A 121,896-nucleotide genomic window follows, 5' to 3' on the forward strand; every position below is an offset into this window, starting at 1 on the left:
GTAGTGATGGAAGTGAACCTAGGACCGAAGCAGGCAAAAGTATGTACAGAAACTCTTTTAATGATCTCTGTGGTTGTAGGATTTTTCCACGTTCTTATGAAAACTCCAAGAGAAAGACCAATGAGATAGTGGACTGAGCACATACTTTGCATGCAGAAGACCTTGGTTTAATCCCTGGTACTAAATGGTCTTCCAAGCACTGCTGGAATAATCCCTGAGCAAAAAGCTGGGAATAGCCTTTCAGGAAAGTCAGGAAAGGGAAGTCTAAGAAAAATCAGCTATAATATTCTGCATAGGCAATACTGTCCCTGAGGAAATTTAAAGTATACATAGTTTGTTTTGTTTTGTTTTGTAAGAGCTGCAAAATTGAGTTCCCTTTTCAAATACTTTTTCCCTTTTTTCCAACACTTCCAAAGAAGATTCTAGCTGATTCTAGCTGATTATTTATTCCTTCTTCCCTGTTTTTGATATGGTCTTGTTTGGGCAGACCACATTTTTTTTCAATCTCTCTAGCCCTATTTAAAACTTTTTAAATAATTTCTTTATTTAAGCACCATGGTTACAAACATGTTCATAATTGAGTTTCAGCCATAAAATGCTCATTCCCTTTCACCAGTGCAACTTTCCTGCTACCAATGTACCCAATTTTCATCCTCCTCCATCCCTTGCCTGTCTTTGAGACAGGCATTATATTTCTCTCTATAATATTGTCATGGTAGTTATTAGTGTAGTTATATCTCTAACTGAGGGGTCTCAAACTTGCAGCCCGCGGGCCTTTTGCGGCCCTCTGTACAACCATTTTGTGGACTGCGGCCGCCTTCATATTATCACAGTATTCGCGATTATTTGCTTACTGAAATAATCGCAATAAAAATCACATTAGTAAGAAAAAATTCGCATTAAACATTCGCATACCCCGAGCAGTTCCGTTCGGGGTATGCAATGTTTAATGCGATTTTTTTTTCTTACTAATGCGATTTTTTTATTGCGAATATTCTGTAAGTGAAACCCCTTATGCGGCCCTGCCTCACCCCGACTTTGCCTCCTGTGGGCCCCCAGGTAAATTGAGTTTGAGACCCCTGCTATAACTGCACTTACCACTCTTTGGTTAACTCATGGGTTTAGTACTTCTGGCCCCTCTTCTCTTATCGTCTCTGAGTATTATTACCTATACTGTCTTTTGCTTATTTTTTTTAATCCTTCATATGAGTGAGACTATTCTGTATTTATCTCTCTCTGACTTATTTTCATAACATAATTGTCTTCTTATCCCATCCATGTAAAGGCAAATTTCATTAATTCATTTTTTCCAATAGCTGCATAGTATTCCAATTATATAGATATAACAGTTTCTTTTGCCATTCATTTGTTGTTAAGGCATCTGGGTTGTTTCCAAATTTTTGCTACTATAAAATAGCACTGATATGAATATAGGTGTGTTAGAGGGCATTATTGGATAAAGTATATAGAGAAAAATGTAGGCAAAACACTCATACCATTGAGACTAAGGCATCTCTAAGGAGGAAAGCCACTGTCCAAACAAGTGGAAGCAGAAATAAATAAATGGGGTTACATCAAACTAAAAAGCTTCTGCATTTCAAAGGAAACCAGCAGGGTTAAAAGGTCACCCTAGGAATGGGAGAAGAATACTACTCATCCAGTACCCATTGGTAAGGGCTAATATCTTAGATATACAAGCTACTAACAGAACTTAACAAGAAAAAAAAATCCAACCACATCCAAAATGGAAGAGAAGAAATAGAGATTTCCTTAAAGAAGAAATACAGATGGCTAAAAGTCACATGAAAAAAATGTTCATGACACTAATCATCAGGAAGATGCATTCAAAACAACAATGATAATGTCATCTTACACCACAGAGACTGGCCCAACATACAAAAACAAACAATGAATGAAATGACCTGCCTGGGACCTGGACTTAAAAAAACAAAACAAACAAAAAACAAGAATAACCACTGCTGGAATGGATGTTTGCCTTAGGCCCACCAAAATATGAGGGACATAGAAAGGAAAAGCCTTGGCCTAAATTCAGGGGACCACTACCCCTGAAGTTTCCTGACATAAGACCAATTCTAGGCTCCAGGGCAAACTAGTTTGTCCAATCCAGGTCATTGTCTGTAGTGCCAATACAGTTTTATTTTTTCACCACAGTCTCTGTTGTTGGTATCATGTTTCCTGTACTCGATGTGTGATTATTTTAATTAGAGATTCCTAGTTTTTCTCCAAGCACTATGTTTGGGAATTATCTCTAGAAATGTTTGGAGAATCATGTGGTACAGGAGATCGAAATTGGGGCTCAGCCCTCAATGACAGACTATTCCACTAAAGTTATTCTCTAAAAAGGGTTTATATATGTATAATATACTTATATTAGATATATATAATAATTTGCTTTATTTTTAAATCACTGATTGCTGAACAATATTAAATAATAATATTATTTAACTCAACTTTGGGCTACTACTTTAGTAGAGCTTACATATAATAGAATTTAAAAGACTGCTTCTTTAAACATACTTTAATTGAAAATATATCTTAGAAACGTAATTTATGACTAATTGATTGAAAAAGGTAAGGAGGCATAATATGACACAACCCTGCCAGTGACCCTCAAGTGGAGCACAGGGTAAAATTTCTGTTTTCCAGGAGAATGATGGATTTTGTACCTTTTGGAAGTTTTTTTCTTGTAGCTGAGATTTGAAATTAGCTTTGGCTCACAGAGAGTTGTCAAGCTTTAGCAAAAACTTGGAGTGGGGATATTCTGTATAGCTAATTAAAACCAGATCCAAGTACTTTGGCATCATAAGAACTGAGGGTTAAATAAGAATATTTACTGAAACTAAGGGTTTTGGTTCAGGACAGTTGTCTGAACCATGGGCAGAACCAAGGGGCACTTCCCAAAATGATTCTGGGGGTACTCTATTCTATGAATGAGTAATCAAGACCCCATAACTTGGAAGATCTGTATTATTTTAGATTTAGAGAAAGAATGTAGGGGGCATACTCTGCTATGCTAGGGAGTCTCCAGAGTCACTGTGGCTCCTAAGGCCTGTGAAGTGCTGGGATTAAACTTCTGGAACCCCAGGCATGCTAGACATAACTCTATCACTGAAATGACCTGCTGGGGGACCCTGGACATTAAAAAAACAAACAAACAAACAAACAAAAACAACTAGCATTAATTTCCCCACCAAAGATGTAAAAAAAAAGGAAAATCAAATTTCCTGAGAACTTCTGATTTTAAGTAGAGTAATTTTCTGTTTTGTATTTTAATATAAATTATTTGAAAATTGTACCTCCTAAGGTAAACCACTTTAATTGATGATTTAATTTATTACTTGTATGAGTTCTTTCGATTGGAAGTGGTAGATTCAAGTGACCCTTTATAAAAGAATTGTTTTATCTCTCACATAACAAAGTCACAGTGGAGGAGTATGAAAGTCTAGTTAGTAACTAAAAGTTAGTGCTGAATTCAAAGTTTCAGCATTTGGAGTTGGGGCTTATGCCCAATGAGGGCTTTATACTCAGGGGCTTGACTTGCTTATAACTGAAATGAGCTCAGTCCCAAGCACCACACTTGGTCCTTCAAGCACTGCTGGAGGTAAACCCAAAGCATATCTAGGTATGCCCCCAAATTAAAACACACCACACACACACACACACACACACACACACACAACAATTAAAATAAAGTCCTTAGATAATAGATGAGTTTTTGCCATAGAAAAACAAGTGTTACATTCTAAAGAATAGTCTTCCTAGGAAAGGAGTAGGGTGGGGAAAGAAGGAGGAGGTAATGCAATCTCAGGAACTATGTGCAGAGACCCAGGGCAGTTGAAGACAGGAATTTGGGAGGCCTCTATTCTGAGTGGCGGACAGCAGAACACATATAACAGAGAGGACTGAAATAGGATGCGGTGGTATTTGCATGGATCTTAGCCTTTCTAGAAAACTATGAAAGTTTCTGAGCATGGACTATGTGATAAAATTTTCACTTGATGAGGATTAATATGTTCTTGATGTTTCATGACTCTGCTCCTTAAGCTTTTTGGGGAAGTGATATGAGGGTGAGGATGAGGCTTCAAAGAGGATGAGGCCAGCAAAATAGCCCAGCCCTATCTCTGTAACATGCAGATGAAGATGAATCTTCAGGCAGTAAGGATTGACGAGATCTTATGAAGCAATCCAGACCTTGCCTACTTGTCTGCTACCTTGCATAGAGGGAAGGCTGGAGAGACTAGAAAAATCCTGAAAAAGGACTTTAGTACTGGGAGACACTGAAGACAGATCTGTGGGGTTTCTAATAGGAAAAGGAAAGGTGGGAGCATTCTTTGTGGGATGTTTGGTTCAAGGTTATTCTTGGAGGTGAAAAGTTGCTACCACTGAGTGGACTTAGAGAATTGTATTTGGAAAAAAAAATCTGAGTCCTAGACACAGAGTGACAAACTGACAACCTCAGAAAGGAATTACCTACCCCTCTAGGAGCCCAACCAAGTGTCCTTCAGAGGTCTTGATGATTTTTCAGCTGTCACTCAGAAAGCAACAAAAGTACCTCCCCCTGCTGTTGTGCCACGGGAAATTCTGGTGTAAGAATAAAGTGGATGCGATACAGAGCAGTAGGGCATTTGCCTTGAAAGCAGCCAATCCTGGACTGACCTGGGTTATCACTCATGGGCATCCACATATGGTCCCTCGAGCCTGTCAGGAGCAATTTCCTGAGCTCAGAGTCAGGAGTAACCCCTGAGTGCTGCCACCAGGTGTGGCCCAAAAACAAAACAAAAGAATAAAGAGGCTATGGGACTGGAAAAATAGTAGAGGGTAGGGTCCTTGCCTTGCATATGGACAATGCTGGTTTTAATCCCCTAGCATCTCATACACTTTCTAGAACCTTTCAGGACTGTGATCTCTTAGTACAAACCCAGGAGTAAGCCTCTGAGCACTTGACCAGGTAGTGAATCAAATCAAAAACAAAAAGAGGGTCCAGAGAGAGCTAGTTCAATGAATAGAACATTTGTCTTGCCTTGTAGCCATTCCTGGTTTGATCTTCTAAACTACATAAGGTCCCCTTTATGTACAGCACAGACAGATGTGGTTCTGGAAACAAACCCAAAAAAAAATAATCAGGAAGCTACAGTCCATCAAAAATCTTGGGATTTTTTTTTTTTACCCTGCTCTGGGTTGCACAAAATACACTGTGTGCTCCTGCTAGTCCTAGCAGAAGTGACTGCAGATGGAGACATAAAGAGGAAGTGAGAGTATTCCTACTGCAAGGGCACATCCTTCTATATCCTTCCTTTCCCCTGGACATGGGGTATGTGACTTCCGGCCTCTCCCAGACCTTCTTTCCTGCATTCTCTGAAAAGACTGTGACCATTTCTCCCACTACCCCCTATACTTCCAGGAGAAACTGTAATGGCCTCTTCTAAGGGCACCAACAGAATGGTGACAAGCTTTCCCTGATGTGGCATAAAGGAACCAGCTGCACAGTTGTTTGGCCATTCTTGATTAGACCAGGGGTGCCATAAGTTCCGGTCATGCAAGTCTTGTATCTGCAATATTTTGGAGGGAGACTGCACCCTCCAGTTTGGCTTTCTTCCTAGTTCGTGCTCAGGTATTACTCCTGGTGGACAAAGCACAAATGTCTTCTCTTTTCTCCTTCTCCTTCTCCTTCTCCCCTTCTCCTTCTCCCTTCTCCTTCTCCTTCTCCTTCTCCTCCTTCCTCCTTCTCCTCCTCTCTCTTCTTCTCCTTCTTCTCCTCCTCTCCTCTCTCCTCCTCCTCCTCCTCCTCCTCCTATCCTCCTCCCTCCTCCTCACTCCTCCTCCTCCTCCTTCTTCTTCCTTTTCTCTTATTTTCCTTCATCTTCTTCTTCTTCTTCCTCCTCCTCCTTCTTCCTCCTCCACCTCCTTCTTCTTCTCTCCTTGTTTTGGTTTTTGGTCCATACCCTGGTGATGCTCAGGGTTACTCCTGGCTATGCACCTCAGAAATCACTCCTGGCTTAGGGGACGGGGGACTTGAACCGAGATCCGTCCTAGGTTAGCTTGTGCAAGGCAAACACCCTACCACTGCACCACCGCTCTGGCCCCAAGTGTTTCTATTTTAAATATTTCTTTCTCTAAATTCTGTGCGTGAATATTTTGAAGGCTGTTAGATTCCTAGGTTTTCCTTTGGAGAGGGTGGATAAGATAAGGAGAGAAGAGATGGTTCTGTGATGAAGTGCCTGTCTTGCATAGATCTCCTGGTCTTGGTTTTCTTATGCCTCTTGTGTGCTGAGTGCCATCCTGACAGTTTTGCTGTTCTGCTATCTCTCAAAGTAACAATTTTCTGTCACACTGCCGGCTGAATGTGTGCAAGCACCAATGAGCACACGCGTGAGTTCACAAATAAAGTGTTCAATCCTCAGTGAGTGATATAGCATTTACAAGTACCAGGAATAAGCAAATATGTGAGCAACAGGTCATTCCCTGCAAGCAGCAGGAGGAAAGAAAGGTGGTAGAAGCTACTGAGGAAGTTTCCTGTATTGTATCAGAAGCATTTCTCTGAGGCGCACTGGTCTGGAGCAAGGTAGATGGATTCAAAGAGAGTTATACAATACCTGTCTTCTTAGCCTAAACATTGTTGATAAATGCTCAGATTGATGGAGCCAGAGCGGTGGTTGCAGCAGCAGGGTGTTTGCCTTGGGTGGACTGTGGTTTGATCCTCAGCATTTCATATGGTTCCTTAAGCCAGGAGCGATTTATGAGCACATAGCCAAGAGTAACCCCTGAGCATCTCTGGGTGTATTCCCCCCAAAAAAATGTTCTGACAAGATTCCAGGTGCTTAGATTTAAAACATTTTCTTTTTTCTAGGTGTTTAGATTCTTTTAGACCTACTTTCTCAAACAGAAACAATAAAAGAGCTTGATAGAATTTTTTTCCATAAAACAAATTCTTTCTCTACATAGACTGATTAATTCAATTCAATTCAATTCACCTTCATGTATTATGAAAAATCAGTAGTAGACTATTTGCCTCACATGTGTGAGGCCCTGGGTTTAATCATGGCCCTATAAAATATTGTTTTAATAAAAATAGATAAAAGGAAACAGTGGGGCCATAGAGGACTGCTCAAAGAACTTGTGAATATATAAGGGGGTCCTGGGGTGTGATCTTTGCTATGAGCACTGCAGGAGAAAACACAACTTCTGCTCCACTCCCCTAAATTTTCTAATCCCCCCACCCCCACCAGCACAGAGGTGAGGGAGTAGCCTCCTGCACCATCTCTGGGTATGGCCAAGAAAGCTAAGGCAAAAACAAAAGAATTATACAAAATAAAAATGAATTGTAATATTGAGAACCAAAGGAAGTTTTAAAATACTCCAGATTAGGGGCAGAGAAATAGTATAGTGAGTGAATCAGGTATTTTTGCTTTGCTGGCTGTGCATGGAGTCCTTAAGCTGTCTATAACGTCTTGAGCAATGTCTGGATGTGGCCCATAACACACAAGCAATACTCTTAGACTATTTTCAACAATAATAACAAGCACTATCATTTTACTGTTTGATTTGAGGTCCTATTTCAAAGTATCACATATTCTTAAGGATAAGGAACCAGAGATTGATGGCTCATGAAGCTTGTCAGCATTTTAGCTTCAAGGCCTATCTGGATTTGATTTTCAAGATTGGTCTCTATCAGTAGTGTGTTAGTCAAAGTTCAACAACCAGCTTTCTGGAAGGGGAAGAGAGCCTGTTTTATAGTGTCTTCAGGTTCCCTGCAGCATAATGATTCCTACCATAACAGATCTCAAACTACCAACCCTGACCTGGCTGAATAGAGCCAGGGAAAAATGAACCAAATAGATTTGCTGGTATTAACCTAACATACCCATAGCATACCATATGTTTTATTGTTATCAACTTTATTTAGAAGCTTGAGAACAATTTGTGTCACTACCTTGTACCATTTAGTGTCTGCATCTGTCTCTGTAGTCTTCCTCTTCCTACATCTGATTTCATATAGAATGCTTTCCTGGAAACCCCTACTGAATATTTCACCTGGCCAGTCATTCTCCCTGCTGACTTTCCCTATTTGGAAGAAAACTGCTTTTGTTGTCCAAGAAATTGCTCTTGTATGGACACAGTGGGAAACAACTATTTGGTGTAGACACACATCTTGTAAGCAAATGAGGTGTGGCTAGACTCCAGTTAAACTCAGGCCCTGTTGTTGATGAACTCTTTAGGGGAAGTGAAAAAATTTATAAGGCCCTGGGAAGAAGTAGTGATAGTTAAATAAGTTTTATCTAGTAATGCAAAAAAAAAAAAATGTAGCAGTTGCCACATGCCTGGGGTGATAACAAACATCAGAATGAGAAGAAATGATTAGCTCTGTTTTGAATTTTTCAGTCTGGATAATTCGGAAAAAAGCAATTTGGCACAGTAAAAAGAATGTGGAAGAATTAGAGTCTGGTTGCACCCACCCCTTAACAATGGATCTCTAAATGATTCCCTATTGTGACTCCTGGGCATTCCTAGCTTTGTCACTCATCTATAAACTCTGAATGGTATTTTATTATTCAAGTGTACATATTAACTTTTGAACAGACACATTTTTTGTTTTCATTTTTTGGGGACACACCCTGGCAGCGTCTCAGGGGTTACTTCTGGCTCTACGCTCAGAAATCGCTCCTAGCAGGCTCAGGGGACCATGTAGATGCTGGGATTCGAACCACCGACCTTCTGCATGCAAGGCAAAAGCCTTACCTCCATGCTATCTCTCCGGCCCTCAAACAGACACATTTTAATAAAGGGAACTACCTCTTTGGTCACAACTTTCTTTTTAACATTTTCAGGGGAAATGTGAAAAGGTAAGAAGTAGCTCAAATATTGTACAATTTAGGAATTAATTAAAATGATAATTAAGATCTTTTTAAAAATATTTCAGAATAAGCTTATTTTTTGTGCAAACTAGAAAGTTTTTTTTGTTGCTGCTATTGTTTTTGTTTTGGGACCACACCCAGTATTTTTCAACAACTACTTTCTGGCTCTGATTTAAGGGGTGGCTCCCTAATGGTGCTCAGGTTGTGGTGTCAGGGATCAAACCACAGCAAAGGATGTGCTCAATCTACTGAACTCTTTTTTCATCAAAATATTCTGTTTCTTACATTTTGTTCTGCTTTTACTGATTTTCAACTTTAGGCTAGAAACATACCATGGGGATCCAGATTGACTAAACTGTTGTATTAATTCTTTTTTAGATCTTTCACTCCTAAATCACTCTTCATGAAAATGATTAGGTGTATCTAAACACAGGCTTATAAATGCCTATTATTATTTTCATCATCAATACATGCAAATCACAAGCATTATTAATACTTAATTAATTGAACCAGAGCAATAGCTCACCAGGCTTCCATCTCTGTTTTGCCTGCTGGAGGCTTGGATTTGATTCCTGGCACCAAATAGTCCTATGAGCACAATCAGGAGCAATTCCTGAACAGAGCTCGAAGAGGCCCCCCTGAGCACCACCAGTTGCTCAAACAACCCTCCCTCTAGTAAACAACAGCCCCCAGAAAAAAGACTTATTGAATTAGGAATCCAATCCTCTGCATAAAAATTCAACCCCTCTACATTCTCTTTTGATCAGAAAGAATGTTGAGAAAGAAAAGTAAGGCTGTTTCCCTCAGGGATGAATGTGATAAGACAGAGACTTGCAAAAGAGCTTAAGCAGTGCAACTTGTGTAAGAATTCTTTGGGTTGCAGTTAGGATAAACACAAGGGTCCTTGGCATAAACAGAGAACTAAGCAGCTGCAAACGATTTGCTTAGAAAACCGAAAGATTACATACTGGGGTGGGGAGAGAGGAAATACCCCACTAAGGTCTCCAAGAGTTATTTCTTTCCCACTTGTGCAAAGCCTTCTAGGATTAAATAAAAGCTTGTTTATGGCTAAAACGACCAAAAGAATCCACTACTTAAGAATTACCATGTATTAGTATTGCCCTTTACCCAAATTTAGTCAAGCAAGGGGGGAAATCTAAGGTTAAAGTCACAAGAAATAAATCTTTTACATTCCTTGCCAGCATTTCCTATTCTCCTATGACAATGTTCTCCAATTTTTTGTACCTTCTGTTCAGCACCAGTTTGTGGACTGGTAGTGAAGAGTGCTGCTATATGACATCAATGCAGGAATACTGATGTCTCATTTAAGCCCCCATGAGAAATTAAAAGTTGGTAGGAGTACTGAATTTCTTTTAAATGATAAAATTCCAGACCTTGGTTTATCATAGAGAAATTTTGTTAGTCTTTATCCTTCCTTGTGCTAAAGCAGTTATCCATATATCAATTTCTCTTTCTTCTTTCTTTCTTCTTCTTTCCTTTCTGTTCTTTCTTTCTTTCTTTCTTTCTTTCTTTCTTTCTTTCTTTCTTTCCTTTCTTTCTTCTTTCTTTCCTTCCTACCTTCCTTCCTTCCTTCCTTACTTCCTTATCCTTCCTTCTCCTTCCTTCCCTTCTTCCTTCCTCTCCTTCCTACCTTCCTTCCTACCTTCCTTCCTTCCTTCCTTCCTTTCTCTCTCTCCTCTCTCTCTCTCTCTTTCTATCTTCTTTCTTTCTTTCTTTCTTTCTTTCTTTCTTTCTTTCTTTCTTTCTTTCTTTCTTTCTTTCTTTCTTTCTTTTCTTTCTTTCTTTCTTTCTTTCTTTCTTTCTTTCCTTTCTTTCTTTCTTTCTTCCTTCCTTCACTTCCTTCCTCTCCTTCCTTCCTTCTTTCTTTTTTTCTTTCTTTCTTTCTTCTTTCTTTCTTTTTTTGGTTTTTGGGCCACACCCAGCAGTGCTCTGGGGTTACTCCTGGCTGTCTGCTCAGAGTAGCTCCTGGCAGGCACGGGGGACCATATGGGACACCGGGATTCGAACCAACCACCTTAGGTCCTGGATCTGCTGCTTGCAAGGCAAACATTCACTGTGCTATCTCTCCAGGCCCTGTATCAACTTTCTTAAGAGAGAAATGTGAATAAACTAGACCTCTCTTGCTTTGTATTTCTATTTAATCCAACATATTCATATTCTATTTAAAATAATTCTTATTGCTGCAACATAATTCAGTTTAAAGCTGGGGACATGTGTAATGTTTAACTTCATCAAGAAAAGTTGACACAAAATTTACATTCAATTTTCATTAAAAATTGACTTAAAGTTTAAAATTTACTAGTATACATTAGAGATACAACTGCTATTACTCGGTTAAAACATAGCAGAAAAGTTCACGATTTGCATACAGATCTGGATTCCATCCCTCACACTGAAACAACAGAAGAAAATTGCTAGTGATGTATGATCTCAACAAGTGGAGCACATACTTTTTATGTCCTTTTATGTGAGAACCTCAAATTCATTTTCAGCATCTTCTAGTGCCCTAAATACCCACATACTGAGCTGGGACTAGTCCCTAAATACCACTGGGTGAGGCCCGAAATGTAAAACAGATGAAAAAATGGTGTTAATTGTTTAAGGGTTTAGATGTGTGGCTCAGTGGTATCTGTACTATCCTTGTTATATATGAAGGTCCTGGGTTTGATCTCTGGTCTTGAATAAAGAGAATGCACAAGAAAAAAAAAAAGAAGAAAAAAAAAAAGCTATATATGATGTTTTGACTTAAAAAGTAGAAATTTCAATTTTATTAAAAAAACAATGACAATTGAATGCCAGAAAATTAAATAACATTATCTGGGAGATTACTCAATATTATTGTGAAATGATAAAGTTTTCAAATTGTATGTACTAGTTATGACAAATAGTTTATAGTTATACTACCAAGTGCATAAGGAAGATATAGAGTAAAATACACTATACTAATAACGGAAACTATAACTTAAGAGTAAAATTATTTAAAAAATTTGTATCCAACATGGCAAATATTTAAAACAGTTTAATTTTTATAATAAACATGTATTATATTTGAAAGAAGATAAATATTAATATTTAGATAGAAGTCAAATATAGGAAATATTAACATTATTAGTAGAGAGGTACAAATTAAATTTTCTACTAGCTACTGTTACACACCTATATATAAAAGCTAAGGTTACAACAAGTAACAAGTAGTTACAATATTTATGTTGAAGAGGATGTAGAAAAATTAAATCTTTTAGATCAGTCTTCCCCCCAAATAGCATTGTGGCCCACTGGACACTATACAACCTTGTGTGAAATTGGGGGCACCTTTAGCTTTGAGAACAATAGGAGACACTTTCTCTTTGTTTACTTAAAGGTCAATTTCCAGAGGAGTGCTGAGTAAAGTTTTTTCTGAGAATGGAAGAAGCCCAGATAAGTATGGGAACCTCTGATCTAGTCTTTGTTGGTGGGAATGTAAATGGTTCGATAATACTGAGAAAAAGGTAATAGGTTTTTACAAAATTAAACACATGCTGATCATATGGAACCCAGCAATGCCAGACCTATCACAAGAGGGGACAAAAACTGATTTTACAGTTTTTACCTGATTATGAATATTTTTTTTTTTTTGTTTTTGTTTTTGGGCCACACCCGGTGACGCTCAGGGGTTACTCCTGGCTATGTGCTCAGAAGTTGCTCCTGGCGTGGGGGACCATATGGGACGCCGGGGGATCGAACCGCGGTCCGTCCTAGGCTAGCGCAGGTAAGGCAGGCACCTTACCTTTAGCGCCACCGCCCGGCCCCCTGATTATGAATATTTTCTAGCTGTTTTATTGATTTATCAACCTCTGGAGCCAACTCAATTTTCCTTAGCTACTGAATGAATAAACAAGCAGTGCTACACCCAAAGAAAAGATTCATTACCAAAGTAAAGTGAAGTAATGAATGCATGCAATAACAAAAATGGATTTAGAGATTCTGCTGATAAAAAAATTTCAACTCAAACAGGTATATGCTTGCACTGATGTGATATTCCAAGAATCATAAATGTAGGTAGGGTTGAAGGAGAAATTAAAGGTTGAAGGTGATATCCAGGAATTAAGGGTGGAATAAAGGAATAAACTACAAAATATCTTAGGATGATTAAACTGTTCTGAATTTTAATATAGTGGTCATTATCAATTTTATTTATTTATATATTTATCAAAATATATAGAACTATGTATTAAAGAACATGAGTTTAATATCTTAGGATGATTAAACTGTTCTGAATTTTAATATAGTGGTCATTATCAATTTTATTTATTTATATATTTATCAAAATATATAGAACTATGTATTAAAGAACATGAGTTTCACTGTAGGTGATATTTTTTACACTTTAAAGGATGTGTTTTATTGCTGTAAATTAGGTCTCTATAAAACTGCCCTAAAGAGTTAATGCTTTTGTCTTTGGTGTTCTATTTTATTTTTTAATAAATAAATTCTTTAACTGAATCACCGTGAGATATAGTTACAAAATTGTTCATGATTGAGTTTCAGTCATACACTGTACAACATCCTTCACCAGTGCAAATTTCCTGCCATCAAAGTCCCCAGTTTCCCTCCTACTCTACTCTCCCCACTACCTTCTACCCTGGTGGTCTTTGTGCAGACATTCTCTCTTTTCTCTCTCTCTCTCTCTCTCTCTCTCTCTCTCTCTCTCTCTTTGTCTCTCTCTGTGTCTCTCTCTCTGTCTCTCTCTGTCTCTCTCTCTCCCTTTCTCTCTCCCTCTCCCTCTATCACTCTTGCCCTCTCAAACACATGCATATCATTTTATCATTTTAACTCCTTTCAGTATCCAGTTTTTGTCCAGAATGATCATGTCCAACTATCACTGCCATAATAGTCCCTTCTCTGACCTAACTGCATTCCCCCATTTTTGTGGCAAGCCTCCTACCATGAACTGGTTCTCCTGGTCCTTGTGTTTATTGTTTTGGGTTATTAATATCATATTATCTTTTTTTATATCCCACAAATGATTGTGATCATTCTATTCTTATTCCTTTTCTGCTGACTCATTTCATTTAGCTAATACTTTCCATATCCATCATATTAAGCAAATTCCATGACTTCATTTTTCCTAACAGGTGCATAGTATTACATCATGTAGATATATCACAGTTTCTTTATTCACTCATCTATTCTTGGGCAGTTGGGTTGTTTCCAGGTTCTGGCTATTGTGAAAAGCTGAATAGGAATACAGAGAGCTTCTTCGCATTGTGTTTGGGCCCATAGGGTAAATTTCTAGGAGTGGTAATTCTAGGTCATTTGGAAGTTCTAGTTTTTTGAGGAATATCCATATTGTTTTCCAAAAAGGCTGAACCAGTCTTCTTTTCCACCTGTAGTGAATGAGAGTCCCTTTCTCTCTGCATCTGCACCAGCACAGGTTGTTCTTGTTCTTGATGTGTGCTAGTTTTTGTGGTGGGAGATGATATCTCATTGTTGTTTGGATTTCCATCTCCTGAATTATTAATGATGTGGAGCAATTTTTTATGTATTTTGGCCATCTGCATTTCTTTTATGAGGAAGTTTCTGTTTATACCTCTTTCACATTTTTGAATAAGGGTTTTTTCCTTGTTAAATTCTACTAGTGCTCTACCAGTGCCCTATATTTATGTGTGTGTATATATATACATACAAATCTTTCAAAAAGAAACATGCTATTGAAAGAAAAACTCTAATGCTTTTTTGTTGTTGTTTTGTTTTGGGGCCACACCCAGCAGCACACAGTGGTTATACCTGGCTCTGAGCTCAAAAATTACTCCTGGAAGGTTCAGGGAACCACACGGGATGTTGGGATTGAACCTGGGTCAGCCACGTGCAAGGCAAAAGCCCTATAAGCTGTGCTATCATTCTGGCCCCTCTAACTAATGTTTTAGGTTTTTATAATACTGGGACAATGTAAGCAGTAGCCTAAAAAAATGCTTGCATTGCATACAACTGACCCAGTTCAATCCCCACCAATTTATATGGTCCCCTTAGCACTGCCAACAATCATTCCTGAGCACAAAACTCAGACCTGAAATCTGATTAAGTGCTAGGTTGTGAATTCAAACACAAGGACTGTTACAGGAGATCCCAAGCTTAATCCACAGTGCCCAGAATGCTTTGAGATGATACAAATCATTCTATAATCTTGGGTGAGAAAAAAAAAGTTAAATCTCTCCCCCAAACAATAGAGATGAGGATCAAGAGGACTAGTCCATAATAGGAGGCTTGACACAAGAGTGGTTAATGCAGTTAGGGTAGTGAACAGTCCACTGTGACAATAATAGTTGAAACTGGTCACTCTAGACAAAAATTGGGTGCTGAAAAATGATAAAGTGACATACATGGTACCTCTTCATTAGTAATAGTGCAAACCACAGGGTCAAAAAAAAAAAGAGAGAGAGAGAAAGTAAAATGCCTGCTCCAGAGGCAGGTAGGGGAGGGGGAGGGGGAGAGAAACTGGGGACATTGCATGTAACTGACCCAGTTCAACCCTCAGCAATTCATATGGTCCTCTGAGCATTGCCAGCAATCACTCCTGAGAACACAGAACTCTCAGGCTCCAAATCTGACTCAATGCTAGTTTGTGAAATCAAACGGCTGCTGCATGAGATCTCAAGTATCTCTAGTATCCAGAATGCTCTGAGATACCAGTCATTCTACAATCTGGGGTCACTGGTGAGAAAAACAAATTTTTAATATGTGGAAGGAAATGTGCACTGATAAAGGGTGCTGAACATTCAATGGCTGAAACTCAACCATGAACAATTTTTTAATCATGATGCTTAAATAAAATAAGTATATATATTCTAAAATCTCTCCTCAGCTGTGTTCTTTGTGGGTCTTAGAGGACCAAATGTGGTGCTGGGAAGAGGACCATGATCAGGTGCCTGCAAGGCAAGTACCTTACCCCTTACCTGCTCGACAACTCTCTGGCCCTAACTGATATTCTTGCCACATGAGAAGGCTTGAGAATTCAGAATCATAGTATAATAATCTATATAAAGGAAAATCAGGGGCCAGAGGATTAGCACAGCTGGTCAGGTTTTTTTTCCTTACAAATGGCCAAGCCGGGTTCGATCCCTGCCAACTCATATAGTCCCAAACCTACCAGGATTAATTTCTGATCACAGAGCCAGGAGAAACCCCTGTGTACTACCAAGTATGACCCCCAAAACACAAAACAAAACAAAATAAACAACAACAACAACAAACCAACAAACCGTAAATCATCTGATGTGTAGGTCATTAATAATTAAGGGTGGGTTCTATAGCCCATAGTGTCCATTAAGTTTTTAACCCTAGACATTCTCCCTTTCACATCAAGTCTCTTTCCCACCAGTTGGTCAGATGTAAGCAATAATTCTATCATGTTTGTCTAAAGTTCTAATATTCTTTCTTTCTTCTTAAAACCTTAAGCAAAGAAGACATCTGAAGGCCTGGCCAGATTCTCTGGCAGCTGAATGACTCCAAACTGCCTGTATAGGAGATAAGAGAGATTGTCCATTAAACAGGGAGTAAGTCTGCAGCACCACTGGTGGGGCCTAAAACAAAAACAAGCAAATACAAAAAACCCTACCTGTATCAATTTTACCTTCAAATGTGAAATGCTCTTAAGTGGACAGCATGAAAACAATTTCTCCAACAATTAACCTGGTATTTAACAAAAGAAAACGTTTCCAATCATAATTTTTCCTTAGTTTCCTTAAGGAGGGGCAATTTAAAAAAAAGAGGAAGACGATGGGAGTATTTCTAGTTACAGTGCTTCTCTTGCAGGCCTGTGTCTGTGGGCTCTGTTTTGGGCAGCTGTGGGGTGATAGGTGGGGCTACTCCAGGAAGTGCATGGGTCCATGTGGTGCTGGATGGAATCTGGGCTTTCTTCATACAAAACATGTCAATCAACAGATTGCGCTCTCTCCAACCCTGAGGCTGTGAGACTAATCCCCAGAATCATGCCACGTGTTGATAGTAATCCCAGAACAGTACAACAGAGTTTGGAGCATTTCAACTACTGACTGGTGTGACCCTTGGCAAGCAGTCAAGTGTGTGTGCGCGACCCCTAGTGATAAATTTAAGAATAGCAACAACAGCAACTGAAAGAAAAGGGGCAAAATTGGCGCTCGAGGTAAGGTGCCTGCCTTACCTGCGCTAGCCTAGGAGACGGACCGCGGTTCGATCCCCCGGCGTCCCATATGGTCCCCCAAGCCAGGAGCGACTTCTGAGCGCATAGCCAGGAGTAACCCCTGAGCGTCACCGGGTGTGGCCCAAAAACCAAAAAAAAAAAAAAAATTTTTTTAATTAAAAAAAAAAATTTTTTTTAAGGAGTGGGAGAAAGAAAGAGGAAAGAGCAATGCTACAAGTTCTGCTGGGTGAAGGCCAGAGGCCAAATTTTTCTTAGTCACGTCCGTTTACCAGCTCAGCCTAGAAATGATGCTGTTCCCTAATCACGTGGGTCATTAATGAGTCAAGCTGTACAAATTTGGGTTCGTAAATAAAAGAGACCAAAATGGCTTGTTCTGTGTAAATATGTCTTTAACGTGTACTCTAAGCAATGTTTATGATGACCTGGTTTTCTAAATTCAGTGACCGCATAGTGCCAAATCTAAGGCAAAACTAAGTACTATCCCCTGCCAAAGAATGTCCCTCCTTCAGTCCCCTCAATCATTTTATTTCTTTTTTGTAATAGAACACCTTGTTCCTCTGTCAGAAAAATAATCATAGAAGTCTAATTTACTGATTATTTGATTATATTCATCCATTTCCTGTGGCTACTTCAAGGAAGGGCTGAAAAGGAAATCTTTTCAACCTAAACTACTTAATGCTCCCATACCTGAGACATAAATAAGGGTCTTTGAAGTCTTTTTTTTTTTTTTGTGACTTCCCAAAGACAATAGCTGTGAAGATAAAAGTGTGCATCCTCATCAGTAATGTGTGCGATTGATACTTCTTTCTCAGTTCTGTTCTTTCTGAGTATAGAATGGAAGAGAAAGTGCTAGGCAGCAAAGATCACTCATGTGGGAATGTGAAAATTTGATCATGTTTCTGACACTTGGGTGGTGAGTGAGTGCCTGAATCATAGTGTTGCGGCTTTAAAACTAGGGCATTCGATTGCAGGATTTCTCAGACCTCTTCAGTTCTCATATGCCACTGTCTATAAAATAAAGGTGGGAGAGATGTGTGTAACTAAAATCTATCAAGTCAGTAATGAAATTCAAAGAATCATACTGCTCAGGTGTCTTCCTGAACAATTAACTTACATGTTAAACAGTGTGTTGTTCATTCAATAAACAAAATAAAATTAAAATTAAGTTTTAATTTAAGTATTGAAGAAGGTTGGTGTACAAAGATCAGAGATATTCTTCAATTATTTGTGCATCTAGCAAAATGCAGTTCAATATCAAAATGGTTAGGTTTCTTAGGCTATATGTTACCAATATGAAATTAATTTGAAGTGGGAAAAGAAATTCATCTACGCTGCAAACCACATCAAATTGCCATGGTGGGAACTGGTATAGGAAGAGAAAGAGGAAAGTGAAAAGGTCAGTACATTTATATCAATACATTTGTACCCATCCAACACTGAATTGAAGCAGCAGAAAACTTGTAGGCTTTAAAATCTCATGTGCCCTCATTCAGAGCTTCTAGTTAGCTGTAATTATGCTACAGCATGCCTCTAATCTTTTATCTATCAGCTGTATCCAGAGCTAGAAAAAAGCCCTCTCATATCCTCACTCACTTTCCACCCATAAGTCAAAATATAAATTCCTATGGGGAGAGATGGGCATTGAGCAGCTATGGAGACTAGTGTGTCTGGGAAAAGAAGTTTAGGTGACAGTGTTGCTTATATAAAAATAAAATATCAGTCATCTTGAATGTTAGGGGAGTATTTGATGAGGTAAGAGGCATTTTCAGATATATGGGATTTTCCTAAACAGCAGTCAACTCTGATAGACTAACAGGTGCATAGTGAAGTTAGAACTCTTTTTTTTTGTTTGTTTTTGTTTTTGTTTTTGGGCCACACCCGTGACACTCAGGGGTTACTCCTGGCTATGCGCTCAGAAGTCGCTCCTGGCTTGGGGGACCATATGGGACACCGGGGGATCGAACCGCGGTCCATCCAAGGCTAGCGCAGGCAAGGCAGGCACCTTACCTCTAGCGCCACCGCCCAGCCCCCAAAGTTGGAACTCTTTGAACCTATTAGCATTTCTCAACGGGAGGGCTTTTGTTACCCTGCTAAAAATTAGAACATTTTGAATTATTAAAATTGAATGATTAAAATGGGAGGTCATAGTATGAACTAAGGGGCCAACCTGTAGGTAACAGGCTACATAAAAGAAACAAAGATGGAAGGGGCACAATGGCATAAATATTGAGAAACTCTAGATGGGCATTTTATTAAATGCTAAGAAAAGGGGTCAGAAAGCTGTGCTTAAACAATGGCAGGGAGGAGAAGAAAGAGGTAAGGAAATAATAGTACAATTACTTCCATCAGATATTGTAGGAACACATCAATCTGTATAGTAGACAATATACCATATATACTGTCTTGATCTCATTTGTGTGGTTTATGTACTTATCAAGTAATTGAATTCCAATCAAAGAAAGTTGGAAGTCTATAAAAGTAAAGGAGGATTCTAACTTGGTAGCATAAATTATCCATAAAGTATCTGTGAAACAGTGATTTATCTTTAACTTAAACAGTAATGTTTTAAACTACCTTAAAAATTTTAATAAAAATAGGCATTGCTTGAATCTGACTCTAAGAGTCAGATTTGTCTTTGTCAGTGCTGAGAACCACAGTTGGAGAGCTTCTGATTTGTAACAAAAACATATCCCAGCAGCTCTTATCAATTAACGCAGTTGAAAAATTAAGACCCAAATAAACTGACCTGCTAAAGGTGGGTGTGGACTTTAAATGCAGGCTAACTAGTGCTTTGCTCTTGGCACACCAGCTACCAGCTGTTTAGGGTTAGTCTCACACAGCTATTTCCAAGGTCTGTTCCACCTTTGTGGTTTGAACCCATGCTATTAACATAGAAGGGCACTTTTCCTCTTTCTTCTGACAGAGGAAATATTCTTGCCGTCTCATTGTACTACTACCTTTATTCTGTTACGTGCCATGATTTAAAATAAAAAAGGCAGGGAAGAGAATAATAGTTCACTTTGCATCATTTAAAATTTGAGAGCTTGTTCTTAACCCAGGCTCATCTTAGTGGTGCTAGTATCAAAATATGAAGACATATGAATGATGTCCAAGATGGAATTTCTGATGCTCGGGAATCTGTCAGTGGAATCAAAGGCAAATTTTTATGGTGCTCATGTTTCTGTCTTTTCTTCAACCATTTGTCATTTTTTTTGTTTGTTTGTTTATGATAAGCAGAGGAATTTTGGGGCCATTTGGGAGTCATGCAAAGGGCTTGTTAACACAGTTCCTATTATCAGATGAACATAGCACAACTCTATTCATGTTTGATAATGTTCCGAGGACAGCAGATCAAGTTCAGCTGCTGCCTGCAGTTGTATCCTGAGTAAGTAGCTTAAATTCTCAGAATCTCATTTTTCTTTAACATGGGTGTTGTAAGAATGATATGTAGCTCAGGTCTACATAATAAATTAATTTATTATCATTTCAAATTCAGATTATAAACCCTTTAAGGATATGGCTTCATCTTTTTCCACCAAGATTTTAAATGCTCTAAGCATGCATGAATAAGGTGCCTTGTTTTATAAAAGAGAAAATATTAGAAATAATTGCTTTCCTCCCAGAGGTAGGTGGAACAGTGAGTGGGTGGGAGGAAAGAGTGCATCAAGGATCATGAGAGGGAAACTGTGGACTTTGGTAGCAGGAAATGCGCATTGGTGATGGTTGTTAAACATTACATAACTCATGACTGTAACTCAATCTTGAACAACTTTAAAATAAAAACAAACCTGTATTATGAACAAATAATCATGATGTTTAAATTTAAAAAAATCCATAGAAGGGGAAAATGAAATAATTACCTTCAGTAGGATTACATAATTAGGAATTCTATGATTTGCTCTTAAGAAAATATCTGGTCTGCCAAAAAAAAAAAAGGTATCCATAGTCTTAGCTTATTAGAAGCTTAGGTCTTGGAGTCAAACCAATTGGTTTTAAAGCTGGTTTCAACTCTTAATTGATCAAGTTGCTTAATCTCCCTTAACTCATTTTAATTATCTGTACCGAGGATATATTTAGTGGGTAATTTGCATTGATATAATGTAAATATTGTGTTTAAATAAAACTGGTTTATAACAATTAAGGCTTGTTGTTGTTATTATTATTAGCTGTATTACATTGTTCTGACTCATGTACTAACTTTTAGAGGAAGTGACAGTTGCTAGCTGGTCACTGCAAGAGATATGAGTTGACTCAACTAGGTAAAAAAAAAAATACAGGATGTCTAGGAAAAAAGCAAAGATGAAGCCAAGGACAATAGCCATTGGAAACATAGCCAGAAACACTACCCAGTAGAGGCAGCTTGCTCTGAGGCAACTTGGAAGGCAGTCACTCACTCATTAGAAGTCCACCAGCCATTATTGAATATTGTGTTGGATTGTATAGGAATCATAAAAGAAGTACAAAGTAGAATTTGTTTTTTGTTTTGTTTTGTTTTGATTTTTGGTTTTGGGGCCACCCTCAGTGATGCTCAGGGGTTATTCCTGGCTAAGCGCTCAGAAATCGCTCCTGGCTTGGGGAACCATATAGGATACTTGGGGCCAGGGGATCTAACCAAGGTCCACCCTAGGTCAGCCTCTTGCAAGGCAAATGTCCTTCCACTGCGTCACTGCTCTGGCCCCCAAAATAGAATCTTTGAGAAACTTAAGAGTCTGGAAGAGGCATGAAGTCATATAAAAAGATGGATGCTAAAAAAAAAAAAGATAGATGCTGAGATTATATTATTAACTTCTAACTTATATGGTTTGGTCTGTGCTTGCAATTGGAATTACAAAAGTAGACCAAGTATCACTGACCTGTTTCGACTATTCTTTCTAGAATAATGCATTAGCAATAATACCTTTAAATGTAACTAATCATATCTTAAGTAAGATAAAACCATACTTTTAATTTATATATTTCCAGCCAGGTATTTTATTATACCAAATATGTAAACAAACAGGTGGTATATAAAATTACCTTGTTTGTTTTTTTGTTTGTTTCTTTGGGCCACACCTGGCATTGCTCAGGGATTACTCCCAGTTCTGTGCTCAGAAATCGCTCCTGGCAGGCTCAGGGTTCCATATGGGATGTTGAGAATCGAACCCAGGTCCGTCCCTGGTCAGCCGCGTGCAAGGCAAACACGCTACTACTGTGCTATTGCTCCAGCCCCAAATTATTTCTTTTAAACAATCCTTTCATAAAAGTTGAACATATATAATTAATCCCAAAGTGATTCTTTTTAAAACTCAAATATCATGTGTGTCTAGGAAACTGCGGGTACAGATGAATTTGGATTAATTCCTGATAGTGTAATTCTTAAGAACTTTCATAGCAATGAGTCAGTGTGGCACAGAAACCTCTCCAGAGTCTAGACTACAGATATATACTAACAGCATAGACCACTAGTAAAATAGACATGCTATTGGAAATATTTTGATGCTGGAACTCAGGGAGGCCATGAGTATGCTGCTTCTGAATTGAACACTAATAGAAATGAGGTTATGAGGAAATGATAATGATGTTCCAAATAAGAAACAGCATAAACAGAAGCACATGGGGTCAAGCTGCCTGTGCTGTTGAAGAACTGTAAACAGTTGAGCATAAGTAAGAGGGCAGGACATGACAGAGGTCAAGCCACTAAGACCTTTTCAGCCTTGGTAGATGGCTTAAAATCCATTCTAAAAGTCAGGTAGATTCAGCACTAAAGTGTCTTAGACATGTGAATCAGATTTATTTTTCAGATTCATATAAAAGAAAAGATTTAGCAAAATACCAGTTATAATTAGGTAATGCTGGATGTAACAGTTTTTAGGTAAATAAAAGTCTGTTGTGTCTCATAACTTCAGTCTAGAGGGTGTGAGTTACTCATGGAATCAGCTACTCATGTTCTCTCTCTTTTTCTTTTTCATCCTTTTGTTCACATAGTTATTCCTTCCTATGAGAAAGTCAGAGATGGTTTTTCATAAAAGTATCAAACAATGACAAACGCCTGACCTTGAATTACAAAATTTGAATCATTAGGAGACATAAATTCCATAGTTAATATCATTGTAATAATGTTAAACTATAATAACAAGTTGTCCAAGCTCAAACGTTACATGCATGTTTAAAGCATCAAGAACAGAGAAAGAAGCAACTATTTCCTTTAATTCTCCTATCTCCAGAAGTCCTCCCAAAAACCTCCAGATTTTCAGCAAATTGCTGGGTTTTGAGTAGAAATGTAGTTATACAGACATACACTGCTAACTGCAAAAGAAGCAGAGAAAGCAATCCTCTTACTTTCTAGTATATTTGCACAAGGGAAATAGAAGCTAGAAGTATCAGGTAGCTAGCCTGTAATTTCTACCAATATGATGATGAACTGAAATAAAGCAATAATAATAAGGAAAAAGCAGATATTCAAAAAAACTAAACACTCAGAAATTTTGAATAGTGTATCTTGTTTTCTTATATGTGAGTTTGAAGTGTCATCCCAATAAAAATATTTTTCTTTTTTTTTTTTTTTTTTGGTTTTTGGGTCACACCTGGCAGTGCTCAGGGGTTATTCCTGGCTCCAGGCTCAGAAATTGCTCCTGGCAGGCACAGGGGACCATATGGGGCGCCGGGATTCGAACCGATGACCTCCTGCATGAAAGGCAAACGCCTTACCTCCATGCTATCTCTCCGGCCCCAATAAAAATATTTTTCAAGGAAAAGCAGATAAAGTAAAAATTCAAGTGAAAGCTTAGGGCTTTGAGGTTTTTAGAATTCTAATGGGCTCTAAAATATCTCAAGCATTGCTGAGAACCTGTCTGAATAGTGCATGGCTTTTCTTAAGATTAACATAATTTCAATTCAGACTAGTCTGTGGAAGCATGCTATTTTGCACAATGCTATTTTTTTCTACATGTTAGCATATCCACCCAGGAATTTAATGGATAGCAAAGTTATGCAAAGAATCACTATGTACAATAAAAAACCAGGACATTTTCTTCCAAGCCCACCTACAGTGCAAACATACACACTCCAGTCCATTACTATTCATAGGACTTGCTTTGGAACACCAAACTCTATTTGCCATACTAGAAAAAATGTGTTTTTCATTCTTTTGATTAAAATAACAGGAAGTTATATCAGTCCTGACATCTTGGTACTTATACCAAAAATATAGACAAATTGAAGTCTATTGTCAGGGCATCTTAGTCTATTTTTTTTTTTTTTGGCTTGAGATAGAAACTCCTAAAAATCCCGTTTTTCAAGAGATGCTCAAATTTCTTGGGACTACTCAATGCAAGAGGGCAAAGAACTGCAGATCCTTTAGAAATTCTAACCTTAATGGGGCCTCTGTCTCTTTAGCCAGTCTGGCAGGTGGCAGAAACTCTGCTCTAGACTAGTGGCTTGAGAGAACTATTTCTTTATTTACTTTGATCAGTGAAATAACTTGGAGCCAAAGCAGTAGCACAATAGTAGTGTGTTTGTCTTGCATGTGGTCAACCCAGGACTGACTCAGGTTCGATCCCTGGCATTTTATATGGTACCCCGAGCCTACCAAGAACAATTTCTGCATACAAAGCCAGGAATAACTCGAGTGCCGCAGAGTGTCGCCCAAAACCTCCCCAAAATCTTAAAAAAGAATTAGAACATATTTTTGTTTTTCTCCCCCCACCAACACAATGTGCCATTTTAAAGGGGAAATTACTATGTTGGTGTCATAGAGTCTCTTAAAAATAATATTAGGGTGCCGAAGAGATAGAATGGAGGTAAGGCATTTGCCTCGTATGCAGAAGGTCGCTGGTTCAAATCCCAGCTTCCCATATGGTTCCCTGAGCCTGCCAGGAGTGATTTCTGAGCATAGAGCCAGGAGTAACCCCTAAGCGCTGCCAGGTATGACCAAACAACTAATAATAATAATAATAATAATAATAGAAGGGCGGAGAGATAGCACATCAGTAGACTGTTTGCCTTGCAAGTGGCTGACCCAGGACCTACGGTGGTTCGAATCTTGGCATCCCATATGGTTTCCCATGCCTGCCAGGAGCAATTTCTGAGCATAGAGCCAGGAGTAACCTCAGAGCGCCGCCGGGTGTGGCACCAAAACCAAAATAATAATAATGATGATAATGATGATGATGATAAGCATAATAATAGAATAAAATCAAAGGATGTCTCCCCAAGCACAGCTGCCAGAGCCTCATATTTCTTTTCTTTTCATTTCATTCTTTTTCTTTTGGTTTTTGGGCCACACCCGGCAGCACTCATGGATTACTCCTGGCTTTGTGTTCAGAAATCCCTCCTGGCAGATTCCAGGGGCCATATGGAATGCTGGTGATCAAACCCAGGTAGGCCTCATGTAACGCAAATGCCCTATCTCTCTGCCACCTTCCCCCAGGAGCCTTGTATTTCAACGACATTTCTACTATTCTCAGTAGACAGGGAGCCAGTATGCTCATTTTGGATCTGCTTTGTGCTCAGATGGTATCAGGCTCAAAACAGTGACATCTTTAACATTCTTTTGGCTCAAGGAGTAATCTGTTTTAAATAACAAACAAGCAAACAAAAACAACTCTTAAATACATGCTACATTGCAGCATTGCTCATTTTTTCATATATGTTTTGTTTTTACCAGTAGGATCAAGAGCATCTTCAGGAGTCACATCTTGTATTCTTTTATTTTTGGCAAAGTTGGATCTGACATGGTAAACATGCAGTAAATTGTTCATAAATGAGTGGATAGATGGATGGATGAAAAATAACTTGAGAGCAGTAGTAGGTAAACTGCTAGGTAGTCTGTAAAGAGGATTAAAAATTCAGGTGAGATTAGCAGGAAATATGGTATAAAGAAAAGAATGTTCCCTTTGAGCCAACAAACATGCATAGTTCCTCGCTACAGCTTGGCTTGCTTAGCTTTAACATTTAACAACAATAAAAACTTTTTTTTTTTTTGGCTTTTGAGTCACATTTGGCAATGCTCAGGGATTACTTTTCACTCTACATTCAGAAATCATTTCTGGCAATGCTCAGAGAACCAACCATACTGAGGATTGAACCCATTGTCACATGCAAGACAAAATAGTCTATCCACTGTACTCACACTCCAGCTCCATTAAGAAATATTTCTCTGAAGTTTTCCCAGTAAACCTGACAGTCTTGCTGCAGGCCTGTGCAAGACAAAATTAGCTTGTCTCCATTCAGCTATACTGGCGATAAGTTAATGGCAAGCACAGCACATATGGAACAAGAGAACCAGACTTTTAAAACTAAACTGTGGTTCAGGATGATCCCACTTATCTGTGGTATATAGAATAACTGGATGAGGAAATGGTAATGTAATAAAGGGGGATACCTAGAACAACCTTGACCCCATAATGTATGTAGGAGGAAAAAGGAATAAAGAAATCAATATATGATATACATACACCATTGTATATATATATGTATACAATGGTGTATATATGTGAATTATGTATAATATATAAGTATATTATATAATATATAAGTACATATATATGTGTGTACATGTGTACACATATATATATCCAAAGCACAGACTCAAACAATACTGAAAACATGAAAACCAAACTACTACCACCTAATTTGAAATGCATTTGTCAATGGCTGGGTGTGGGGCAGTGCAGAAGGGAAGCAGGATGGATCATGAGAACTCTGTAGAGGGAAGTTGACACTGATGATGGGATTGAGATTGGAATATAGAATTTCTAAAACTCTACTATCAATAACTTTGTAAATTATGGTTATTTTTTGTTTGTGTTTTTGGGCCACACCCTGTGGCACTCAGGAGTTACTCCTGGTTCTGCTCTCAGAAATTGCTCCTGGTAGGCTCAGGGGACCCTTATGGGATGCTGGGTGACAAACCGAGGGTCTGTCTTCCTGGTCGGCAGTATGCAGGGCAAATGCTCTACCGCTGTGTTATAGCTTCAGCCCCAATTATGGTTCTTTAATTATTAAAAAAAAAACCCACCAAATTGTGATTTCCAGATTTTCTCATTAAAAAATAGATTTTAAGTCTTGAAGGATGAGTGAGGGTTGGCTAGATGATACTAGGGAAAAACATTATAGACATGTGAAAACTACTCCATACCATAGAGAGAATGTTGTATTTTAGAAATCAAGTCTCAGCTGAGGGGTGGTGGTAGCCAGAGCTCAAGTTAAAGAAATAGATGAACTTTGATTTGTGATGATGTGATGTTAGTCCTTCAGAACAGTGGTTTAGAGAAAGACAGAACTGAATTTAAATCCCAGCTTTGGTCCATACCAGTATTAAAAAAATAACTTTATTTTTTAAACGCTTTAACTCTTAGTTCCCTTAGCAGAGTTTCTAGCTGTGTTCCTTCTGTACATATGGCTGCATAATGAATGCTCCCAAAACCATAAGAGTTTCAAACATGGAGTAAATCCTCACTGTTCCTTTAGATCCTTTTACAAAGTTGCAAGTATCAGGCAGGGCTAAGGGGTCATCTCAAGATGACTGGAGAAGGAGCCACATCCCAGCTCACAGGGCTTGGGGCAGAAATTCAGTTTTGTGCTGGCTGCTTGCCAAAGGCTGCCCTAAATTTCCTGCCTTGTGGGCCTCCACAGCTGACCGCTTCTTCCAAGTCAAAGGGGCTGCTGAGTCAAATCAGAGGCAGCCTTTCATTGAGCCCCTAGAAGTCACCGTGGTAGGGGAATTGTCAAGGGAGGGAGCACCCGGATATGGTGACCCTTGGGGATCATCACAGGGTCTGTTTGACCCACTCATCTATGACATATTACTAAACCATGAATGTAGCACTGATTATGCACAACCTCCGTTGAGCTTTGGAACGCCACAGCCAGCCAGAGAAGTAGTCCCACTAGTGAGTGACTTTGGGCAAGCCAGACCACCTTATTGTCCCTGATCATTTGTTTCCTCTCCAGAAAAACGAAAATATTTGTCCTCCAAAGAAGTAAAAACAGTGTGTGCACGCACCGATTTTAACACTAAAATTCTAACACCGACTCTAACATTCTAACACCAAAAAAATCCGAAGCAGGGAGTTGCCTTGGTACAACTTTCCCATTCTCTGTGGAATTTTTGATTCATAATCTGAACGCAACAGAGATTCTAGGGCTTCACAGACCTCCTCACCAGCCCACTGGAATAAACACAGAAAAAGAAAAAAAAATTGTTTTGTTTTTGTTTTTGTTTTAGTTTAAGGCCTGATTCAGTAACTTTTTCTTTTATAATACCTTTACTACCAACCGCAGACCCCTTGGGGTAGGGGAATGTCTCTAGAGACAAAACAGACTAAGGGATTTTAAGCTCTTGATCATAAAAAAAAAAATGAAAATAAAACCTCATTCAGCCACCAGCCTTCGCCAAGTAGGGGATGCTGAAGATGGGTGGGGTCTCCTACACCCCTTGAGGCTATTTCCAGTTTGACAGCAGCTCAGGGTTACCGCCTTGGCGGGGCCAACTGCGCGGTTGGTGCCCAAGCGGGGTTCCCCACCCCACACCCCCAAACCTAGCCCATCAGGCACACTAGTGTGTTCCTCCCTCTTTCCTCTTTCAGTTTCCAGGATGGGGTGATGAGCATCGTGGACTGGGACTAGAGTTCCTCGGAGCCACCCAATCTTCCGGGCAAGCGGTCTAAAGAAGGGGGGACTTAGGACTCACCCTCTTTGCCCCCCCCCCAAAGCACACACACACTGCACAAAGGCGCGATTCTCAGTGGGGGGGGGGTCTCCAGGTGGGGCCAAGTATGCGGAGCAGCCAGATAGCCATCCAGCCACAAGGCCTCTTTGCTTCTCTGCTCTAGGAGAGATCTCGAGGGTGCCTGGCACGGCCAGCCAGTAGTGGCACCCCAATGGGGTGCCCCCTCCTCTGGGCACTGAGATCATCATCTGCGGCCCCCTTTGGGGACCTTGTGGAGTGAGTGTTTGGTCCTTTGGAGGTGAGCGGGTCCGTTAAGCTCGGAGGGTTTGCGAGCACGGGAGCAGGAGCAACCCCAGCCGCAGACTTGGTAGGACGTTCGCAGCCCCGCCACGCCCTCCCGCCACCGCCGCGGCTGAGCCCTTTAACTGGACCCAGATGGGAGTCAATTTCACGGCGCCGCTGATTGGCCCCGGCCGCTGGTCTGGACCAATCGGCACGCTCGCGGGGCCCGGAGTCCCGCCCCCTCGGCTGCCCGCGGGGATCCAGGCTGCCTGCTGGCTGCCTGGGCGCGCGGAGCGGGCTGGCGGCGGGCCGGTACCGGACGGACGGACGCGCTCGACCGGGGCCAGCCCTCAAGCCGAGCGGCCAGCATGCGGCGGGACCTGGTTCCGTCGTGGCGACTGCTGCTGCCGCTTCTGTTGCCGCTCCTGCGGGTCTCCCCGCTCGCGGCGCTGCCCGTCACCCAGCTGTTCCAGCATGGGAAGTTGGGGGGGACCAGCTGCTGAAGGAGGGCGACGACGAGAGCGCCGAGGTGACTTTGACGCAGCCCCTGCACTTCTTCGAAGCCGAGTTCAGCAAGCTCTACGTGAGTCCGGCCTCCCGTGGGGGGCTTGCGTGGAGTTCTCGAGGCTCGTTCTGTTGGGCTCAGCCTGATGCGGCGGGGACTGAGACCCAGCCGCTCCCCCGCCGCCTTGGGAGGAGGAGGAGGAGGAGAGGAAGCAGGCTTCTGCTCCCCAGTCCCTGAGCGCCCCTCGGCCGTCCGGAGACTGGCTTTGCAGCAAGAATGCTTTTCCTTTACTTCGAAGAGGGGACACACACACACACACACACACACACACACACACACAACACACACACACACACACCACACACACACACCCACAGAGAGAGAGAGAGAGAGAGAGAGAGAGAGAGAGAGGAGAGAGACAGAGATACAGAGACAAGAGGAGAGAGACAGAGATACAAAGAGGAGAGAGACAGAGACCGAGAGGAGAGAGAGGAGGAGGCAGAGAGATACAGAGACAGAGACATAGATGAGAGGAGGGAGAGACAGAGAGGAGAGAGACAAGAAAGAATGAAAGGAGAAAGAAAAAAGGAAAAGAGAAGGAAGGGAAAGAAAGGAAGGAAGGAGAAAGAAGAAAGGAAGGAGAAAGAAGAAACAAAAGAGAGAAAGAAAGGAGAAAGAAAGAATGGAAAGAAGGAAGAAAGAAAGAAGAAAGGAGGAAAGAAAGGAGAAAAAGAAAAGAAAAGAAGAAAAATAGTTCAGGCATTGTAGGAGACCTAGGCAGAAAAGAAATTGAGATGGTTGAGGCAGGGAAACGGCTGTGAGAATCTGCAGACAGCCTGCAAGTTCCCTCCTTGGACCTAGAGTTTTTGTCCTGACTTGTGCTGCAAGTGAGAAATGAGATTTAGCCTCATGAAAGGAGTTGGGGGTGACCAGTGAGACACTGGAGAAATGAACGCTAGTGGTCCTAAACAAGATTAAGCCGTTCTCAGTCATTGGGGCTGGGAGGATCCTTGCCTTCCCATCTAGGGACACCATCCTGCTTTCTTGTAGCACATATACCCACTTTTTTTTTTTTCTCTCCTCCTTTAGGTGAGTACTAACGGCATCATCTCCACCCAAGTTTTACCTAAGGAGGACCAGTACTTGGACCAAGATTTCCCCACCGACTTCCCATCCATGGCCCCCTTCCTGGTCGACCTGGACACAAGTGGGGGCTCCGGACAGGTGATGTACCGCGAGGACAAGACCCCTGCCGTGCTGGTGCTGGCTGCCAACTTTGTGCACATAGGCTTCCCCGAGACAGCCTCGCAGTTCTCTCCCAACCACTCTTTCCTGGTCACCTGGAAGCAGGTGGGCGCCTACCAGAAAGACAGAACCCCAGAAACCCCTTCCAAAGAGGTGAGTGAGCTACGTTTCTTGGCCACTGAGCTCCTGCCAGGATGGGTTTGGCTTCTATGTTGGAACCCAGACTCTGGCTTGGCTTGAAGCTTCTTTCTTCTGATGTCTACTTTGGTGGTGCTAAGGCTAATGCGGTGCCCAGTATTGCTTTTTGAAGTGAAGACAGCTGTTGTCTCCAGGCTTTCTGGGTGGGTGGTTATTAGTGTAGCAAGAAAAACTATTTTGGGGATGTGAACTCTGCTCCCAGCCCAACAGCTCAGAACACAAGGCATCATTTACTGTTTAGAGGTTTGTTTTTTTGAATCACCTCTTATGCAAGATTATTTCTAATGATATGTTCATTGAAGGAAAAACATCAGAATATGTAGGCAGCTTAACAGAACTGCTTATTTTCTACTAGGCAGAGATGACCACCCTTAAATATTTTCATGTGTCTCCTCCAGTTTCTCTTCATATCTGTAGTTGTCACTGCCTATTAATATGAATTTATTTGGCATATACTGGTTAGCAACCTATTTATCCAACCTCACTAAACCTCACTAAATAGTATGTTGGAATGCTACATTGTCATTGAATATATTTCTGCAACATCATTTACAATGTTCGCATACTATTCCATCTATTGTATTTGCTGTTTTTTTTTTCCCACTGATCATTAAAATTCTTTTCAGTTTTTAGCACTATAAATAATTTTGTGAGGTACATTGCTTAAATGAAATCTTTGTTCATATTCTATCACTCCTGATAGTGCTCTAAGGACCATAAACAGTGTTTGGGGTTGAACTGGGATCAGCCATAAATGAAGCAATGACTTAATCTTTCTGGCCCTAGGTACTAACTAGGTTTTGGCTGGGAGGCTAGAGGGAGGAGCTCCCAGCAGAGCTTAGGGACCCCAGCAGCCAGTTCAGAGTATATATTGCCAGTCTCTGACAACTGAGCTGTCTCCATAGCATGTACTTAGAGTACTACATGTGGTCCTGGAATTGAATTTAGCTTGGCACATCCTATCTCTCTAGCCCTTCTAATGCATGAGTTTGACATTTAAAATATTTAATTCAACAGCATATATTCAATAATAATAATATACTGTGTACCTTCTTTGGTGAGGCTCAGGGTTGGGGAAAGATGAATAAGGTAAGATTACTACCATTATATTGTATTCATTCATTTATAAGTTAAAAATGGACTAAATTTGAGCATATTATAGTATATCAGTGATACCTATGGCATCTAAAAACTTAGAAAACATAGAAATAAAAAAAAATTATTTTATTTCCAATAGACATGGGGATCTCAACTGCTCTATTGTATTTTCTGTTCTTCCTAAATATATACCTTATATGTCATTTTTGGTGTGTATATAAACATAGTTAGGTTTTATCCATTCAAAAATCTTTTCAGAGAACTCATTATATGATAGGACTAACAGAGATACAATGAAAGAACACTTTCTCTCTAGTGTTTTGCCTAGGAAGGTTTCAGTGAAGAAAAGCTTCGCATCTGAGTTGTATAGAGATGAACAGTTCTGTATGCTAAAGTGTCATGTTGGGGGCATTGCATATGTACCTTCTTACCAAGTTTGTGGAGACAGCTGGAAAGGTCATCATAGGTGTAGATGGTGATTACTAGAATTGATTCTTTGATAGGGAGTAGCCACACCTGGTAACGCTCAGGGGTTACTCCTGGTTATGCGCTCAGAAATTGCTCCTGGGTTGGGGACCATATGGGACTCCAAGAGATTGAACCGTGGTCCGTCCTAAGCTAGCGCCGGCAAGGTAGATGCCATACCGCTCGGCGCCACCACTCTAGCCCTAGCCTGAAGTATTTTAAATAAGAGATTTATTTTTGTTATTGTCCAGAGTGTTTTTTTTTTTTTTTACCGTACTGAGAAGGTTAAAGCTTAAAAAATGGTTGACCACCTAGCTATTATATGCTTTCTTATTCAGGTTATCATGTTTATATTGATCAGAAAATGGTTGACTGCCAAACTATTAAATGATCATATTCCTGTCCCATAGAAATTATACAATTATAAGACCTATCTTGATTCTATAGGTAATAACAAGTAGAAATTAAAATGATTGAACACAGTTGTGTGCATAATGAGACTAAGGCAATTTTAGAATACAGTTTTTTAAAAACTTTTAGGATTTTTTTGTTTTCCCTAGATTTTCACACAGGACTCATTTCCTTCACACAAGTAATATAGGTAGGCACAAGAGTTGTGCCTTTTCCAAAGCTTTTTAGTGAGTACAGGTTTAGGATTTTGGGTATCTTATGTTGTTGTCTTTTTGTCTCTGTGAGATCTTTGTATCAGAAGAGACCTTGAAATCACATTTCATGGAATTATGAGCTTGGTATGGAATTTGCTGCCAAGGAAACATTTGATTTCTTTTTCTTTTTCTTTTCTTTTTTTTTTTTTTTTTTTTTTTTTGGTTTTTGGGCCACACCCGGCGGTGCTCAGGGGTTACGCCTGGCTGTCTGCTCAGAAATAGCTCCTGGCAGGCATGGGGGACCATATGGGACACCGGGATTTGAACCAACCACCTTAGGTCCTGGATCAGCTGCTTGCAAGGCAAACGCCGCTGTGCTATCTCTTCAGGCCCAACATTTGATTTCTTATTATTGTCAAATTGGTATTCCAATGTTCAGAAGAGAAGCAAGCCATTCTTGCTTTCAATAAAGAAAAGGACTAAGAGATGATTGAGAGATGAACATTTGTACAAAATGTCTGGGGCGATGAAATTATATGGAGGTTTTAAAATTCAGTATTTATTGGGGCCATTTGAAACTCAAAATAATAGTACAGACGAGGGTACTTTGTTTTTCTCAATTTCATCTACTGCATGAGAATAAACTTTCTCAGCTTCCAGAGTAGTTGTACAGACTTTGATAAGAGAACAGTATTTTGAAATAAGTGAGTTAGGTAGCACTGGCCCAACCTCAGTCCAGAACAAGTTTCCTCACCTATAAAATGAGGTAGCATTGCCCTCCTTGCAGGATTAGTATAAGAATTAACAAAGTGACAGGGCCTTCTGCCAGCAGGCTTACTTAGGGAACTGCAAGGAACTGGCTCCATGCAAGACAGGAACCTTAATCCTGAGCTATCTCTACTGCTCTAAAGTGAGATTTTCTATTATTTTTTTGTTTTTTGTTTGATTGGGTTCCATACCTACTAGTGTTCAAGGGTTAATCCTGGCTCTGCACTCATAAGTCATTCCTGGTAGTCTCAGGAGCCCATATGGGATACTGGGAATAGAACCCAGTTGACTGCATGCAAGGCAAGTACCCTTTCCTCTGCATACTCTCTCTAGCCCGCCCCCCAAGTGACCTTTTAAAGTACCCTATATACCCCCTTAATTTAATCCAGAGCTTCTTTTTTTGTTTTTGTTTTTGGGTCACACTCGACAGTGCTCAGGGGTTACTCCTGCTCTACACTCAGAAATCGCTCCTGGCAGGCTCGGGGGGCCATATGGGATGCTAGGATTAGAACCCAATGACCTTCTGCATGAAAGGCAAACACTTTACCTCCATGCTATCTCTCCGGCCCAATCCAGAGCTTAAGCTTTTTTCACTCATGACCCTTTTCAGAGGAGAAATTTTACTTGCCCCAGGAGTTAAAAATAGGTATACCAATCAACCATTTTACTGATAGTAAAATTTTAAATTATTGTTGTTGTTTTTTTCACAACCCCTACATTTAGTTATATGACTCCATGGTGGCCTGTGACCCACAGCTTAAGAAGTTAGGTCTCAGACCTAGAGGGTATGGTTGCTCAGTCAATCTGTCTTCTCCAACATTGGTTTGGCAAGACCAGCTTCTGTTTATTTATTTTCTTTCTTTTATTTTGGGAGTAGGATGAGAGGCATACCCCCCAGCAAGACTCAGGGCCACTCCTGGTGCTTGATGGACCATATACAATTTGGGGATTGACCTGAGATTTGCTACATGCAAGACAAACACCTTAACCTACTGTACTATGTCTCCTACCTACTTCTTTCATTTCTTAATGTTATATGAGGTACAGGAAAGTAAGTGATTGGCATAAGATCCTTTAAATTCGAGGCTTACTGAATCGCAACTTCTATTTGGGATTTTTATCATTGAAGGAAGTATGGGAAGATGGTCAGTTCTCTTACTTTACTAATTAGAATCATGCTGCAGGGGCAAGAACCATAATAGCACAGTGGGGATGGGACTTGCTTTGGATGCAGCCAACCCAGGTTCCATCTCCCAAACCTGCCAGGAGTGATTCCTGAGCACAGAGCCAGGAAGTTACTCCTTCCCCTTCGTACCTCCAGGTGTGGCTCAGAAGACAAAACAAACATAAACCAACATAGAACCTTGCTCTAGACATTGCCATATATTCAAAATTTTATCAAGTAGAAAGAGGATTGGGATTCTATTTGGAAAAGTGACATTTTTTTTAATTGTTCATGTTAAAGTTTCTTCTGAATATTTAAAAAGAACCCTGTAACTTGATCTTGCCTTAATGGTTCTCTAGAGGAACACTTTGGCAAACAGTAATCTGCTATGCTTGAAGAACAGTGCGAGTTCAACATGGCTTCCTTACGCCTTGGTATTACTAAATGTATGTTGCAAAGTTACTGGAAATTTGAAGGTCTCAGAGGAATGGCATCTTTGCCATTTCAAACAGCTTAACTTATCCTTTCTCTTTGCGGATATTCATTTTAGGTGTGACTAGATGGTATACGTGATATTGCAAGGTGCAGCTTTGTCTGAAAACATCCAAGCAAATTGCGTTTAGTTAATCTTATTCTTATACTTCTTGAAATGTAACCTTTGAGCCCAGAGAGATGATACATCTAGCAAGGTGCTTGCTTTGCACTGACTGGTCTAGGTTCGATCCCTAGCACTTTATATGATCCCTCAAACCTCACCAGAAGTGATTCTTGAGCACAGATTCAGGATTAAGCCCTAAATGTCTCTAAGTGTGTTCTAAAACTATAGTAGTAGTAGTAGTAGTAGTAGTAGTAGTAGTAGTAGTAGTAGTAGTAGTAGTAGTAGGTGTGTTCTAAAACTATAGTAGTAGTAGTAGTAGTAGTAGTAGTAGTAGTAGTAGTAGTAATAATAATATAAAATTACTGACAGAATTATATCCCCAGCACCCTATATTGTCCTCTGAGCCCTGAGTGTAGAGTCAGAAGTGAACCTTGGGTACTGCAAAGTATGGCCCTAAAATCAACTAATCAAAACTAACATTTACCTGCCCCCCAATAAAACACCAAAAATATACAGACAGGAGGTATTAAAATGACTAGAGATTTTTTAAATGTGAGTTAGTGAGGGAGTAGCATTAGAGAAATTTTATTTCATTGTTGCTACTATTTTGAGGGGTTGTGATATGTGTGTGTGATGAGGAATGCTTTAATTTCCAAGTTGAAGTAACAGAACAAACTACAGAAATGAGGCAGCAGGAGAGAGTGTTCTAAATGAGGGTGTGTCCTGAGCCAGAGAAATAGTTGAAGGAAGTCATGGGATGTAATGGCTCCAAATACCATATATCCACCCAGGGAAAGTGGGTCTGGACCAAGGAGTGAAATACATGTGGCCAAATAGCAATCTGTCTCATCAAGGGGAGAGAAGGAGAAGGAGGAGGAGAAGAGAGAGGGAGGAGGGAAGTAGGGAGAAAGAAAGAAGAGGGGGAAAGAAAGTAGAGAGAGTGGGGTCTGAGAGGGAGAGAGGGAGAAAAGAGAGAGAGAGGAGAGAGTAAGAGAAAGAGTGAGAATGCTGCCTTCCAGATTACCCAAGCAAGTCCTGCCCAGGTTTGCTTGATATATGTTAAGTATAAACCAAAGCAAATAAAAATTTTTTGGGTTTTGGGGGTAAAACAAAATTGTATAAAAAACAGACCCAAGGGCCGGAGCAATAGCACAGTGGTAGGGCAATTGCCTTGCACACAGACGGATCTCGGATTGATCCCCGCCATCCTATATGGTCCCAAGCAATTTCTGAGCTTGTAGCCAGGAGTAACCCCATGTGTCAAGGGTGTGGTCCAAAAAGCAAAAAACAAAACAAACAAACAAACAAAAACAGATACAGAGAAAACTGGGGTGATCTTTTTGTAGAACCAAGTTATAAATTGTAAACCAACAATAGAGCAATAACCATACATAAGTGGAAGGTTGCCCACTGGAAACCTCAGTGTGGGGACACTTTTGATTCGTTTCAAAAAAATGTGTGTCTCTGGAGGAAGGACAGAAATCAGGAACCGTAAAAGCAAAACATTGGTGAGACCTTTAGTCATTGAGAGCTGAGGTCCAAAAAGGGGAGATCTTTGACTTATCTGAAAGAAATAAGTTGGTTTTGGGATGAATTTTTGTTTTGTTTTGATGGTATTGTTTTATTTTGTTTTTGAGCCACAGTTAGCTCTTTGGGTTTACACCTGACTCTGTGCTCAAGGATCACTCCTAGTGGGTTTTGGGAATATATGGGATGTCAGGGATGAGCACATGTCAGCTTACCTTATGTACCTTTCAGGCTGGTCTGAAAGAATTTAAGTTGAGTCTGTAACTATGAAGACAGAGTAAAGACGTATATGGACTTAGTCCAAAAAATTCTGATGTTTTGCTAAAGATTTCCAAAAAGATATAATATTACGCTTTGAGCTTTTACTTTTTTAAATTTATTTATTTATTATATTTAGGACAGAAAAATGGAGGGAAAAATGAGGCCCATTACAATGTTCATGGGAAATGGAGATTTTTTTTTAAAAATCTTTCTTACGGTACTGTGATTCATAATACTAATAATGATGGCTTTGTGCATACATCATTCCAACACCACACCTGCTGCTGGAGTGTGGGGAAATGGAGATTTTCTCTGAAGTCTGGAAGTTAGCATTCATTCCAAACTCTGGAGCCAGAAGTTCATCAAGCTGTAGCTGTAGAGAATGTGTGTCCCTGAGGAAATTTGGAAGGAAACCTTTGTGTACTTCTAGGAGTCACTCTACCTTATAGTTTCTTATTGTAAGTTGTGTGGGTAAACCCCTTTGAGATAGAAATTATAGAATTCTGTTTGGTTTGGTTTGGATATAGGACCATTGCTAGAAGTACTCAGGGCTCTCATGTCAGGAGTGAGTGGCCCTGAGACGGTGACAATTAGGGGTCCAAATGTAGTGCTGGGGTTTAGAAGGAATGTCAACTATTAGCAACATGTAAAACTCTCCTCACTTTCCCCCTCTTTCTTTTCTCTCCCCTGTCTCTCCCTCTCTGTCCCTCTCTCTCACGCTCCCCCTCCCTCTCTCCCTGCTTCCTTCTCTCCCTCCCTCTTTCCCTGTCTCCCTCTCTCCCTCCATCTCTCTCTGTCTTCCTCTCGCTTTTCCTCTCTCCTCCCTCCCTTTCTCCTCTCTTCCTTATTCCCCTCCATAGTTCTTATTTTTGTTATTTGTTAGATGGCTGGTACTGATTAAATTAAGTGTGGAGGGCCATGTTCTGGCTCCCTGGCTGCATTGATTGTGGACATGCTGAAAGGGATTGTTAGACTCCCATTTACTTTCTGCTGAGAGCTCTGTCTTTTCTCTTCCTGATAAGAGAATGACAGTAGTCAAACACTCACCTTCATAGCTCTGTTTGCTTCTACTTCTTACCTCCTTACAGTTCTTTCATGATCTATAGATCTCCTTATTTTATAGATTTTTCTTCAATATATAACTGGAAGTTTCTTCTATCTTACCTTTACTATGGGCCATACGAGCTTTGAGAACTTTGTTGGAAACTGTTCTTTCTCTTGTTCAATTGTCTGCACTCTGACAAGAAGTAAAGCTCTGAAACCATTGGGTCAGCATGAATGGCTGATATAGTCCCTCTTACATAGAGACATGAGGCAGAACAGCCTTTGTTTATGTTTGGCACAAGTGATCACTCTCTGGTTTTGAGAAATTCTAGAAACATTCCTGCCTCTTGTATCTAGGAATGTTTGACTTTGTGGATGAAACCTCAGCAACTCTAACATTGGTGAGGCCCCTTCCTCCGTGTGTGTGTGTGTGTGTGTGTGTGTGTGTGTGTGTGTGTGTGTGTGTGTAAAGAAAACAAGCAATTATTATAGAATTAAAAGAAAGAGTATAGAGTATTTTGGATGCTTTCCCTGAAAAATATTTGAACACCTGAATTCTTTGTCTTATAAGCAACAGTTCAAAATTATGCCTTGAATTAAATAGTAAAAGGATGAGTTCACACTGGAAGGGACATGAGCAGTGGACAGGGAAAGAATAAGGACAGAATTCAATTCAAGGCACAATCCTCTTGCTTGCTGTTTTATTTCATGAATAGTAATGCTCTTTTCTGGGCCTATACTTTTACTTGTTTCACAAAAACAGAAACATCATGTCCCTTACTGGTAAATAAAGTTTCTAAGAGTCATGTTATTTAGGAAGTGCTAGAATGTTTCAAATACCTCTGTACTGCCACACTCAATTCTACAGGAGCCAGATTTGGTGCGAGGAGAGGGGGATTAATTAGATGGGGTCTCGGAGTCCTAAATATTTACAAGATCTTTTAAAGATAATTGAACATGGTCAGCAGGTCATGGAAAGGGGTCGCAGGTAGCTGGATGGAGATAAAGACAGAGTGACTTGCTCTTAAGATGAGTGTAAATTCAACTTGAAAGAATAGATTGTGGGCCACCCTGAGTGAGGAGTCTGGCTATTTCAGGCTACTGGAGACTCTTGGGTCTGCTCTGGCTCCTGCTGTGTTTGTTTACGTTCACAGATTTCTTCTATGATGCTTTCCCAGCCCAGCCCTAAGGTCTTCCACACACATTCTTCTTTATGGATTCTACCCCTTGCTAAATTTGATATATGGCTATTCCTGTGTCCTGTCTTCAGTCTCTCCCAGGAAGTTTGCTGTTCTTGGTCTGTTGGCTTCATCAGCACTGAACAGCATATCCTAGAGCCTCCAAGCTCTTGAATGTTTGTTTGTTTATTTATTTTTGTGGGTTTTGGGTCACACCCGGCAGTGCTCAGGGGTTACTCCTGGCTTCATGCTCAGAAATTGCTCCTGGCAGGCATGGGGAACCATATGGGACGCCGGGATTCGAACCGATGACCTTCTGCATGAAAGGCAAACGCCTTACCTCCTTGCTATCTCTCTGGCTCTTGAGTGTTTGAATTCAAGCTAAAGCCATTGACTAATAGAGGATACGCAAAACGAGGAGCAGGTGAATGAGAAATACCCATACAAGTGTTCTGGAGGGTCTGAAGCAGAAACAAAACCTACATGGAATCAGAAAAACCATAAGGCCTCAGCACAGTGATAGGTTTCTGGGACTGTGGAGAGAATCCCTTGACATCCCAGCACTGGCAGTACAGGGAACATGAAAGGATCTGAGGAAGTTGCTAGGAACTTTTACTTCAGAGGGGTTGGGAGCTGCTTATAAATCACTTTGAATGTCATGCTAATGGGTAGCTTAGCCTACAGGTGTCAGCCATCAGCCACCAATCATTGGGAGGATTATTATTTCTGTGTGTGTTCCCTATCCTGGAAGCAGCCAGCAGAGCATTGGTGAAAGTGCCAGAATAAGGCCTTTTAAAGAGACTCTGCCTCACATTTTATCTGTCACAATGGTGAATGAATGAGTGAGTGAATGATCCAGATGAATACCAAGAATCTTGGGCTAGGATTGTGGAAAACACAAGTTAAATCTGCTACTTACCTTTATTCCTTGGAGAGGTCCAGAAAAGAGAATTTTGACTCCTTAATATGTATTGAATTATGTTTTTCATCTGTGTTGTTTAACTTATGATTTCTTTGATTAATGTATGCTGATAAGAGATGATTGTCCTAAGGTAATGTATGAAATTAAAATTTGAAGGAGACATATTATTATATATAATAATTATTATGTGTGTATATATATAAATTTATACATTTGTATATGTTACATATAATTATATAGTTGTATTTATTATATATAATTATGTAGTCATATGTTATATATAATATAATTATTATATATGAAAAAGTTTGAAAAATATCATGAGGGAGAATCCTTGCTATTTCATTACGCTCTTTTGCATTCTGTTTTATTTTTCTTTCATTTTTACTAATATCTCCTCTTTCTTTGTTTACAGGTGAATACTTTTCAGGCAGTTATGGTGTCTAATAAAACTGATACATATGCCCTTTTTCTTTATCCCACTGATGGCCTTCAGTTCTTTGAAACACACCCCAAAAAACTTAACAATTCCGAACTCATGCTTCCAGCTCGGGTGGGCTTCTGCCGAGGGCATCTAAAGGACCAGATGGAGGGACCCTTTATCAGATTTTCTTACGCTGAAGAGATTCTGAAAAATCTCTCCCGGTAAGTAATACAGATTGTAGCCCTTTTCTGTTTGAATAAAGATAAGCACCCTGAGGAGCCTCCAAAATTGTGAGGCTTATAAGGGGACTGAATCATAGCTCAGTGACTTCTAAAGAAGGTATCTATCAAGTCAAAACAGAGACTAAAGTGGGAGAGATTAGCGGTAAGGTTCTTGTCTGGCATGCGGTAGACCTGGGTTGAGTCCCTGGTACTACATAAAGTCCCCAGATTACCATTAGGGGTTACTCCTGAGCACAGAGCCAAGAATACACCTTGAGCTGGGTGTAGCCCCAAAGCCCTCTAAAAAACAACACCCAGGATTCAGTTTGACTCTAGGAGAAGAAAATTTCCCCAAATTTCAGAAGGTGTTTATCTCCTACCCTAGTGGGTAAATATAAACAGAGCTCTGTGTGTGCATAAACATATAACCACTGAGACTTGCTATGGAAAACACATAAAAATATTTAGTGACAGAACTTCCCAGAGGGAGGTTTTTCTAGCTTAATTATTTCTCAGAAGGAAACATTATTTTTATAGATAGGTGTTAAAGTTAAAAGTTACTGGTATTTATTTTCTAAAGTATCATGATTTACAGTAGTATTGATATTAATGTTGTAGGTTTCCTTTGCTACTGTACTTACTACACCAGATTGTTAGTTTTGTAGATGTCTCAGGATTTCTCTATGACTTCACTTTCTGAAATCCTGCTGAATGGTTTTGCCATTCAGAACTGAGCACCACCCAGCTTCCATTGTCAGTAATATGTCTTTTAGTATTTTGTCACACCAGTCTGCAGTTAGTGCAGTGATATGGATTAATTTCAAGGATTTTAGAAAGTTTCTTTTCATTTATTCTTTTTGTAAATATGAGTCTAAAGGCCAAACAGTACATGTGTTGCATAGTCTCCCTTAATTGCTTCTTGGTGTTATTGCATTATTTCTAGGGACAGAACAATTATTTGCTTGCAAAACACCATTCATTTTTAGAACTTGTGAGTTACACAAAACATATTGCCTATTTCAAAAAAGGATCACAGTTTACTTTCTGTGCCCATTTCCATAAATTAATTGTGATAGCAGCAGTAGCAACAACACCAACAACAACACAAATGCACATACATGATGGAAAGAAGGAATGAGATGAAAGGGAGAGGGTTGAGAGAAAAGAAAGATATAAATTCTTACAATTATATTAAAAATGTTATTGTCATAGAGGTCCATCCAAACTTGGCAAGGGCTTATCTAAATGAATAAAGACATCCTGTCTTATAATTTAATAATTATAAATTATAATTGCATCAGATAAATGTATTACTATCATATAATCTTTACTTATATATCTCATTTAGTTTTTAAAATTCAAATATTAACTAATAGCATATTGGTTTTAGAAGTACACAAACTAATTCAACATTGGTATATGTTGTGAAATGATCACCACTTCTCTAGACAACATCTGTTACCATACCATAGTCTATTGCATAATCAACCATATTTTATGCCTAATTTTGGAAAAGAAGTGATATGTGACCATTATGTGAGACTTTTCATAAAGTTATAAGCCAAGTTTTGAATAGTAGGGAACAGCATTTATTTGATTGTAGTGAAGTATGATATAGAAAAAGGTATATAACTTCTTTCAGATGGTGAGAACTTTTAATACCTACTAGCAATATCTACTAGATATTTTAATATCTAATAGCAACATCTAACATTGTTACCTGTGGTCGTCATGCTGTACATTATTTCACTTTACTTTCTTCATTCAACCCCATTTTGGGTCAACCCCACCACTCTGTTCTCTAGCTATGAATGAATGTTTCCTCTCTTTTAGAACCCACATGTACAAGAGATTCAATATAGTATTTATTTTTAGCTATTTTGTCACATAATGCCTTCATGGTGCGTTTATTTGCTATAAATGGTGATATTTTCTTCTTTTAATGGTTAAATGGTATTTCACCAGTACATGTGTGTATCATGTATTTTTTTTATTCATTCATCTACTAACAAACATCCCTTGTTGCTTCCATATCTTGGCTATTGTAAATATCACACCCAAGATTTACAAATCTCAGTAACATTGCAAACACTATGGCCTTAACCTAGAGTCACTATTTTTGTTTTGTTTTTGGCTCACACCCGGCAGCACTCAGGGGTTACTCTTGGCTCTATGTTCAGAAATCGCTCCTGAAGATTCAGGGGACCATATGGGACGCCAGGATTTGAACCACCGACCTTCTGCATGGAAGGCAAATGCCCTACCTCACATGCATCATCTCTCCGGCCCCTAGAATACATTTTTAATTAATAAAGAACATGAGAAGTCAATATTCTTTTCAGTTAGTATATTCCCCATAATCTTTATTGTTGATGATGTTGTTGCATTACGGTGCACAAATGCCTTGGTTGTGATATGCCCCCCCCCGCCCTCTAAGGATGGAGGGGCAGTTAAGGGTGACACACTTCAGCGTACAGTGCCTGCACAATGTTCCACCTGGGGCCACAGTCTTTAGTTATGCTGCTTACACCATCTGCTCATTGGTGGTTTGCCACTCTTGATGATGCCCACATTTTTTAGATGGTACTGCTTGTCCATCATGGGCTGGGGGCTAGAGCAATAACACAGCCAGAGGATGTTTGCCTTTTATGCAGACTGATCAAGGGATGGACCGTGGTTCAATCCCCAGTTTCCCATATGGTCCCCTAAGCTAGGAGCAATTTCTGAGTACATAGCCAGGAGTAACCCCTGAGTGTCACAGGGTGTGGCCCAAAAAACAACAAAAACCATGGGATTCAGTTGTATTACCTGCACACACACACCTGGCTCTGGTGCACTGGACACATGTGGCAGTGTCAAGATTGTTGAAAAGCAGAGCTGCCATTTGTGGTGACACCAGGGATTGAATTCTTGGTCTTATGCCAGCAAGGCAGGAGTTTTTTTTTTTTTTTTTTTTTTTGCCAATGAGCTATTCCTAGCTCCCTTGTATTAGTAGTATTGTATTAGTATTTTTATTTTCTTTATTTTGACAAATATCCAGAAGTGGAATTGTGGGGTCCTATGCCAGGCTTGCTTTTAGTTTTTTGAGTGACCTCAATATTGTATTCCATAGTGACTGTGCTAAATTACATTCACGTTAACTGTCTGACGGTCTCTTTCTCTCGACCGTATTCTCCCAACACATGTTGCTCCTTTTGTCTTTTGTGAAAATAGCTGTCTCAATAGTGGTGAGTTCCATTGTTTGTTTAGTTTTGCGTTGCATTTTCTTGAATAGTGAAAATTCGATGATGTATAGAATGAACTACTTTCCATGTATGTTGTTGACCAATCTGTGTATCTTCTTTGAAAATGTACCTATTCATCTTCTCTGTCCATGTATTTTCAGCTTTTTTTGTTGTTTTTATTTTTAGTGGGGGACGTCACACCCAGTGACACATTAGGGATTAGCTCTTGGCTCTGCACTCAGAAAATCTCTCCTGCTGGGGGACCATAAGGGACGCTGGGGGATTTGATCCGCAGTTCCGTCCTAGGTCAGACTGAATGCAAGGCAAACGCCCTACTGCTGCACTACCTATCTGGCCCCTTTTTCTGTCCATTATTTAGTCAGACTCTGTTTTTTAGGGGGTAAGCGGGGGTCCTACCTGGGGTGATGCTCCAGGGATTACTCCTGATTCTGAACTGAGGAATCATACCTGGGCAGACTTGGAGGATCATATGGTATGCCAGAGATCAAACCTGGGTCGGCCACATTCAAGGCAACTACCCTTACCTGGTGGTTTTGTTTTTGAAAAGACTTCTTCCCCTATTTGTATTCTTGACTTCCTCCTTATTATAAGTTAATTAACAGGTATATTATAGGGTTTTCTATTATCCCCTGATGTATGAATCTTTTTATTACTATCATATTGCCTTTACTGTAGATTTATAATATAGTTTGATATCAGAGAACATAATTACTTAAGCTTTGTTCTTTCTTAGTAGGATTGCTTTGGCTATTTAGGGTCTTTTCCTCATGGGATAAATTTTCTTTATCTGTTTTTGTTCTTTGGGGCCAACGCCAGTGGTATTCAGAACTTACTCCTGGTTCTGCACTCAGTGATCACTCTTGCATGTATAGGAACTACATAGGATTCCAGGGATTGAACCTGGGTGGGCAGTAAGCAAGGAAAGTGCCCTACTCACTGTAATTACTCTGGTCTTAAGGCTAACTTTTAGAAATCTTACATCATATGTAATTCCAAGTCTAATAATTTGGATAAAAATCATAGGACTACATAAAACTGGTATATTAAAACTAGTCAGGGACCCAGAGAAATAGTACATTGGGTAGGACCTTGCCTTGCACATGAGTGTCTTACCTACTTAGGTTCAGTCTCTGGCATCATATATGGGACCCCTGAACTCACCAGGAGTAACTCCCTGAGCACGAAATAGGAGTAAACCCTGATTTCTAAGTTTTTCCTTACTTATATGTAGCTGTCCTCTTAAAAAAATATATGGCACATTGGGATCTGTGGAAGATTGAAGAGTCCATTGTTTTAGTGGAGAAAACAGGTGAGCTCTCTGATTCCAGATGTTTCTAAATACTACTCATTGCTTTTTGTAAACAAGCAGATACATATTTTTTATTTTCACATTGAGTTCTATTTCCTGTGAATTAAATAATTCATATGACTAAATAGTAAATGTACCTAATATTTTGTATACCTGGGATAATTCATCTGATGACTACAGTGAATTTTTTTAATATAATATGAAGATGTTTTGAACTTGGGCTTTGTTGTTGTTACTATATTCAAGTCCAAGCTCTGCCTGTTATTAGGTGTGTGGCCTTAAGATTAGCCAAATAGAGACATTAGCAGAGGGCACTTGGTGTTGAGTGATAGTAAGTGCACATAAAATTCATAAACGTTAACATAGCATATGACCTAATCTATAATAATAATGATGATAAAAAAAAGTTTATATAGGGGCCCGGAGAGATAGCACAGTGGTGTTTGCCTTGCAAGTAGCCGATCCAGGATCAAAGGTGGTTGGTTCGAATCCCGGTGTCCCATATGGTCCCCCGTGCCTGCCAGGAGCTATTTCTGAGCAGACAGCCAGGAGTAACCCCTGAGCACAGTCGGGTGTGGCCCAAAAACCAAAAAAAAGAAAAAAAAGAAAAAAAAAAAAGAAGTTTATATAGCTTTTCTTCTCTATTAAATTGGGCATGATAACTGCTTCTACCTTCAGATTATCTTGAAAAACATTAATTACTGTTAGCACTCTCAGAAGCACATCAAGTCATTATTTTTTTTTATTTATTTATTTTTTTTGTGGTTTTTGGGTCACACCCGGCAGTGCTCAGAGGTTATTCCTGGCTCCAGGCTCAGAAATTGCTCCTGGCAGGCACAGGGGACCATATGGGGCGCAGGGATTCAAACCGATGACCTCCTGCATGAAAGGCAAACGCCTTACCTCCATGCTATCTCTCCGGCCCCTCAAGTCATTATTTTTTAAGTTTAGACTCTCCCTCCCAAATTCAAGAACACATTTTCTTGAGTATGTTTAAAGATTTTAGATAAAGTGTGAATTTAGAGCTCATACCGACTTGATGGTTTGTGGATAAAATCTGTATGCCTGAAATTCTACTATAATAACTTAGTAAATCATGGTACCTTAGTAAAAAAATAAATGAAAAGAAAGAGGCAATATACAGCAGCATCTTAGTAAAGTCCTCAGACAACCATGTAAGTTTAGTTTCATTTGGTTTTCTCATTTATTGGTGAGAGGTTTGTTTGGGGATTTATGGATTACTCTCTGCAGTACTATGGGACTACTCACAGGTCTGTGCTCAGGGGCTACTGGTGGTTGCTCTGGGGACCATGCAGCAAAGATGTTTGAAATTGTCGTTGGCCACTTGAAAAGCCAAAATCCTCTTAGCCCCTGAAGTATTTCTCTAGCCTGTAATTAAATTTCCTTTTCTTCCTTCCTTCCTTCCTTCCTTCCTTCCTTCCTTCCTTCCTTCCTTCCTTCCTTCCTTCCTTCCTTCCTTCCTTCCTTCCTTCCTTCCTTCCTTCCTTCCTTCCTTCCTTCCTTCCTTCCTTCCTTCCTTTCCTTCTTTCCTTCCTTCCTTCCTTCCTTCCTTCCTTTCCTTTCTCTTTCCTTCCTTTCTTTCCTTCCTTCCTTCCTTCCTTCCTTCCTTCCTTCCTTCCTTCCTTCCTTCCTTCCTTCCTTCCTTCCTTCCTTCCTTCCTTCCTTCCTTCCTTCCTTCCTTCCTTCCTTCCTTCCTCCCTCCCTCCCTCCCTCCCTCCCTCCCTCCCTCCCTCTCACCCACACCTGGCAATGCTCCTGGCTCTGCACTCAGAAATTGCTCCTGGCAGACATGGGGGACCATATGGGATGCTGGGATTTGAACCACCACTTTTCTGGATTGGCTGCATGCAAGACAAATACCCTTCCACTGTGTTATCTCTCCGACCCCTAAAAATAAATTTCTGCTTATTTTAGGGGATTGGATGCTGATTATAATCTGTTGTTTCTTTTTTATTTAGACATAGCAACCTCGGGATCCCTGGAGTATGGGGTTTTCATATCGGCAGCACCTCCCCCTTGAAAAATGTCAAGCCAGCAGTATTTTCAGAATTTTTTTCCAGACCCTACCCTCCAGCTCACCATGAGCATTCCTTCAACCAAGAAGATTCCCTTCAAAATGTCAATGCCAAAGAAAATGCGATTTATTATTATGGGAATAAGGAGCTGGTGGACCACTCGTTTCATCCAGAGAGATTAAAAACCAGCCAAGGTAATATCCAGGTTTTCTTCCATCCCAAAGGCCATTCAAGGCCTGCAGGAAGTAGAACTGCTTCCCACATGCTTATCTGAACCTTTGCCCTCCCTTGCATGCTGCATCCCATACCCATTTATCAGCCATTGCATCCCAAAACAGAATCTTAACATTGTGACCCCTCCAAACAAAGAGCAGAGACCTCAGGAGATGTAGTGCTTCTGATTCTAAAGTTGAGCCTTCTGAACAACCAAGGACCCATAGTTCAGAATCATGGAACCTTTTTCTAGGAAATGCCTCCACCTTATCCTAAAAACAGCAATTTCCACAGGGAAAAACTCCACTCAGATGGATGGGTACTATCTTCAGACAGAAGTACCCATCCCATCAGAAAAGTTTCTTCCAAACTATCTCATGTCATGTGACCGTCCACTATGGAGTGGCACAGTATTTCTATTAAGGCCAGGTGACAAGATTCAGGATAAGCAAATTTGCCAATGGGTATTTGAAATCTACGAGTTTGTATTTTAAAATGCTGGTTTGGCAGAGGGTGGTGATTTTTTTTTCTCTCAGGCAAGTAGGTGAAAAGTTTAGCCAAGAGAAGACTAGAACTGATTTTTAAAACCCATGAGATAGAGCAGCTTTTATTTGCCAAGTAAATCTTGGCAGGCAAATTCTGTTTGGAATCCCTGGGCCATTAATAACATTCTTTTGAAAATGGACCTCATAAAGTAAGAGGCAAAGAATGGAGTTGTTCATGCCAGCCACGCTCTCAAGTGTAATGAAGTATTTTAGTGTGAAAGTTAAGCAAAGGTAGAATGGTTTAAGGTGTCACATGCATTCTAGTAGTGGGGAGCTGAAGATTTGAGTTTGAGATGGCCAGTTAGGTCACTCTAATGAGCATTACAGATTTCCCCACTGTGCTGAGACAGCCTTGAGCTTCCCTTGGTTAAACACATCAGTGGTGTGTGGGAGGGGACAATCCATGGGGAAAGAAAACTACTAACCACCCATGTCTTGTCATCACAATTCATGGCTGTGCAGCTGTGATATTCACCTCCCTAGAGTCTTGTCCTCATTTCATGGCTCACTGACTAAAGGGAGAGAGACAGGAGAACAGTTCTGAGAGGAAGGAGTGGTTAATCAATACAGACCCAGATTCCCTCTTCCCTTCTCTTCCATAGCTAACACTTAGCACATTAGTTCCTTTTCCCTGGCCAGAGATGCACACACGTGAATAAGAAACTGAGCACATATTTGTTCATTTGTTCCATGGACAGCTCCTCTGAACTATACTAAGAGGACAAGGGTCAGAGGTGAAACTGTTCCTTAGTACTTCCCTTTATCTAGCTCCCATCCCTAACATGGTTGAAAGCCTGTCAGCTGGGCAGTTAGGGCCTTCCAGATTCTTTTGTGCTACTGACAGACAAGAACATATTTAAAACTCTTTACTTAAGAATAAGTCTCTAAATAATAAGTAGAGGGCTCACAGTATACACCCATGATTTTTTTATATAGAAAATATTTAAGGGCCTGGAGAGATAGCACAGCGGTGTTTGCCTTGCAAGCAGCCGATCCAGGACCAAAGGTGGTTGGCTCGAATCCCGGTGTCCCATATGGTTCCCCATGCCTGCCAGGAGCTATTTCTGAGCAGACAGCCAGGAGTAACCCCTGAGCATCGCCGGGTGTGGCCCAAACCCCCCCCAAAAGAAGAAAATATTTAAGCACCATGATTACTAGCATGATTGTAATTGGGTTTCAGTTATAAACAAAATACCCTGCTTCACCAGTGCAACATTCCCACCACCAATGCCCCCTCATCCCTCCACCCCCATGATTTGAGGGCAGAGCAATGCTAGAGTGTTTGCTTTTACTTTGTATCTGAATTTCCTGAAAATAACTATCCTCTACATCTGCATAAGATTATATAACCTCTCAAGACCGAACAAAGATTTCCTGGAATATCTGAACAGACCCATCACTATTGAGGAAATTGAAACCCTAATAAAAAGGTTTCCCAAAAGCAAAAGCCCAGGCCCAGATGGATTCACTAAAGAAACAGAAACACTCCCAAAAAAACTTTTTTGAAGCTAACATCACCCTGATACCAAAAGCAGGCAGAAACATCATGAGAGAGAGAGGAGATGAGAGAGAGAGAGAGAGACAGAGAGAGAGAGACAGAGAGAGACAGACAGAGAGAGAGAGAGAATGAATGAATATGAATTACAGGGCAATATCTTAGATGAACACAGACAAAGATCCTCAACAAAATACTAGCAAATAGGTTCCAATGGCTTATCAAGAAGATCATACACCATGACCAAGTAGGATTCATTCCAGAGATGCAATAATGGTTTAACATATGCATTTAATTATATACATATATGTTATACCATATCAGTAAAGGAAAGATAAAAATCATATGCATATCAATAGATGCATAAAAAGCACTTGACAATGTCCAACATCCATTGATGATAAAAAAAAAAAAACTCTTAACAAGATAGAAATTTAAAGGACTTTCTAAATATAAGTCAAGACCATTTACCACAAGCCCATGGAGAACATTATACTCAATGGAGGAAAAACTAAAAGCTTTTCCTCTAAGATCTGCTACAAAACAAGGTTGTGCCACTTCTATTCAGTGTAGTATTGGAAGTACTTGCACAGTACTCAGGCAAGAAAAATGTATCAAGGACATCCAGGTAGCAGAGGAAAAAGTCAAGCTCTCAATGTTTGCAGATGACATGATGCTATATTTAGAAAATCCTAAAGACTACCAAAAAGCTTCTAGAAACAATAGATTTGTATAGTAAAGTGGCAGGCTACAAAATTAACATGCAAAAATCCATGGCTTTTCTAAATATAAATAATGAAAGAGAAGAAAAAGACATTGAAAAACAATTGCATTCACAATTTTGCCTCAGAAAATTAAGTATTGTGCAGTCAACTAAAAAAAGTGAAAGACCTATACAAAGAAAACTATAAAACACTGCTTCAAGAAAGAAAAGAGGACACAAAGAAATATATCCTGCTCATGGATTGGGAAGATTAGCATCATTAAAATGCCAATACTTCCCAAAGCATTGTACAGATTTAATGCAATCCTTAGAAGAATACCCTTGACTTTTTTTCAAAGAGGTGGATCTAATACTCTTGAAATTCATTTGGAACAATAAACATCCATTAATAGCTAAAGCAATCCATGGGAAAAAGAAGACAGAAAGTATCACTTTTCCCTACTTTAAACTGTTCTATAAAACAGTAGTCATTAAAACAGCATGATATTGGAATAAAGACAAACCTTTAGGTTAGTAGAATAGACTTGGGTATCTGAAACTGATAGATGTTAGAGTCTAGCACAGAGACCATACCCTGCTTTACTCAAAACAAAGACAGCCCTAGCTTGCTCTTACCTTTCTCTCATCCCTTTGACATGTAAAAGGCCCATCTACACTTGATTACCTTACTAAGTAGGTACTTTTGTCTGTCACCCTCCCCTTCCCTTGTTTGTTTGAATCTGGTAAATAAAGATCATAGGAGAGGTCAATTTGGTGGGTCTCAGACCAATGAGGCCAGATTTCATGCTTTTCTCCCTTATGTCAGTCTTAGTTTATTCTTAGTTCTTGTAGTGACCCTGCTTCAGTTTCCTGGGGTTGGATTACAGTAAGTCTACCCTTACAGACATCCCAGGTATATGATCAATTAATTTTTGATAAATGGGCAAGAAATACAAAGTGGAGCAAGGATCCTCTTCAACGTATGGTGTTGGGAAAACAAGTCAGCTACATGCAAAAAAAAAGTGAAATCAGACCTTTCTTAACACCATGCACAAAGGTCAAATAAAAATAGATTAAAGACCTTGATATCAAACCTTACATGGTTCCCTGAGTCTGCCAGGAGTAACTCCTGAGTGCCACCATGTATAGCCCAAAATCAAACAAAAATTTGGTTATGGGCTAGAGAGGGCCTTTGCCCCCCAGACACTGGCCAATTCAATCCTTCATATACCTGAGCTCCAACAGGAGTGATCTCTGAACTGGGAATGGAATCTAGATTGGCCATGTGCAAAACAAGCACCCTACCTTCTGTATTATCACTCTGGCTCTTTTTCTTTTATTGTGAGCAGACATGGTAAGAGAAGGAAGTAGGAAATTTTGGGGGGGGTTCTTACAGTTTTTTTAATTTTTTATTTTTAATTATGAGAACAAAGATGCAAAGAAAGATGACAAGGAAAAGTTACAGTGGAAGGACAATCACCCATAAACAGAATTCTCAGAAATCCCCTTGCTGATATCTGAACTTTGAACTTTCAGCCAAAGAACATTAAGAAAAATAAAACAGAACCCATGTACAATTACTTTGTTCCACAGGTCCCCAGATTGTAATATATAATATTTTTTAGCAGCACACAAAGCAATCTAAAGGCATAAAACTTAGGTAACTCCTTAAACATTGAAGACAAAGTACTTTTTTACATTTCCAGGCACATGCATATTAGTTTAAGTTAACCTCAAAAGTTTAAGTGGGTTGTTTTTCTTAAGGATTAGAGTCAAAGGAGCACAGTAAAAACGGTGTTATAGTGGCAATTATTGTTTGCATAAGCCCACCAAAATATGAGGGACATGGAAAGGAAAAGCCTTGGCCTAAATACAAGGAGACCCTACCCCTGAAGTTTCCTGGCATAAGACCAACTCTAGGCTCCAGGCAAACAAGTTTGTCCAATCCAAGTTATTGTGTGTAGTGCCATTAATGCACTTTTATTTTTCACACAGTCTCTATTGTTGGTATCATATTTCTGTATTAAAGATCCTGGAATCTGCATATCCTACATTGCAGTCAGGATGGTGCGGAGCGTCCTCTTGTTTCACCTCACAATTAAAGGGCAAAGCAGAGAGCCCTGTCCTGTAAGCAGGTCGTTGTTGTTGTCAAGTCTTCTGAGTGTTAAGGGAAGTCTCTTTTGAGCAGGTCAATGTCAGAGCAGTGGTAGGGTCTTCCCTGGTAGAGGATTGCTTCCAGTTGTTGTTATAAAAACCTTGGATGTTTCGTAGATAGCTTCCCTGGTTCAGGGGTGAATGGAGGATGCCCGTTGGAAGTAGGAAATTTCTATTGGAACCATGAGGTTATTTGGTTCCACTATGGCTTTCCAGCAGCATTATACTAGCTGTATTCCTGCTTCTGCCTTACCCATTATAAGAATCCCTGCAGGGTAGAGGGTATTTTAAGAGTTAACTTCCTCGTTCCTCTCCCTCCCTCTCTACTTTTTTTTTTTTTATAGACTTTAATATTCTTTAAGGGCTTGTGGGGAGTGGAGTTGTTTTTCTGGGTAATATGACAAGCTTTTTTTTTTTAAGTTCAGGGTCACCTAATAGAACACAAATGGCTAGGCATAAGCACATTTGTTGGTCTCTGGTCTTGTTAAGTAGTCATTAATAAGAGGTTGAACCATGTAAAATTGTTGATATTTGGTCCTTTTTGCCAGGAAGTTTTGTACAGTATAAATATTTGGGCTTCATATTTTTTCAAACTAGCATGGCTGCACCTCTTCCTAATTTCCTAGCTTTGCAGTGAGAACCAGAACGGAGCCCTAGCAAGATTTCGTGCCAACAAACAAAGCAAGGTGATCCCCCTGGATTGAATGTTACTCCTGTCATTTAAACATCAAAACCCCATTTGTGTATTACAACTAGACGGGTTGTGGTGGGTAGAGTCGATATTTGAAGTAATGCTTAGCATACAGGACACTGAACTCACTCAGCCCCTTTATTGTTGAGTCTGTCTGTCTTTCCAGGTCACACACACAAGGAAAGTTGTAAAAATAACCAAAAAAAGTGCTCACAAAATGCCTACTGTAAGAACTATGCCACTGGCTTCTGCTGCCACTGTCACACCAAATTCTTCGGTAATGGGATGCACTGTCTGCCTGAAGGTGAGGGGAACGGTGTAGCTGGCATTCCTTCATGTCTGTCTGTTTGTAGCAGTTGCTGTGATACTAACTTTGGTCCTTGTGACTCCACTGCTTGAATCAACACACTGCCAGCTTGCAAGTCCACAGTATCTCAAACAGGAACACTTTTGACCTAATTTCTTGTCTGAAAAATAACCAGGAATGGTGCCTTCTCTTTAAAGTGGACAGGGGAGAATTGAGATAGAAGTCATTATCTGTTTCATGGAGAATTAACTAGTTTGTCAGGAAATCATGTAGCTGACTGTGAAATGATTGCTTCTGGAGTGTTGTCGGTGCAATTTCATTGTGTCTGTTCTCAGCCAGTACCGTTGTTGAAGCTAACTGCATTTGCTGTCTCTTAGGGGCTGCAAACCGAGCCAGTGGGAAAGTGAGTGGGCACCTCATCGTGGGCAATAAACCCATGAACTTCTCCAACTTGGACATGCACAGTTACATGGTAGGCAATGATGGCAGAGCCTACACATCCCTCAGCTCCTCAACACTGACTATTGCCTGGGCCTTTCTCCCCCTCATCCCCATTGGGGGTCTGTTTGGCTGGCTCTTTGCTTTAGAAAAACCAGGCTGGGAGAATGGCTTCCGACTTACAGGTGAGTTGGGTTGTGAAGGCATTGCTTTGATGGCATTGTTCCCTGGGGATGTGTTTTGAATTTTGCTTAATTTTAGGTATTGTGCTCGTACTCAGTAATGCTCTTACTCTTGGTTCTATGTTCAGGGATCAATCAGTCCTAGTGATACACAGGGATCACATGTGATTCTCAGGATAAAACTGATCTTTTTTTTATTGTGATTTACATTGTAATTTACAAAGTTACTCATATTTGCGTTTCAGACATACAATGTTTTAGGGCTAGTCCCACCACCAATGTCAGCCTTTCTCCACCAATGTTCCTAGAGTACATCCCATGCCACCACCCACAATCCCCAGGCTGCCACTATAACAGGCCCATTTTTATTTTGGTTGTTAAAAATTGGGTCTCATGACTTCATTGGTGTTGACTCTGGCTTGAATATTTAATTCTATACTTTTTTTTGGGGGGGGGAGTTGGGTTCACATCCGGCAGCACTCAGGTTACTCCTGGCTCTATGCTCAAGAATTGCTCCTGACAGGCTCGGGGGACCATATAGGATGCCAGGACTTGAACCACTGTCCTTCTGCATGCAAGGCAAATGCCCTACCTCTATGCTACCTCTACGGCCCTTAATTCTATACTTTCTTAACACTACCATGCACCTGAGACCTGTTGGTCCCTGTCCCCCATCTACTCAATTTTTTCCCACTCAATTTCTTTTCTTCTCCTGACTATATACCGAGGCCTCGAGTTTTCTCAACAATACCCATTTAAACCATTGAATTTCTTAATGCAGTTATTCTAAATGCCACATATAAGTGATACCATTCTGTATTTATCCTTTTTTCTGGCTTACTTCATTTAACATAATACCTTCCAATTCCACCCATGTTGTCGCAAGTTGCGTGACTTCACCATTCCTTACAGCTATGTAGTATTCCATATGTATCACATTGTAATCCACTCCTCTGTTGTTGGACATCTGGGTTGATTCCAACTCTTATTGTACTTGCTGTTGAACTGAGTGCTGCAATAAGTAGTGATCTGCATACATTATTATGGGAATTATTTTATTTTATTTTATTTATTTTATTACTTTATTTTATTACTGGGAATTTCAAGAGTTTTGTTTTAATTTTTAATATATAAAATGATAACTTAATGAAAATGAACAATCCTATTAAAAAGAGTGAGAATCACAAATATCAGTAGAAAAAATAAAGGTAAAATGATCATGAAGAAGTACGAATTTCTGGAAGGCTATTATGGTTGTGAGTAAAGGGGAAATGGGAGAATGGAGCAATAGAAGCAAGAGGTGATATGGGAGGCAGAGAGGAGTTAGACCCAAGTATTCCTCATTCATCATAACACATTCATCATTGTGTATTTTCACTGACTGAAAATATAGTAGCAGCATCTGTGTTTTTTTTAATCACAGTAGCACTCTTACAATACAACTATAAACTGTAAAAAAAAAAAATTAAGTTCCCAAACTAGAGCCTTCTGAGGCCACTGGAGTGGTCTGATATGCAGGCCAATTTGGGAAGGATGACCAGAATTGGAAAAGAAAGTGGTACAGTGGGGCTTTCCATTTTAGAGTCTAGCCTGTGAGCAGGGCACATTTGGAACACAGTGATTAAATCCCCAATTGAACAGTTTTTCATGAAAAATGAATTCCACTTGGGGCCAGAGTGGTGGCGCAAGCAGTAGGGCATTTGCCTTGCACGATCTAACCTAGGAAGGAATTCGGTTCAATCCCCCAGCGTCCCATATGGTCCCCCGAGCCAGGAACAACTTCTGAGCGCAAAGCCAGGAGTAACCCCTGAGTATCAATGGGTGTGGCCCAAACACACACACACACACACACACACACACACACACACACACACACACACACACACACACGAAAGAAAAACAAATTCTACCAGCACCAGAAGGAAGTGGCATGACATGAGCTGAAAGAAACCACATTCTTTGATAGGAAAGAAAAAAAAAGGAAGGAAATTTACAAAACAACAGTTTCTAGTCAGTCAGTCTGTAGTCTTGATTTCAGTTCAGTTCCCTGAATGCCAACATTGGTAGGAATTAAGAGAAGTTTGCACTAATGCTGGAAATCATAATGGGAAAAGCAATACTCTTCTGATTCCTGTGATATTTTCTCCTCTACAGGATCTACCTTTAACCAGAACATGAACATCACTTTCTACCCAGGAGGGGAGAGTGTTCAAATCATTCAAAAAACTGATGGATTTGACTCTGAGCTTAATATGTACGTTACTACCTATATGAAAGGCCATCTGCCTTACGTTGCAGAAAACTCCACTGTCAAAATAGAACCCTACAAAGAGATTTATAACTACTCAGACTCAAGTATGTGTAACCAACTTTTACATCGGTAAACTGGGGATAAAGCAGCTCTCTCAAGATGTTTATGAAGAAGCTATGCATTACTATTTGGAATGTCCTTAGAACAATGTAGCACATGACAGGAACTTTGCACCATTGTTATATTCCTGTTATTGTTAACTATATAATGAGTGTGTCAGTTTCTATACTTCAAAATATCAATGTCTCTATCCAACACTGCCGAATAATGGAATCATTCTTTAGGAGAGGTGTTGGTAGAGGTAGAATAATTATATCATTTTTAATCATTCTTTTTGCACGAGGGAAAATATTAGAATATCTACTTTAAATCTGAGTTTAGTCTGCTTTAAAATCACAGTCTGATTCACAGTGGTGCAACATAGATGCTAGATTTGGTAATAATGCATAAAGATGGAAAAGCTTATCTTGAAAGTTTAAAATAAGAATGAAATTAAGAATCTGAGAGTCTCTTTCTTCTCATAGAGGAATTCATTTTTTGTTTACCTGGATGGGCTAATTCTGTAATGTGTTCTGTAAAATGCTGCCTGAAGGTGAATGAGAACCTCAACCTACTTGCCTTTCTTTAGCTCTGCTTTGGTTCGAGTTGCAGGATACCTTCTGGCCTTTACTTTTCTATGGTTTGAGAACCAGAAGAAGCCAGGAAAGAGATCCAGTGGGGACTTGAACTTGTGTAGTAGAACTTAGGGCCAAATTACGGGCCTATGCTCCCCATCTAGGAAGAGAGAAGCAAGTCCTTTTTTTCCCAAGAAAGTTCCTTTCTTTAAACTGGACTCAAGCATAAAGTGTCAAGTATAAGACAAGCTAGACAAAAAAATTAGGGTATAGAATCAGGAGGACTCAAGTTCCAGCCCTACTTCTGTCACATGCAGCCTTGTGTCTCTGGTCATCTCTTCACCTCTGAAAGGCTCTGTGCACCAGGCAGCAACCCTATTCTGAGATGCTGTGAGGAAGGAGTCAGGTAGTACCCCCATTACACTCAGCAAGGCTGGTATAAAAGGGCGATGAGTCTGCTCACAGTGGCAGCATTAATTGTGCCCCCTTTCTCAACCTAAGTTTCACTCCGTTCATTGGGATGATTTTTCCTGTGTCTATTATAAATTCAGAAACTTACCAAAAGAATATACTCCAATTAAGTGAAAAGCTTAAAAAGTATATTTTTTGCAGCTGTGACTTCCATAAGTATCAGGAACTACACTGTTACATCTGGTGATGTCACTGAGAAAAAGTCCTACCTCGTCAACCAGACCATCACTTATGAGAAGTGCAGACACTCGCTCAGTCATGAACCGCTTCACTCCACCCAAATGCTCACTGTGGATCGAGTCTTTGTCTCATACCGAAAAGGCGAAAATATGCTTACATATGCTGTGAATAGTCATATTGGTCCTGCTGAAGGTATGGCTTCTCTTTATGTTTTGTTTGTTTTAGTTCGGTTTGGGATTATACCTGGTAGTACTCGGGCTGCAGCTGGCTTTGTGTTTGGGAGTTTCTCCCAGAGGTGTAGAGATGGTGATCAAACTTGGGCCTTCTGCATTCAGAGTATGTGTTTCTCAAGTCCAAAATTTTTAAAATTCTATAAAATGATTTTCTCCTTCCCTTCCCATTGCTGTGGTTGTGATATCCATGGTTTGCACACTTACGGTAGTTGTTTAGGGCCAGAGAGTCTATACCAGGGATCACACTCAGCAGTGACAGGTGTCAAACAAAACTGGATATCTACATGTAGAAGAATGAAGGTAAAGTCTCTATCTCAAATATAACAAAAAATGAACATGTAATGGGTCAAAAGTATTTTAGAATTATTTTTGTAACTTAATGTATTTTTATATATAAAACTTTAGAAATAGCTTTAATTTAGAAAAAATATAGGGGTGGAGTAGATTTATGTAATCTTGCATTTGGCAATGATCTTAAATGCAAAAAGAATTTAAAAATAAGAAATGAGGGTCATGCTAGGGATCAAACCTGGTTTAATCAAGGCAAGTGCCCAATCTGCTGTATGATTGCTTCAGCCCTTTAATAAAAATATTTGGGCCCACCGACTGTGCTCAGGACTTACTCCTGGTTCTTCACTCAGGGATCACTTATATATAGTGCTGAGATCAAGCATGGGTTGGCCACATCAAGGCAAGTACCCTGCTCAATGTACTGTCTCTCTAGTCTCTTAATGAACTCATTTAATTCCTTCAACACTTCATAAAGGAAGGGTGTTTTATTAAACAGAGACTGCAGTGTTGACATGCAGACATGAATGAACCTGTTCCCTGTTAGAAAGAGGCAAGTTGATATTCATCCCATCACCATTCATTTCCAGAACTGGCCCTGATAACCTCACAATTCCTTCCAAGGTTCTGCTCACCTCAATATTGCCTCTTCATTGAGATTAAAATCCAAAAGTGGGAGTGACTGTTTTTTTACCCCTTATATTTTAACCTACTTCATCCCTACTTAACACAGCAGTAATATTCCTTATGCCTGAAGAGGGGAAGTAGAGTGGCAGAGAAGAAAAACAAAAAATATGTTTTCCTTTCCCTTTGTGTGTAGAAGTATCTTTCTAAGAGTCTTTCCCGGGGCCGGGTAGGTGGCGCTGGAGGTAAGGTGTCTGCCTTGCAAGCGCTAGCCAAGGAAGGACTGTGGTTCGATCCCCCGGCGTCCCATATGGTCCCCCAAGCCAGGGGCGATTTCTGAGCACATAGCCAGGAGTAACCCCTGAGCGTCAAATGGGTGTGGCCCAAAAAACAAAAACAAAACAAAAAAAAGAGTCTTTCCCTTTTTCCAGAGGGAGCAATTGATTGTCTGGTTGGAATGTGCAGAATAAACCCAGCTGCATCTTCCTGGGGTGAGGCAGAGGGGTAAGGAGGAGGGAGTGCTCTTGGGTCTGCCCCAGGAGAGCTGTCATTGCCCACACCTCCACGCCCCAGTCTCCCACTCTTCTCCCAAATAGTAAGACTTTATGTGTTATTTGACTGTTTGTTTAGGGGGTCCCAAAAGAGAATGCAGGAATTCTTACCCTTCTGATGAGTTGAGATAACTTGGCTACCTCTGAAGCTGAGATGGCTGTTCCTTAAAGGAGAGCCTCTCTTTTCTTCATTAAATGAACTCATTAGTTCTAGATCCCCTGACATAGAGTTGGGCAGCTTAAAGAGGAGGAGGGTGAAAAATAAAATGAAGGAAATAACTGGCCCTCTCTAATTACTAGAAAAGGGTTTGAAAAGCTAATAAGCTAGAGATTGAATAGCCAAGCAATTTTAGAAATATAATTTAAAAATGTTGGGCACTTGGAGATACTATAACACCAACAGTGTGTTCCTAGCATATGACCACCTCTTATTTGATCCCTAGTATACATCATCCCCACAGCATCACTGGTTGCTGCTCTGGAGGCCCCAAGTACTGCTTCGATAAACCTGATACCCTAGGGGCTGACTAGCACCATGTTCTCAGGCTTTTGTATTGAACCTCCATGGACATGAGTGGCTGAAAATTGCAAGTGAGGCCTCTGGGTCTCCTTGGGAATTCCACACCATCCTACATACACACATCCAATATATATAAGTGAATACAAATAATATTTTTAGAAACCAGATTGATTCCACTAACAGAACCAATTTCAGGTCCAAAGAGTCACTCCCCTTGGCTTTCTATTTGCTATCCTTGTCAAAACTATTATTTATTTATTGTGTGGAGCTGGCAGTTGAATCCAGGGCTTCACATATGTAAATAAAGTGCTCTACAGATGAGCCACATCCTAACCCTTCAAACTGATTTTTTGAACAAGGGCTGCCTTTTAATTTATACAGAGCTCTATGAACGATATATCCACAGTCAGGTTAGAACTTCAGTGAATATCGTGCTTGCTTCGGCAGCACATATACTAAAATTGGAACGATACAGAGAAGATTAGCATGGCCCCTGCGCAAGGATGACACGCAAATTCGTGAAGCGTTCCATATTTAAAAAAAAAAAAAAAAAGAACTTCAGTGAATACCAAGTATGAATATTTTTTTCTCAATTTCAGGTGGGTAATATTCTGCCCAAATTAATATATCATTTTTGTGTGTTGCCTCTGTTATACTCTTTTATTCCTTTAAATGCTTAACAGTGTGTTGAGCTCTTGACCTCCATCTCTATGCTGAAAAATAGCAACAAGGAAATACCAACAATAGGATTAAGCATACTCTTCATAAATGAAAATACTATGATATGTATAGTAGGTGGGGGGGGGAAAGATCCACTTTTTACAGAATATTCAAAAATGGAGGAATAATGAGGAAAGGATCCAACTTATGTCTTATTGTGGACCTCTGATGAGTCGTGTTGAGACATCTAATCTGTGATCTAGGCCAGAATCTAGAACTCAGGAGCTTGGTGGGTGCATTTTTCATTTACTTTTTGTGTGGTGCTGTGATACCTTTAACTGTTTTCATCTGAAAATTATGCCTCTCTCCAAATATATTTGGAAGTATATTTTTTGTTTTATTTTATTTTATTTATTTGAAGAATGAGAATTCTTATTTAAAAATTTGAGAGATAGGTAGTGCATTTGCCTTGCATGCAGAAAGTCGGTGGTTCGAATCCCAGCATTCCATATGGTCCACTGAGCCTGCCAGGAGATATTTCTGAGCATGGAGCCAGGAGTAACCCTGAGTGCTGCTGGGTGTGACCCAAAAACAAACAAACAAACAAAAAAAACAACAAAATAAAACCAAACAAAAAAAAGTTTGCTAAAACACTGGTAAAACCTGTACACTGTTTTTTTTTTTTTCACTACTATATCAATTTCCATACTTCCATACAAGTTTTATATTTTTTTATGGAACAGTGATAACTGTTCAAGAGTCAGGAAGACTAAGGTTTAACAGTATGGTATCCACGCAGGGGCTTTTGGACTCAAACATAGGGTAGCAGCTTAGTTTTCATAGTTTAGAATCCCATTAAATAGTAGAGATGGCCTAAGTTAGTGACCGGACTTGTGAAATCTTTTTCATCTGAAATAAAAATGATTCTAGGAACTGAGACAAAGTTAAAAACCTCAAGTGAAGATTAACAGTGGACCTATTGAGGAGGAAGAAGGAATGCAGGCGCTGGGGACATGGTAGACATGTCTACTGGAGACACACCTTAAATTATATTGGGTTTCCTTATTTTTTTCTGTAATCATAGAAGGCACACACTCCTAAGGTAAACCTAGGGAAATATAGAGGTTCCCCAAATTAATGGATTCATTCCAATTTGGTATTTGGGAGTCCTTCCAATGCTACTGTATGTTAGTTTAGAGCAGATTAAATTTATGAAGTATCTATGGTGATAGCTGAAAGTGTCAGAAAGCATGAACTATGCAGTCAGACTATTGACTTTTCAACCCAGTTACATCCACCTTTTCTGTCTATGAACTTGGACTCTCTTAGTGTTACCATTAAAATAAAATAATACCTTTCTCACAATGTGGCCATGAAGAATTAAAAAATGGTAAAGTGGATAGAACAGTGCTCGGCATATAATTACTTTATAAGTATTACTGTTATATCTAGATATAAAGATCTTTGGGGATTTTTCAGCTGGTAACAGTCACCATCACCTAGTGAATGGATGGATCCATAGGTTGATCCTACAGAGTCAAAACTCATTCCTAATGATCCCAGAGATAAAACTAGGCTTGAGTGTACCTGAGAGTGTTTATCTTGCATGCAGCCAATTCAGATTCAATCCCTGGCATACCATATGGTCCCCTGAGATGCCAGGAGTTGCTGCGGATGTGCTGCATCCCTAAGCAAGACCTTAGTGGGGTCTGTAAATCCTCACTGGGAGAAGCAGGTACACGAGGCAGACAAATATGAAATATAAAATAATGATACCACACGCAATATGTGTGGGGTCAACACATTTCTGGCAAGAGTGTGACAAATTTAATTTTTAGGCAAGGGAGTATATAAAGGGAAAAAGAGGCAGTCATTACATGAAAGGAACGCAATGTACATTGTTTGATTTTAGAACAAATACACATAGCTTTAGGTGGTTTGTAACCTTAGAATAGAATAGTTAGGTGTTAGAGGATAAAAGGAAGACTAAATTCTTACATATCAAAGAAGTTCCTGGCCCTAGGTGTCATTACTGATGTAAATTAAGGGATAGCAGGAATCCTGGTTTACTCCTGATAACAAATATTCTTAACCTGAGGGAAATAGTATTGTAGCTAGGAGCTAAGAGCCACTTCCTATGATCTGGTAATAGAAAGAGATAACACTAAAGAAAGGGGTACACAATTATGCCTAGTAAAATGGCCTAATTCTACACTGACCAAACCTGTTTGTAAGCAGGTATTCAAAGTGACAGGGAAAGTCCCTGAGTCAGAAATCATGCTGCTGTTGTGCTCAAAGGCAGGGAGAGAAGACCATTGTCTTGAAGATGCTATGTTTTGACTTGGCCTTCTGAAGTAAAAAGGCTGACAGAAAGAGAGGTAGCTGGCTGGACTTTGAGTAGCAAATATACTAAGCCAGCAGGGAACTTCTAGCAGTTTTCTTTGGTACTGAAATTTCTTTAATGACTGCAGGATAGCTAAGGCCAAATTTCTGTAGTATAGCAGAAACAAATTAAAGGGAAAATGTTAAGTCACTACCATGTAAGAAGTATGACAAAAATATCGCCAGTGATCAATGACTGAGTTCTCCAATGGGCCTTCTGGCAGATAATTCTTGGGAGGAAAATTTGGCACTGCACCAGGAAAGCCAAAAGCCACGTCTGGTGCATGCTTCCTTAATAAATGGAGACATACCTTTGCAGGTAGTGACAAGGAGTAATTAATTTCTAAGCTCAGAGCCAGGAATAAACTCCTGAGCACCTGGGTATGACCCAAAATGCAAATAAAATAAAATAAATGTAAATCTAGGGTTAAGACTCTGAAAAATCCGGACGACCCGACCCCCCAGTTGCCCAGCACAGAATAGTGAAAAAGGCACGTGCTCAGCAAATTGCAGGCAAGTTCCAAGTTTAATCTGATCGATCAGAGGTTCGAAACGTGCTCAGAGCAGAGCAGAGGTTGCGAACCCCAAAGTCTGAAATCAAGGGGTTTTTATACAGTTTTCAGGTGGGCTGTGTTATTTTTACAGAGGAAACAGGAATGGGCTTTGATATGGGGGAATCCGGAGGTTTTGGGGGTAGGTGTGAGTAGGGTCCAGACTTCAAGTCTCCAAGTGAGCGGGATCCAGACATTAAGTCTCCAAGATGTCTTCAGCACAATTAATGCAGGGTCTGTAAAACCATGGGGAGCCAGCAAATGGATCAGCACCTGTAACTCAGTAGATAAAAGACAAGCAGGTAGTTAACACAGAGGGGAGGTTGAGGGGGGAACATTGCATTGCATGAGAAAGAGACAGACAACTCCCATCAGGAATGTGTAGGGGAAAATATGTTTTTCACTTCTTTCATTTCCCACTCCTTCTTGTTAATAATTCTATTCTTAGAATTAACACAGAAGTAACCGAAGTAACCACTGCTAGCCAAGAACATTGAAGGGATTTTGGGCAGACGTCTCTTCTGTAACTACTTCCTGCTGAGGTGGGGCGGAGTTGGTTTCAGGGGTTAAGTTCAAGGTGCAGCAAGTGGTTACTCAGAGTTTTGTGGGTACTTCCTGATATTGCTGTCTTAGCACCATTAGCTTAACTTCCCCCACTTGAGTGCGGATAAAAGTTACAACTCTGTTTACGATACAGGGTCCTACTGCAACTATTAAGAGTACACTTAGCAGTGGACCAAGTAGAGGCAGGAGGTAGGGGAGGATTCCTCCCCATAGAGACCATAACGGTTGATCATAGAGTTCCTCCCTTCGCTTTGCTAATTCTTCCTGGTGTTTCTTTATTCTGTCTCGTACTATTCCGGATTTATTAACATAAAAGCAACATTCTTCTTGTAAAGCTACACACAATCCTCCTTTCTCGGCTAGGATTAAGTCTAGTCCCCTCCGATTTTGCAGGACCACCCGGGCGAGTGAGTCATGCTGGTCTTGTAGGTCCTGGATAGACTTGTAAACCTGCCGGATGTCTGAGGCCAGTCGATCAGATAACTTATTATACCGGTCCAATGAAACTCCTAACCCTGCAGCTCCCATTCCTAATCCTCCGACCACACCTAACGCAGCCAGCAGGGGTAGTAATACTACAGCCCTACGAGTTCGAGTTCGGTGTCCTCCCAGGAGGTCTATGCTGGGAAGAGGGACTGGTTCAGTTCCTGGGAGAACATCAATGTTGGGTAGCAGGAAGGCAGGTGCACAAATGCCTGTGCTATTTCTGGGTAACACTGGATAAGCCAAATTTCCTCCACAGACCCAGACCTGTCCTGGGGGGAGGCATCCCAAGTCCAACGAGACTTCGGAGATGTTAGAGCACCTTGTTGTTGGTACTTGCCCTAAATCTATGGTTAGTGAGTAATTTCTAACATAGCAAGTGGAGGAGTCAAATTCCTGAGGGATTACCTTAAAGGGCTTGGTATAGGTGCAGTTTGAAAAGCTACTTATATTTGGTTTAGGCACAGGTATTGCTAATGGCCAATCGTTACTCATTTTCATGCATAGCCAGCAGTCAGCCGCTAAGCTTGGGTTGGTTTGATTTAAGAGCTTGTGAGTGTACTTTAGAATCTCGTGTATATTTGAATCCAGATCCTCATTTAGCACCCTAGCTTGAAGGGAGGGGTGCTTGGGCCAGTTTGGCATTAGGTTATAAACTTCCTTTTCGGCCCATTCTATGGCTTCCTTTTCTTTTTCTTGATCTGTGGGCCCTCCCCCATCTGATATATGTAAAGGGGCCTTTAGAGGCCAGCAGACCACATCTCCAATATTTGCTAGACAATGTGCTGCCCCGTATGGAGTTTTAAAAGTTTCAGGACCCCATTCACCTCCAGTGCTCCCCTTGTAGGTATCAGTTAGTTTCGCCACCAGGTAGAGTTGGCCATTTTTAACGCACTGCTGATAGGTTTTATAGCACCGTGAGTGTACCTGAGTTAGCTCTACACATCCTGGGGGGCAGGTTCCTTTCGTGTCCGGGGGAAGGGGTTGGGGTTTTTGCTTACATACCCACTGAGCCTTGATTTCACCTGTGGAAGCTGTTGGCTTGAGCTGGAGATAGGCCGTTTTAGTGCCACAGTCGACTGCCTGTGTAGCTCGGTACTCAGGTTTGAACTGATGACCTCCGGGGCAGTCACAGGGGTTACCGTAGAGAGTCCTTAGCAGCTTTTGGTGTTCCACTGGCCGATCAAACCCCCCTAAGACTGGGGGCATTAGAAGTAACCACAGGAGTTGAGGCAGGAGGAGCAGTTTGCTGGCGTTTAAGCCGGATTTTGAGCGGGTTTTCTGCTCGCTCCACTGCCCACTCATTCTGATTAAATTCTATTGGTGCTGGCTTTAAATGTGAGGCGTGTATCCACGCCGCAATACCGTCTACCTTAACTGCAGTAGGGGTCGTGAGGAGGACAACATACGGTCCCTTCCACCTGGGTTCTAGTGTTAGAGCACGATGTCGCCGCACGAGGACTGAGTCTCCTGGCTTGTAGTTGTGTGGTACTGTCAGGTCCCCGGGCTCGTATGCCTGCTGAAGATTTTTCCAGATGCACTTTTGCAGCGTGGTGACAGCAGCCAGTCGGGCAGCCAAGGGGGAAGAGGAAGCAAGAGAAGGTTCATAAGTATCAGTTATAACTTTTACTGGGGGAGGAGCCCCATATAGGATTTCAAAAGGGGTTAAACTACACTGGGAGGGGAGAGGGGTGTTTCGAGCCCGGAAAAGGGCTGAAGGGAGGAGGGAAATCCAGTCACTTACGCCAGTCTCTAGAGATAATTTAGTTAAAGTCTCCTTAATAGTTCTATTCATACGCTCTACCTGTCCTGAGCTGTGGGGATGATAGGCACAATGTAGCTTCCAATTGATTCCCAGAGCCCTGGCCAATCCCTGACTTACCTGGGCCACGAAAGCAGGTCCGTTATCGGACCCGATTACCTGGGGAAGTCCGAACCTGGGGAAAATATCATCTAGAATTTTCTTAGATACCATTTGCGCAGTTTCATTTTTACAGGGGTAGGCTTCTACCCAGCCGGAAAAAGTGTCCACAAAAACTAATAGGTATTTCAGTCCATATTTGGTGGGCTTGATCTCGGTGAAGTCAATCTCCCAGTGCTGTCCAGGTCGTGTTCCTCTTAATCGTTTTCCCATTTGGATTCTTCCAGGGTAGGCATTTACCAGCTGACATGGCTGGCACAACTTAACAACTTGTTCTGCAAGTCTTTTTATTTCCTCGGGGCGCGTGTCCCCCAGCCAGTCTCTTGCAATTTCTAACATTTTCCTGGGCCCTAGGTGGGTGAGGCGATGGAGTGTTTTTAGGTACTCTTGAATTCTTGAAGTTTTCTCTTGTCTAGGTACTTCCTTGAGTGGCAACAACCTTCTTGCCTCTGGGTCAGGCTCTTCTATTTCTTCCGGATCTAGTTCAGCAATTTTTGTAGTTTTCCACTCCGGCTTGAGTGGAGGTATAGGGATGTCTTCTCTGACCCATACTAATGCCTCCTCCTGAAGTGGCCTTGGTCCTGCGACGGGGCAGGGCAGTAGTCCCTCAGCTGCAGCCTTTGCCTCTGCATCTGCTTTTCGGTTCCCTGCTGCTACTGCTCCATTTCCTTTTTGATGTCCGGGGCAGTGAACGATGGCCAGTTCTTTGGGGAGTTGAAGGGCAGATAATAATTCCAGTATTTCCTTTTTATTTTTAATGTCCTTTCCCGCTGAAGTCAGCAGCCCTCGTCTTTGATAAATTATGCCATGGACGTGGGCGGTTCCAAAAGCATACCGACTATCTGTGTAGATGGTGGCTTTCTTCCCCTTTGCTAATTTTAAAGCTTTTGTTAATGCAATTAGTTCTGCCCGCTGAGCAGAAGTTCCATCTGGCAGCCGTTGGGCCCAAACCACTTTATGATTGCTTACTACTGCTGCTCCGGCTCTTCTTTCTCCTCCTTTTACAAAACTGCTCCCGTCTGTAAACCATATCACATCTGACTGCTTTAACGGCTGGTCCTGGAGATCTTTTCTGGTACTGCTTTCCTCAGCCAGTATGTCTTGGCATTTGTGCAGTACCGGCTCTGCTTCTTCTTCAGGCAGCAGAGTGGCCGGGTTTAAGGTGGCGGGTACTCCGATATGAATTCTGTCTTTGTCTAGCAGAATACTTTGATAGTGTGTAATTCTTGCGTTTGAGAGCCACCGGTCCGGAGGCTGGCGGATGATGCTTTCCAGTGCATGTGGGGCTACTATAGTTAGCTTTTGCCCAAGGGAGATCTTGTCAGCATCTTTTACCAAAAGGGCCGCGGCTGCAATTGCCCTAAGGCACTTGGGCCAGCCACTGGCTACTGTGTCCAATTTCTTTGATAAGTAGGCAACCGGTCTTTTCCATGGCCCGAGTGTTTGGGTTAAGACGCCTCTGGCCACCCCGCCTCTTTCTTCCAGAAATAAAGTGAATGGCTTACTCACATCAGGTAGAGCCAGCGCTGGGGCGGACAGCAGGGCCGTCTTGATTGCATCGAAGGCTTGTTGGCAATCAGGAGTCCATTCAAATGCTGCATCTCCCTTTGTGAGATGGTATAGAGGTGCTGCCAGGTTGGCAAAACCCGGAATCCATAAACGGCAAAACCCTGCTGTTCCCAGGAACTCACGCAGCTGTCGCCGTGTTGTTGGTGGCGGGATTTGGGCAACTACTTTTTTCCGAGCCTCTGTCAGCCATCGTTTGCCATCACGTAGGGTATATCCTAGGAACGTTACCTCCTGTCTGCATAATTGGGCCTTCTTGGCAGAGGCCCGGTATCCCAGCTGGGCTAGCTCTTGTAGCAAATCTAGAGTGGCTTGCCTGCAACTGCCCTCGGTTTCGGCAGCGATCAGCAGGTCATCGACATACTCTAACAGAGTTACCTGTGGGTGTTGTTCGCGAAAAGCACTTAGGTCCTGATGCAAAGCTTCATCAAAAATGGTGGGGGAGTTTTTAAATCCTTGCGGGAGTCGTGTCCATGTCAGCTGGCCTGAGATGCCGGCCTCCGTGTCTGTCCACTCGAAAGCAAACAACGGCTGGCTAGCTGGGTGCAAGGGTAAGCAGAAGAAGGCGTCTTTCAAATCCAACACAGTGTACCAAATTCTGTCTGGACTGAGGGTACTAAGCAGATTGTAGGGGTTGGGCACCGTAGGGTGAATGTCTTCCACCCGGGCATTAACTGCCCTCAAGTCCTGTACTGGTCTATAGTCCCCGGAGCTAGGTTTCTTGACAGGGAGGAGTGGAGTATTCCATTGGGACTGGCATTTTACCAGAATTCCTTGCTTATAGAGCTTTCTGATGTGGGGAGTTATTCCCTGCTTTGCTTCTTGACTCATGGGGTATTGCCTGATTCTTACAGGGGTTGCGGTTGCCTTTAATTCCACCACTACTGGTGCCTGTAGTTTTGCCAGCCCTAGTCCAGCAGTCTCGGCCCATGCTGCTGGTGCTATTTCTAACCACCAGTCCAGATCTGTTTTGGAGGTATGGATTTCTTCCTCAAATATTCTATACTCGTCTTCAGCTCTCATGGTTAAAATGGATGTTCCAATAGGTTGGACTTTTGGATTCCTAAAAATTACCTCAGGGCCTGTTTCCTCAAAAGTAATTTGTGCCCTTAATTTAGTTAATAGGTCTCGACCCATTAAAGGTGAAGGACAGTCTGGAATGACCAGGAAGGAGTGCTTTATTTCTCCTCTCCCCAGATCCATTGTACGACTAGTAGTCCAGGGTCTGTACTTGCTTCCATTTGCTCCCTGTACTAAAGTTAGTTTGTTTGCCAATGGCCCTAGTGGTTTCTTCAGGACTGAATATACTGCTCCTGAATCTAACTCAAAATCCACGGGAGTCCCCTCCACTTTAAACTTAGCCCTGAGCTCCGGGAGGGGATTGGAGCCCCGACCCCCCTCATTCGGAGTCTATTGCTAGGGTCTTTGTTGAGCGAGGTTTCGGGGGTTGGGAGCACTCCCGTGCCCAGTGCCCTATCTGTCCACATCGAACACACTGGTCCTTCTCGAGCTTGCGCGGCTTCCGTCGTGATCCTAAATCGCGACGCGGGCCTGAGCCCCATCCCGGGTTCTTACGTGGGCCCAGGTCCCTGTCTGCCCTTTCTGCACTGACTGCTACGGCCAGGGCTCTTGCTATTTGCTTAGTTCTCCTGTAATCTCTCCGATCTTCCTTCCGCTCTCTCTCTAATCTTTCTTTCTCTTCCTCTTCCTTCTTACGCTTTTCTCTCTCTTCTTCCCACTCTCTACGTTCCTTTTCTAACCTTTCTTCTCTCTCTTCTTTTGTTTCTCTTTTCTCATATATCTTTTCTGCCTCTTTTAACACATCCTGCAAATTTTTGCCTTGTATGTTTTCTAGCCGCTGTAACTTCCTTCTAATATCTGTTGCTGACTGTCCTACAAAAGCCATGATTACTGATGCCTGATGGACCTCAGAAGCAGGGTCAAATGGGGTATATCGCCTATATGCCTCCATTAGTCTTTCTAGGAAGACAGCTGGTGGCTCCTCTGGCCCTTGTATTATTTCTTTTACCTTGGCTAAATTTGTGGGTTTCCTAGCAGCTTCCCGGAGACCTCTCATGAGTGTCTGGCGATAAGTGGACAGATGTTCCCTACCTCCAGGAGCGTTGGGGTCCCAGTCAGGTCTGCGCAAAGGAAAGATGTCATCTATTTCATCAGGCCTGTCGGTGATTAAACCACCATTCCCAATCACATTTTTCCGTGCTGCGGCCAGGATTCTATTTTGTTCCTCAGTAGTAAAGAGGGTTTTTATCAGTTGTTGGCAATCATCCCAGGTTGGTTGATGAGTGTTCATTAGGGAGTCAAAAAGGTTGATTAATTTAGTAGGGTCCTCTGAAAAAGAAGGATGATTTAGCTTCCAATTGTACAAATCAGAGGAGGGAAAAGGCCAGTACTGTAAGGTAGGCATATTTCCACCATGCCCATCGGGCAAAGGAACGTTGGGGACCACTGGTCTTAGTGGCATTATAGATGCTGCAAGAGGGGCAGAGCTTTGTCCTCTTAGCTGGCTCCGGGTCCCTGCAGCTGGTCCTGTGCGTCCATCCCCTCCCTCTGAGTCAGGGGGGGAGGGTGGATAGTATGATTCCTGTCCGTCTGTTGTTAAAACAGAAGGCAGGCAAGGGGCCCGGTCATGCCCCTTGGTTAATAGTGGTGGTGGTGGCTGGGGAGGGGCAGTGGGAGCTGACAGTGTGGATGGTTCCCCTCTCCCAAATGCAGGCGCTGCGGTGAACCGCCGCGTCCCCTGGTCTGCACTTCCTGCATTCCCGCAGATCGAGGCAGGCGCTGGGGTGACCCACCACGCCCCCCCGTTTGCCCTTCCCTTCTCCGAACTTTCACAAGTTGAGGGAGACGCAGGTTGGGCAGACGCTCCCCGCTCTGCAGACCCGGGAAGCGGCCACGCCCCCTGACCTGCTCCCTGCTTCTCCGAACTTTCGCAAGTTGAGGGAGACGCAGGGGAGACAGGTGCCTCCCGTTGTGTGGATGCAGGCTGGGCGAATCTCCGTTCTGTGGGCCTGTAAGGGGGGGGCTCGAAAAGAAGAAGATCAGATGTATCTGGATAAATGTTGGGGAACTGTGGTGGGCATAGAGGTGAGCCGGGAGGGGCTGGCTTCGTTATCTCCTCCGGGGCGCCTCCTTCTTGGGTTCTTACGGGAAGAATGCTATGGTTAGTAGGTGGGGGTAAGGAAGAGCGCTCAGGGTCAGGCGGCAAGGCGACCAGGCTGTCGGGAGCTGTTGGAAACAGAAAGGGGCGCATCCATTCCGGGGGGCTTTCACACAAATCTTCCCAAACAAGAATATAGGACTCCTGTTCTGGGTGTCCCTCGGGTTTGGCGCGGTAGATAACGCTTTTTACTTTCCGTACCGATGGCAAATGAAAAGAGCCTTCCTTAGGCCACCCTACACCAAAGGAGGGCCATTCAGAAGAGCAAAATGCCTGCCATTTTCTCTTCTTTATAACCCAAGACTGTTTTTTTGCCCTTTTATTAACTTCTTTCCAGTGCTCTAGTGTAAGAGCAAGTGGTGTGGATTGTACCTGTCCCATTGCTGCCTGGTCTCACCAGCCTTATGCACAAACAGCTGTTACCAAGCCTCTCTTTCACACAGCAATATATCAAGCCCTCTTTCCACACCTAACAGTGTAACAACCAACAAGGAATAAAAAAAACACAATACAGAGTCCGATTTGGAACACGAAAACAAGGGTAGGGTGTTCCGTAGAGAGAAAACAACAAACTGGGATGAGTGTACCAGAATATGAGGCTGGATTAGTCCAGTTACAAGTAAGAGGACAGAAAGAACTAGTCACAGAAGACATAGAAAAAGAGAATGTCCGACCACTTGAGGGAGAAGTGTATTGCTTAAACCAATGTGTTCCTAACCGGAGCTCAGTTTGTCTTGCTGGAGGGCAAGTCTATCTGGAGAGACTTGACTGAGACCCTTTATTCTTCACCAGGATTTATCTATCGGACCACGTCTTTTATGGAGAAGACGGGGTATCTGGCTCCGGGGGACTTTTGCGGTCGGACTCAGTAGCGTTAGTTTAGATACAGTTAGTGAGAGATCTTAAACAGAAAGTTTTTCGGCTCAACAATCAAAGGACGAGCCCCAAGGGACTCACAATAGAGAAACACAATGACGATATCAGAATTGCCAGATATTCAACTCAAATCGCAAGCCAATATTCCAACAACAGTTTCAAATTCAATAATAGCGACAGAAAGCAAACCTACGACGCAGACAAACCTTTACACAGACAGACCTCCTTCCTGCAACCAGGGAACGTCTTCCCCGTTGCTTTAAATCACCTCCTAGGCACCCTGGTGCGCGCGGCCAGGGATGTGACTTTGCGTTGGAGTTCGTCAACTCCTTTGCCACTCGGTATACGCATCGAGTGGGAACCTCAGTCTGGGATTCCAAAGTCACACACTTCCACGACTAAGCCCCTTAGTCGATTACCAGGTCTGTTTGCAATAGCGCTTCCCACAGATAAACCCAGAGCAAAGCACACGGGGAACTAGAGAGTGAGCTAAGGGGAGGAGGAGGGAGAAGGGATCCCAGGGAACTCACCAAGCAGACCTTGTTCACTCGTCCGGCTCGGGTGGGGTGTGTAAGGGTCTCCTGGCTGGCTCGCCAAAAATGAAAAATCCGGACGACCCGACCCCCCAGTTGCCCAGCACAGAATAGTGAAAAAGGCACGTGCTCAGCAAATTGCAGGCAAGTTCCAAGTTTAATCTGATCGATCAGAGGTTCGAAACGTGCTCAGAGCAGAGCAGAGGTTGCGAACCCCAAAGTCTGAAATCAAGGGGTTTTTATACAGTTTTCAGGTGGGCTGTGTTATTTTTACAGAGGAAACAGGAATGGGCTTTGATATGGGGGAATCCGGAGGTTTTGGGGGTAGGTGTGAGTAGGGTCCAGACTTCAAGTCTCCAAGTGAGCGGGATCCAGACATTAAGTCTCCAAGATGTCTTCAGCACAATTAATGCAGGGTCTGTAAAACCATGGGGAGCCAGCAAATGGATCAGCACCTGTAACTCAGTAGATAAAAGACAAGCAGGTAGTTAACACAGAGGGGAGGTTGAGGGGGGAACATTGCATTGCATGAGAAAGAGACAGACAACTCCCATCAGGAATGTGTAGGGGAAAATATGTTTTTCACTTCTTTCAACTCAGGCCTTCTACATGTTCAACCCTGGTTCAAAATCTAAAACCATGTGGTTTTCTGATTGTCACTGGGGTGACCTAGGGAATCACTGGCACTGCAGGATTCAAACAGCACCACAACCCTAGGTCCTAGCATTGACTTGTCAATCAAAAGGACCTCTGCTTGGGAGGCCCCCAACATCATAATAACAAGAGCAGCAGCAGCAACAAATAAAAAGAAATTTCTATTTACTCAATCTTATAATTCTTTCCAAATACTAAAATTTCTAATTAATTGAATGATGACCCCTAAAATAAGTATATTTTTATAATGCCTACCAATTTAAATTAAGAAGATATGGGTATAAACCCTTTTTGTACCATTTCTTGGCTTTCTGTATTCAGGCAGTTTTCCCAGTGTCTCACTTTCATTATATGTGGGAAATGACCAATAATAGAGATAATAATCTACCTCACTGATTTATTTTGGAAATCAGAGATCATAGAGCAAAAAAAAAAAATCCTTTTAAATGCAGAATGCCCTGTGTTGTTATATATTTAGCCCATGTACACAAACCTACTAAAAACATAAAAAGTGGGGCCGGAGAGATAGCATGGAGGTAAGGCATTTGCCTCTCATGCAGAAGGTCATCGGTTTGAATCCCGGCATCCCATATGGTCCCCTGTGCTTGCTAAGAGCAACTTCTGAGCATGGAGCCAGGAGTAACTCCTGAGCAACTGCCGGGTGAGACCCAAAAACCAAAAAAAAAAAAACCAAAAAAAAAAAACATAAAAAGTCATTTTTTATAGACAAAAGGAAACTATTGGGCATTATGATACCAATAACCAAGTTTGACTTTGGGTGTTGCTGCCCAAACACAGGTGAGCACGCAGTTATTTCCAAACACTCTGATCTCTGTACTTTCTTCTCTAAAACTACTGATGTGTTTCCTCTTCCCACACAGATGAACATGATGAAACCACAATGAATCCGTGCTTCCGTGGAACTCATAACTGTGACATAAATGCTCAGTGCTATCCAGAGTCAGGTGTGCAGTACACCTGCCAGTGCAAACATGGGTACCATGGGACTGGATTGACATGTCTGGGTAAGATGCCTTTACTCTTTTTTTCTTTGCTAGACCCCTCCAGCACTACTTCAAGAGAACAAGACATTTGGTGCTCTCCCTAATCAATGAGCTCAGTTTTTATTCTAGGCGATGTTCTCAAAAAAACCTATTCAAAGGAGAAGGTAAAATTTGAGAGAATTATTTGGAGATAGGTCTTGGGAGCTGGGAATCTGAAAAGAAAATGTCTACTGCAATTGGGACTGGAAAACCAGTATACTCTACTATTTATAATATATATAGTATATTGGGCCCGGAGAGATAGCACAGTGGCGTTTGCCTTGCAAGCAGCCGATCCAGGACCAAAGGTGGTTGGTTCAAATCCTGGTGTCCCATATGGTCCCCCGTGCCTGCCAGGAGCTATTTCTGAGCAGACAGCCAGGAGTAACCCCTGAGCACCGCCGGGTGTGGCCCAAAAACCAAATATATATATATATATATATATATATATATATATATATATATATATATATATATATATATACATATATATATATATATATAATATAGTAGATAGGATCCTTGTCTTGCATGTAGCCAATCTAGGTTTGATCCTTGGAACTCCAGAGCACTGCCAAGAATGATCTCTGAACCAGGAGTAAGCCCTGGGCACCTGAGTATGGCTACCCTCAAACACACAAAGTCAACTTCAATTTCGGGATATTTCAAGTTCATAAAAATTGTCATTTTAAGCCTACTTCTGGCATGTGTGGGAGTCAGCTTTAGATTTTACTTTTTTTTAGATTTTGGACATTGTGCTTTCTTCTTTTACCTACTATTTCAAAAAGCCATAGTAGGGACTTGTTTACATTTTGAAAGAAACATCATGACTATTTTCCTTCCAAATGTGCTGTATTTTAACTTGTTTGAAGAATTCTTAAAATGTGTGTTCAGAATGTATCTTTTTGTGGCTTATTATGGAATGAATTGAAATAAATTTTCTTTATTATGATCTGTACATATCTGGTGCTTTAAAAGACCTACATTTCAATATTCAGTTACTCCAAAATTTATTAGTTCTGTTAGAAGCATTGTGCTGATGAGATAATCTTGAGATTTTGACCTTTGCTTGTAGAATTTGATTTAAGAAGCACTTTTCTGTTCCTGTTTCTTTTTAGATATTAATGAATGTTCATATGACTTACACATCTGTGGCCCCCACTCCATTTGCATCAACCTGATAGGAAGCTACCTTTGTGATTGTATCAAGGGTTATCGGCTTGGTGAAGACCTTCGCTCTTGCCATTGTGAGTGTCCAATTCCTTTCTCTTTACCAAAATAATTCTGAACCTTGTTCTCGGATTCTTTATTTCCACTTTCACCATACAGAAGCTCTGCTGTGTTGTTTTCTTTCAAGAGCATAGTTTACATGGAAACAACTCCAAGACCTTTCAGCTCTGTTTTTTGTTTTATGATCATTGTCTTCCATGGTGGATCTATTGACGTGGAGCAGTGGTCCTCAAACTATGGCCCACAGGCTACATAATGTATTTATTCCCGTTTTGTTTCTTCACAAATAAGATATATATAGTGTGCATAGGAATTTGTTCATAATTTTTGTTTTTACTATAATCCGGCCCTCCAACAGTCTGAGAGACAGTGAACTTGGTCTCCTGTTTAAGGGATGCCCATATATGGCTTAATAGTTTGGTTAATTCATGTAATTGAACAACAGACTTCATTTTTTTTTTTACTGTAAAGGTAAATTAGCCTAATTTATGGAAATCTCAGAATACCAGTCTGAGGCCTAATTTAAGGGTTTTTTATTTTGGGGAGGAGGTCATACCTGGCAGCACTCTGAGGCTACTCCTGGCTCTGTGCTCAGAAATTGCTCCTGGCAGGTTCGGGGAACCCTATGAAATGCCAGGATTCGAACCACCATCCATACTGGGTTGGCTGCATGCAAAGCAAACGCACTACCATTGTGCTATCTCTTTGGCCCATAATTTAATTTTTTTTAAAAATGTAGTTGAGGGCTGAGGCAACTGTTCAAGAGCCTTCAGTTTGATCTCTAGAACCACTCAGTGAGGTCCCTATAATTTAAAATAAAAGGATATAATTGATGTCCTTTGCTTTATATGCCAGACAAATGTCAAAGCACCCAATTCTTTCATTTTATATTCAAGATAAAACTTGGATACGCCCTACAATGTGTCCACCTCTGATTTTAGTGACATTTGTATGTTTATTTTATCCTCACAATATCCAGTGAGAAAAGAAATAAGAAGGAAAGAAATTTGGGCACAATAAAAAGATATACTGAAGTGTAATAAAATAAGATATTTATAAAATTCTTTGTGTAGGATATATCCTTATAAATGTGGTGGGGAAGGCAATGATCTTTTTAAGATTATATTTATTTTTTATTTTATTTATAATGTCTTTTGTTAAGCACCATGATTACAAACATATTGGAAGTTGTGTTTGAGTCATAAAAAATACACACCTCCCCTTCTCTAGTGCAATATTCCCACCACCAATGCCTTCCATCTCCCTCCTCCCCCATCCCCTGCCTGTATTGGAGACAGGTTTTCTACTTCTCTAACTCATTAACATTGTCATGAATACAATTAGCTCTAGGGAGAGGTCAAAAACTTTCCAAATGTGAGGCCAGAGTGATAGCACAGTGGTGGGGCATTTGCCTTGTTCTAGAACGACCTGTAAAGGACCCAGGTTTGATTCCTAGCATTTCATATGGTTCCCCAAGCCTGCCAGGGCTATTTCTAAGTGCAGAACCAGGAGTAACCCCTGAGTGCCGCTGATTATGGCCCAACACTTACACCCCCCCCAAAAAAAAAACCTTTCCAAATGAGCAGGAAATGAATTTCTAATTAAAAAAAATCTCTCCCACAGGATCCATAGTGGAGCTCCATCTGTAATATACCTCTCCTGTTTAGGATTCCCAAAATTATTCTTGGATTTAAAAATAGATCTGAAAGAAGCAAAATTCTCAACTCATCTCATTGAAAAGGCTATATCATTAGAGAAGGAAAAATTCTTTAATACAAATTTTATTTAAATTTTTGGGTTTTCAGCTATACCCAGTTATGCTCAGGGGTTACTTCTGGTTCTGAGCTCAAGAATTACTCCTGGCAGTATTTGGAGGACCCATATGGCATGCTGGGAATCTGAGTCAACTTCATACAATGCAAATGCCCAACCTACTGTACTATTACTCTAGCCCCAAGAAAAATGCTTTCTAATCCAGTGGGATAAGAAAGTAGAAATTATTCTAGATATGCGTACGCACGTGTGTGTGTGTGTGTGTGTGTGTGTGTGTGTGTGTGTGTGTGTATGTGTAACATTGTTATTGAATTAGAAATTGTAACCTGGAACCTTTTTGCTAACCTGTATTTGTGACAATAACCCTACCCAGCATTTCTTGGACTTATTAATGTTTGTAAAATACCTCTGTACAGACCACTCCTATTATTGTTTGAAGTAATTATATTTCACTGACCCAGAGAAAGGGGCTACATATTTTATGAGTCCCCACCTATGTTGAAGTTGTGGGAATTCAGCCTCCTTTGTGAGGAGCAGGGCTCCTCACATTGGCAGGCCTGAGCTCTCAGATATACTTGTCCTTTTGTATTTTTTAGTAATTGAACAAGTTACCAACCCCTGTGAGGATGGCAGCCATACCTGTGCTCCTGCAGATCAGGCTGAGTGCATCTTTGATGGTGAACGCTCATTTACTTGTGTCTGTCATCCAGGCTATACAGGCAATGGGCATCAGTGCACTGGTGAGTATCAGGGCCAGCGCAGTCACTCCAGAAGGTTGTGTTAAGTTCATATCCCACAGAGCAAGCACACTTCCTAGGAAGGTCACTCTCTCCCTTTTGTTTCCCACAACTTGGAAAGGCTAGATGAGGAAAGAAAGAGTGTCTCTAAGTCAGAAAGGATGCCTAGGGTGACATCCCCAGACTGGAAAAGGAGGAGCTGGGCTCATACTTTGACCGGCCTGAGTTCTCAATTATACTTGTTCTATTGTCTCTTTTAGCAATTGAACATGCTACCAACCCCTGTGAGGATGGCAGTCATAACTGTGCTCCTGCAGATCAGGCTGACTGCGTCTATGATGGCAAACGCTCATTTACCTGTGTCTGCCATCCAGGCTACACAGGCAATGGACACCAGTGTACTGGTGAGTACCAGGGCGGTACAGCCATTCCAGAAGGTTGCCTGGGGTGCACATCCCCACAGAGCAAGCCCCTTTCCCAGGAAGGTCACTCTCTCTCCTTTGTTCCCCACAAGGCCAAATGAGGAAAGAAAGGATGCCCAGAGTGACATTCCCAGACTGGATTTTGAGCATTTTTTTTTATGTCCTAGGTAGAAGTGCACCTGCAGTAGTGAGAGTGGAGGTGAGACAGGGACTCATTCAGCCTTTGTTCTTGGAGCTCCTATAGGCTGGAGGAATTCAGGAAGATCCTATGTTCTGTTGGGAAATTTCCATCTTTTCATCTCTTTAGTTAAAGGCTTCCAGTCTTACCTAACTGTTACAAGTCAGCCCTTGACGGGGCTGACTGATGGAGGGATGGAGGATGAGGTCTTTCTCCTCCAGCTCGGAGCACGCATCTGCCACCCTGTTCGGCCGGTGGTTCTGAGGTGAATGCGGCGGGTATAAAGCTAACAGGTAGTCGGGCTTCAGAAGATATCAGCTTTATTCAGTGGACAAGGCTGAAGCCAAAAGCCCCAGAATCAGTCCTCCCAAAAAAAGCCTTTGCCTTCCACAGACCATTGCTTTTGTACCATCAGAATCAGGTACCACCCTAGAGTAGGGCACAATCACCGATCAGGGTAGGATCAGTAAAATAATAATCCCATGGAATGTTTACATACACAATACCTAACTTTTAGTTGTTGCTCTTTATTCCCCTGGTTGAAGTAATATTTTAAACAATCACTAAACATACTTACAATTCTTTTTTTTTTCTTTTTTCTTTTGGCCACATTCAGTAGTGATCAGACTTATTCCAGCAGTATGTTCAGAGTTTATTCCAAGAGATGCTCAAGGGACCATAATGTTGTGCCAGGGATCCAGCCAAACTTACTCAGCTCTTTATAAAATGTTTCTTTTCTCTCTGAGAAATCAAAAATAACATCATTCAAATCTGGAGAGATAGTACAGTGGTTAAGGCATTTCCCTTACATGTTGCTGACCCCAGGTTTTATCCCCAATATCCGATATAATCTTCTAAGTGCTACCAGGATTGATTTCTAAGCACAAAGCTGTGAGTAACCTTTGTGTTTCTTTGTCATGTTCAGAGCTGGAATTAGTAGAGTTTTATTTATTTGGTTTTTGGGTCACAACTGGCAGTGCTCAGGGTTTACGCCTGGCTCTGCGCTCAGAAATTGCTCCTGGCAGGCACGGGGGACCACATGGGATGCTGGGATTCGAACCACAGTCCATCCTGGATCATCTGCGTGCAAGGCAAACACACTACCGTTGTGCTATCTCTCCAGCCCTAGTAGTGTTTTTAAACTGAGATTAAATGCATCAATATAATTCACTAAAGGTTTCCTAAATCCTCATAATGTTTGTTAGTTAAAACTCAACTTCATACACACACACACACACACACACACACACACACACACACACACACACACACACACACACACACACACACACATGAAGTTGCAATTTTGTCTTTCCTTCTCTCATTTCATTTTGGCTTCACTTTCAGCAGAACAACTGAAACCAGGCCAGCAGGCTCACATCTTAAGTTACTGGCAGAACAAATGACAGGATGGGCAGCACAGCTAACCACTTCTCCCAGGCATGCCATCAATTTATTGGTTGGTTGCTTCTCTGTTGCTTGGGAGCTGCTCCTGACTGTTTAGAGTTAGTCCTAGTGGTTTTTCAGGGGACCATGTGGTAATGGGAGTTGAACCTGGACCTCCAGAATGCAAAGCGTTCATTCAGTTCATTGAGCCATCTTTCTAGCATCAATTTGACATTTCCTGAATCTGGCTTTTGAATGTTTCAACGTCAGCTGTACAACAATGCTGCTAGAGTTTTCTTGAAAGCAGAATTTATGTCTCATAGCTCTAAGGTTCAGCTGAGCTTTATTATTGTTTCTTATTTTCTTCCTAAAAAATACCCCCAGCTGTCAACTGAGTTCAACGATTTGTGAAATTAAAATGGAAGAGTTTTGTGTTTCAGAGACTGTCCCACTTGACCGGCCAAGGAGCCCCATCTGTAGTAATGTGCTTCACAGATGGAGAGAATGGGGAGTTGGGACTGAGAACATGAGCTTCTCATGTTTCTGTACAGCCCTACAGTGGAAATACTGCTTTTCTACCCTGTGGGACTTATGATTCAGTTTGATTTAATAACCTGTTAGCTCTAAGAAATGAGAAAATAGAAAGAAAAAATACAATTTTATATTTAAACATATGAATGTCTGTCAGTAGAAATACTGGGGTTTTCTTGAAAGAGGTGATTTTGGCCACACCTGATAGTGCTCAAGGACTATGGTGGGGGTTGGGGGGGGTCCCTAGGGTGCTGAGAGGGTGTTGCTGAGACTCAATCCCAGGCTGCCTACAAGCAAAATATACCCGCCACCCGTTGAGCTATTTCCCTCACCCCATTAACAGTGTCTTGAAAATATTTAATTCCTTGTTTGTTTGTTTGTTTGTTAAAAGCAACGAATTTGACATAAGAGCAGCCTAGATGTGATGAATGCTTAGCATCAGAATGCTATTAGAGGTTAGATACACGCTCTAGTCCCTTTGAAAATTATTTTATCTTCCTTCTTGCAACTCCATTTGCCTTGAAAGGCTTATCAGTTTCTGGAATTCTCTTATAACCCTGAAATAGGCTACATTTTCATATTGAGAACTTAAAGTACTATCATTTTGTTGTTGTTATCATCTTGCTGATTTCTGCCATTTTTCTTTTTTGTTTGTTTGTTTTTTTTGTTTTTTGTTTTTTGGTGGGGGGATCCCACACCTGTTGGTGCTCAGGACTTTCTCTTGACTCTGTGCTCAAGGATCAATCCTGATGGGCTTGGAGGACATATTGGGGTCTGAGAACCATACCCAGGTCGGCCACATGCAAAGAATGCAAACCTCCCCACTGTCTTATCTCTGCAACCCTGAAAATAAGTATTTTTTTGTTGTTGTTGTTGTTTGTTTTTTGGGCCACACTGGATATGCTCAGGAGAAACTCTTGGCTCTGTGCTCATAAATCGCTCCTGGCAGGCTTAGGGGACAGGTCCGTCTGGGGTCAGCAGCATGCAAGGCAAATGCCATACTGCTGTGCTATCACTTCAGCCCCGAAATGAGTATTCTTTTGTTTGTTTGTTTGTTTGTTTTGGGGCCACACCCATTTGATGCTCAGGAGTTACTCCTGGCTAAGCACTCAGAAATTGCCCCTGGCTTATGGGGCCCATATGGGACGCCGGGGGATCGAACCGCAGTCCTTCCTTGGCTAGCGCTTGCAAGGCAGACACCTTACCTCTAGCGCCACCTTGCCGGCCCCAAAATGAGTATTCTTAAAGCATCTTTTGAAACTCTTTGAGGCTAGTAGTCAAAAGGTATAGGAGTTTTTCTCCAGCACAGGTTGTGGGCCAGCAAGAGCCCAGGGGACCTGGCAAATATAGTATCCAGGATTGATCCTAGCATTACATGGCATCCCAAGCACCACAGGATTTTGTTTGTGAACCCAGCACCTCTGGGGGGGACCCCCTGAAAACAAAACAAAAGAAAAAGGCCAAATAGCTTACCTGGAAAAAACACACTTGACTTTAGCTCTTAAATTGGTCTGAATTAATACAAGATTTGCTTTTATCCAAGTGGTGTTCAGTCTTTTCCAGCTTTTCCCTTTCTGAAGTAATTCAATAGGGCTGGAGCTGGATAACTGGCAGGCTTGTTTGTTTTTTCCAGGTACAAACACAGAGTCTTAAATTAGGACATTTCTGGGGAGAAGCAAGTGTGAGCTGAGGCATGGAGGTACAGCTGGCTGTCATTATTTAGAAGAGACCTAAAGGGAGGCTTTTATATTACTCTCACTCAGATAGTCTATTCCAGGAATGTAAGATATGGAAAAGTGGATGGGGCCACAAATGGAGTGGAGAATAGACTTGAAAGCAAATCAGGTTGTGATAGATGAAGCCTCGACAGTGGGTGCTTGATCAAATGGGTGGAGATTAAATAAATGTGCACCAATGCCTTAATTGAGGTTTGTAGAGGTTCGGTGGGATAGTAATGTTAATGGAAACCAGGAAATGCCACTGGGTAGTTAGTCCAAAAGGCAGGAGAGGTCAGGAGAATGGAAAGTTAGGGTCCAGTGATTGGGTTTGCAAGAAAGGAATTTGAGCTGATTTTGGGTGTGGGTTCAGAATTAGTGTGGGGAGGAGAGCTGAAACACCAAAGGAGGAACACAGAACCAGGGTTTTAAGCACATTATTCAGACAGGTTCTTTCCAAGCTTAATAGATGATTGAATGGAAATTCAAGCTGAGTTGGAGTCATCTTTGATTCTCTACTAGAGTCTAGGGAGTAGCAGGCTCACTTCACTGTGCCCTGTAGGCATTTTTATCATATTCAGCCCCTAAATTCCTCCATAGAAATGGCAGCACCTCTTCCCTGTGGAAGCAGGAAAACTTCTCCCTTATTCTGGGGTTGAAATTATTCACACTTTTTCTTCTGACTCCTAGCATCTTGTGAGTTCCCCTTCACACATAACTCCAGTTTCTGGATACCCTTGGTGTCTTCCCCTTGAGGAGGGGCTCCAGCTGGCCTGCAACTCAGGAGTGCCTGACTGGATAGTTCTGGCATGGGTGCAGCACCTCAGGAAGCTTAACTTCCACTTCTCTAGGATAGATTTATTTTTTTCATACTTTGAATCTCTCAGTTCTATTTGCTCATTCAGAGTATAGCAGCCCATCTCCCCATAGCTGTAGTATCTGTGTGGAAGATACTGCTATCATGTCTGATCATAATTCAGATCAGAAGGCCACATACTGTCAGACTTAAATTATGTGACAGTTGGGAGGGAGTCCTCCTCTTTCTTAGTTCAAAAATAATCACAAGAAACTGATCTAAAAGTCTAGAAATAGGCCCTGAGACTCAGGAATTTCTGCTTCCTGTCATTGCCTGGGTTCCTGTTCTCACTAGAAGTACACTCTTACTATTATGAACAGCTTTGATTTTTGACTAGATGTTCATTTTTACTGCATGGGCTTTATAGAACAGTTTTATGAACTCACAGAGGATTGGAAGTTCCCATCACTAGCTGTGGTCTCCTGAGATTTTGAGTTGTCCTCTTGAAAAGATGGAGTCAGCCTTTAGGATAGTGGAATAGGGTAGCATTTTCCACTGAGATCAGAGATTAAGTTTTATTTATGACTATGTGTATGTGATGGATGGATGGTTAGACAGATAGATAGATAGATAGATAGATAGATAGATAGATAGATAGATAGATAGATAGACAGATAGACTGGCAGATAGATTGATTGATAGATAGATGATAGTTAGTCAAAAGGCAGGAGAGGTCAGGTGAAGGGAAAGTTAGGGTCCAGTAGTTTGGTTGGCTAGGAAGGAATTTGATAGATGATAGATAGATGATAGGTAGTTTGAAGGAGTGACCTAGGCAACCTATTTATTTTATAACTTGCAGGTGAAGTTAAAGGGCCTCTCCTGCCATTGAAGGGAGTCCAACTATTCACCCAGCAGTGCTGCTTGGGATGACATGAAATAATGTTTTGCAGCACATTCAGGAGTAGTTGGGACTTAATGGAACTGATGTATACTGCCCAAGCTTCCCTGAGATGGAGAAAGTGCAGAATGCTAATTTGCCAATCACAATAGAAGAGATTCCTCTCAGGGTTAATAGAATGTCGGTGTTTCCTAACCAATCCCTTAGTTACTGCAAAGTGGCTCACTGACAACATGGTCATGGCATGAGTGGTGGTGGAATAGTTCTGGAAAAGTGTGCATCAGGCATGGAACTCTGGCCAGGGAGGCACACTGTCGCCATTGAGTCACGTTAAACTCAGACCTATAAGCTTTTCAGCTTCCTGGGTACAAGCATCTCTACCAGTGCTGTGCTGAATTAATGTGTTTGATCTTCTGAGTCCCCCTGCTCATCCTATTTTCTTTCTGTTCAGATACTGCAGAGGGAATGTGACTTTGTTTCATTTTCAGTCTTTTTTTTAAAATAAATTTTTATTTAAGTACCATGATTACAAACATTATACTGTATTTTCCGGCATATAAGATGACTTTTTGAAACCGAAAATTGGGGGTCGTCTTATATGCCAAGTATATCCCGAAAAATGTTTCAATATGCCGCTAAACGAAAATTGTCTGAATATTGCCACAAAACGAATTTTCCAACTCAATCCTGCACCAATCACTGCAAGGCTGCTCGGATGCCTCTCTAACTCAGCCAATCCAAGCAGGCTTTTTATGCATGCAAATTAGACAATGTTCTGGACCCGAATCTACACTGTAAAAAGCCTGCTGAGATTGGCCAGAGTCAGAGAGGAAGTCTATTACAGTATAACCTTTGAACCTTTGCTTGTTGTGATTGGCTCACTGTGGTACATACAGTTGTAGCACTGGAATGTTCTGTCTGATACAGCGAATATAGGCCTAAACCTATGTTTTAACTGCAAACTTAGGGGGTCATCTTATACGCCCAGTCGTCTTATACGCGGGCAAATATGGTAGTTGGTTTTTTTTTTTGTTTTTTTTTTTTAGGTTTTTGGGCCACACCCGGCGGTGCTCAGGGGTCACTCCTGGCTGTCTGCTCAGAAATAGCTCCTGGCAGGCACGGGGGACCATATGGGACACCGGGATTCGAACCAACCACCTTTGGTCCTGGATCGGCTGCTTGCAAGGCAAATGCCGCTGTGCTATCTCTCCGGGCCTGGTAGTTGGGTTTTAGTCACAAACAGAATATCCCCCTTCACCATGCAGCATTCCCACCCTTACATCCCCACTCCCTCCTTTCCATCCCCTGCCTGTATTCAAGACAGGAGTTCTACTACAGTTATTTTTTTTTAAGTTCATTAAGCTGTTTTTTTTTTCTTTTTTAATGGATGTGTGTTAAAAATACAGTAGTAAAGGTGTGAAAGTGGCAATCGCCATTGTTTGCATAGGCCCAGCAAAATGTGGGGAAAACGAGAAAAAAAATCCTTGATCTGATTACAAGAAGGCCTCACCCTAGAAGTTTTTTGGCATAAGACTGACTCTGGGCTCTAGGCATACCAGTCTGTCCAACCCCTGAGTCCCAATGAAGCTTTTTCCGCACTTTAGCTGTTGTTGATGTCAGGTTCCTGTATTTTAAGATTCTGGATTCTGTGCATTTCCTTCATCGAAGTCAGGCTGATATGGAGCATCCTCTAGTTTCAACTCACCATTAGATGCGGAGAGACCTGCTCTGCAAGCAGGTGTTGAGAGCCCTCCGTGGAGTAAATTAAAGTCAGAGCAGTGGTAGAGTCTTCTCTGGTAGAGGTTTGCGTCCTGGTAATGTTATAGTCAATTGTGGTTGTTTCCAGAGATGGTATCCATGGTTCAGGGGTGTATGGGCAATGCCCATTCTTCAGAGGTCTGAGTCAAGTTGTTATGCCAATGTCCAGGGTATAAGGCCTAACTGAGTTACAAAATTTGTGTTCCCATCTCTATTAGATAAGAACTTGTTTGCATATTTTAATGTGCCTATGCAAAAGAGAAACAATGCCACAAGATATTGTTAGTACATCTGGGGATTAAGGGAGCAAATCCAACATTCCCCATAGCTTGGTTCTAACATGAATTCTATAGAGACTCTTCTACCAGCATTGCTTATTGAACAGATCTCAAAGAGGAAAAAGCAAACAAACAAATAAAAAAAACAGCGAGCAAATTGTCATTGTTTAAGAGGATATTCCAAGAGTTATAGATGTTAAGGGAATACATCAAAGGTATACAAAAAAGGTACAATGTCCCTTTTATGTTTTAGAGATAGTCACAGGGGTGAGGGGGTGTTGTTTTCGAGATACCACTTTGGTCTTTGAGTTGGCCACCTGGAGTCTGTAAACAGCTCCCAGCACTCCCGTATCAGGAAATGTCTTTGAGTGCCGAGTCTCAAAACTGGCTATGGTAGCTAGCACAGGGGCCCAGTGAAGGGATTTGGAGGTAGGAGTTCGTTGGTAATAAAATTGATAGGAAGAGAGTTTTGGTTTCTTCTCAGGCTGAGTCTATTTTTCCATTTTGGGAGCTGACTGGCAGTTAGCTTAAGAGGATCTGAGTCTGCTTCATAAGGAGCAAAGACCCGCTGAAGCTTCCTGGTCCCAGAGAGGAGTTCAGATCCTTAATTGTGCTGGAAGCCAGAAGATCAGCAGTTCCCTCCCCGAACCCGGTGCAGGATGGGGGAGACCTGGGTCCAGCCTCAAAATGCTTTCCGGAACCTACCGGGCTGGCACCCCAAGCGGCAGGCGGCCCGGGGGGGAGCCGGAGGCCACATCCTCCCCTAAGCTTGGCCAGAGAGCCTACAGCATGGAACCCTGCTGTCCCCGTGTTACCCGCTGAAGCTTCCGGGTCCCAGAGAGTTGCAGTCTTTTTTGTTGGTGGTGGTTTAGGCCCATATCCAGTAAATCCTGGTTCGACCTGGGGGACATATTGTGGGATCAAACCAGGGTTGGGACAGCTGTGTACAAGGCAAATGCTGTACCCTAGTCTATACAATCTCTTGGGCTTTTAGTTGAGTCCTGATCAGATCTACACATATTTCCCTTTCCCTTCTCTTTCCTTGATTTATTCTGAAGGACTTCCTGACTCTAAATTTAGCTTATCTCAAAGTCTGGGCATTTTTAGTTTGATTTTTTTTATATTTGTGGGGGTAGAGGGCATATGATTGAGAATAGGGTGCCTTGATATTATCAGCATGTACTGATTTCAGTAAACACAGCAAATGAAATTGCTTTTGTTAGAAGTTTCAGGATGCTGCAATTTTGAGAAACATCATGGAAATGAATCTTTATAATAGTGTGTGGGAAATACAGACGCCTGGATTGTTTATTCAAATAAGTCTGAATAAATGAGATTTTTTTTTATCTCTTATGTGTGTTATTTTAAAACATTTCATTATATATTTTAATTTCTTCTGAAAGTGAAAGATAAAGAAAATTAGTGATTAGTTGATTCGTATTCTAGATAGTAGCACTCTTGATAAAAATCCCAATTAAATGTGCCTTTAGCTCAGCTGGAAAAACATTCAGCACCTCACCAGGCTTCTTCACTTCTTTCTGAAAATCAGATGCCAAGAAAGAAAGGAGAAATATATTGTTTCATGAATTTATCTTTATTTGTAATATTGCTGAAAATAACATGGTGTATACTCTAAAAACTGGACCAGTGGTAATAATTTCCTGAACTTTACTATAGGAAAAACACACTGCAGAATTATTTTTTCTCAGGGTGGTTACTCATTTGAGTTTCACACCAAACACTCATTGTCTAGTGGATTAGCTAGTTCATGATGCATCTCAACTTTTCGCTGGAAAGCTTGCCTTTGGGGGCAAGCATTTTTCTGTCATGACCAAAGGTCTTTGAAAGTTGTTCCTTTGTGAATATCTGTGAGAGTCACAAAGCAGTTCATATGATATCATGCTTTTCCTTCCTTTCTTCACTCTCTCTGTCCCTGACCTTTGCAGATATTGATGAATGCTCAGAATACAAATGTCACAACTATGCTACCTGTTATAACACACCGGGCTCCTTTTCCTGCTACTGCCAACCTGGATATACTGGAGATGGCTTTCATTGCACAGAGGGTAAGTATTGGAAGGCAAAGTTGTATATGTAAACCCTAAGTCTTTTATCAGTATTTTTCTGCACTTCAGGGTACTATGAAATAATCAATGGTTTAGGCTTTAGTTGGTAGGTTTTCCAGGCTCTAGATTTTTTTTCTTAGATAACTTCTGTTACCTAGTTGATTATCAGCATTCTGGAAGGCCATGAATAGTCTATTGAGGATAGTTCATCCATTGTCCTACATAGTGGCAGTTCTGGTTCACTCTCCTCTTTACTATGAGGTAGTTGTTTTTGTTTTTAAGATATAGAAGAGAGCATTTATTCTAAATACTACACTGGTGCCTAGAAGACTCGTGGCTCCAGAGTATAGTGAAAAAAAAAAAAAAGAAAGAAAGAAAACAGAATGGAAGTGGATAGGAATGTAGTGATTCAGGTACAATGGTGATGTTAAGGAAGGACATAACTGACTATCCGAACCACAGAGTCAACATCACTAAAATGATAAAACTCAGACTTGAACAACCAAACTTAAAAAGGTGCTTGTTAAGATGGCATGGATGAAGGACTAAGAGAAAGCCTGTTAAACTGGAGCCTCTGCAGCAATGAGTCCACCCCTCTGCCCTGATTTCCAGAAATAAAACCCTGTGAAAAACAGTTTCGCGATGCTCTGGCTCAGTCCACCAACCCTCAGAAGCGGATCCATATCCCACAATGCGATGAGAAGGGCGACTTCATGCCCCTACAGTGTCATGCCACCACTGGCTTCTGCTGGTGTGTGGAAACTGATGGTAAAGAGGTGCCCGACACGCAGACTCCACCAGGCTCTAATCCTCCTCGGTGCGGGCCACCAGGTAAGCCACCAGAGGAGAAATGTGGGAACAAGTCAAGTCGGGCACAATCAGCAGAGTGGCATTGCGGGGTAGGACTTAAGTATTGAGCCCACATATGGAAGGTCAGTGGCCTTCTCCAATGTTAAGAGTACATATACTATACATATATTAGAGAAACAAACACTGTGACATGCATGATTGCTGTAAAAAGTCCAGCATGAACTGGATGTTTTCTATTCCTGCTGGAATCTGACATTGAGATCAGACTGAGGAGCCAACCCTAGGTCTGTTGGCTGCTTAGGGACATCTTTGAGCCTTTTTTTTTTTTTACTACTTTCTGTTTGGACGGCAAAGGGCCTTTTCCCATATTCCCATATATATTTTTTTCTATCAATTAAACTGTCTTCAGAATTTCAGGAAATAAGCTGAAGACCAAGTTAATATCAGTACAGAAATAAATAAGACATGAGGGTAAACACTTGTTTCCTCTAGGCTTGTATCCCAGCCCCTCTCTAGTTACCCTCGCATGCCACTCAGAATACTAGTGTCCACTCTGGGAGTGGCACAGAAACTTGTTGCAGGCTGCTGCAGATCAAGTCCATAATCCTAAACTCATCTCCACTGTTTCTAAATGGTCACAGCTGTTGAACCAGCAGGTGGCCTGTGTAGGAGTCTGCTTCTCCTGAATTGTTCAGAGATGGGAAGAGCTCTCTCCACCCTCAGAACGGATGGACTTTATTAAACCAATATAGGATTTGCTTGATATCATTTTTGGTAAATGAAGTTCATATCAATGAACTTAATATTCCAATGACTCACTTTTACTATTGAAAAGTGTTCAAATAAAAAAAAGTGTTCACTAATGCTTTTGATCCTTTCAGCAATATTTTTATGGCTAGGATTGTAGTCATAGACTGACCTACATATACACCCTTGTTCCCATGTGTGGATCAAAGGAAACAACAGTGCAACAATAACAAAAAGAAATCCTGTTTCATTCATGCTTACTCTTCCAAAAAGTCTTGGCTCTAATGATAGCTGAGGTTTGAATTAATCAGATGGTTGGGAGGTAGCCTAAGGGACTGATTCAGAAAATTCCATGCACATTATTAACACAAGGATATTTTAAGGACAGGGGCTCAAAAGGGAGCAAGAGACTGAGAAGCAAATATGTGAGAGGGGTTATTTTTGTGCAAACTTTCTCAGGGTTTACTTTTCTCTTAGCTCTGGTTTGGACTTAACTCCATTTCTAATTAGTATCCTCTATATAACGGGGCTCAATTTCAAGGGGGAAGAGGATACTCTGTGCCCTAGACCCCAAAATAGTTAGAATCCTATCAATCAGAAACCCTAGGTTGGAGGGAGAAGTGGCTTCAAATAGTAAGGCATGAGAGGGATGGCCACATAGGAGCGAGGTGAGGCAGACTGCACTGTGGTGTCTGCATTCCAGATTTGCCTCCTTGGGTGGGCCCCACACCAGAATGGATCTAGAGTGTAGAATGTGGATGTGGTTGGTAACTTCTCCAGGGAATTCCGCCTTGTGGTAGAAGGCATCGGTTGATGGAATGCTTTTCTCTTCCCACTCTCTGGTTTCTCTGTGGCAAATGAAGATCCTACATGGTGCTGGGGCTTGAACCTGCATCAGCTGCATGCAAAAGAAGCTTCTTGCCTGCTATACACTCTGGCTCCCTCTCCAACATCTTAAAAAGAGCTTTCTTTCCCCTGAGTCAAGCTGTAAAGATTGGGGCCGAAGGGCTTTCTTCCATCTGTTTCTCCAAACTAAATGAGTCTTGTGGTTGAGCTAATCGGGTTTAAGCAACTAAAGGCTATTCACTAGCTTCCGGCTTTCCTAGAGGAACTGCAGCTTCTGAAGATGTCAGAGGGGGAAAAAAAGTTGGCATGAATTTCTGACACCTCTGAACCTCAAATGGACAGGGAAAGGAAAAAGGATGATTGGGACTGAATGATGGGAAGATGCAAGTGCCACTTATTGATATGGTGAAGACCAGAAGACCGCTCTTTGGAAGGGAAAAAGCAAGGGCCCCGTTTTTGATTAGTTCTCCTCTATAATATATACAAATGGTAAGAGTTGAGCCTGGAAAAAGGAAGAAGAATCTTCTATTTAAGGTATCGCTGGGTGAACATGTAATTACTAGTCTAAAGCAGAGGCTTCAGATGCAGGGAATCGCTGTAGGGATACACTCAGCAGGATGGTAAACAGTAAAGAACAGAAAAAAAGGAAGGAGGAATGCTAGAAAAAGGGGCAGAGCAACAGGATGAGCACTTGAAATGATGCAGCTTTGAGAGATCTGAAGAGCAGTGACCAAGGACTTCTTGGCATTGAGTCTGTCCTTAAGCAGTTTACCCCACCTCTCCAATCCTATGTATACCAAAGTTTTAGTCAATGAGCAGATACTCAGGCACATAGGACGACAGTCATATTTTCTAAGACATACACTGCTTCAAATGAGCCCTCTCACACATAGCCTGAAACTTGATCCAAGTGGGAAAATAAATATTGATGTTAAGCTTCATGAAACTCAAGTCTCCAGAAGCATCATGGGAGATGTGGTCTACGTTACTCTCCTGGCTTGAGTGGCCTAGGCTCTCTTACCAGCCTGACTGAGCTATAACTGTGCTTTTCTGAATGGCTAAGCCTTGGGGTGGGAAAGATAGCACAGGTAGGGCGTTTGCCTTGCACGCAGCCAACCCAGGAGGGACCCAGTTCCATTCCTGGCATCCCATATGGTCCCCCGAGCCTGCCAGGAGCGATTTCTGAGCATAGAGCCAGGAGTAACCCCTGAGCGGTGCCGGGTGTGACCCAAAAACAAAACAAGAAAACAAATCCTCCTGACCTTGAAACACAGGATTCACATGGAGAATGCTGAGCACTTCCCTGCTGGGTTCATGTCCAGGGGCTTAGCTGAGGCATGTGTCAAGGCCACTAGGCAGAAGGCCAGCCACTTGATCCTGAGCTGTGATCTGCTCTCTGTCCTTGGCTGACAACCAAAGGCTTTGTCTCCATCCGCTCAGAGGTCGACTACAGACCCCCAACTGTATGTCAGCGCTGGCGGGAGCAGCTGCTGGAAATATACGAGGGTCAACCCAAGGATGACCAGTACCTGCCGCATTGTGACGACCAGGGTGAGTTCACTCCAATGCAGTGCCAAGGCAAAAGCGACTTCTGCTGGTGTGTCAACAAAGAAGGCAAAGAAGTGTCACGGCCCCATGTTTCACCACAGGGCACCCTTCAATGTAAGCATTCAGGTATTACTCACTCATCTCAGCTGTGTCTGAGGTGTTTCTGCCGCAGGGGGTGAAGGTGGGGAAGTGAAAGGTCAAGGGATCTAAGAAGTCACTGATTTGGTCAGTTGATTTATGATTTGGTCTATGTCCACTCAAGATCCCAGTTTGGATTAAATGTTTCAATTGGGCAGTTTCTTAGAGACCTTATGAAAATCAGTTCAGTTCAGTATGCAAACACACCCCCTCCCAGCCCAGGGTGAAAGGGACTTTACCTGGGGCTCCCCAGAAGCTATTAAAATACTGGTTGTTGAGGCCTGAGCGATATACAGCAGGTATGACATTTGCCTTGCATGCAGCTGAACTGGGTTTGATCCCCAGCACCTCATACAGTCCCCTGTGCCCTATCAGAAACAATACTGGAATACAGAGCTAAGAGTAAGTCTTGAGTACTGCCAGGTGTGACCCACGCTCCCCCAAAGGAAAAAAAAAAACTTAGTTGTATTTTCTTAAAAACAAAAATACAGTGAAGACTTCTTTTTTCTGAGACTAATGCTTTATTTCTTACTTCATAGTATCTGGCAGTCATTTGTCATTGATCCTTAAAACTCTACTGGAAGTGAAAATTTCTTTTAAGGAACATCTGGGGCATATTTGTCTAGGGTGAAGAACTTCTGTCAGGTGTCAGGTGTCAGGCAAGGTTCTGGTATGTGGTGAAGTAATTTTTCTTCCTCTTTTCCCATCCACCCGTTTTCCCTTTCTCTTCCCCATACCTACCCTCTGCGATCCCATGGCAGGTACAACAACCACATCTGATGAAGCCCTGGTCCAGTCCACCACTCATCCTAAGATCAAACGTCCCTTCCTGCTCTATGCCCAGGGCACGCAGATTGGCTATGTTTCTCTTAATTGCTCCCATTTTCAGAAGGACAAACATAAGCCCCTGCTGTCACTGCAGGTAGAGTGGATTTCTTGTGGAAGGGATGGGGAATTTAGAAGCTCTGTGTAAGTCAACCTTGCTAAACAAGGGCCCTGAGGTAGAGAAAAGTCTCAGAAGGTTTATATAGTCTTTCTAACAATGCTACTCTCCATGGCCAGAGAGGTAGTTCACCTAGTATATAGCCAACTCTAGTTCTATCTGTGGGATGACATGGTCCCAAGTATAGAGCAAGAAGTATACCCAAGCACTGTAAACTGTGGCCATTCCCACCCAAAAGGCCTTATTGATGCATGGAGTTGCTGGCTTATGATTGAAAATTGTTGGAATTGGGGGTGCCAGAGAGATAGCATGGAGGTAAAGCGTTTGCCTTTCATGCAGAAAGTCAGTGGTTTGAATCCCAGCATCCCATATGGTTCCCTGAGCCTGCCAGGAGCGATTTCTGAGCATAGAGCCAGGAGTAATCCTGAGCACTGCCAGGTGTGACCCAAAATCCAAAAAAAAAAAAAAATTGTTGGAATTGTCATAGATATGGAAGTAGTACAGCAATCCACGGAAAAATGGACAGAAATCTTAAGCCAAGTCTCCCAGGTTCTCCATGCACAGAGATATTTACTATTCCTGAAGTCCAAACAATAGTTGGATTGGTTGCAGGCTATAGTTTGCTGGTCAGCTAAGAGAGAAACCCGTGAAAGGCTGCCTCACATCACAGCTCCCTTTGCTCTCCTTCTGGCTCTGCTGATCAGTCTCTTTCTTCTCTGACTCCTCCTCAGATGAAGATTTGGGATGAGTCTGATGCCAAGAATGGAATGGCTTGAGCCTGTCATAAAAGAAATGCTGGCCATTTTCCAAGAGAGCAGCTTCTTGGAGGCATTTCTCATGAAAATGGAGAAAAGAGAAGTTCTCAAAAAGACACTGAAGAAATGTGTTTTAGTTTATTTTCATTCTGGTCTTTGGGGGGGTTGGAGAATGACCCAAAAAGCATAATACTGGCCTATAGTGGATGAAAGACATTTTTTCAAAGACCTGCTTTTTATGTTGTTTTGCGTAGTTCCTGAGAACCTGTAGGTGATGGTGAGAACTAACTCTTTTTCAATGAACTAACTCTTGAAGCTCCCAAGTCATGAGAAATAGTCAGCAAAAGCTATGTTTTAACATTTTCTAGCATACTGTGGCAAAAGTTCCTAAAAGGCAGAAACTAAGAAAGCATCACCTCCAATTAATCACTGCTATCTCGTCAGGAAGTGTCACTGCATGTCTAGACTTGCAGGGGTAATAATGACAGCTTGTAAAATAATTACCATTTAATTACATATATTATACTAATGCAGTTTATAATAATGACAAATTGTGAGAGAAATTGAATATGGACTATAAGGATATTATTGGAAATTAACTTTAAAATTTTATTTAAAAAAGAAACACTTAAGATATTACCTGGGTCCCTGGGTTACCGGATTCCCTATATGCAATCCTGGCTGTGCTCTGGGCTTGAACGTGGGTTGACTGCATGTGAGACAAATAAGTGCCTTATTGTGTTCTCTCTCTATCCCCCTAAGACAGTTTTTTTTTTTTTTTTTTTTTTTTTTTTGGTTTTTGGGCCACACCCGGTAACGCTCAGGGGTTACTCCTGGCTATGCGCTCAGAAGTCGCTCCTGGCTTGGGGGACCATATGGGACACCGGGGGATCGAACCGCGGTCCGTCCAACGCTAGCGCAGGCAAAGCAGGCACCTTACCTTTAGCGCCACCGCCCGGCCCCCCTAAGACAGTTTTTTAACGCTCATGTGAAAATATATTCGACCATCACATGCCCTCATACAAACTCTTTCTCACAAGATACAAATCCTGCTTTGTCAAGCGTTTTTTGCACTTAAGATTTGTAGCTCTCGTAGGCTTCTTTATGCAGACAAGGAGTTGGCATGACTTCAGGGATAGCATCTGGCTCCTAGATGTTGGCCTTGTACATGGTCTGGTCTCTGAATTGGAAGTCACTTGAAACAAACACTATGGAGTGTGGAGGGATTATATCAGACTCAGACTTTCCATGTCATTTATTAGCAGTAAGGAAGGCCTTCCCTAGATAAGGCATTGTGCCACACACACACATACACCCCATTGTCTAGTTCTTTAACTGTTAGATTACAGGCTTTCTTTATATGCTAGAACTACCATAGATTTGTTTTGCAGAGACGTAAGTGATGGCAGCAAAATACCGCCATACAACTGCAGGAAGAGCAGATTTTGTTGTTATATGCTAGCATCTTTTTAAAACTTTCAGAAAGTGCTGGATAACATTTGAAAGGAGTCCATTTTATCCTAGTGAAATAATAAAGAACCCTGGTAGAAGACCAGCATTTAACCTCTAATCCAGGGGTCTCAAACTGGCGGCCTGCTCCGTACAACATTTTGTGGCCCTGCCCTAGAGGAATCTTTTTTTGTTTTGTTTTGTTTTAGTTGTTTGGGTCACACCCCCCAATGTTCAAGGCTTACTACTGACTTTGCATTCAAGGATCACCCCGACTTTGCCTCCTGCGGCCCCCAGGTAAATTGAGTTTGAGACCCCTGCAAGGAACTAATTCTCTTAAACTACCTGTTTTTCCACTAATAAACTGGGGGAAGAGTATTATAGTGGGCAGGGCACTTGCCTTGTATAAGGCCAACTTGAGTTCAATCACCCTAATTGTGATTGAAACCAAACCAGGAGTGATCCCTGAGTGCAGTCAGGAGTAAACCCTATGCACTGCCAGGTGTGCCCCCCCACCAAAAAAAAAAACATTGATGGGCCAGCGAGATAGTACAGTGGGTTGGGTGCTTGTCTTGCACATGACTGGCCGAGGTTCAATCCCTGGTATCCCCTATAGTTCCCTGAATATGCCTGAGACTGGAGGTAACCCAGGCACACCACTGGATGTGGCTCCAACCCCAATGAGTTTACCACCACCACCACCCCCAACGTAAGAAAACTTTTTTTTCTTTGGTTTTTGGACATACCTGGAGACACTCAGGTATTACTCCTGGCTCTGTGCTCAGAAGTCACTCCAGCAGTGCTTGGGGACCATAACGGGATGCTGGAGATTGAACCCAGGTCAGCTGTGTGCAAGGCAAATACCCTACCCATTGTGCTATTGCTCTGGCCCAGGATACTTATTAAGGGTTTGATGAATACTAAATATTGATCAGGGTCCTTTATGAGCATTATATAGTATTCATTACAATAGCAGCAATGTTATTTTCAATTGGAAATGAAGAAATCAGACAGAAAGAGGTTAAGTATCCAAGTTAAACCTTCTAGTAAGTTACCTACCCTATCTCTGACCTAGCATTGTTCTCCTTACCTAACCATTCAGAATTCAATACAGAACCATTCACAACTTTAGGTGAGCACACAACAAGGGGAAATCTAACTTCCAGTTCTGTGTTCTGGTTCACGAAGGGCTCCATTGCCGTGGGAATTGACTATGACTGCAAAGATGAGATGGTATACTGGACAGATGTTTCTGCACGCACAATTAGCCGCGCTAAACTGGAACCAGGGGCAGAACGTGAGATCATTATTGACACAGGTCAGTACCTTCATCCATAAGGCACTTTTGAATTTCACTTGATATTTACTGAATTCAAGCTATTTCCTGTTTAGGCCAAGTATAAAGTATGCCATTTGTGAAGTTCTATATTGTAATAAACAAGACCAGCCCTTCTGTAAACAAATGCTTAGGATTTGAGACCATTTTTCTTATATTTGGCTCTTGTGAGAATCAGGTTTCTTGGGAGACAAGACTTGGTCAAGAAATCAGGGAGTTGGGGCCGGAATGGTAGCACAACGGTTGGGCATTTGCCTTGCACGAGGCAGACCCAGGATGATATCCCATATTGTCCCCAGAGCCCGCCAGGAGCGATTTCTGAGCGCAGAGCTAGAGTAACCTTAGCGCTGCAGGGTGTGGCCCAGAAAAAAAACAGGTAAAAATAAATTCAGGAATTGGCCACAGCTGAGGCAGCCTGGGTTTGAGTATTGTGAATTCCAATGCCATTAAGCAGGCAAACCTAAGTCTAGAGACAAGGGTTGACAGGTAACAAAGGATAGTCTTTTAAACTATTTTTGCAACTTATGTAATCATTAGAATTTTTCTCATTATTCAAATACAGAACATCTTTTTTGGTTCACCTTCCATACCCTATAAATACTCCAGTCCTACTTTTGTTTGCTTCTCAGAGCTGATCAGCCCTGAAGGACTTGCCATCGACATATACCACAGAAGGATGTACTACACCGACAGTGTCCTGGATAAAATAGAGTCGTCCAAGCTAGATGGTTCTGCACGTGAGGTCCTCTTCAACCAGAACCTGGTGAACCCCAGGGCCATCACTTTGGATCCGGACCGAGGGTCAGTGGGGCTTTTTAACCCACCTGTTCCTTCTGGAAACTGACTTGAAACCCTTGGATTTTAAATGCAATTGAAAAGGGGCAAGAGCAAAAGCTCAGATGTTTCACTCACTCTTTATTCACATGTTTATTGAGGACCCATTAAGTAGGTATCCTCCTGATGGAGGAATAAAGACAGTAAACTAACATGGAAACAAAATGATTAGAGTATGAAGTGAAGAGCTGGCAAGATAGCATGACAATTAGATATGCCTGGGTTTGATACCCAGCATCCCATTTTGTCCCCTGAGCCCTGCCAGGAGTGATTCCCTAAACATGGATGTGTGTGGCCCCCCAAAAAAGCAAATGACAGCTAAAGAGTGCAGATAGACTATGTCTAGGACTACAAGCTACTTGGATTCAGATGATTAGGTAAGGTCTGTCTGAGGTAATGAACTGGATTTATAATCTCATCAGCATATTAGGAAAGTTAAAAGTATTGAAACCTCAGAAGAGGTTAACACCATGAACAGTTAAAGTTAGCAAAAAAAAAAAAAAAAAAAGGAAGAAGAAAAGAAACCTCGTTTTATTCAAGCTTCACTTTTCTTTTTTTTTCTCTAATTTTTGGGTCACACCAGCTGTGCTAAGACTTGCTCTCAGGGTACCAGGTATTGATTAAACTAGGTGCCTATATTGCTTAGCTCCAGGCAAGGGCAAAGGAGCTATACTATCTCTTTGGCCTGGCTTTATTTTCAATGTAGCGAAAAATGTTCTGTCCATAATTTTTATGGTTACCACCTGGAACATATAACTTGATCAACATTTTTCATTTTTAGCAAAATACTCAGTAAAAAGCATCCAAGTTGGTTCTGAACCTTGTATATCTTTCTCTATTCCATTGATCTCCACAGCTATTTATACTGGACAGACTGGAACCGAGAAGGTCCTAAAATTGAAATGTCTACTTTAAATGGAAGAGATAGGAAAATTCTGGTGAATCAACATCTTGCTCTACCCAACGCTTTAACCTTTGACCGAGTCAACAAACAGCTGTGCTGGGCAGATGCAGGTAACGCGACTGATGGAATGCAAACACAGAACACTTCATTATAGTGTGCACAAAACCAAATCTTAGCATATATACCATTTGGCTTAAATAAAATTACAGTTGCATGAGCCATTCCTTTGATCTATACTTTTAAAGATTGCTTCCAAAAGTTGTGTGTCCAGCTCATTTGTACTCATTACATTTTAAGTTAAAGAAGTATTACACACTATTGGAAATAATACACCGAGATAAACAGGACAGTTCCTGTTTTGTCATTATTATAAGTATCAAGCAGCCAGTATGCTATTCTGCTGAAGGTATTATTGGACAAATGTGTTAGGATGGTACTAGGTTGGTAATACCTAACCTATCAATTGTATCATTTTTATTGTCATGGTGAAACTGCTATGTGTCAAGTTATATACTAAAGAATATGAAACGGGCCATTTTAGAGAATTTATTATTTAAAAGGAACTATTATATAGATTATATAACAATTTTCTAAAGCAGTTCTATATATCTTTACGTATAATGGTCTTTTCAAGTGTTCCAATTTAAATCCGAGTTCTTTATAGGTGTAAAATTTGGAAATTTTTCACTTGTCTAAGCCATTACATAATTTTCGAGACTGCTTCCACAATAGTGAAAAATACAATGTAATTTTCCTTTTTAATGCTACCTAGAAAATAAACCTTTGTTTTGTGAGTTTCTGGGGCTTTTAGTGGTGGTCTAGGAGACCAAGCAGGGGATAAATCCAACTCTGCATGAATGCATGCACACTTGCACTTTGAGCTACCACCCTGGCTCTATTTTTTTTTAATTAAGAATTTTAGTTAAGGGCCAGAGAGATAGCATGGAAGTAGGGCATTTGCCTTGCATGCAGAAGGACAGTGGTTCAAGTCCCGACATCCCATGTGGTCCCCAAGCCTGCCAGGAGCGATTTCTGAGCATAGAGCCAGGAGTAACCCCCTGAGCGCTGCCAGGTGTGACCCCAAAACAAACAAAAAAAATGGAATTTTAGTTAAAAGACCATCTTGGCTCTTCTGTTGCTTACAAGGAGCAAGTATTTAAACAGCTTGACTACACTAATTTATAAAACAAGAAAAATTTAGGGCTCTATATTTAAGAGAAATTTATCTAGATTTCTATAAATTCAATCCTCCTAAAAATTTTATTCTATTAAATATTAAAATGCTCTTAGACAAACTGAAGACTGGTAATAAAACAGTAAAATTAACTTTTTTGTTTAGTTTTGGTTTTGGTTTTTGGATCATGCCCGGTGACACTCAGAGGTTATTCCTGGCTATGCGCTCAGAAATCACTCCAGACTTGGGGGACCATATTGGATGCTGAGGAATCAAACCGCGGTCCACCCTAGGTTAGCGCGGCACTGCTCCAAGGCTTCTAAAATTAACTTCTGATTTATATGATAGCAAAGAGAAAAATACTTAGTTCCTACCCTATCTTGGTTTTCCTTGAGGAAAAAAATCTACATGCAACCATTATTTTCAACAATTGTATTTTTATATTTTCAATATATTAAAGGATTTTTTTCTTCCGATGTTTTAAAAGGAACTAATACTCTGGAGTGTGTTCAGCCTAATGGATCTGGACGAAAACTCATTTACAGCAACCTCAACCACCCCTTCAGCATTGTCAGCTATGAAGATCACTTCTATCTCACAGACTGGAGGAGGTGAGGTGTACACACTGCACAAACCGAGAGGAGGTGCTGCCCTTTTTCTCCCCAGTAAGGGATATCCTTCACTAAGTCCTACTGAAGTTCCATAATTTATTAGTAGGTTATCACCCTTCATGCATCACTGGTTTTAAAACCATACTTTTACAGTCACTGCCCCTGAGAATATGATATTACTCACCTAGAGAGATTAAAGATGGCAAAATGCTATTGGTATTCAACTGTCCAAAGAACTGTCTGCATAGAATCGTAGAATAAAAAACTTCCACTTAGAATGAAATGTTTCATTAGGTAAAGATTTAAAAGACAAACAGAAATAAAACAATGACATTGTCTCTCAGAATTCTATTTTAATAGATCCTCAATCTGGGGCCAGAGTGGTGGCACTAGAGGTAAGGCTTCTGCCTTGCAAGCGCTCGCCTAGGACAGACCACTGTTCAATCCCCTGGTGTCTCATATGTTCCCCCAAGCCAGGAGCGATTTCTGAGCACATAGCTAGGAGTAACCCTTGAGCGTCAAATGGATGTGGCCCCCAAAAAACAAAAACAGAAACAAAAAAAATAGATCCTCAATCAATCTCAATGTGCAGCTAAGACTGAGAACATCACTTTGGTCAAGTTTTAGTATGGCATCAGAATCATTAAACAGGGCTAGTTTAAAGGCATTGCTAGGTTCCATCCCAGAATTTGTTCCATCAGCATTCCCACTAAGTTCCTAAGTATTCTAAAGACCATTTTAAGAAGCATGATACAACTTGGATTTAAATAAGTCAAAACTCAAATTTGAGTAAAACTGACGTAAAAATGTTTCTAGAAGCCTGGCTGAAATTTTTCCTCTGTTGAAACTCACTTTTCCTTACCCAACCTCAAATCTCACAATTTCTTTGTTACCAGGGATGGTATCATAGCAATAAACAGAACCAGTGGCCAGTTTACTGAAGAGTACCTCCCAGAGCAGCGAACTCATCTCTACGAAATAGCTCTTGTCCAATCCAGCTGCCCAGTAGGTAAATAAGCATGCTAAAGCAATGCCTTTTAATCAGCAGAGTAAAGGAGACCAAGGAGACCACATCTGGAAACTGTCCTAGGCCACGGCACTGGCATTTTGTAACCCTATTTTGAGTTGGAAAAAATGGACAATTTGATCTTGAGTTTACCTAGATATCACAAAAGGTCAACCCATTGGGATACTTTCCCTTTAAAAGAGTTGCCAGTTATAACTTGGTTATAATATACTCACTTACTTCCCCTTGCCCCTCTTTGCAGCAAAATAGAATATTGCATCTAAAAGAATCTGGACTCCACAGAATATTGTAAACAGCTGAAGTGAAAAAGGAAGCAGCGTGGGAAATGCCTGGTTCCTGGACATAGAAGACAGATTCATTTTTTTTTAGTACAAAAAGACTCAAGTGTATTTTGTGAAAAGTTTATACCTCAATCTTTACTACTGTAATTTTTTTTAAACAAATGTTATCACAAGATTTAAAAGGTAACTAATTATTGCACTTGTATTTAAGAGGTCAAATTCATTCAAATAACAAACGACTATGTTAAGACTCTAAATTGGTTTTTGCTGTGTATACTTTCAGGTCAAGAAATTTAAAATTATTAATATACGATCCCCCAACATCATAGCAACATAGGGAAAGCTATGCAGAACCGATGGAAAAGAGCCAGCTTATATACCACCTCCCAAAAAAGTTCTAAGATTTCTCTTTTACCTCTGCATCACTGCATTTCTATTTATATTAAAAGGTGCTAGAATATTTCAATTTATTTTTCTGATCCTGTAAGTCCCTTTTATAGCATTATCCACAGACAGTATACTTATAAATACCAACGATGTAACAGTTCTCAAATTTTAGGATACTCCAATAAAATATTTTACATTTTCCTATTAAGTGATCTTTATTACTGCCTTTGATATTTTTGCTGAAAGTGATTAGACATACCATTAACCACAAAGGAAGAAGCAATAGATTATACATATAACACACATTCAAGGAAAAAATCCACTTTTCCCAACTTTATTAAAGAAAATGCAATGATGGTAAATCTCTAGAACATAGTCAATTTTCTGGGCTTCCAACCTCAAAAATTTGACATTTGATTTCCAAACACATGCCAGAGTGTACATGGTTCCAATGGTACTAAGGAGGGGAGAAACTAAAATCCTATAAATGTTCATCTTCCAACTTTGCCCAGTCTGTGGTCTGTCTTTGGATCGGCAATAATTGCCTGAACAGCTACTATGGCTTCGTTAATTTTTGTCTGTAGCTCTCTGAGCTCTTCTATATGCAGCAATCGCAGAATTTGAGCAGCTTCATTAAGAACTGCATCTGTTTTATAAGAAACACTGCATTAATCATGACTTTTATATTTAAAACACTTTCATTACTTATTTTCAACAAGTATTTAAAAAGTTCCTAAAACAAGTAATCAAAATCACTTACCTCCTGTGTCAAAACCTAGAATATGCTTGTCTAAAGCAACAGGCAGGCCCTGGAAAAAAAGGGGGGGAGGGTAAAAGAAGGCAATATTTTTTATTAAAGAATAATTTTTTTGTCATATGAAACTAAATGCAACCAGCTATATTATCTTCAGTCTTTAGCTATGGTGACAAAAGGATTGAATTTTCTCCTTAACTTGCTTTTGATATTGGGCTTTACATCTATAATTAGGAAATAATGGCCTTTTCACATGTACCAAGAAGCCAGCTCTATAACCCATCCAATCCTTAAACCACACGTATAGTAACTCAATGGTCTTCAAATGCTGGTCCATGGACCAGCACCACTCGACAGATGTAAAAAGGCTGAAGAAGGTGGATATAGCTCCTTCTGCCAGCCATGCTTTGTTGCAGCTGCTATGGAAGGTGGCTTCATCAGGATATTCTCATCCCATTTTAGAAACAGCTAATAGGGCATATGAACTCACCACTTTTAATATTCCCCAAAACACATCAAAGTAAGAAAAATCTAAATCATTCAACCAGCAATGCCTAAAAATAATACACAGTCAGAGATGGTGACTATGATGAAGATAAACTATTTGGAATTTATGGCTATCCAATAAAAATGGTAACAAGCAATCTAGATTTTGTTGGTATAGTGTAAGTTTTATCAGTACCAAGAAAAATACAACTAGGAGACAGCTCAATGCAAAAAGCACCTGCCTTGCAGGAGGGAATGAATGGGAGCCACACCCAGTGGTGCTTGGGGATCACTATTAGCAATGTTTGGAGAAACATATGTAAATGTCACAGGGCTCAAACATAAATAGCCATGTGCAAGACACTAAGTACCTTAGCCCCATACTAAATCCCCGGCCTTAATACAAAGCTACCTCAATTAACCTTAAAATAGTTAGTAATGTGTATAAACAAATAGATATGAAAATTTAGTGAGAAAAATTGAAGAATAATGCTCTGTATTACATTATAAGACTTTCTGTTTGACACCAGAGGTTCTGTCTTCCCTTTGTCTGCCAATAGACCACTAAGGACTAACTAGCTCTGATGGTGTGTGGTCACAAGCAAGAACATTCATTCAACCAAAATAAATTCCCCACTGTAGCACTGAAGATAATGCAAAAATTTAGCTGGAGAATTGAAAATTAATTTTTACTGCACAAAGAACTATGCTTTTTAAACAAAAGACATAATTATGCTGAATGAATTATTTTATTATGTTAGAACAATTTACATTTTTATAGTAAGAAAACTGATCTTTAACTCAAATTTTTAGCAGTCTAATTCATACATAATTAAAGCCAATGAAATCTTTACAAGTTTTTTAGGACATCCTACAGTGGCTAGCTAAAGCTAGAGAACAAAAGATACTGGAGGCAGCATGGGGGTAGGCCAAAAAAAAAAAAAAAATAACGGTTGTAACCAGAGACCTTCACGGTATCTTTACAATAGGAGGAAGCATCAACAGGCACCTATAGTAACTGCTATACTAACTCAAGGATATTCTCCGCACTATTCCAAAGTCAATGAGACTTGAGGGGCAAAATCTAAAAATACCCCAGAATTAACAATGACAGCTAGAGCTGTACAGTTTCCTTAGTTCACAAAACAGAACTGAAAAATCAGTGTGTCAACTAAACCCTGAATATATATATATTTGGGGGGGGGGGGAGTAGAGGAGGCAGCACCACACCCAGTGGTGCCAGGAACTGGACTCTGGTGGGTAGGATGCAAGTCAAATACCCTGTCTGCTGTACTATCATTCCAACTCCATCTACACCCTGAATCGTAAACTCCTTAGTGTTACCCCACTTCCTTCACTTGGCCAATCAATTGGTAATTATACATAGACCCTCCCTCCACACATGGGCCCACCTACAACAAGAATATATGCTCTCAAATCATATCACCTGAGAACAACCATTTGGTGGTAACTTAATGTGAAAAGAATCTTCTGAAGAAAGAAACAAGTGGGAACTGGATTTTTCAAGAGCCATAAAAAGAAAACATGCTTTGTTCGCAGAAATTAAGCCAGCCCAGTATTAAAAAAAAGCCGGGAACATGGAAAAGACATATACTGGTAGATTGGGATGAATTTCTCTAAAGTGAAAAAAAATACATTTTTTTTCTCAAAAACCCAGCAATTAGATACAACATGCATGTACCAAATCAACTACACAAAACTATATTTTGGACCAAGATATAGCCTCATGACAGTGAGTATGTTTCACAACAGGACATGGGCTTGATCCCCTGAACCAAAAAAATACTTTTTTCTGAACTGTTCTATTATGGTAATCTCAAGTAAACACGTGGAAAATTTACACTCTTTCCAATTACACCAGAATAAACCTAATAGTTTAGATTTAATACAAACCTCTTTTGTTTGATTTGCTTTAGCAACTGCATCCTGTGTCAGGCGCTCCTGGACCAAAATGCGAATTGCCTAAGGAAAAGAAAAAAATGGTTTTTACCTTTAGTTGGCTTCTTCTAAGTCTAGTGAATAATGGTTCCAGTTTGATAAACTTAAATTTCAAAATCTCCACTAAAAATAAAAACGTACTGCTGAATCTTTTTCACTTTAATATGGAATGATAAAACACTTTTTCAATTTGCAGAGGTAATGTATGTTCACATTTTTTAAACACAATTAAACATATACATGTAGTAAAAGTAGGTCTTCTTCCTATCTATAAAGTCATTGTTCCCAAATTGTAGTGTGTTCTTACAGAAACTCTATTACGAGAGCATACTAAGATATGAACAGTTTTTGACCAAAAAAAAAAAAAAAAAAAAAAAAGAGTAGCTTGTCAACAGTCTTTGCTTTTTTCATTATAATAAAATTAGACCAGGCAGTGTTCAACAGGTTGGAGCACATGGCTGGCATGCATAAACCCAAGAGCCAACCACTATCACTGCTTTGTGGTGTGTGTGGCCTTATGCAGCCCCACTCTTCCCCTCAAACTACTGTACAAGGACCCCAAATAACTGACAGAATGTTTTCAAGTTTTTCAACTGTTCTCTCACCAAGGCATTTCCTTATGGCAATCAAAATACATATGAAATGGAATTTTAGTTAGCAGATGACAATTATAATGGAAAAGTGGGAAATTGTGAAAAATGATTCTTTCCAAAAATAATACAAACACCAACTGTTACCTTTGAAAAGAATTAAGCCAATCTATGCAAAATATTTAACACAGTTTTCAGAAATACAGTAAACTTTGTTCACTATTATTCATTCGACCATTTAAAACATGAAATAATATAATCTTTTTAAATCCCAATATTCCTTTATATTTCATTTGACCACAAATTGAAATATCAAACGGTGGGCCTAAATGAAAGGTCAAAGGGTTAAAGCACATGCAAGGCATGCAGGGTGGTGTCTTGGTTCAATGCTCAGCAGTGCTGGTTCCCTGAACAATGCCAGAAGTAATCCTGAGTACCACTGGTATGACCCCAAACCCAAAAGGATCAAGAAGATGAAGCTGACCTTAAGCATCACCAGGTAATCATCATGACGCTGAATCTGAAGAAGATTGGCCAAAGCCATGACACCAGCCTTAAAGTCAGGGTTAGTTACTACAAGATTAAAAAAAAAATGCAAAGTTTTAGCTCTACAAAAACTATCCATATATATTAAACATAAATATATAAACTCAAACAGCTTTAATTTTCCAGTAAGAACAAATCATTTACTTGTATTATCTTCATTTTAAAAATAATTTACTTAATATAGTTTAGGAAATGTGGTTACACTAGTGTTAACACTTATAGTAGTGATGTACGTTATGTTCCCCTACCACCGAAGAGCACAAGATCCTTCAACACTGGCCCTCTGATACCTCCACGTAGGACATCAAGAATTATGAAATTTTTAATTTACATTAGCTTTGTTCTTAACTCTTTTTTGCAAGGCTCATTTTTTACAGGATTTTAAATAAGCATTTCCTCCCAAAGCCAGTAATATATAAAATTCTACAGCGGAAAGTTTTTTCCAAAACATTTTCTCTAAGTAGCATTTCTAGAATGTTCAAGTGGCTTATTAATTTATAAGATAACTCATTAATTTTAGGTCCACAAATATCAAAGAATATTTAACATTCTGTTGTAATTAGAACCTTCATACTTTCAAAAAGGAGAATGATTTCTAGATGTCTAAGACCTAAAGAAATAAAAACTACCATTTGTCTCAATGTCATCAAATCAGAAAGCTATGTTAAGCTCCCAGGAAGACAAAGAACCATCACCATGATTAAATACAAATCAACCCTCCAAGATTACCATTAGCAGATCAAAAAACAGCAGTTTCAATATTTAACTATAAAAAGCATATAATATTTGATAAGAAATAAAAAGAAAAATCACAAAAACATTTTTCTGGGGCCGGACCCATAGCAAAGTGGGTAGGGCATTTGCCTTGCATGCAGCCAACCTGGGAATGACCTGGGTTCAATCCCTGGTATCCCCAACCTGCCAGGAGCAATTTCTGACTCAGAGCCAGGAGTAATCCCTGAGTGCAGGTGGGTGTGGCCCCCAAACAAAAACAAAACAAAGGCATTTTCCTGCAATGTCAAAATAAACCTACATTTAATTCTAGAATGAAATGATTAAAAACATTCAAGAAACAATAAATAACTGATTTACATGCATTAAAAACTCACCATCCAAATTGATCAGTGGTTCTGCATTTTTAGCTGTATTGTCAGAGTTTCTTGTATTATCAGGAGATAAATCTTTGTATTTTTCAGCTGTAGAAAGAGGTTAAAGATATGATATAGTACTGCAATTTAAGGTAAAACAAAAAACAATTACTTATTGAATTTAATTAAGCAAATTATTAGCAAGCTTTAAGTTATATAAGATAATTGCCTCCATCAAAATTTATTCTTATTAAAAAATTAGCGATCATATAATTATACAGTTAAGCTAAAATAATTTTTAAGAGAATACCTAAAAAATAGGGTTGGGAGGCTTGAGAGATAGCACAGAATCAACAGTGGTTCAAATTCTAGCATCCCATATGGTTCCCTGTGCCTGCCAGGAGTGATTTCTGAGCACAGAGCCAGGAGTAACCCCTGACAATTGCGGTGTGGCCCAAAAACCAAAAAAAAAAAAAACGGAAGGAAGGAAGGAAGGAAGGAAGGAAGGAAGGAAGGAAGGAAGGAAGGAAGGAAGGAAGGAAGGAAGGAAGGAAGGAAGGAAGAGATAGATGAAAGAAAGAAAGAAAGAAAGAAAGAGAGAAAGAAAGAAAGAAAGAAAGAAAGAAAGAAAGAAAGAAAGAAAGAAAGAAAGAAAGAAAGAAAGAGAGAGAGAGAGAGAAAGAAAGAGAGAGAAAAGAAAGAAAGAGGAAAGAAAGAAAGAAAGAAAGAGAAAGAAAGAGAAAAAGAAGAAAGAAAGAAAGAGAGAAAAAGAAAGAAAGAGAAATAGAATGAAAGAATCAAACAAAGAAAGAAAGAAAGAAAGAAAAAGAAAGAAAGAGGAAAGAAAGAGAAAAAGAAAGGAAGAGAAAAAGAAAGAAACGAACAAAGAAAGAAAGAAAGAAAGAAAGAAAGAAAGAAAGAAAGAAAACAAAAAAAAGAGGATACCTGACTAAAATATCTTTTCATTATATTCCTAAAAGTTAATACATTTGGGCCCGGAGAGATAGCACAGCAGCGTTTGCCTTGCAAGCAACCCATCCAGGACCAAAGGTGGTTGGTTCGAATCCCGGTGTCCCATATGGTCCCCCGAGCCTGCCAGGAGCTATTTCTGAGCAGACAGCCAGGAGTAACCCCTGAGCACCGCCGGGTGTTGCGCAAAAACCAAAAAAAAAAAAAAGTTAATACATTTACTTAAATCTACTATCTAACACTTTAAGAAGCTAAGTCAAATTAAATACAAACTAACTGAATACGTTCATCCCAAATCTTTGAATGGAACTCCCCAAACCCTTTCTTAAAAAAAAAAAAAGAAAAGAAAAACAGCACTTCAAATATACACATAACTAAATTATAGAAATGTGAAATGCAAAATTCCAAAGTCAGCTTTGACTATTTTCACTGTTTGCAGATGACAGGATACTCTACTTAGAAAACCCTAAAGACTCTACCAAAAAGCTTCTAGAAACAATAGACTCATATAGCAAGGTGGCAGGCTACAAAATTAACACACAGAAATCAATGGCCTTTTAATACATCAATAATGAAAGGGAAGAGAAGGAAGTCAAGAAGGCAATCCCATTCACATTAGTGCCACACAAACTCAAATATCTTGGAGTCAACTTGACCAAAAACGTGAAGGACCTATACAAAGAAAACAATAAAGCCCTGCTCCTAGAAATAAGAGAGGACACACAGAAATGGAAACACATACCCTGCTCATGGATTGGCAGGATTAACATCATTAAAATGACAATACTCCCCAAAGCATTATACAGATTTAATGTGATCCCCTTAAAAATACCCATAACATTCTTCAAAGAAGTGGATCAAACACTTATGAAGTTCATCTGGAACAATAAATACCCTCCAATAGCTAAAGCACTCCTTATACTTTCCCCAACTTTAAACTGTACTACAAAGCAATAGTTATCAAAACAGCATGGTATTGGAATAAAGACAGACCCTCAGATCAGTGAAATAGGCTTGAGTTCTCAGACACTGTCCCCCAGACACACAATTACCTAATTTTTGACAAAGGAGCAAGAAATCCTAAGTGGAGCAGGGAACACCTCTTCAACAGGTGGTGCTGGCAGAACTGGTTAGCCACTTGCAAAAAAGCAAACATAGACCCCCAATTAACATCATGTACAAAGGTAAAATCCAAATGGATTAAAGACCTTGATATCAGACCTGATACCATAAGGTATATAGAACAACACGTCGGTAAAACACTCCATGACATTGAGACTAAAGGCATCTTCAAGGAGGAAACTGCACTTTCCAAATAAGTGGAAGCAGAGATCAACAGATGGGAATACATTAAACTGAGAAGTTTCTGCACCTCAAAAGAAATAGTGCCCAGGATACAAGAGTCACCCACCGAGTGGGAGAAACTATTCACCCAACATCCATCAGTAAGGGGCTAATATCCAAAATATACAGGGCGCTGACAGAACTTTACAAGAAAAAGACATCTAATCCCATTCAAAAAATGGGGAGAAGAAATGAACAGACACTTTGATAAAAAAGAAATACAAATGGCCAAAAGACACATGAAAAAATGCTCCTCATCACTAATCATCAGGGAGATGCAAATCAAAACAACGATGAGATACCACCTCACACCACAGAGATTGGCGCACATCAGAAAGAATGAGAACAATTAGTGTTGGTGGGGATGTGGAGAGAAAGGAACTCTTATCCACTGCTGGTGGGAATGCTGTCTAGTCCAACCTCTATGGAAAGAGATATGGAGATTCCTCCAAAATCTGGAAATTGAGCTCCCATTCGACCCAGCTATTCCACTCCTAGGGATATACCCTAAGAACACAATACAAAAACCCCTTCCTCACACCTATATTTATTGCAGCACTATTCACAATAGCCAGGCTCTGGAAACAACCAAGATGCCCTTCAACAGACGAATGGCTAAAGAAACCATGGTACATATACACAATGGAATATTATGCAGCCGTCAGGAGAGATGAAGTCATGAAATTTTTCTATACATGGATGTACATGGAATCTATCATGCTGAGTGAAATAAGTCAGAGGGAGAGAGAGAGAGAGAGACGCAGAACAGTCTCACTCATCTATGGGTTTTAAGAAAAATAAGTCATTTTTGCAACAATCCTCAGAGACAATGAGAGGAGGGCTGGAACACCAGCTCACTCCATGAAGCTCACCACAAAGAGTGGTTAGTGCAGTTATAGAAATAACTACACAGAGAACTACCACAATCATGTGAATAAATGAGGGAACTGGAAAGCCTGTCTGGAGTACAAGTGGGGGTGGGATGGAGGGAGATTTGGGACATTGGTGGTGGGAATGTTGCACTGGTGAAGGGGGTGTTCTTTATATGACTGAAATCTAATCAAATCATATATGTAATCAAGATGTTTAAATAAAGGAAAATAAAACAGCACTTCAAATATACAAACAAATATACATAACTAAATTTTAGAAATGTGAAATGCAAAATTCCAAAGTCAGCTTTGACTATTTTCACTTAAAAAAAAAATTTTGGGGGGGTCATACCGGCAGCGCTCAGGGGACCATATGGGATGCAGGGATTCGAACCACCGACCTTCTGCATGCAAGGCAAACACCTTACCCTCCATGCTATATTTCTGGCCCTACTTAAAAATATTTTACAGGTCGGGGATGAAGCAATAGCACAATAGGTTCTGCATTAGCTTGCACGTAGCTGACCCGGGTTTGATCTCCAGCGTCCCATATGATCCCACGAACCAGCCAGGTGTGATTTCTAGCTCAGAATCAGGAGTAACCCCTGAGCACCAGTGGGTGTGGTCAAAAAATAAACAAAATACCTTACAGGTCCTGACAAAAATATTTAATTCCATATACTTAATTCCAAAATTACTTTAGCTACTGTTTCTATAATATGGTACTAAAAGAAGGAAAGCAAAGACATGATCATTTAAATCAATATAGGAAGGAATCATCTTAAATAAACTCTCATTTGTCAAATCTGAAACACTATAAACAACTCCCCACCCCACCCCCAACACAACACAAAAGGATTATAATCTGAGCTAAGAATCTAAAACTGTGCTGACTTTAGCAAGCATGCATTCTAGAGGATCTGAGAGCTCAAAGGTCTGGGAGTATGTTGCAGGAAGGAGGGATACCGACCTAAGTTTGAGCATTATCCTCCCACAAACCCTCTCCTACAGCATAGCCAGGACTTGCCACAAAATAAAAACAAGCAAAAGGGGGAAATTTCTCCTTAAACTAATGTAGAAGAAATGCTGGTGAACAAAAACACCTTCCAGCAATCTTAACATAATAATTACAGCAAGCATCAAGTTGGATGCTTAGGTAGAAATCTAAGGAGTAGAAAAGTATACTAACATTATTTTAAAGTTATCTCCACATTACATATTTATTATAAAGGGAAAATAATAATTTCATAAGTGGAGAACATTTAAGTAAGCATAACGTGACCAGTAACTGTATATATTTCTAGCATAAACTTCCTGAGATGCACTTATCAGAACCTTATAATCTAGTTATTTTTTTTTTTCATTTTTCCTTTTTGGTTTTTGGGTCACACCTGGCAGTGCGCAGGAGTTATTCCTGGCTCTATGCTCAGAAATCGCTCCTGGCAGGCACAGGGGACCATATGGGATGCCAGGATTCAAACCACAGAACGTCTGCATGCAAGGCAAACGCTTTACCTCCTTGCTATCTCTCCAGCTCCGAATCTAGTTATTTCTAACACAAGTACAAACCTTGAATGTACTCATGAGACAATAAACACAAAATAAATGCCAATGTCACAAAGAACAGACTGAATATGTTGCAGGTTATGGAGAAAAAGGTATGCAACAATTGAATAAAAGATCCAGGACTGCTTTGCCCTACTCTCCCCACTTTTTGCTAGAAAGAACACACTGAAATAGCTGTATATTACAGACAATAATACTGAACTAAAGTTCATTTTCTGATTTGGTAAGTGCAATGAAGTTATTATAGGTGGGAGATGGTACAAGCTTGCAGTGCTCAGGAATGATTCCCATCTCAATGCTCTAGGTACTAAGCCAAGCTAGAGAGAAATAAAACCTGGGCCTTCTGCATGTACCATAGTCCTTTGTGCTATTTCTTTCCCCTACATCTATTACATCTCTTACATCTATTTCTTTCCCTTAAATCTATTTCCCTCACATCTATTACATCCCTTACATCTATTTAATATTTGCATATTTAAAAAATGAGGTATGAAAAGTAAAATGTTAGGGGAGGAGGCACATCCAGCAGGGCTCATATGGAGTGCGGGGAATCAAACCACGTTAGCCACAAGCAAGGCAAGAAACCTACTCGCTGTACTATTGCTCAGGCCTCTACATTAATTTTTAAGAAAATGTACATTAAAGTACACAGGGTGGGTGGGCCTAAGACGTAGATCAATGGACTGGAATATATACTTTGCAAATAGAAAGTCCAGGCATTGCAGTCTGCTGAATACTACCAGAGTGATTTCCTTATCATAGTACTAAAAGCAGCCCGAAGGGGCTGGAGCAGTGGTGCGAGCTAGCCTAGGACAGACCAGGTGTCCCATATGGTATCACGAAGCCAGGAGCGATTTCTGAGAGCATAGCCAGGAGTGGCTAAGAGCATAACCCCTGAGCATCACCGGTGCGGCCAAAAAAAACCAAAAATAAATAAATAAATAAAAGCAACCCTAAGCATCTCTAGGTGTTTCCCACAACACTTCTCTTGCAAATATTTTGGGTATATAAATGTTTTATCTCATTTAGATACCATTATGTACTTTATTGTTGACAATAGTTTTAGGCATGCTTTGCTCCCAACTCACACCCACCACCAGTGACCACATTTCTCCACCAAAAGTACAAGTTTTCTCCCATTCCTTTCCAGTCTTGAAACACACATTTTTTTAAGTTTAATTATTACACTTTGGATCCATTGCTTACAGCAGGATTTGGCCTATTGGTTTAGATCTATACAGAATCTCATTTGACCACAGACACCCTGAGCTTTGGACTTCCAAAGTATTATTAGTAGTGTACATATCTGAATTATACAAAATATATTCAATTTCACACTTGAATATATTTCAGTGGTTTCCGGCAGGTTGCCTTTTCTCATCTCCCTCCTCCTTCTCTTCTTCCCTTTCACATTTGCTTCTGTAATCTAGAGCTAATGGCTTGCCCACCTTTGACACCTTCTATTCCCTAGAGTATATAATTTTTTCACAGGAATTTACAAGAAAAATGAGGTATGCAAATATACTAAAATTAGAATGATACAGAGTAGATTAGCATAGCCCCTGGGCAAGAATGACTCGCAAATTCGTAAAGCATTGCATATTAAAAAAATGAGGTATGAAAAGTAAAATGTTAACATTTGCACAGTATGGGTGATAATTCTTTATTACTGCAACTTCTCTGCAAATTTGAAATCGTATCAAAAAGATTTTTGTAAATCAAATTTTTATTACTTCAACTGAGAAGCCTTTTGGCTTTAAAAATAGTAAAGCACAAATTATAAAAATTCATAATGGTTTCTTTAAATAAGTATAAAAATGTAGGGGCCAGAGAGATAGCCTGGAGGTAGGGCATTTGCCTTACATCCAGAAGGACAGTGGTTCGAATCCCGGCATCCCCGATGGTCCCCCGTGCCTGCCAGGAGCGATTTCTGAGCACAGAGCCACGAGTAACCCCTGAGCGCTGCTGGGTGTGACCCAAAAACAAAAATAAATAAATAAATAAATAAATAAATAAATAAATAAATAAATAAATAAAATGTAGGGGCTGGAGCAATAGCACAGCAGTAGGCTGTTTGCCTTGCACGCGGCTGACCCAGGACTGACCTGGGTTCTATCCCCAGCGTCCAGAAGTGATTTCTGAGTGCATAGCCAGGAGTAACCCCTGATCATCACTGGGTGTAACCCAAAAACCAAAAATCAAAAAAAAAAAAAAAGAATAAAAATGTATTAGACCAGAAAGCTAACACAACAGGTAGGCACATCCCTTGTACATGTCCCCACAGGAGTTCCAACCATAGCACTACATATGGTCCCTTGAGTAAAGAATCGGGAATAAGTAAGCCCTGAGAAATGCCAGGTGTAGCCCAAAAGACAACAAACAAGAATAAAAATGTAAAATAAAGCAACATATTAATGTGAAATCGCAAAACAATACTGCCTCCTACCGAAAACGACAGTATTACTCCTTACCCCATAAAATATTGCAATTTTTGATTTGTTTTCTAGTTCAGACTTTATACTTTTGATACCATTTATCTCTCAATCATAATTCAACTATAGTTCAAATAAAATTTAGTTGTAATTTCTCAACATGTAAAAATCTACTTCAGAAACAAACTCAGTATTTTTGTTAAGACCATCTATTACTGAGAAATAATTGTCCTTGACTGAGAGATATCTATAGGAATATATGATCACATGGTAGCTATTGTTCTTATACCTGAGTCATTAAAAGTAGTATAAAAGGTGGCAAAATGCAAAGAAATGTTGCCTTATGAAAAGCCATTCAATCATCCTCCAGGAGATATCTCTAAATTCTAAATAACAGTAAAAAATATTGTCTCAAGGAGAGATAGCACAGCAGGTAGGGTGCCTGTCCTGCATGCAAATAACCAGGGTTCAATTCCCAGCATCCCATATAGTCCCCTCACCCCCACAGGAGTGATCTCTTAGTGAAGAAGCCAGGAGTACTCCCTGAGTGCCACTGGGTTTGGCCCCAAATTTGTCTCTTAATGACACTCAACCTTCAGAATTCTTTCTGGTGCTGAGAAAGCAGCTCAAAGGGCTATGCTACCCAAGTGTGACTCCTAAGGAACTGCAAGCAATGAGTTGGGAATTACCCCAGGGCACCAATGAGTATAGCCCCAAAACCAAGAAACCAAAAATTTCTTTCTAGATAACTTGGGATTTGGGAATGAGAGCCAACCAAACACAGAAGAATGGTTGCAAACAAAGAAACAACAAAAACCATCTTTAAAGAGATGCTGAAAAGGGAGCAGAAAAGTATATAACTCATAAAAATAACCCAGAAATAAATTGGAAATACACACTGGTAAGTCCCTTTAGTTTTACCCACCATTCTCACCTCTCATCTCTTTAAAACATCAATTCCCCACAAAACATACCATTATCTCCATATTCAAGTCTAACTGCTAAGCCAAGAAGCCAGTCAATTGCTTCTTGTCGATCTTGAATCTTGAAAGGACAGTTAACATCTCTGAGATACTAAAAGGAAAGAAAAAAATCCAGTCTCATTATAACTATAAAGTTACAGAATGAAAAATCAGTCTAGTTTGGGAGCCTGAGTGATAGCACAGCAGTAGGGCATTTGCCTTGCACACAGCCGACCAGGTTCGATCCCTGACATCCCATATGGTCTCCCGAGCCTGCCAGGAGTGATTTCTGATCATGGAGCCAGGAGTAGTAACCCGAGCGCTGCCCGGTATGACCCAAAACCAAAAAAAAAAAAAAAAGAATGCCTTCTATCACGTGTTATGTACTTTTTATGCAATTATATGAGCCCAAAGGAAAGCAACATTAAAGCATATCATTTTATGAAAAAGGTGCTTCTATCAAACTTTCTGAAATTCTGTATTATCAGGAACCAGAAAGAAACTTTGAACTTCCTAATCTTCTAGATGAAAAAGTTGAAGACTGGAGAAGTTAACACCTGGCATTGATTCTAGCCTAGGGACATGGCTAAGGGTGTTAGAAATGCACATTTTGGGGCCCTGAGAGATAGCATGGCAACGCCTCCCAAGCAGCCGGTCCAGGACCAAAGGTGGTTGGTGTCCCATATGGTCCCCCATGCCTGCCAGGAGCTATTTCTGAGCAGACAGCCAGGAGTAACCCCTGAGCACCGCCAGGTGTGGCCCAAAAAACAAACAAAAAAAAAGAAATGCACATTTTGCACAGGGAGTCCAGAGGTCAACCCCCATCACTACATTTCCCCCCCCCCCAACGCCCAAGGCACCACCAGGTCTGACCAAACAAAGCCCAAAATAATTTCAAATGTTTTTGGGGCTCTTTTGTTAGTTTTGTTTTATTTTACTTCACTGTTTAATATATTACCTTTTCAAAGAACTTGGGCCACTCACTGCTGTGGATGTTTCTTAAATTACCTCTGTCTTCAATCTTGTAATGTCTGATCTTCTGGTCTTCAAGCCAAACAATAAAATTTCTAAATTCTGTCTCATCTGCAAAAAGAATAGTATAAAAAATCACTAAAAGCACTCGAAAAATGACTTTCTCTCCAATTGTCTAATGGAATTTAACTCCAAAATAATCCACTGAACTGTTCCAAGTAGGAGCTCAAAAGTGTAGACTTTGAATTAACAGTTTACAACTGTTCTAATGAAAAGACAGGGTCAGAGAGACAGTACAGCTTATCTTACATTCAGCCAACATAGTCTAATCCCAAAACAGCATGTAGTCCCCTGAGACTAAAAGAGAACTCTGAGTGCAGATCCAGGAATAACTCCTGAATACCTCCAAGTATGGCTCCAATATTTTTTGAAGTCTATTAAATGTGAGAAGATATTTGCTTATTGCATATTGGATGGCATAAATCCTAGGTATATATATATATATATATATATATATATATATATATATATATATATATATATATATATATATATATATGGAATATATAAAGAACTCATACAATTGAAAACAAAAATCCAATCTAGTTCTATAGGAAAAAAACAGGTTGAAAAGATAGTACAGCAGATAGGATGTTTGCCTTGCACACAGCCTACCCGGTTCAACCGTTGAAAATAAAAGCAAGAGTTAAGCCCTGAGTACTAAGAAATGTGGCACAAAAAGGAAAAGGAAAGGCCAAACAGCAGCACAATCAGTAGGGCGTTTGCCTTGCATGCAGCCAACCAGCAATGGGAATTGGGTCCCCTGAGCCTGCCAGATGTGATTTCTGAGTGAGGAGCCAGGAATATTTTAATATTCTTCAAAGAAACAAATAGATGGTCCATATATGGAAAACTGCTAGTCACAACACAAGGATTTATGAGATACCTCCCTGCACCTCTGAGAACGGCTTACACTAAACCAGAAACCACAGGGCTGAAAGAGCTCAAAAGCCCAAGATCCTTGGCACCTTAATAGTCCCAGATGCTAAGAGCAGCTTCCTACAATGTCAAGTGTGACCCAACAAAAGCAGCCTAAATATTGTACACTGTCGCTGAGAATTTGTGCAATCATTCTGGAAAACACTATGGTCCTTCCTCAAGAAACTAAAGAGAGAACACAATATAATTTAGCAATCCTACTTTTGTAGATAGAAACAAAGAACATAAAAACATTAACAATAAACTATCAAGTTTTTACTGTGGTGATAAAATGTGGAAGTGATGTAGTGGGGCCTGAGTGGTGACGAAGGCTGTAGGATGTTTGCCTTGCAAGCGTTGACCTAGGACGGACCTTGGTTCAATCCACATCCACTGGAGTCCCATATGGTTCCCCCAAGCCAGAGGCAATTTCTGAGAGCATAGCCAGGAGTAACCCTTGTGCCTCACTGGGTGTGCACCGACCCCCCCCCCCCAAATGTAGCACATTCATACAATGAATTCAATTCAGCTTTTAGAAATGAAGAGGGGCTGGAGCAATTGTGGGTAGGGCACTTGCCTTGCACACATGGCTGGCCTGAGTTTGCTCCCAGCATCCCATAAGATCCCTCCCAAGTGCACAGCCAGGAGAAACCTCTGAGTAGGACTGGGTAAAGTCTCCAAACCAAAAAATTAAAATGAAAAAGAAAAAAAAAAGAAAAACAATGAAATTTTGCAACCTGCAACAAAACGGAAGCTCAAGGGAACTACACAAAGCCAAACTAGTCAGAAGGAAAGAAACGTATTGCATGATTTAACCTACAGGTACAATATTAGGATATAAAATTGAACAAAATAAATCAGGAGATATTAATAAAACTTTTATCATCTGAGAAATGGGGAGAAAGGGAAAAAAACTACATTTATCATTAAGGAAAGTACTTCAAACATTAAAGTTTGAACATTAAACTTCAAAACATTAAAGTTTTAAACATTAAAAAAGCATTAAGTGCAAAGAACGAATTAGTTACTCTTTGGAAACAAGCTCTCATTACTGATACCTAAAACTTCAGAGGAGGAAAATCTTTTCCTCACATGACTCAAGTTATTCTGCCTGAAGTCCTATTAATTAGAGGTTTTTAAAAGTCAGCCTAGGAAGAGAAAAATGGAAAACCAATTTTGTTCATAAGCTGGCCTGAATTCAAATTCTAGGTACAAGTGTTTAATGATTGTAGGGACTTGAATTTTCTGTGTTCAGAGACTCTTGAGATACAAAATGGGAATAAAGAACAACATTTTATTCATGGAGTAAAGATATGAATGAAATAGGAATAAAAAAGAATGTGTTTCATCTTTCTATTATTCATTCCTATTTCATCGGATAGGAAAATAGGCGAGATTAAATTCAAAGTTAAGAAAGGAAGCTAGTTCATCAGGCTGGAGGGCTCTGCATGCAGGTACCCTGGGTGTGATGATCCTCAGCATGAGGCGGGTCTTCTGAGCAATTCCAAAAGCTTCTAGGGAGCACTGAACTGAGAATAGTATCTGAGAAGAATAAGGTATGGCCTAACATGCTGTATCCCCCATCTAAATTAAAGTCAAAGAATTGTAAAATAAATTGGCTGACAAAAATCAATACTCCGATTTGGCATTACTTGCATTAAAAGTGTAGAAGTTTCAACAATACTCTCACACCCATCTGCAGTAACAATGCAAGAACTTGCAGTAACTGCAAGAACTTTGGGATTCAAGATCCAAATTCTGATCTACTTGTTCCTGGTACAATTTTGTAAGTAAAGAGCAAAACAAAACAAAAAAAATAAATCAAGACTTTATAAATGATTATGCTTCTGTGGGATTATCAGGACACTTGTCCTGCACAGAACTCTTTCCTTTGAAATTCAATCCTTAAAACATCTTGATGGGACTGGGGTGCAGCTCTGTGGCAGGGTCCATACAACAGACTGAATGTGACCTGTGACCGCTTTCAAAGGTCCAAGTCGACCAAGTCTAATAGGCCTACCACAGGGAAAAAAACGGGCAGTAGTGGTGGGTTAACAGTGGACATCAATGTTAATTACTTATAGAACAACACTAATGCCAGGCTGGAGCAATAAATAGTAAGGGGCAAAGGTACTTAGTTGCCTGGCACAGGGTGGACCTAGGTTGGATCCCCTGCACCACCCATGGTCCCTGAGCACCACCAGGAGTGACCCCAGAACTAAGAGGCCCTAAGCACCAGAGTCTTGATCTCTGTCTTTCTCAAACACAAACACAACACACACACACACACACACACACACACACACACACACACACACACACGTTAATGCTGGAGTCGAAGCATGGCATTGCCTTGTCTATGGCAATGTCAGGACGAATTTATGGCAACCCATAGGGTCCCCTAAACACCGTGTCAAGCAAGAGTAAGACTTGAGTACTCCTGAGAAAGTCACCCAAAACAAACAAGCAAAAAAACCCCAAAATATTCATGCTGTAAAAATCCCCCACAGCCTTTTGGATTTGCAGTGCCACGAAGCGCCTCACCTGTTCACTTTTTTCTATTTTTTGCAAGACCCACACAATGCTTATTGCAACACGGAGGGGTTGGAGCCGTCGTCCAGTTCCCACCCAGAGCCGGCTGGGTGGGTGGGTGACCCCCCCACATTGCACCCACTGGGGGGGGGGCGGGCGTGACCCCATCTTCCTGGGAGCCCAGCAAGATGCACACACAGCAAGCAGGTGCTCAAGACAAGAGCTCCGAGACTTTTCTTTCAGAGTGCAAACACGGGTGATGTGGGGGGGGGGGGGGGTCCAGCGAGTCCAGAAAGTGGCAACGACCAGAAAAGGGGAGGAGGGTTCTGGAGTCTGGACGGGAACCCGAGGAAGTGGCCTTGCTGAGCCGGTGAAGGAACCCCAAAAGGGCTCCGAACGGCGACCAGGCCGCAACGCAAGAGGGTCCGGATGCGGAGCGCAGCAGCCGGGGGAGTGAATGAACTGCGGCCAGTTTCGGGGCCTCCGCAGACTCACCTTTGCAATTGAAGCCCGCGGGGTTGTGGTAATCGAGGGCCGTGAGCTTGCGTCGGAACATGGTCCCCGCTTCTCGCTCCGGGTCCCCCGGGTTGCGGCCGGGAGAGGACAGAGGGCGAGCAGGAGGAAGCCGGCGGCGCAGGTACCGGCGACGCGGCGAGAGAGAAAGAGGGCGGGCTTCCTTGAATGACAGCGGACATAGCCAATCGTGGCGAGGAACGACGGATGCTTGAGATTTTTCCACCAATCACGGCTCCGGCGTGGGAGGCGGGGCTACGACGCGGCACGTCGACGCGCAAATAAACTTTATTGTCCGCTGCTGTCCATTTGGCAGGAAGCGACTGAGAAGCTAGTTAGTTTAGTCGCCTTTGGCTATGGAGCCTGGTTCTTTTTTTTTTTCTCACACAGTTGGAGGCAGCACGTTGCAAATACTTGGGTGGAGGACTTCTGTTGGCTAGAGGTCTAATTTAGATGTCAAAATTACTGGTCAGGCTTTTAAAGGTGCTCATTCATTCATTCATTCATTCATTCATTGTGTGCCTCCTACTTTATAGGTGTTATTCTAAGAAAACACAAACTCAAACCCCTTTTTAGCAAAAATCCTTTTAGGACTAATGCAAACTTACAAACAGACTATATAGGTTAGTTCCACTAGACATGGAGCCTCTGAAACTAGATTAGTTGGGGAGGTGTCCTGCTTTATTTTTTGTCAGTCTCAAAGCATCTAGCAGGTCATGGACTACTGCTCTTCTCTTTCTCATATGTCTCTCAAATTCCTCCCTTCCTGAGACCGAGATTTTCTTACAACAGGTCCTCATCAATTTTGCTTATTCTGATTTCTTGTGCAACGTCCAGTGTTCTGCAATCCACCCCTCCAGTTAACCCCACCAGAGATTTCCTAGAATCTAATTCTGTTCATAATGCTTTCATAAGTCTCTTACAGTGGTTTTCTGTTTGCTGCTAGAAGTAAAACTTTTATTCTATTTAAGACATTTGTGATCCAGACCCTATTTGTTTTCAGATAATACAAAGACAGTAGAGGAAGGCAGAACAGTTGCCTTCAG

The 121,896-nt window shown here is 40.8% G+C and overlaps 2 protein-coding genes and 2 non-coding genes across 4 annotated transcripts; 3 read left to right on the forward strand and 1 right to left on the reverse strand.

Annotated features, from left to right (window-relative positions):
- The first annotated feature begins 29,248 nt into the window (after nucleotides 1–29,248).
- Nucleotides 29,249–102,288, forward strand: NID2 (nidogen 2). The gene is given in 22 exon segments (XM_049767665.1): nucleotides 29,249–29,467; nucleotides 29,470–29,567; nucleotides 30,579–30,887; nucleotides 40,979–41,208; nucleotides 47,742–47,992; nucleotides 53,766–53,903; nucleotides 54,284–54,529; nucleotides 56,681–56,881; nucleotides 58,064–58,294; nucleotides 74,568–74,711; nucleotides 75,848–75,976; nucleotides 78,329–78,472; nucleotides 88,378–88,497; nucleotides 89,110–89,328; nucleotides 92,341–92,562; nucleotides 93,348–93,508; nucleotides 96,922–97,051; nucleotides 97,699–97,870; nucleotides 98,760–98,917; nucleotides 100,469–100,592; nucleotides 101,489–101,601; nucleotides 101,861–102,288. Coding segments are annotated over 22 exon segments (3,663 nt in total). The 5' UTR covers nucleotides 29,249–29,352; the 3' UTR covers nucleotides 101,869–102,288.
- LOC126003060 (U6 spliceosomal RNA) lies at nucleotides 60,750–60,856 on the forward strand. The gene has a single exon (XR_007493604.1). It is a non-coding gene; the product is annotated as a U6 spliceosomal RNA (small nuclear RNA).
- Nucleotides 102,289–102,605: 317 nt separating the features above from the next.
- RTRAF (RNA transcription, translation and transport factor) lies at nucleotides 102,606–120,991 on the reverse strand. Its single transcript, XM_049767512.1, has 8 exons — nucleotides 120,833–120,991; nucleotides 116,814–116,938; nucleotides 115,868–115,967; nucleotides 107,732–107,818; nucleotides 106,561–106,649; nucleotides 105,442–105,510; nucleotides 103,048–103,096; nucleotides 102,606–102,933 (listed from the first exon to the last, which is right to left on the reverse strand). The coding sequence occupies exons 1-8, from the start codon at nucleotides 120,891–120,893 to the stop codon at nucleotides 102,779–102,781; spliced, it is 735 nt and encodes a 244-aa protein (XP_049623469.1). The 5' UTR covers nucleotides 120,894–120,991; the 3' UTR covers nucleotides 102,606–102,778.
- LOC126002343 (U6 spliceosomal RNA) lies at nucleotides 113,957–114,068 on the forward strand. The gene has a single exon (XR_007493080.1). It is a non-coding gene; the product is annotated as a U6 spliceosomal RNA (small nuclear RNA).
- Nucleotides 120,992–121,896: the final 905 nt, after the last annotated feature.

The sequence above is a fragment of the Suncus etruscus genome, chromosome 2 (assembly GCF_024139225.1).
Source record: "Suncus etruscus isolate mSunEtr1 chromosome 2, mSunEtr1.pri.cur, whole genome shotgun sequence".
NCBI lineage: Eukaryota > Metazoa > Chordata > Mammalia > Eulipotyphla > Soricidae > Suncus > Suncus etruscus.

Coding starts and splice junctions, on each gene's coding strand:
- RTRAF (XM_049767512.1), bottom strand. CDS start 120,893: ATGTTCCGACGCAAGCTCACGGCCCTCGATTACCACAACCCCGCGGGC. Junction 106,650..107,731: donor ACCACTGATCAATTTGGATG/GTGAGTTTTTAA, acceptor TTAATCTTGTAG/TAACTAACCCTGACTTTAAG. Junction 105,511..106,560: donor ATTACCTGGTGATGCTTAAG/GTCAGCTTCATC, acceptor TCTTTTCCTTAG/GCAATTCGCATTTTGGTCCA.